This window comes from Catharus ustulatus, chromosome 2, assembly GCF_009819885.2.
Source record: "Catharus ustulatus isolate bCatUst1 chromosome 2, bCatUst1.pri.v2, whole genome shotgun sequence".
NCBI classification, from domain to species: Eukaryota; Metazoa; Chordata; class Aves; order Passeriformes; family Turdidae; genus Catharus; species Catharus ustulatus.
This window is the reverse complement of record NC_046222.1, coordinates 42897673-43041851: the sequence shown is the minus strand read 5'-3', so window position 1 is coordinate 43041851 and position 144179 is coordinate 42897673. Positions and strand designations below refer to the sequence as shown.

At 39.9% G+C, this 144179-nt stretch overlaps 1 protein-coding gene across 2 annotated transcripts; it reads left to right on the top strand.

The window, feature by feature from the left end:
• Nucleotides 1-48250: 48250 nt before the first annotated feature.
• TRPC6 (transient receptor potential cation channel subfamily C member 6) lies at nucleotides 48251-135467 on the top strand. Of its 2 annotated transcripts, XM_033053224.1 has the most exons (12): nucleotides 48251-48403; nucleotides 100504-101278; nucleotides 109046-109231; nucleotides 111066-111230; nucleotides 113047-113260; nucleotides 118754-118981; nucleotides 120709-120973; nucleotides 121611-121806; nucleotides 123069-123272; nucleotides 129134-129217; nucleotides 131608-131683; nucleotides 132474-135467. In XM_033053224.1, exons 1-12 carry the CDS (start codon nucleotides 48261-48263, stop codon nucleotides 132623-132625), a joined length of 2688 nt encoding a protein of 895 aa, XP_032909115.1. In that variant the 5' UTR covers nucleotides 48251-48260; the 3' UTR covers nucleotides 132626-135467. The 2 variants fall into 2 exon arrangements, with proteins under 2 accessions (XP_032909115.1, XP_032909116.1); XM_033053225.1 differs by lacking the exon at nucleotides 129134-129217.
• The last annotated feature ends 8712 nt before the right edge of the window (nucleotides 135468-144179 follow it).

Below are 144179 nucleotides of genomic sequence, written 5' to 3'. Positions count from 1 at the left end.
TCTACATAACCTTTTACTCAATTTCACAACAGTAAGGTACCTCACAACCTTGTAATTTTTTTCTTAACAAGAATAAAGATATTTCTCATCAATTATCTTCATAGTTGGTATAACTGAGACCTACAGTTACTATGTTAGCTTGCATAGGGGTATGCAATTGTAATAGCTCCAAAAGCCTGTTTGTCAAGAACTTCCTCATCCAAAAGTAATTGTATAAAAACCCTACAATTAAATTTTTTAAGTTACTGAGGTATTTTAGCAAGTACTAAAACAATTGGATCAAACTAGTAACTACGCAACAGTAAAAGAAGTTAGCATATTTTCAATAGGAAATAATCACATTTTTCACTTAGCATGTTATACTGTGCTAGACTGAAATAACTTTCATGAGAGAGAACACCATAATTTAATAAAACTTCCTGAGAAGAGTCCAAAAGCCAAATCTTTATTTAATGTGACCTTTCAGAAGATTCATACTGGTGTTTGAAGATGTCTGATAAAATTATATGGAAATGCAACATACATTTTATAATCCCAAGGCTTTATAAAAAATAAAAAATTGTAGAATTTTCGACATGAATTCTTCACATAAAAACGTCAACATAATTTCCTATTTATTTAGGGATAACCTTGATTATTAATAAAATGTGTTTTTAATGCTAGTACACAATAAATCAGTGAGTGTCTGGAATCGAATAGGTGTCAGAAGTTCTGTTTCTCATTTCCCATCTTTCCCCTTCTCCTACATTCCCTCTGCCATGTGCCATCTTGCACCTATGCTTGGTAACAACAGCAACATGAAGCAGTGCAATTTCCTAATTCCACTGAACTGGGGGGCTCAGTGATTTGCACCTTGAGCACAGCTGTAGGGGGGTCACACAAGGATGAGGATGCAACCTCCTTTACAGCCTGACTACAAAAATTCCCAACCTGCATTAGCCTGTGAGGATATCCTGCCTAGCCTTGTGGTATAAATGGCTCTTATTTTTGACAGGTTGAATTTTATTCCTATTGTCATCACAGTCTTATAGTTGCAGAATTGAAATACTTTTTTGCCTTTCTAAATCAGGATTGGAGAAAGCTCTCAGACAGCAAGCCACCCACAAAGTGACTGCCAGGCACCTGGAAGTGTAAAGGGTGGATTGTGAATTCTTCCCTTCATTAGTCTACCTCAACATTTGTCAGCCATTGCTAACACTGAAGGGTTTTAATAAGGGACTTAACTGTGATTAATGGGTGATAAAATTATCTTTAAAATAAAAAATTAAGCAGTAAATTTCAGCTATTGACTTAATTTGCTAGTTACATAGTGATGCTTATGATTTAAGTGACAGAAAATTATTTTCTGGCTTTAATAATTGTTCATCTTCATATGACAGAGATTTTCTGTACTTATACAAAGTTAGTGGGCACTATTAAGGTATTTACTTCTGGGAAAGAGAGCAGAAAAGCTAAGCCATATAACATAATCTTGTAACTTGTCCCAGTATGATCAAACTATGTAAAGAAAAACAGGCTTCTCACTAACTTTAGTGGGAAACCTGAACAGTTCTTAAGCACCAATTTTGGTGGAACTATTGCGTGATACTTTGGTAGTAGGAACTTCTGCAAGGCAGAAAACTGAGAGCAACTGTGTTTGAAGTGTGCTTCCATTTATTTTTTAAGCAAGTGCTGACATTATGGCTTACGGCAAAGCTGGTCTAGAGAGGATGAATGAACCAAAACCTAGATTACACTCTTCTGAGGCAGACTTACTTCGAGTAAGCAATTTTAGCACAAGAAGAGATTTTGCAGCCTGTATCTGCCAAAAGATGAAGTCCCACTATTTTCTCCTCTCTCGACCATACTTCCCTTACTTGGGATTGGCACTCCTTAGGTTCTGTGATGGGCTGATTTGGCTCCTTAAATTGGCAGAAAACGACACATTTTTTTCTGATGGGTTCGTTCTTTGATGATCTAGTGAGCAGAATTGGTTCATCCTGATGGCAGCTAGAGTGGTTTCTAGGGAGGGGCTGGGATGTGAAATCAGGAGAGCTGAACTGGAATGGGAGGAGAAAGAAAGGAAAGAGGAGGCAGGTTTTACATTTTGGTAATAGCTGTTAGAGCTGCTCAATCCATTGGTAAAACTTCAAACCCAGTATAGTGTCTTTTAGACCATTCCCTTTCCGTAATGTGTGAAGATTAAGACATCCGTTTGTCATCCCTCCTTACTGAACTGCTGTTTGCCTGAAGCTGAGGCAGTTAAGAAGGCAGAACATGTTATACAGGGCAAAATATGACTTTGACTAATACATTTAAAATATAAAAAATATGTACAGAAAAGAAATTCCAAGGAAGAAGTAATTTGGAAAGTGACACAGAACAGCACAGAAGGTAGCATGAACAAGAGTTAAAGCTAAGGGTGCTTACAGAAAGCTACAGGGACAGCCTCAGAAGACAAACCTGAGGCTGATGTTGAATTATTTTGCATACAGGATGAAAGCCAAGCTCTAGCAAGTGCATATGTGAGCAGATACAAGGCATGTAAGCCTAAGGCATGTGTCTGTTCAGTGGGAGACAGAACTGGGACAGAGCATGTTTCGACTTTCTGTTCTCACCATTATATTGTGCTTGACTATAAAGTGTGTCTCCATTTGCAGCTAATGAACTAAATTTAATTTCAGTGTAAAGCATTTGAGGGAGGGGCTATAGAGTAGTGTAAATTTTATTTTTTTACTATTGTGGGTGCATTTGGTTTTCTAATGTTTGTAAGTACTAGTTGAATAAGGACTTTTAGGATCAGGTCTAGTAGCTGTATAGTATTAATTCTGCTATATCAGTTTGACAAAAACATGTGGGCTTTTCCCCTTTGATTATGTAAATTCACTATTTATATCTGGAGCAAGAGAAGATATAGAGGTCAAAATGACAGTTCTGTAATTCCCCTGAGCTTACCGAAAGAAAAGAGTCCTTTTGGTATTCTGCAGCTCTCAATGAGTAAGAGAGCTGATGTATCCTGCAAAACACTCTGTGTGCAAATAGCATCTGTATCTCTTCTCAGACAAGAACAGATTTGTGAGGCCATATTTGCAATTAAATATCTCACTTCCATGTCGAGTTTAGCAATGCAAGAGTGTTTGAGAGAAAGAAAAGAGAATGTCCTACACACCTGGGATAAAAATGAAAGGAATTTTAACCAAATAAGTCACTTAACAGCCAAAGACTTTGATGCACTTGTGATGGGAAAATGAATTAGCTGGGACTATTTTCTCAATTTCTGTTTAGATTTGGCCTAATACCCAGCTCATGCCAAAGCTTATGTGCTGGAAGCAGTGCCATTAGGTCAAAGCAAGGACAACATGCAGGCAGGACACCATGGCCAGAGAGGGCTAAAGGTCATCATTCAGCCACTGCCACCTGCAGCTTCCTGTCTCCTGCAAGACCAAGTTCCAAGCTCAAAGTCATGAATATGTTCCCTTACCCAAAATATTTTGGAAGCAGATCTAACAGCAGCTGGACTGCTGAGCCTTTTGTGCTCAGTGTGATAAAGGGCATAACTGAGGTGTGGTAGAGGCCTGAGGATGAGCTCTCCCACTGTTGGCCAGTAACTTGCACATAGGTGCACAAGGCATATGTTCTAACTTATAAATTAGAGAACTTGTGAGTTGGAAACCTCATGAACTAAGCAATGAATCAGTGAATCGCTTGTTAGACTACTCTGTACCAAGAGGATTCAGCCCCTGTTTGTCATGTTTGTTTCTTTTTTTCTTTTCCACTAAGCTTATAAAAATAAATTTAATTTACAGTGTCAATTATAAATTTGAGATCCAAACACACTATGAAAGCCAGGCTCTAGGAGGGCTGTTTTCAGATACTATCACAAAAGTTAATTTCATTGCTTCCTGGAATTAGTGTTCAGAGTGCACTGCAGTGATGCTGCTTATCATTACTTCAGCCTGGGCTTTGATCATAAGTAATATATGAAAACTGTGATGGATTTTCTTCTTGGAACTGTGAGTTTCATAAATTAATAGATCTAGATTTTTTGAAGATTTGTTCCTTTTTGTTAAAAAACACTGAGCAGAAAAACCCTTAACAAAACAACCCCAAAAAACCACAGAAAAGAAAAGAAAAAATAAAAAGGAAAGAAAAGAAAAAAAAAACAAAAGAAGAATAGAGAGTTCAGCCAAATTTATGACAGAATCAAACACGTGAACTGGGGTGGAAGCACTTCCAAAGCAGGCAGAGAGTTTTAAACTTTAAAATGGTCTTAAAGCCATTGGGCAATGTTGGTGACACAGCTACAAACAGGCGGGTATGTGTTAGCTAAAACTTCTCTGCCTCTGAAAAGTGCAGCTTTGCTTTTGGCATGTCACTCCAATGACTATCATGTTTATTTTTTGGTGAAAGAGAGTGAAGCATTTCTAAATGGTGCCTCTATTTCAGGAGGCTCTATCCAGTTCCTAACACTTGGCTGACAGATACAGCAGCTTACACATAAATTGTAGTTATGTTAGTAACTCTGCTAGGCAGATCATCCTTGAGATGTCAGGTTTCATGTTAAGTGCCTGAATTTTGTACGCTTGCATGCTGTGTGCAATTTCCCAAAAGACAGGCCTAGATAGAAGAATACAAGAATTCTGTAGTCCATGCAGCCCTCAATACCGTTATCTTTTGGAGCTGCAAAAAAACCCAAAAAACCAAAAAATCAAAGTCCAAACCAAAACAAACCAAAACAAATCAACAAACAAAAACAAGACCCTCCCCCCAAAACCCAACAAAAACCCCCCAAAAAACAAAGCAAAAAAACCCCCAAACCAAACGTCACCATTAGATTAAGGAATAGAAAGAGAAGTGCTAAGAAATTGCATTTTTAGGAGCTAGAAACTGTTAGCTTCTGCTCAACAATTTGCTATAATAAACCCTCATTCTAGAGTATGTTCTTTCTCTATAACCTTGTTTAAAAATCAGTTCTTAGCTAAAGTGCTGCCTCTCACCTGATGCCAGTTTAGCAGAGCTGATGGACATCTCCAGTCCCTAGGACAAGAGGTTAAATCCTTCCTCAGCCCCCTTGTGCTCATAACAGCACACAGCTGCAGATGAAACTTCAGTGACTCAGGTGTGTGTTCTTAGAGGAGTTTCTAACAGCTGCTCATGGTGTTGTAAAGAAATTCCTGAAATCTCAAGTAATGTGCAATTTCTGTACTTCAGCAATAGAGCTAAGTTTAGCACCAGGCAAAAAGGAATAGAGAAAATGCTGCCATAACAGCAGTGAAATTTATTTTGCTTTGACAGAAAAATCATAAACTATTTATGGAAATGTTACTTGCTGATTAAACTCTAAGCAGACACTTGAAAAACTAAGCTTTTAATCAGTTGAAAAGTAAATTATCATAACTAATAGTAAACAGTAAATAAACATAATGATAAAATGCATAATTTGAAACTATTTTGCATGAAAGGTAAACAAATAAAGAGTCAGTTGTGTCTTCTAGGATTTGATTTCAGTTTTCTGAACATCTGGAATTCCTTTGTGCCTTCTCATAGAACATAAATGACATATCTAGTGAAGGAGTAATGTCAGAAAATTAGATTCTCAAGCTGGACTCTAGCTTTCTTGTGCTTCTCAGCTAGAAGTGGGCATCAGCACAGTAAATTACAGGGTGGAAATACACAAGGAAAAGTTGCCCATGATAAATCTTATAGAATATATATGAAAAGAATTTAAAAATCAATATTTATTGGATGTGTTCAAGATTGGATGGGCCTCTCAGCAGCCTGGTTTAGTGAAAGGTGTCCCTGTGAATGTCAGGGGAATTAAACTGGGTTATATTTAAGGTCCCTTCCAACCCAAACCATTCTATGAATCAATGATAATATTTCATGTTTCTCACTGCGAAGATAAATTAAGATCCAGGTGCTGTTAAAACATAGTATGCTTCAATAAATTTCTCCAGCAGTTTTCCAGAGCAGACTGGGGACATTTCAGACAATGTAAATACCTGGTGGAGGCAAGAAGGCAATGGGTTTTCTGGAAATACTAGATACAATATTAATCTGGAAGGTAGAAGGAAACAAAAACACTATATAATTGTGTGGTGAAAAGAACTTTCATTTCCATTTTTCTCCATGGACTAAAAGAGTACCTGCATCCTTTAGGGCTTGTTCAACTAAACCTGGCACCACAGAGCAGCCAGGGGTTGGTCTGCAGAGAACCCACATTAAATATCTGTTTAAATTGACAAAGATAGAAGCTGTACTCAATGAGAGTAAATCACTCTAACATCCTCATTACATATATTGGCTAAGCTACTATTTAATGTATGAGCTGTTGATCTTTTGCTTCTGGTGACTCTTCTCTGTGCCAGCTGCTGCAATTCAAAATGCACTTGCTGGTGAAGTGGTGAAAAAAGATTAAAGAATGCCCAGGTGCAAGCTGTTCAGGGCTGTGAGGCTGTTTTCCAAGACAATTTCAGACTACATGGGGCTTGCAGACAACTCTGAGGCAAGGGTGAAATGGAGTAACCATAGGAGAGACTAAACCATGTCAATAAAAGCTGAAGGGGACCAATATTATAGGGCTTTTGTATGGATGAGAGAATTTATCCATCTTTCTTTACTGTGTGCTTAGTAATAGTAAAGGCTAGGAAACCACAGTGTGGAAAGCAATAGCAGATCTTTTCCATGAACTTTAGAAACCCATATGTTACAAAAAGCAATTGGGTGAGAATTAATCATCCACCACTCCAGTAACTATGATAAAACCAGCTCCTACTTGACATGCCTGCATAGAAATTGGCCTTAATTGCAGTGAATAATATTTCTAGTGCAGTTGTGCTGTGTCCCTGCTTTTTGAAGAGGTAATTCAAGGACTCCAGTGTTAACACTCAAACCTCCTTTTGGACAACATACAGGAATCCATGATAAATGTTGCTATGGAGGGTGGTTTTAATATTCGTAAAGACTTATTTATGCCCCTACTTTGTATCCCAGACTATTTCTTGACATGGTTTGGAATAAAATTAGGAAAACCTGTCTATCACACAGTAACACTTTTAATGAAAAATCACTGCTGACTGAACAATGAGTCAGTGTGCTGAAGTTAGAGAGTTTCCAGGGAGAACTGTTGTTCAGTCTGACTTGAAGAGTATGTTTGAAGATAAATGTGTTTAATCATGAAAGCCACAGTTCATTATACCCTGTATAATGCTTCTGTCACCATCTAACTAGAAGCAAAAAGGGACAAGTTTAGATATAAAGGAGTAAATGCTAACATGTTGATTTGTACCTCAAGAGAAAAGAAGAAAACTAAACTAACATTTTCATACTAAATGAGCTAGTTTGCTTCACTTATAAAGCTTTAAAAAATGGTTTGACAAATAGTTTTTACTAGAGGGAAGAAGAGAATCTGAAGACATGGACAAATGAAGTAACTCTGCTCTCCCAGCTGATCTTGTAACACCACTTGTGGCGCTGGTTGTTGCCTGGTGTCACCCCCTTGTTCCACACTGCCTCTTCCTCCTTGCCCTTGCAACCACCCCTGGTCATCACAGTTGTGCTTCTCTCAGGCCTCTACCAACACACAGCTCTCCACTGCAAGAAGTTTGAATTCCTTCTCCCATTTCTCTTCTGAAAGGCCTCTTTCCTCTGTCTTGCAGTGGCTGATGCTGATGCCCCAGTGCAATGCCCAGCAAGGGAGCATCCAAATTTGTTCTCACACTGCTGTAAGGGGAGCTGCTGTGCAGGACAGCAGGGCTGCCTTCCTAACAAGCACAGCATGTCCAAAATTCATGGGCTTTAGGCCCTTCCATTAATGTCTTTTACTTGTCTTCCCTTTGATCCATCAGGTAACAGTGGAGTTCTCCTCCTGAGGGCTTCTTTGCCATCTGGGCTCACTGCTGGGGAAGGGAGGGAGATGAGGGTTCTTGCCACTGCTTTAGGTCCCAGTTTCAGACTGCTTTGTGTACAGGTCCTGAGGGAACTGGGCTGATGGACTTCCTGGCTTGCTGCAATTTTCCTCTTTCTTATTGAGCTGCCCCTCTCTAGGAAGGCAGATGATAATGAGGTCCACCAGCAATCCCAGAAAGTGTCAATCAGTACATGTTTGTACTGAAAACCAGATGTAGCTACTCAGGAGCTCCTGTAACCAGAGAGAAGAGAAGAGAAGAGAAGAGAAGAGAAGAGAAGAGAAGAGAAGAGAAGAGAAGAGAAGAGAAGAGAAGAGAAGAGAAGAGAAGAGAAGAGAAGAGAAGAGAAGAGAAGAGAAGAGAAGAGAAGAGAAGAGAAGAGAAGAGAAGAGAAGAGAAGAGAAGAGAAGAGAAGAGAAGAGAAGAGAAGAGAAGAGAAGAGAAGAGAAGAGAAGAGAAGAGAAGAGAAGAGAAGAGAAGAGAAGAGAAGAGAAGAGAAGAGAAGAGAAGAGAAGAGAAGAGAAGAGAAGAGAAGAGAAGAGAAGAGAAGAGAAGTTTCTGTTTCAGGGGAATATTTTGATGTGCTTACTATTTCTTGGAAATCTTCACCTATTGGTTTGAATATTAGAAAATCTTAAGATTGCCATATTGACCTACAGCTTTATCAATGATGGAGTAGAGCAGAGCATGTTTATGGAGAAAGCACAGAAGCTGTAAAAGAAAAAGTCAGTAACAAAATGGAATATTTGATAATTGGAGATTTTTTTACACAGAAGTTCTAAGACTTGTTGGAAAATCAGTAGCAAATCATTTCACGTTTGTCTATGTGTTGTGTGAGCATTAAAGGAAAAATGGTCTCTTACACAGGAAACCTCCAACAAAATGTGTCCCCTGTTTATAAATAACTCCAAGAGACATGCTGCAGGGGGAGAGAGTAAGGTGAACAGATATATAAAACCAGATAAGAATAAGGTGGCAGTAATTCAATTTTGGCTAAAAAATCATAAAGGTCTTTCTTAAACATGGCCACAAGAGTAGTTCTGGAGCAGTGAGGAGAGCAGTGAAATATGAACCTACTTTTAGGTGAAATTCAATAATAAATTTATGATGGGGATTATATGACATAGTGCATTCTGTAGCCTAAATGATTCAGGAAGTCTTCTTCAAGCCCGCTTCAAATGATTTGAAGTAAAGGTATTCTCTGAATTTTTTTGTAGACCAACTCCATAGAGTGCCAAACATAATTTTCATTGACAGTGAGCAATATGTAATTTGTGAAGCATCTGTATCATCATTTATACAGCAGTTGATTAAAAATTGTAAAAAAAACCCCCACTGTTCCAAATTAGCCATAAACATTTCAGTTTTGAAGATTTTTTTTCTTCTTAGATTGTTTTGAGGGGAAAAACAAAGATGAATTTAAAATCAGCCCTTGTCCTTGCATCATTAAAAATGTTTCGTGCTAAATATTTCAAAGAATGGAGCAAAGAACTGCTCATGCATATGCTCTGAAGTCATCAACTATACACATGTACATGGAAAAGTTGTGAAGTGGGTTTGTATATGTGTGTATTTAAATGTATATATGGTTCATCTCAGGGCAGAGAGACAGGTTTCAGTCTACTGTTATGGATCAAAATCAAACTTGAATGCTGAATAGGACTGTAGTAAATTTTTTTCCACATTTGACTAAATTATTCCTTGAATGGCCCATAAAGCATGTGCAATAGCTGCAAAGCAGTGCTTCCTGCAGATATCTGAAGCACTAAGATGCTGCTCTCACACGGGAAACAGTAATTTTTCTTAGGAACTGACTTCTAAAATGCCCCAGAGAAGAACCAGAAGCCTTTTAATCTTTCAGACACCAACCCGAAGGAAGCTGTTATCATGTCATGTATCTCAGCTGGAAACAAAATTTATGTATGGACAAACAAAACCTGAATTTCTGCAGTAAAGAACAAAAGAAAAAATGTTGGGCTAAGGGTTGGGTAATGGGTGTTCATCACAGCCTCATTTCTTGCTAGGAAACGATTAGAAAATAGTGCAGCTGTGCCTAGAACAAGATCTTCACAACACATTAAAAAAAATACTTACTTGTTTTTCTGGTTCACTCTGGATTAATGTCTACAGAAACGTAAAATCTTCTGTAAATAACAGAGGAAGAAGGAAAAACCCTGCATTTTATGGCTGTGAATTGCTTTTCTAACACTAATATAGTTATCTTGGACCTGCATCATCTGCCCTAGATCAATAAAAATACCCAAAGCCATTTAAGATGGGATTTGTAATCTCTGTCAGTATATTATGTAATAAATATGAGAAACATATTTTAACAAGACTTCACTGTGGATTGTCTTGTGGCAAGTTATCTCCTCCTGCACCCGCTGCACAGACTGACAGGAAGATGCCTCACCATGGAGGTGCTTTTTGCAAAGAGAGGGCAGCACACCAGAACTTGCACTCTAAATGGGGGACACGAGGGAATGGCACATCCTCTACCATACCCTCGTCAGGGGATCAAAATTCAGGGTCTGGTGTATCAGCAGGGGAGAGTGGCAAACACCTTTGCAGAAGCTAATGAGAAGACAGCTCTTGAATGGACAAATAGGTTAAAATCTTCTGTCAACTGATATGTAGTCACTGCCAGATGTAATTCAACTCTTAAAACTGTATCAACTTGAAAGGAATATAATCAGGATGATACTTGTGCTTTGCTTCACAAGGTGGGCACCACTCCCACGATAAAATTTCCAAGCAATTCTGTCTGTACTTTGTGAAATCAACAGCACAGAAATCTTTTGCAACAAAATATCTTGAGATATGTACAGGATAAATTATTCTAGATGGTAATGAATCATGCTTCTGCAGTGAAATGCCTGTCTGAAATTGTCTGAAATTGCTCAATAAGAAATAATATGAAGTCAGTTTTATGGTGATGAAAACATCACCCTGAGAGAGAGACTGGCGAGGATAAAAGCTCTGCTAGCTTTGACACTCATGAAATGTGGAGAAGATTTACTCACACATCACTGAATCTGCAACTGGTGGGCTGCAGGATGAAAGCACGAAGTCTGAGGGCAGCTATGCTTCTGGTGGTGGATTTTATGATTATTTTTTAACAGCTCTCAGTGATCAGGACACTTATACTGGTTAAATGATTAGATTTGTTTTGGATGCCAACATGTGCAGACTTACACTAGGAAATAGAGTTAACACTTCAGTCATTAGGGTTTGCCAAGAAAATTAAGATGCCCCCACATCTCCATTCAGGCTGAAGCTGATTAAGAATTGAGAGGGCTCTGACACTGCATCCATGACAGAAGCTCAACATAAAACAGAAGAGAAATGATCCAAGGTGAAAAATGGCTCAGAGCCAGCATACATTTGCCACGTTGAGCTTCAGAACTAACTTAGCGTTTTTGGGTAGGGAGACGAGATTGGAGGTGATATTAGCAACAGATTATATTATTTGTCTGGGCTTTGCAAATGACAGCAGTGTGCACAGCATGGACTGGAGGATTGAGGTAGTGCCCTTAATTCAAAAGAATTAGGGCTAGACACAAAAGGTGCAGCAAAAAATAAACTAGCAGCCCAAAAGAATGCACAGTATTTGTGAATTTTGATTTGGGTAAAGAAAGGTGAAGAGACAATAGCTGTGCCACGAGCAATGATATTAGTACAACAAAGAAGTTCAACATAACAGTGTTGTAAGTGCTGTTAAGGACTGCATAACACTGGTCTTACAATAGAGAAAGTGATTATCCAGGTAAATACCTGCTGGGAAAGAATCTGTTCTGTAACAGTGCTGAGGAAAAAGGTGGGTTAGATGAAGGTGAAGCTCTCAGTTTTGTCTACAGTGCAGACACTGGAAGGGCAATAAACTGCCTGAGGACAGTCCAGAAGACAGGACACAATCCTTACAGACTAAAGCTGAAAAGCTCAATAACCCCAAGTCAAAACTCTAGAAATGCTACCATAGCCCTAGAAGAACCCAAGCCATGGAGAATGGCATACAGGATGCAAATAAAACACCTCAGTTAAGACATTAGTAAATATTTGCTTAAGCAGTTGTCAAGACTTCTAGTAGAGCTCACAGAGGTTCAAAATTTAAGTTGATTACTGATATATAAGTACTTAGCCCTCTCCAGTTTCATGTTTGACATGACTGCCTCCACTACCCAGAGGAGATACAGATTTAGATATAGCATGAGGTTGCCTATTTGTGAATGCTTAATGCCATTGTAGATCAATGGTTGATTTTACTGAACTTCCTTTGGCTGTACCAGTGAATTGTGGATTTCTAGTGAGTGCCAGTCCTTCGTGGAATTTATTTGATATCAGTAGGTCACCTCAGATAGTATTAGGTATCCATGGCAAGAGAAATTAATTCTGCTCTAGCATCAGACCCCAGTGTTGGGGAAAGAACTTGGGGCAAAATGGGAGCTCTGGTTTCCCTAGCTACCTTGTAGAAAAATTCTGGTACTTAATATGATATAATAAAATATTTAATCTTGGTATGTCAGTCAGTACTGATATTCTGTTTAAGAGCTAAAGGACAGAGAACTTTAATACTTTAACATCTTAAAAAGAATATGTAAATGTCATGTGCCAGTTTTAAAAATTCTGTGCAGAAAGTCCATGTGTTAGTCCTGCCTTAGATAAGCAAATGTGTCATAGAGGAGGTCAGGAGTCTTTAATATCTCAGAGCCTGGATGACTGGAGCAAAACAGGCTTGGGAAACTTGTATGAAGAATACCCCCTTCCCAAAAATAAAATAAAAAACTTTAATCTAGACTCACTCTTTCTGGTGCAGCCATACTATAAAACACACCAGCTGGACAGAGCCCTGTCTGTGAAGGAACATGCAAGATGTGTTACCTATCTCTCCTCTCCTCGTGTTGTCTCTGCACTTCTTTGCCCCAGTCCCTAAAGGAGCACCTGGTCTCTGCTGGAGGGAGGCAGTGCAGAGGAGGAAAGCAGTGCCTGCAGAGGTGTCCCCAGTGAGAAGTTTGTCCTGACTGCCCCTGGGGCCCAGCTGGACACTGGCTGGCATGGAGGGAATGACTGCCCATCGTCCATGTCACAGCTCTGTCCTCCCAGCAAAGGGAATGTGCTGACACTGCTGCACACTGCACAAAATCCTGTTAATGCAACTGGAGGATTTCTTCTGCATCATGGATGTGCTCTTGCTGAAGTCACAGCAGCAGTTAAATGCTACTCTGCTGATGAATGCAGTTTCATCAGGATTATTAAGTAATGAGCTTAACATATTAAAAATATAGTTTCGTGTGTGATAAAAATGTTTTGTATTGCTTAGATAGCATACCTGCAATTAGAAAAATCCAGGTGTTACAAATTATCAGCTTAGAGAATTTGTCACAGTGAAAGAATGACATTCATTCTTAATTAAACTAATCTTTCTACTGAAGAGCTAATATTGGTCTGTCAGACTACAGATTCAATTTTAATTATAAATTGTAAACTGCTAGTCATTGTTTCAGTACAGCAAGTATGAAACAGTATCAGTAAAAGTCCTAGAAAATAAAAAGTTTGTAAAAACATCTAAATAAAAAAAAAGTTTCTGTCTTTATCCAGACAATATTTTTGAGTCCAGACACACATCTCACCTATGCAGGTGACTACACGGGAGGCATAGCTCTAGAGATGATACAACAGAATCTCATGTACAGTAATTTCACGAATACAAGCCGCACCAATTTGACCAAAATTTTGGTGGAAACCCGGAAGTGCGGCCAATATTCCGGGGCGGCTAATACATTAACAAAATTCTAAAAGCTGCCAACACGGAAGTGAGAGCCCGCGGCAGCCCCAAGCCAAGCTGGAGCCCGGCCGGCCCTGGCAGAGGTGGGAAAGCCTGGCAGAGGCGGGGCCAGTGGTGTGGGGGGCGGGCGGCAGAGCCTGAGCCAGCAGGGCGGGGCAGGGGGGGCAGCAGAGCCTGGGCCAGCAGGGCGGGGGAGCCCGGGAGAACTGGGGCTAGCAGTGCAGGGGAGCATGGCAGAAGCAGGAAGGCTGGCGGGTGGGGCTGCCTGGCAGCGGGGGAAGCCCAGCAGAATCGGGGCCAGCAGCGTGGGGGAGCCCGGCGGTGCGGGGGCCTGCAGTGCCGGCCAGGGCGAGGAAACGCGGCGGCGGTGCAGACGGGAGAGGGCGGCCGGCGAGCCCGGCGGCGGCGGCGGCAGCCCGCCGGCTGGGCGAGCGAACGCGGCAGCGGGGCGGTGCTGACGGGAGAGGGGGGCCAGCGAGCCCGGCGGCGGCGGCAGCACCACCCGGCCAGCCCCGCCGAGCCGTGGCGCTGAGCTGGGCCACCCGGCCCCGTCGGCAACCATGAGCGGGCCGAGCCTTCCTGGCCCCGCCCCGAGCCAGTAAAGCCCGCTATGCCGCGATCCTGTTACTAATTGGCCAATTTGTGAAAGCTGCGCACGGATTCTCGCGACGAACGAAAGTGCGGCTAATATTCGGGGTGCGGCTTATCTATTGACAAAGACAGCAACATTGTCGAGGCACCGGAAGTGCGGCTTATAATCCGTGCGGCTTGTATTCGTGAAACTACTGTACCTTGATCTTTGAGTAAAAAGTACTATAAATATTTCCAATCCAGGAAACCTCATTTTCAGCTGAGCTACCTAGGCCTCTTCATGGTCTTGCCTGAGTAGGTTTAACAAAGATTCTCCTAATCTCCGAAGCAAGACCCAGTGACGTGAGTTCACAAATAAGCAAAAAACTAAGCAAAACATCTCTACTGTTATTTCAAGTAATGAAAATTACTCAGATCTTCATGTAAGAAGATTGTATCTCTGGATAAATTAAATTCGAGTGATTTAATGGAGGAAGAATGATTTTAACACTTTTTTTTAAACATTTTTTCTTTATGTTTCTTTCTCTATATGAAAACTGTAGTTCAAATCTAATTTTTTTTCTTTTGCTCTCAAAATGTCAATTAGACTTTTCCTCTTGGGAGCTGACATAGTGGTAGTAATTCCTCTTTTGTCAAATCTGTATATTGCTCTCTGGTATTTCAGAATTTATTGTAAGCCACACTATTGCTACTCTTTCAGTTAAAGCACCCCTTTTATACTGTGATTTTTTGCACATACATGAACATATGTCACTTCACTCTGAGTTTTTGACAGGAAATCTGGGTATTTTCAATGCTCTTCTCTTCAAACAGCTGAAATGAACAGTTTCTGGCTAATTCCTGCAATTCAGTCTGTAAACTAGTCTTACAGTAATTTCATGACCATAAGACACACCGGCCTATAAGGCGCACCTCCAGGAGTCGGCAAATTTCACAACTTTGTAGATCATACAAGGCACACCGGACTATAAGGCGCACTTTTTTTTTGCCGCAAAGATTCGTGCCGCGTGCAACAAAGTAATGAATTAGTAACGGAATCCTGTGATCGTGGAGTTTACTGGCAGGTGCTCAATTTGCAAACATTTTTCACAGATTGGCATAGCCTTTAAATGTAGCCCCAAGCACCCTCCCCATGCGTGGGGCCCAGCACTCCCGCCAGCCCCTGGCGCCGGCTGGTGAGGCAGGGCTTGGGGCTGCTGCAGCTTGTGGCTTCTGTGGCAGCCCGCTCCCTCCCTCCCCGCGCCACCCCGGTGCTCCGGCAGCCCTGTGCAGTTCCAGGAGCCCCGCGCTGCCCCAGCGCTCCGGGTGCCCCGTGCTGCGCCGGGAGCCCCGGGCTCCCACGGCGCTCCAGGAGCTGCGTGCCGCTCTGGGCTTTTCCCCCGCACCCAGGCTGGGGCCGGCACCACCCGGCTTCTCGTTCCCCCCGCCCCCGCGCCCAGGGTGGCGCCACCCAGCTTCTCGTTCCACCCACGCCTGGGTCAGGGCAGGCGGCAGCTCCCTCCCTCCCCTCGTGGCTCCTGCTGGCCGTGGCTGCCCGCTCCCACCCCGCCTCGTGACTCGGTGCTCCCGTGGCACCGCCCCCCCATTGCAGCTCACACTTCCGGTTTGTCAAAATGCACAACTTTGTCCTTTATATAAGGCACACTGGACTATAAGGCGCACTTCCGGGTTTGGGGAAAAATTTTAGTCAAAAGGGTGTGCCTTATAGTCGTGAAATTACTGTAGTTAGAATTTGCTGTAAATAATGGCCAAGATGGCAGTTAACTGAATTTGTCAGTTTTAATGAATTTTGGCAGTCATCAAATACAGTTATCAAAATATGAACTTTACCAGTCTATAAAGAGCTGTCATAAAAGTTTATTATAATAGATTAGCAACTGGTGAGATTATCACATATTTATTTACAATTGCGAGAATATTAAAAAGCAAATTTCTCCAGGTGTTAGTGCCATCTGATTTTAAATAGTATAAACATTTTTATTTGATTCAAAATTGGCAATATAATACATTTCATGGAAGTGTGTAAAGAGGCACTGCTCCATATCATAATCAGTTATTCCGGCCAGTTTCCCAGGCAGTGTTAGGTCTAGAGTCATATTATTAGCAAAGTTTTTCTACTCTCTAACATGAGTCTTTCCAGCCTAACAGGAACTTTTCTAGCCTGCTGCTACTGGAATCAAGAGGCATGAACATGAAAAGCAATTTTTTTCCCTTTCTTTTATGGAAACCATTTATCAGTTTCTTCTCTGAACTATCCCTAGTGTTAAAGTGGTTTTCCTTAGAGTGCAGTTTCCAAAGCTGAGCATAGTATTGGGGAAAAACATTCACCAGTATGGTACAGAGAGTAAGGACTGCTTCTTGTGTTCTGCAGGTCGTATTCTAATACACACACACACTTTTTTAGCAATAAAGATGGTCATAACTGATTTTCAGTTTGTGATGTCCCTAGAGTTTCTCAAAAAATATCTCTAATGAATTGTTTCCCTAGACACTTGTAAAATTCAATATCCTGAAATAAATACCTAGCCCTGTTGAATTTTGTCCTTTTACAGAACCTTCCACAAAAGTTAATTTTGTATTGCAATTCTGTTCCCAAGACAGTAATTTTTTCTAAGCCTCTTGTTACCTGCAAATTTAATAGCACATACTTTCTGTTCAGTCTTGCAGGTATTTATTAAAGAGTACTGAATCCAGGGCATGTCATAGATTCTCAGAACGGTTTGGGCTGGAAGGGACCTTAAAAGTCATCCAGCTCCAACCCTCCTGCCATGGGCAGCGACACCTTCCTTGAGATCAGGCTGCTCAAAGCGTCATCTTAATCTGGCCTCAAACAATTTTGGGGATGGAGCTTCTCTGGGCAACCTGTGCCAGTGCCTCACAACCCTCAAAATAAAGAATTTCTTCCTATTATCTAAATCTACCCTCTCCTTGTTCATAGCCACTACCTCTTGTGATATCACTACATCACTTCTGAATAGCACAACCTTCCATTTTGATAATCAACAAAAGATTATCTGAATGAGGTTTTCTAACTAATGATATATCCAGCCTATGGAAGTTGAATCATGTTTTAGAAAAGTGAATCCTAATCCATTGTTTTGCCTGTCAAATTCTATGCAGTACTTGACAAGCACATGAATGACTTTTGCCAAAACAAGGACTTCTGCCTGTGATGCAGTCATGGAAAAAGCTATGCTGGATTGAGACTATTTGTTCATAGAAAGTTTGTGTTAGTCTATCTTTATTTAAGATCTTAGTTAATTAGTTTTAGCAGAATTTCTATGGTAAACTAAGTGGATTACTTTGTAAATGCTTAACTCCTTTTTTTAAGGAAAGGTGCTGTGTTTGCTTTCTACCTCTATTCTCCACAGTTTCTGAAATAGGGCAAGCACTCCTCTGATGTTGCTTTAGCCAGTTCTAAGTATCTTAAGGTGGCATTTATCAAGCATGCTCCCTCTCTACTCTGTCCATTTTAAGCTGTAGTTTTAGAATGAAAAATGAACGTGTGAAAACATTTTACCATGTCCTGTCTATCAGTAGCTTTTGTGAAGACATGGAGCATGTGCAGCAATAGTGATAGCTGGTGGTGTAGAAATAAATGGGTTTTGCATTCAGTTGCTTTTTCCTGCTAAGTTCTGTGAGTTGAAACATGTATTAGGATGTACTGCTCTAGGACCTAACACTTCTTTCCAAACTCCATTATTCTAAAAAAAAAAAAATCCCCCCCCCAAACCCCCCAAAACAACAAAACTCCACCACCAAACCAAAAGGAAAGAAAAAAGAAGACTAAAGGAGAATGTTGCATTTTACACTGCAAAGATAATACTGTTTTTCAAGTGCCAGCTGGATTCCTTTCTGAATTAGGAAGTCTTTAATGTAATTGCCTGAAACACCCTAATGTAACTGCAAATTCCTTAGTGAGATTGTAAGAAGGTAATTAGAAAGTAGTTTGATTTTATTTATTTAATGTGCTAAATTCACTATTCCCTGTTCCAATAAGATTATGTCCAATTAAAATGCAATTACTCCTAGATTTCCTCAAACAAATGACTGCACAAAGGAGACTTTTTCAGGCTTGGGGAATCCTTCCTTGTTCCCATTCACCCTCTTCTATCAGAGTGTGGTGGAATTTTGTTGTTTTTCTGTGGGTTTTGTTTGTTTGTGTTTGTTTTGTTTTGTTTTGTGGGGTGGGTGGTTGTTGGGGAGAGTAGTTTCTGTTTTTTTCTTTTTTTTTTTTTAAAGCTGGAGTTTTGTCTGATTGGGGGTTTCGAATGAAGGCAAATTAGTGAGTGGCATCAGCTGGTAGATGTGCAAGTTACTAAAGAGATCTTTAAATATTTAGAGGATTTTCTGCAGAAATAAGTAGATGTTTCTTTCCCTCTTGCAATCTCTTCAGCCTCCCTTCTGTTCACCTTCTTGATTTCAGCATCCTTTCACAGTCTTCTAGGCTTTCTTTCTATAAAGTTTCCACCACAGAAAGCTTTTATTCTTGTTGCTGTAAGGTATGACCACAAAACTGAGGTCATCTATAACGAGCAATAAGCTATGGCAACTTGAATTAAATCTGTAAAAGCCAACAGCCAGGTCACAAAGATCTGTGAACTTTGTGGAAAGAATAGTTGTGCTTTTTCTTTCACCAGACTGTATATGTCTTCTTCTGGAAGTCCTTCAGGTAAAGCATTAGCGGTTTGTGGAAGCTCTGTAAAATATGTGCTGACCAAATTTCCTTGTTAATTTGGGATATTAGGTTCATCTTGCATACAATACTTTATAGACCTTTTTTTATTTTATTCCATATTTTCCATTTTCAACATTTTCAAAACTGTAACGTGATCCTTAGGGTGAACAATGTGTTCTCCAGAAACAACAGAAATCATATGCAGATTTGGGCTATCTCTGGAAAAAAAAAAGGAAAATAATCTGGAGAGGAATTACTTATATATTGGAACAAAGAATGTAATTTTCACAGGCTAACTGTAGCCAGTTGACCTTTAGCAGGATGATGCTTTACTAGGTTTGAAAACCAGGAGGGAGTGGAGCAGCTGTTCCAATCCAGCGTTCAAATGCATGAAACAATATGTTCACTGAATGTGGGCACTGACTGTCTTTTTCCTCCTCATCACTGGCCTTATGTACAGCAAGCAAGAGGTTCTCTGGCAATGAAAAATATTTCTGACCTTGGAAGATAGCCAAAATAAATAGCTAAACCAGTTTGACCTTCCTTTAGAAGATACCTAGATAAGGCTGATTTGGAATGCCAAACATCAGAATATATCTAAGTGTAGAACAGTTTATACTGTGGATTTTTTTTAACCTCTTTCCAAGAAATGATATTGGAAACATAACCACATAAATTCATCATGTTTCGTATTTTTTGTATGAATATAATTGATAACGGGAAAGACAGATATCCTGATGAGACCAGTCTTCATTTGGGTGTGCACATGTACAGTCAGTTTGTGTTGGATGAGTACAGGTCCGTGTGGTGGACATTACTGGCATTTGTAAATTTAAATTGTGAGAAAGCTTAGAAGATTTGTATTCTCTTTCACATACTCTTGCAAAACTCTGTGTGAAGCTTTCAGTGTGTCTATCACTGGCTCATGAAGCACCAGACATATATCAATTAATCTTGGCATATGTCCATTTATTAAAGGAAACTTCAAAGCAGCATTCATGACCCTTAAATGCTTTCACTTCCTAATAGCATGGGGAGTGCCCCTGAAAAGTTGTGGTTTCATTTAAGTACAAACAAACATGTTTTGTTTCTTTGCTTTTAGAGGAAAGTTTTATTTTGAAGAAAGTAAAATTTCTTTTTGCCTGGGAATGGAATGGACTTCTTGGAAAGTTGTGGACCTGAAGGGATAGATTCACAACTTCTTAAATTTCAAGTTGGAGAAACATGTTCTTCTCTTGGGCTCCATTTTCGCCCTTTCCATTACTGATCAATGAACCTAAACAGGTAGAAATCCCAGGGAGCACTTCAGAGGCCCAAACATCTGTGACAAGTACAATATGAGATGATATTTTATTGAGCTTCCCATTGCCAGGCATGGTCTATTACCAAATACATCTTCCTTATGCAGATGTCTCAGATACAACCATTTATTGCCCACAGTGACTCAGTTATCAGTACTTCTGTTTCTCTGTGGAAACACTTAGACTGCTACAGTCCAGAACCGTATTTTTTTTGTCATGATTATTAAGACCAGTGACTCACCTTCCACCCTTATTTGATTTAGACAATTCGATCTCTCTCCTAATTGTCAAGTTTCATTACAGTTCCTCTGCTTCAGTAAAGATCACATTTATTAATTGTTCTATTCATGATTTGGATGCTATAGAGCAATACTTGTTCCAAGACAATAATTTCCTTATGTTGAAATATGTTCTGTATGATTTTAATAATTTACACACATAACAAGTAGTGTTTTTAAATTAAGGAAAGAGGAAATATTGAGAAACATACTTAACAGTTCCTATATTTTCATGGATAACATCTGAACCCTCATCTTTTGAAAAGGACACCAATGTAAACTTGAATCCTTGTGAGCACTGTCTTTTCTCTTTCCTTCTCTTGCAATTTTTTTGATGAAGATGATTACTAAACCATCCCATAAGAAATTTAATAACTGAGCTTCCTATACAACTATAACAACTATTAGGCTATGCCAGGTTAATCTTCTTGAAGTAAGTTAATAAAAAAATCCCCCAGTGAAAAGAACTTTTATAGAAAACCAAAGCAGAGAAGTAGTCAGTAACCTTGTCCAATAAATAGAACCAAGAAAAGCATTTGCTCAAAATATGTAATTCAGATCCATGATGCCTAAAGTACATGTGAAAGTTTAGAATATGTTTTAATTTATGCATGCTTGAGGTCTGAGACTAAATTATTCAGAAAAGATGTCTCTCATTAATACTCCAATAAGAGAATTATTTCATCTGATAACATTTAAAAACTTTTAAAAGATAAAGTGCCTGCCTCTCTTGTTATTAGCTTGCAGCCCAAAAGAACAGTTCATAACCAAAAAGATTATAGTAATAACCACTTTCAAGTACTGTAAGTTAATGAATAACTCAAACATAAAAGTGCTATGATGAAAACAATTGTGGTTGCTAGGAGACAAAAATACCATGAAAAGTAAATCACTACTTTTAACATCAGTTTATTCAAGCAATGAAGTCATATGTATTCTTGTATCACTATCTCATGTGTGCATACCCAAGTCTGAGATTAAACCCTGAGAATTTACAATTCAAGTGCATGTATTCATAATAACAGTGTTCTTTCACAAAAGCATTTCACAGCTTGAGAAAAGGCCGGGGTTTCAGTAACAGGAATTCATGTTCTCCATAGATCCCCAGTATATATCTCTGATTATGCATCAAAATTATGGACACTTTAACTCCAATGAAAAAGTTAATAGGTCCCTGTGCCTTATGCCTGAGAAGTAATTGTCAGTTATACACCACTTTTTTCTCAAACAGGGAAACACTTGCTTTCAGTCTGTTACACTGCTATGACACAGAACCATGTTTGGAAAACTGTAAGCAAAACTAAGACCTAGTGAAAAACAACTGATTAATTAAAAAAAAAAAATCATTAATTAAACATCTAGGAGAAGAAAACAGCCATGGTATTTTCTGTTCATTTACCTTTAATGTGAATTCCTGGGTGCTAAGCACTGACAAGGAAAATCACTGCTACAATATCTTCAGGCAGAGACCAGTTCAGATGCTCCTAAATCTAAAGGGCTGCCACTGTCATGTCTTGGTGCTCTTCCACAACCCCTAATCATGCTGGTTTCTGAGCATCTCAGTGTTTAATGTCCTGTCTCTCACAGGTGTTCTCCTTTATGAGAGAGGGAAATAGTAGGACGTTGAATTTTTCTGGTGCTGGTACGGTCAGATGTTCGCGTGCCTCACTGCTGCACTGAAATGCCCCGTCCCTGCCATATGCCTGGTGTCTCCATTAAGTGCCTGGGAGAGAAGAGTGATGCCCCAAAGCAGGGAGTGCCCAAAGATGAGAGCAGCTAAAGCAGAGCAATGGCTGGGAAGCCAGCTAAGGTCAGTCTGTGGAGAAACACTGAAAACAGGATATATGATAAATGCTGTTTCTCTCCAGGGCTGAGATGCATCATGCAGAGTGGCAGATAAGTGCTTCTCTCCACTTGAGACTCTCACCTCCGTATCCTACAGCAGGCATGGCATCTCTTCTTTCTTTCTGAAGTAGAAGGAAGAACAGCTGCTTCTTTTAAAACTGAATCTTTAGTCTTATGCTGCTGTTTATGAGCAGTATCTTAGCACTTGCTCAGAATGTGGCATCCTCACATTTAATTCCCTCTTGCACCCAAGAGGGAGGGAATTCAGGCCTCTTTTTTCCCTGGAAACATCCTAGCTTTAAGTTATTCTTGCATTATGACATTCTCCACCTCTCTGGGTCTTGTACTTGCTGAGCAGCAATTCCCAATGGGAGACAGAGTACGTTTCAGTTTCTGCCCTGCTCTGTGGGGTGTGAGGAGTGGAACTGCAACTGCTCCATAGCTCAGAGCCTACAGAATTAAATGGCAGAAAGAGCAGGCCCTATAATTCTATAAACTGCAATTCACCTACACAATTTTTCAGCTTTGGTTTATCGCTAATTACAATCCTCCACAAGCTGAATTATACGTCATTATAGGTCATTATATTTTACCAAGCAGCAGAAATTTCCGTGAGTGGCAGTTCTGAACACCTCTGTGTGGTGCGGCTCTGATCACAGCGTCCCACACAGCCTGGCCATGTGAAGTGCAGGAAAATTGGCTATAACAGAGCCAGGAGATAATTTTAGACCTTTGGCTTGTATGCATGGGCTGGGACCTAAGAGCCCCTTTGCAGTAAAGGCAGCCTTTGGAGAGTAATTGAGAACAGCCATGCTGGGAGCCTCCTCCACTCCCGCACGGGCTCCCACCTTAGGCACAAAGTTAAATGCCTCAAGTAAGGAGGGCGAGTGTTGCCATTTTCATTCAGCTTATTAGAAATGACAAAAAGGCCAAATCATCATGTGCTGATGCCCTAGCAACCTTTTAATGTAGTGCCCTTGCTATACCAGCAGAGAATTTAATCCCATAAGATTCCTCCCACTGTTTGATGAGAGAAAGGTTAGGAATAGATGAGAACAAATATCCTGAGATAACAAAATCTTTAGGATTTTGCAATGGATTATTCCTCAAATAGTGAACAGCTACATGAAAAGCCCAAAGCTAAATATTTCAAATCTCCATTTCGATGGTGGAAATTAACCCCTTCATGAAAAGCACAACTCAGGATTCACTTTGGCTCTTCAACATGTCTCAGCCACAGGACACATCACTCCAGCAGCAGCTTAGCTGCTTTTTTGAGACACAAGGCATGCTTATGGAGTGTTGAGTAACATCAGTGGCCATCATGGTCACAGGTTTATTAACTTCTCTCAGTAACTCACTCAAGAGCTGGTGTTTGAACTACTGTCACTTAAAATGGACAAAGGAGAACACAAACCACTTTTTAATCTTACAGTTTTGGCTTAATACAACTGAATGCAAAAATACATGGATCTTTACTGAGGCTTTAGAATGGGGCTTTTGAAACTTTGTGTATAGTAATGCTACAAGGCAACTTGGGCTAACACTGAATGTGTTAGTGGGAAACTGGAAGATATATATCCATCCCAGCAAGGTCTCCTTGGACCCAGAACTAATTGAACTTACAGTAATTTCACTATTATAAGCCACATAATTTTGACTAAAATTTTGGTCTGAACCCGAAATGCAGCTTATAATCAGGTGCGGCTTATATACAGACAAAGAACAAAAAGTTGCTGTTTTAGTTTGGAGGACAGGTGTCTGCTGAGAAAGGCAGGAACTTCTCTTTGAAATGGAGAATGTAAACCCCCTCCCTCCAAATTATTATAATTTTGAAATCAAGGGGCTTTCAGGCAAAAATATGGGAATTAGGAATAACAGTTCTTTACTAGGGAAATTAAAATAGAAATACAGCACTACAAAGAAACAAACTCCAAACCCTGACAAAGTCAGAGTACAACCTGACACCCGTCAGGCAGGGTGTTGGTAGCAGTCCCATTCAATGGTGGCTGCATCCTCCTGCAGTGACAGATGTGGTTCAGTTGGAGCAGTGTTCCTGTACAAGGTGCAGTTTCCCTCTGGAGGTCCAGTGATGATGTCGAGAAATCCGGTTTTCCTCTGGAGTGCAGTGGAGAAAGGGGCTCCCTTAGTGTCCCAAAACCTCTGTTTTCATCTTGGTAAGAAATGCTGGGCTCTTCCCCCTGGCTGGAGCAACTTCCAATGGGATGCAGTAATTTTATCAGTCACACAGTGGGACTCAGTTGGCCATTAGCAGAAAATGACTGGCTGGAGGAAGGATGGGTTGTGGAAAGATAAAGAACAATGCCCCACCTCAAATGATGAGTGCGTGATTTTCCTATGGAAAGTCCAAATGGGATTTGAGATCCTCATTCATATTGGTCTCCTAAAAGATCTTGTACTTCGTGGGTTACTTATGCTATGCAGTTTCTGTTAGAGGTGCTGTAGATTATGTTCTATCATCAAAATTTCTGGTTGTTCTTCAGCCAACTTTTTAAAATAGAGCTGTGGAAATGCAGAGGTTTGTTCAGAATATCTTATCTGAGATGCTGTAACACTTCTTTAGTTTATAGCAGCAATTTTAGTAAATATTCTTGCTTTGAGAAAAGTAAAGCTGCAGCAAGTATGCAAGCAGTTTAGGAAGAGCATGTATAGGAAAGAAATAAAAAAGAAGCACTTCCCATCTATTGCTAAAATGAATAAAAAGCATGTAATATTTTTCCTCACACGGAATTAGAAGACATTAAATTAGCGAATGCACAAGGAGGAATAATTACCCTTGTAATATATTCACAATTGCTTTGGCAAAACATTTGCATGACTTCCAGTTTCATTTGACTTTCAAATATTACAGTTGTCTCATGCTCACAATTGGATTTATACCTTTGGTTGTTTACAATTGAACAAGAAAATCCAGATGTGTTTTGAAACTGCTGTGAATGCTCTGTGGTGTCCAGTGGCTGACAGACCCTGAAAAGCAGACTTGTGGTTCAGCTCTGAAGAACTGCAGACAGAAATGACAACCATTTAACTTGATTTTGCTAGCAATCAGGAAAGCATTAATTATTAAATTCTGAATGGTCATCTGGTCCTGTTGTCATATAACCCTGTTTCAGGCCTGAAGTATTTTTTTTCTCTGTGCAACTGCTTCCTTAGGTCTTTGCCAGAATGTTTTAATGAAGAATCCCAGCCAGATGCACAAGGTGGGCATTCCCAGCTCTCTCAGCTCAGCTCACCCTTTCTGGTAGGGTGGGGCTTGCCATACTCTCTGTAGAACAGGGCAACTTCTTCAAATAAATGCAATACAAATCACATGCTCTTGAAAGAATGAATATTTGTGTTTAATCTGAAATTAAATTTTGCTGAGTTTTAAAATAGTGTTAAAATATTCCTACTTAATTCCAACTTTATTTCAGCTGTTGTTTTTTTTGTTTCTCTTCTCTTCTTTTGGACATGAGCTAAAGAGATATTATTCATGCATTCATAAAATACATACATATTTGTACATTTTACAGTGCACATACCAACACTGTCTCTAATTCTTTTGTAAACATTATATCATACTCTGTTTATAAAATCCAGAAAATTATATTATAAAATAACTCTGGATTAGAAAATAATCCCAAATTTGGGTATTAAATTTCCAGGATTTGCAGGTGGAGTTCCTGGCATCCCTGGAAATTAAAACACTCGCTCTGTGCCACACAAATAGCCCAAACGGGATCTGCATTTTCTGGGAATTGGCATAGCCCAGAGACATTTGTGTTTCCTTTGCTGTAGGAAGACTAATTACAGAAATTTATTCAGGTAAAACTTCAAGTGCACTTTATCAAATTTGTTTTTCTGAGGTATGGCTCTGGGCAATCAGCCAAAGCAAACAGCAAACAGCAATTGATTTACTAATTTACTAACTACTAATGCCCTTCATATTTTTCATATTATAAATCTCCCTTATTTTATGGTACTCTGCAATGTCATGATTTGGATTGGAGCACATGCCTAGTTAGTTTGCCTCATAAAGTGTACAAAGCAACAGCCTTTCATCATACTCTGCAAAAAGATAGTTTATTATCTAGGTTTTCTACTAAACAGAGGCTGGTGATGCATAGAAGGAGCCTCATGCATTTCTCTATTCTTGTTAGTTTTATCTTTCACTGCAGAATTTCCATGATCAACAGTTTGATTTATGTATCTCAGTTGCTGTTCTTTTCCTTTACAGGCAAAAACTATGTTTAAAGGATCTGTTCACTTCATGTGTATTATGGCCTGCACAGCTCTATGTGTGGGATGTGTTTTAAATTGTCACATGAAAAAACATTTAATAAAGTACTAGAAAAACAAATTCAAGCATAATGAAGCCTCTGTCAGCTTGTGAAACTGCTCATTTGAGTAAGATTTTTATAGAAAGACAATATCACATTCAGATTTTCAAAAATACCGCACAATTAACTGGAATAAAAGCGTAGCCTGTTACTCCTCCAAGGCACCATGCAACCAGAAGGATGAGGAATTGGTCTGCCAGAGACATTCCTACTTAATCTGGGTAAGTGACGGCACTTTGCTCTTTCTCCATTCTTGGTTATAGACAGTAAATAACCTGGACCTCATAAATACTTGACATACTTAGTAATATTTTCTTGCAATCCTCTCTTCAAAGTGGATATTGAATAGAACACAGATAGAGTCAGATGAATTTTTCAAATTAATTTTTTTTTAAATTAACAATTTTTCATATTTTATTATTTTTTTCATTGGAATAACTGCAATGTTGTGCATAAAAGTTTTACTATGGCCTTGCCAGAAATCTTCTCTCCCCCAAATGCCAAAGACAAGCCAAAACCAGATTTGTATGGATCGCATATTTTGCATCTCAGAATTTACATCATGATCTGCAAGTCTCACCTAATCTTGAAGGATGGTTTGCTTGTGTAAAATAACATTAAAATTAGTGATAATTTATGAAGAGTAAATTTATTATTTTTTTCTCAAGAAAAGATTTTCAGAACATCAAAAATGCTCACCCACGTCGCAGAACTATAAACATTTGAAATGTAGCAGATCTGCAAAAATGCACAGAGAGTGAAAGAGTTTCAAGAAATCTGCTGAAAAGAGTTCCGAGGCACTGAATGCCTCATCAATTGGGAAAATGAGGAAGGATAACGAATAGTTAGTTAAATAAGACTTTTGTATAATCTTGTCATCAGAAAAACAGATTGTTGCATAAAATCAACGGCAACAAATGTGCTCTTAGCACTCAGTGCTTGAATGGATGGAGTCGTGTTGGTGCATCATTCACAAGTCTGTGTGCTGGAAAACCAGGGTGAGCTGCTGCCTCAGCCAAGTAAGGGAGGTCTCTGATTCTGCTCCTGTAAACACCCTGTGCAGCCCTTCTTGCCAGAGCTGGTGTGGGGGAGGTGGTAAGGAAGCATTAAGGTATATACCACTAGGGGAAAAATTGCTATTATCTGTCTTTTGTTGAGATTCACTTCATCCAGCTTCAACTATCTGACTTGTCAACAACAGAGTCAATACAGAAGAGGAAAAGAGCCATGAAAAAGCACTGGAACAGAGCAGTTGTAACCACTGTGTACCTGACTGCTGCTCCTAGGACATCCAAAGGGGAAAGCATAAATCTTTTAATGAAGTTTCAATATGCAGTATTGGAAGGTTCTTTCTTAGCAAAACGAGCCTTTAAAATTCATTTAACGAAACGTAAACAAATATAGAGCGTCCTACTAAGCACCAAGGAATTGGTAGGGGCTAGCTAAGTCTGCAAATGCACTCATAGAAATGCATGGACAAAGCTCAGAGGTTCCTCCAGTCTCTTCACACTCAGAACTGAGAAATGTCTGAAATATCTCACGTTTGAAGACCTGTTTTCAGTGCTGCTAAGCATACTTAGTGCCTGGAGCACAGCATTCAAATTGCCTTCCATGTGACAGGGAGAGGACATTGCTGTACAGAAGGACTTTGTCAACATGCTTGTTGCTTAAAAAAAGGCAACGATCTAGAAGTGTTTTAGAGGTAGCAATGTTTTTGTGTACTTGGAATAGGAGACTCCTCCTCAAGAAAACCATCTCATCTAGTGAGCAAAAGCATGATGGACTTGAGAAACTGTAATGAGACCAGACCTCGGCTCTTGAGTTTGAATTTATTTTTAATGACACCTACTGCATTTTGAACACTAAAAAAGGATAAAAAATGTGTTGTTCAGACTAAGGTGGTCACCTCCCCTGAAAGGGGTATTGCTGCAGATTTTATTGAAGAACCTCTTACACTAAGATTTTGGACAGACATTTACTTTGCAACCAACTCCTACTGCTCATTGTATTCTGCAAAGTGTTCATTGCCTCATCTGTTCTAGTAGGGACTCCAACTCTTCTGAAAAAAGCAGGATGAGGGAGAAAGATGTGAAACCTTGCATCATTACTTCAAGAATATAAGATATTTGCAATCTGCAGCTTCCTAGTTTACTGACTGTCAATTGTCACACTTTACACAAGACAGTTGTCATATTTGCTTTCTTTCAGGAGATACTGTAATACTTCTTGAAAAAATGCACCAATCTTTGCTCCTGTTATGACTGTTATGACCTTTGTGTTATTAATTTTCATATTGGTCTGGTATTATTTAATCTTTATACCTGGTTTTATATTTTTCAAATTCTGTTCACATACACTCACATCTTTTGGCTACATGGATAAGATGGGTTGACATTTTGATAGATCACTATATTTCTGTTATTTCTTTCTTATCTTTTATCTTCAGAAATCAGTTTCTTCTGTCTGCAGCACTGTGAGGTTCTGGTGATGTACTGGTGTGTGGTGGACTCACTCTGGCCACAGATAAGCCCTCCCCAGCTGCTCATTGACTCTTCGCCTTTAACTGGAGAGGAAAGAGAGTAGGAAGAGCAAAAGCAAAAAAAACCTAATGAGTCAAAACAATGACAGTTTATTAAGTGATGGAAAGATGAAAAGGCAAACAAACAAGCTGAGTGATGTGGGCATGAAGATGGCCAGTAGCAGAGCAATGACCCATGAGTCTCCAATCCACGGCTACCTCCTACAAAGCCACCTCCCCTCAGGTTTATTGTTGAACATGTTACATACCCTGGAATATCCCTTTGGGCAGCTCCAATCCAGCTCTATCCCCTTCCAGCTTCTTACTCACATCCAGCATCCAGCTCTTGTGGCAGAATGGGAAAAAAAAGGAGGTCTTGATGCTGTGCAAGCCCTGCTCAGCAATAGCCAAAGCACTGGTGGGCTGTAAACAGGGTTTTAATTACAAATCCAAACCACAGCACCATTCAGGCTTATAGAAAAAAAATTAAGTTCATAATTAATAGCCGAACCCAGTACACTCTATAATATCCAATTACAGCATGAATATTTGAAAGACAACAATCAGAATATACACTGTGAGATATTACAGCAACACCCCCACCATATGTGAGTGAAATAAAAGAAGTACTGCCTGCAGTGTTACACCTCAAATAAAATTATTTTGTGTCCAAAAAATTTACTTTAACTGCTGGTTTATTCTTCTTTCATCAGCTAGACATTAGCTAATTTATTTATTTTAAAGGTGGATGTTGAGAATCAAGATTGTTCATTTGTGAAAATCTAGTAAAAATCTAGTCGAGACTGAAATTACTTACTATCCTGCTTGGGGATGGACTGAAGAGAAATTTGAATTTCTAGATTTGAATCAATTTCAAGTCAACCTCTGCACAGGCATCTGAAACAGTACACACAAAAAATTTGGTGTTCTGAACAACAAATCTCTTAGGCACGCTCAGCAGCGCCCTGCACATATGGGACCTCTAAAGTCTAATACCTTCTATTACTTGTAAGAGACCAACCCCAGACTTTTAAAACCATTTTACCCTCCTCAAAACCTCATCCAATGGTGCTGACTGCTGCTCATTGTGCTGCATTTGAACATAATTCAGCTTCAAAAAGGCCAGCTGCACCCCAGGCTGCATCCAATGGTGGGCAGCAGGGCTGGGGGGATTCTGCCCCTCTGGTCTGTGAGACCCCACCTGCAGTGCTGCATCCAGCTCTGGGGGACAACACAGGGAGGACAGGGACCTGCTGGAGAGAGTCCAGAGGAGGGACACCAGGATTATCAGAGGGATGGAACACCTCTACTATGAGGAAAGGCTGAGAGAGTTGGGGTTGTTCAGCTTGGAGGGAAGGTTCCATAGAGATCTTAAACCATTCTGTGATTTTTGTCGACACATTAGACTCAGGGTGAATGGTTAGTCATAATCACAAAGATAAATCTGAGTCTATGTGCTTTTAGAAACAACATCTACAAAGATAAGATTTTAGAATTCTAATGTATTATTGTGAAATGTTATGGGATTTTATTCACATGGGATTTTATTCACCTTGCAATTTCAAACAGCCCAACTAGAGAAGTTATCTTTTCTCTAAATCAGATGTTTGGTTAGTGCAAGTCACACACAGAGTATCAGATGAACCATGTTTCTATTGTAAAAAAGCGGGCTACTGAATACACTGATACCTATCTGAGACAAAATTTTGAAAGATTAATAGTCTAAATCTCATGTGTTTCTACTATTTATTCATGGGTAGGAGCCCAGAAGAGGAACAAATGAAACATACAATTTTGTTGAGATGAATTTCCTAAGTGTTTTTCGTCCATCGCTGGGCTGAGATGGAGGAAAAGTAGTAGCTCAACTTTTCTGAGCTTTTTTGCTCTGATTCTGTGAGGGAATGAGGGATTGTCTCCTGGTTCTCTGCGGATTAACAACTCAAAAATACCTAGAGCCCTGGATTTGTGGTGGACCCGGATGTCCCCACAAGTGTATGTAGAGGTCAAAATGAAGTAAAGACAATAATGTTGGCTTGTTATTCCTTTCTTCTTTCAGATCTTATCCATATAGGGGATTCCTGCTGCACAGTGATCTGAATGTGAAATAAAGCAGAATATGAACCACAGAATCAGATTCAATATTGCTCCGTTTTAGTTGGATTAATTCTCACAAATATGGATCTAATACGCTTGGAGTCTCATTTCCCAAAGATAAATTTGTGCTATTCTTCAACACTAAGAAGATGAAAGAGATGCTGATGAGTTGATTGGTAAATGAGTTAATTTTGAATGGCTTTGGCCTGATTATTTAGTTTTGTTTTAAGAGCATTTGTTTTTAGTTGGAAAACACACAGAAATTAATTGCTAACCAGAGTAGGTCTCCTGAATTTAGCTGTTCTAATTTTAAGCAAGTATTTTTATTCAGATATTTTAATTGCTTGCCTAGAGAAGGACTTAAATACACACATATGGACTGGGCTGCACTGCACAAGCAAAGTGCTTGTGTGTAACAGCCTGAATGGCTTTATATATATTTCAATTATAATTCAATAAAATTTTCAGGCAGGGTCACAACCTCCTTTGGGCATCAACCTGCTCTGGCATGGCCTCCTCCATGGGCTGCAGTTTTGTTCTTCATTCTGCTTCTCACCTGTATTGAAATTTCAAAATCAAAATTCTCCTGTGTCTTCATTTACCCATAATTCATTCTTGTCTTGAAGTTGCTTCAAAGATTCATTAATTAATTGAGGTTCATGTAAAATTCAAAGTCCTTAGCTAAAGTAATGTGTAAGTGTTCACATGACATGATAGAAAAAATACATTTTGAATCTATAGACACTGTGGAGACAGTTCAGTGGTAGTACATTTTATCAGATATCAAAATAACAAATGTAGGGCTGTGGGTAGTTTTATTATTCATACTGTCTGAGAATGAGATTGTAAAGTATAAAAACATGAATATAAAATCAAGCGAGCAATTGTACATGATAAAAGTTAAACATAGCAGCACACTAGATTTGGCTTTTTTTAATATAAGCGATCTCTGAAATGCTAATAACCCCAAATTAATTATTTAACATGGATGGTTGAATTATTCAGGTTTAAAAATACAAAGCCATGCACAATAAAACTTGTGTGTCACACAGGAGGACCGAATCCTCTGGGACCAACTCTAACATCCTTGCTCAGCCTTTGTTCAGCCCAGACTCTTAAAGGAAACTTCTAGTGGAAACTTTGTAGAGTGAGGGTCACGTTGGAGCATTCTGGGAAGATTTTCCAGTAGCTGAAGATGGTTCAGGTGAAAATCAACATCTTCTGTTTAGGGCTTGATGATTAAGAGAGGAGAAAAAAGTTTTTAAAACTACTGAGATCTAAGGATTTGGCTAAGGATCTAAGGATGAAAGTTTGGCCAGGCTGTTCTTCTAATATCCTAATGGCAATTAAGAATTAAGGGTTTACTATGACAGCTTTAATATAAACTGTGATGCAGCACTCAGTGTGAAAAAAACCACTAGAACAGACTCATAAAAAAGGAGTGCATAATAACTACTTAATATTGTGTGATATCTTCAGAAACAAATTGTGAAATAATGACTTACTGTTAATTGATAATTAATCAAGTACTTAGATTGCCTTATTTATGAAATCCATAATATATGAATATGATATTCAATATATTATGAATATCATTAATTATATGATATTCAATATATCATGAACTGTTGGATGAGTTCTGTCTCTACTATAACATCCAAAAGCCTAGTAAAACATATTACCTCAAAAACTGCAGCATGAAACATAAATAAGGAGCAGTAGGAGATGAGGAAAGGAACAGTGACTGCAGTGGCAGTAGGATTAAGTTTAAAATACAGAGAAAACAAATCAGGGAAAGGTGAATCGTTGAAACACCTTGCTGAAGTGTTTATGTATCACAGTGGAATTATGGGATCACAGAAACTCAAATAGTTTTAGAATCACAAAATGGTTAAGTTTGGAAAAGACCTTTGAGACCAAGTCCAATCATCAACTCAGCAGCACCACTACGTTCACCATTAAATGAGGTCCTCTAGTGCCATAGGCTGGTAGGTTGGGGTCAGCTGTGCAGCATCCCAGCTGTGCCACAAGAGCATTGATGACACCAGCAAGTGTTAATCTAAGAGATTGCTGCACACCCAGTTCCCCAAAAAGTAGTTCTGGACTAAGTTATTAGTGTATTAATTAATTAATTAATTAATCAATTAATTTAATCAGAATGAAAGCCAATAGTGCAGGAAAAAATATTTACAGTAGTTTCACGAATACAAGACGCACGGATTATAAGCCGCACTTCCGGTGCCTCGACAATGTTGCTGTCTTTGTCAATAGATAAGCCGCACCCCGAATATTAGCCGCACTTTCGTTCGTCGCGAGAATCCGTGCGCAGCTTTCACAAATTGGCCAATTAGTAACAGGATCGCGGCATAGCGGGCTTTACTGGCTCGGGGCGGGGCCAGGAAGGCTCGGCCCGCTCATGGTTGCCGACGGGGCCGCGTGGCCCAGCTCAGCGCCACGGCTCGGCGGGGCTGGCCGGGTGGTGCTGCCGCCGCCGCCGGGCTCGCCGGCCGCCCCCTCCCGTCTGCACGGCCGCCGCGTTTCCTCGCCCTGGCCGGCACTGCAGGCCCCCGCACCGCCGGGCTCCCCCACGCTGCTGGCCCCGATTCTGCTGGGCTTCCCCCGCTGCCAGGCAGCCCCACCCGCCGGCCTTCCTGCTTCTGCCATGCTCCCCTGCACTGCTAGCCCCAGCTCTCCCGGGCTCCCCCGCCCTGCTGGCCCGGGCTCTGCCGCCCCCCCTGCCCCGCCCTGCTGGCTCAGGCTCTGCCGCCCGCCCCCCACACTGCTGGCCCCGCCTCTGCCAGACTTTCCCACCTCTGCCGGGGCCGGCCGGGCTCCAACTTGGCTTGGGGCTGCCGCGGGCTCTCACTTCCGTGTTGGCAGCTTTTAGAATTTTGTTAATGTATTAGCCGCCCCGGAATATTGGCCGCACTTCCGGGTTTCCACCAAAATTTTGGTCAAATTGGTGCGGCTTGTATTCGTGAAATTACTGTACTAGTTTTATTAAAAGTAGATTTTGGAACCTATGAATTGAGGACTACTCAGTTGTCAGAGATATATATTACATTGTGTAGTATTTTTCATATTTCCCTCTTGCATGCTATGCAATGTAGCAATATCTATGTGTTTGGGAATTTTTTCTCTGTCCTTGAGCAGCTGTTGCCTGTTCTTATCAGAACAGTACTGGATGTTGCCTAAAATATGATTTTAAACAAAACTGTATAATTGTATTTATTACAGACAAACTATATAGATTTTCCAAATCTGTTATGACTGATTATCAAAAGGCCAAGTTTAAGACTCCACAACTGGAGACTCAGCTCTTCTGATTTAAATCTGACAAAAGAGCATCTCAGTTCCTCTCAGTTGCAAGATATGATTTTGAAGAAGTGTTCTTACTTTGAACACAACACTTCATAATTGAGTGGAATTTAGTGCTAATTTTAACTTACCTGAAAAAAAGATCTTCTTCTAGAGTCTTGTTTTAAGGGCTTGGAAAGGCCCTTTCATTGCTGCTACAGTGGATAATAAGAGGATACAGGCATAGGGAACTTCCCAGAACTACTGTGTCTAAACTGGGGGTCTTCTGCTTTTTTTCCCCCCTTATAATTGGAGCCAATTCCTATTTTTCTTGAAGTCAAAATTAATTTTAACATTATAGCTTGAGGATTATTTTAAGTATTATTCCCAAGAGGTATGTGAAGTAGATTATTATTTTCACTTCTGTCTTTGCAGCTCAGAGTACTAGAAGCTTTTTTCACTGAGAACTCTCATGCAAGTAACATGGTCCCAAGAGCTGATAAGTGAAGGAAAGTAGATTCTTTGACTCAAGATTCCAAAGAGCTATTTACAATATACAACACTTAGAGATGAATTAACAGCAGTCTTGTAGTTCTGAAACAGTTCCATGGGAGTTTCATCCAAGAATTTATTAAATAAATCTGTTAAGTCACAACAACTTTGTTTCTCCAATGAAAATGAACTTCTGAAGCAAGCTCTTGCCTGAAAAATTATCTTCAGAATGCTACTGTGGCCTTGGAAATCTTAGCACTTCTTAGAAATACCAGTGTTTCAGAAAAGACACAACTAAGAGGACAGAAACCGAGGATTCATATTTGTAGAGATTTCTTTCCTCCAATCACACAGCTCACAAGTTCATTTCCACTGGAACAACACACACTTCTAGAAAAAGTACTGTAGCCAAAGTAACTTATTAATATTTACCCACTGAAGGTACCTTAGCACAGAAAGTGGTTACCAATGATTATTATGGGAGTTGGAGAGCAATTTCAAAAAACTTCAGTCCTGCAAAGATCATGTATTTAGCCCCAAAAATGTAAGTAGTGCAATCACAGAGAACAAGGATGCCCACTGTTACAGACAGGACAGGGATAATTTTGGCAGCTGGCAGGAGGGGCATGGCCAGGACCCAGAGGTTATGTGATGCCACCTCCTATCCTCCAGGGATGAGATAAGGGCTCCCTTACAGGTCAGTGCAGGAGGAGAAGTCAGATATTCTCTGGGAGTTTTCAGATTAATTTTTTGCCTCCCTCTTTTGCCCTCTGTCATTAGTACTGCTGCTGTTACTGTTGGTTTTCTTGTCTCATTGCCGTTTCCAGTAAATTGTTCTTGTCTCAGCCCATGATCTATGTCTTTTGTGCCTCCAATTCTCCTCTCCAGCCCACCATAGAGAAGGGGTGAGGTGGAAGGGAGTGAATGAGCAGTGCATGGCTTGGAGTGGTCTCAGTGGGAGCACTAAATTGGAGAATAACATTCCTAAACCCCAACACCTACAGAGACCTAAAAAATCCTGCAGGATTTCAGGATTTACTAGTTATAAAATGCCATGGTGTTGCAACCCAATTTGGTGACTGCATCTATAACTGATGATTCTAAAAGCATTCATCAAACATTCATGACTCTATAGAATATAATATTGCAAGCACAGATAATGTAATTCATGCAATGATAATTTTTAAAATAATTTTCAACAATTCCCAGTAAGGAAGGTCAAAACAGTAAAATGGAATTCCACTGGGCTAGCTCTTGGTTCTGGGAGAGTTTTTGGTATTATTACTAAGTATTAATGATACAAAGGTGCTTATCTAGCTCATCCATACAAGTGGGATTTACTTAAAGCTTGTACAAATCCTGCTAATATGCAGGATAAACTCTTGATTTTGTTGTAGTCCATTGATGACATGACTTCCATGGATTCCAGTGGGATCAGAATTTAATCTCAATAGTTAGTTTTCTGGTGGACTATCCAGTGACACCAATAATTTTTTTTTCTTTGTCAGTAACTCAAACAGTTTGTACTAATTGTCAACTGTCTGGAAAGATGAAATTGTTCCAATGTTTAATTAATGGGGAAAAAAAATTAAATTTATTTGGCTTCCTGAATAATTTAACTCTGAGAGTGTTTAAAGTACTTCGTTCTGGTCTTAGATTTTCCAATGTAATTACAGAAATCAAAACAAAGTAATAACAAAAAAAATCTCAAATGGATACATTTTGAAGTGACAAAGAATGGCTGTTTATCATTTGGGGATTTAATTTCTTTCCAAGATAAAAAACCACTGATGATTTTGTGGACGGTACATCTGCTGCATATTGCAGAGAAGAGTTTTGTCTGAAAAATTTCATCTAATCAGGATATAATTAACATATATTAACATAATTAATATAATTATGCAGGTTAGCTCACGTATCTTGGACAAGATTCAGCATTTACATATTTTTAAATTCTTCAATATCCTTTCTTTTTGACTTTTCCTTTGAATTGCTTCCTAAAGACATAAATTGCTTTGACAGAATAAAATTAATCCTTTTTTGTATTAACTTATTGTTATTAATCAGTATTATAAACTAAAACTAGGAGTGTGACCTATGTAACACAATATGGATAGTTTTGTAGAGCCCAGCAGAATGTTCTGTTAGCCGTATTTTTAAAGATGCTGTGAAAAGTTAAAACTACAGTGGTTTATCTCTTTATATCAACAAGGAGGACTTTTTTCTATTAGGAGATTCATCTATGATGTAGTTTGGAGGACTCAGACAAGATTAAAAATACATAATACAATTCTGGATCCATATAAGTGACACGAACTACAACAGAAGGAGTGCAGGACATCTGCATAGTTTTTACTGCAGATATATTCCCTTTGGAGTAAAATACCAGTAACATCTAATTCCATAAAAATCCATCTCAGAATCAAGGTGAACTGCACAGAACAAACTGTGCTCCACATAATTCCTGTGTGCAGTAGATCACTGCTGTAGTTTGCATAAAGCTAAGTAGTTTTGCAGTCTGTTTTCTTAAGCTCTGAGGAACCAGCAGACTGGTGAGAATATGGGAACGGTGAAGCCTGGGACAAGGATGTTTTGCAACTGCAAGTTATTTAGCAACTTCAGCTTGGTGAAGAAAACAGAGACCTGCTGACTAAACAATCAAAAATCTGTTAAACTTTACGTGAAAGTACTGAGTAAATAACTCTGGCTCAACTCTCAGTAGGCCTGCTTTATTCAAAATTATCTCATATACTTCAAATTTTATTCAAAATACTTATTTTTGCCCATTATGAATTTTCTCTGGGAGAAGTTCTTCAGTGTACTGATAATCAGTAATCTTTAAACAATGACCACACCCATAAAACTTAACTTTAAATCCAGTCTTGCTTTTTACATACATATTTATTCATTGCTCATTAATTCTACTTCTCAGGAATGAACTGCATATCCAGATTCCTTTTGTGGTATTTATGCATATTGATACTTTGCTGAATCTCATTACATGTGACCTGGTCTCAGGGGATAAAAGAGGAACCTGCATATTTACAGAAAAGGATATGAGCATAAAGATTCAATGCTTTCATCTTCACATATGATTCCTTTGCTAGCATTATTTACAAATACACCAGTCATAAAGATACTTTACAAGGCCTGAGCAAAAGTAAGAACCAGACTTCAATTTACTGCTACCAAATGTAAGAGACAAAATGTATTATGGAAATATGTCCTACTACATAATAGTTGTCATATAATAAAGAGGATAAAAAAAACCACCAACCAAATCCTTCTAAAGATGTAGATTTGCTCCAATTTTTGATAAATATATTCAATCAGAAGGGAAAAATAATGCTCCTTAGAGCTGTTCTGTCTGTTCCCTTGCCCTAACTTCATCCCTGTCTATCCCCATGTCTCATCCCACTCTTTTAGTGGACTAACTTTATGTTAAAAGGTCTCTACTAAATCCTAAACTTGTCTTTTCTTTGGTGGTTAAGTGGTCATGGCATTAAATGCAGATAATACCTCATTGTAGCCATGTGCAAAATAGGAGTCTGGAAACATATTCCTGTTCAGTATTTTTCACAGTTTTGTTTCTCATGATTTCCTGGGATGTTCATGCATCAATTAGTACAACATGGTCTAAGTTTTATGTGTTGACTATTGTGAGGGAGCCTAAAAGGTAGCAAATTAGGCAAATGAACATTGCAGTGCATTTTGTAAAGTCCATCAGAAGCAAAGTCTTCTTTAGAGAAACTGCAGGTGGGCATTTCATATTTCAACTTTTCTAGATTGAAATTGGTTCAACTTAGATGACGCTGTGTTTAATGAATATATAACTTGCAGGTTTCCATGCACTGTTTTTGTGTTCTTATTTGCTTGTTTTGGTGTTAGCTACATCCTTCCGTGCTATCAGAATGGTCTGGATTAAAGAAATTTCACAAACTGTAAGTAGTGACCGTCATTCCTGAAGGGTCATGATGTGAAAGGGGCAGGTAAATGCTATGCAACCTGGTGTAGCCAAACTGGGGGCACTTGTGAATTACTAAAAGAGTATCCACAACAGCAAAAAGTATTTTTTGACACTGTGGTGGCATAGCCAGACACAATGAATAAGTATCTTGCAACATATGTTAGCAACTTTACCTCCTTTACTGTAGTTTATGAAACTGAAATTGCATCTGGTACCAGTGTGTGAACTGCAATATGGAGCATAGAAGATTTTCATGTTATTAATACCCAACTGTCCCATGTGGTGGCAGGATACAGAGTGACTGTTCATTCAGGTCTGAAGTCACAAGGGGTAGACCTGTTGTCAAAACACATCCTTAAAGATGCCACTGTAGCTCAAACCGTAGAATAGACGACATTACATGGAGGACATATTTATAAAATACTTTATCTTACCAAGAATGTTGGGTAGAGCTTGTCAAATTGTTTGTAACAAACTCAGTAGGTAGCAGACTGAGTTGTCATACATTTTCTGTATCAGCCCTGTTTTCTTTCTCAAGATATATGTATATTTGCGCTATACACGACATGTATTATAGATTATATCTTGTTATTTAGTTCATAGAATTCAACAATTAATATATATAAACAACTTCATCCCAGAAATCTGTTTAAGTGTTTTTCCTAAAGTTACAATAAGCAAATAATTAGCCCCATTTTATTGTATTCTTTCTTCTTAATGAATACTTGGTGGAACATTAAAATAAAAGAAAGAAAATAGTGCCAATAAGTAAAATATAGTGACTATCTTTTCTTGAACAGTCTTGGTTACATGAATTGTTGATGTGTGATTACAGACAGGACTTTTCTCTTATAACAATTATTCAAACAAACCCTTACCAGAGAATCACTCAGGGGTGAAGGCTGTCATGGGCCACACAATGGAGAAAAGCCTGTAGTCCTCAGGTGGAGCTGTTGGAAGTGTCACTTGCAACCATTCATGCAACAATTTTTTCCCAATTTACTTTTTCCCAATTTCCAAACAAAACAACTCAGGCCAGAAGCAAGAACACAGGGAAGTCATGGTGGCAGAACTACAGAGCTTACCACAGGCCTGCGTGCAGGAGCCAGTAGAGAAATCTCTGTGGCAGCTGTCAGAGGTACAGCATCAATGAACAAATAAAAGGACATGTCTGAGTTCAAAGATCAGTATTGATGCCAATCAATACTGCATCGTGCTTTTTCTGTAAGACTGATGCTCTCAGACCATAGAATTACAAGGGGGAAAAAAAAATCAGTGTCTTGTGCTTTAAAAGGTGGGTACCTTTCAATACATTAATGCTGAGAAACATTAAAACTGTCTGCTGCTGAAGTCACTGAATAAGACATGCAGCATATACTTGTAGCAAAGTAAATACAAAATATAATATAAATCCAAACAGGACTATTTTATTACTTATAGCTTGAGTAGAAACTGATTTACTATAAAGGATGCAGATATGTAATTCAGAGAAAACATAAATAAGATATCATTTGTGCATACCTTAGAAAAGATATTTTTGACAGATAAACTGTTGTAATTAATTATTTTAAATACAGCAAGAGGAAATCAGTGGCATATCAATAATTATAAATTCCACCTTGAAGGCAGAATGGTGGCAGTAATATCCATCAGTCAGGATCTCTAAATGATGAAGCTGGCATAGCAGTGAGATGTTCAGGAGGTACTCACTGTAGTTACTCTGCTTTTAATTTAACTAATCTGTTGGCCTCCTTTCAACATATTTTTCACACTTTTTGTGGTTTTGTATGTTTCTCAAAGGAGGTAGCAAATTCCTAGTGTTACGCTGGGCAGATAACTGGTAAATTTATGCAAGTAATTTCAATAAGCACAACTGATTTGAGAACTAAAGTAACTACTGATGTCATCTCTTAATATGACACAGTAACTAACCTTAATGTTGACAGTGCTAACTCAAGATTTCTAGTATTCACCAGGAAAAAAAAAAAACAACCAAAAAAATTATTATAAGCTTCTCATTAGTAGAAGCTTCCCACCTTCAACTTGTAAAGAAATTAAATTAAAATGAAAAGCAAATAGAATATTTTTTCCGATTATTAACCACACCATTGCCATGGCTGTATATGATCATATCAAGCTAAACAACTTGTTATTCAAACACACTTTGCAGGCAAAAGTTAAATACCAGAAATAGTTGTTTGAATGTTTAAGAACCTGTTTTTTGCTGAAGCTGTGATGTAATTGTCACTCTTTATGATACTTGCTTACTCTTTATAAATTTGCAGGTCTAAATATCAAATCTCCAAGATAAGGATCCCACGATTCTGCAAAGTATGTACACAGAAGGCTTCAGTGTATCACATTCTTTGCTGCTGTGACAAATTTAGGTGACAAGTGGAGATGCTTCGAATGACTCAGGCAGGACACAGAAGTTAATACAGTGCCTTGCATGAACATGGAATGGATGTTGAATAGCTCTTAGGTTAGTCATTAAAATGACAAACTGAAAATATTGTATTTCTTTCTGTAATGAAAGAAGGTAATTTTGATCTCACTTATGCTGTAAGTCTATCAATTTCTGTCAAATTAGTCTTGCATTTCATGAAATACATGATCTCTGGTCCAATATATCTTTCCATATACACTTTGATTGGAAGGTTAAAAACTTTTCCACTTCCTTGGAAATTAGAAAAACATTTTCTAGTTAATTCTATCTAGTTTTGACTTCAAATATCCTCCTACTCACTTAAAATAGAGAAGGAGTATGTTATTATCTGTAATGGGAATAGGGGCTCGATGACTAGTAGAATTCTTTATCTTTGAGCAATACACCTTAGACTACAGGGTTGGAAACACAGTATTTGTTCAAAATCCACAAAATTATGTGCAATGAAACTGCGGTGGGTTTAATGACAGTATTTCAATTGGACTGACTTTCACAGTGTAGACATAGTACAAGTGGGTGTTAGCACGTTTCAAAATTTTAAAATTATTTGACAACAATTAATTATACCATGTAAATCAAGGCAAATGTAGCCTGACAGATCTTGTGTGAAGACACATAGAGAAAAACTCTGTGTTTCTGAAAAAGACAAAGGCTAAGTCAGATCTTGTAAGGGAGGGGGCAGTGCGTTTGTACGCATGTTTAAGTGATGGGAGTAGGATCATCCCTAGCAGTCCAGCAATAATGATGCTCCCAGAAATCTCTGTGTCTCCACTAACTCAAGTCCTGAGTGTGTCCAGGTACGAACACATCTTTACATTAATTCTTTCTCATTGCAGACACTACTTCTCTCCCCACTCTCTTGCAGCCCAAAAATACTTCAGTATCTCTGGCCCATGAACACCCAAGAGTGTTCTTACCCATGACGTTTTGAACAGCTTTTGAATGTGTTTCTCTGATCCAGTCCTACTGCTCTCATCTGGCTCACTAGCCATCTAAACCTAACTCATCATCAAGTTCTCCTTTGCCAAAAAGAAAAATAAAAGGTTCATGTGTAATTTCTGACTGAGTCATTAAAATGCACACTTCAGTTTCATAATACACCCAGGCAACATTCCATGTGAACAATAGGGATACAGCTATGAGAGCCAAATCACAGGATCATAGAACAGTTTGGATTGGAAGGGATCTTTAAGATCATGTCATTCCAACCCCCCTGCATGGGCAGGGACACCTTGCCCCAGACCAGGTTGCTCAAGGTCCAATCCTATCTGGCTCTGAACACTTCCAGTGATAGGGTACCCACAGCTTCTCTGGACACCTATTCCAGTACCTCACCATCCTTGTAGTGAAGAATTTATTTCAAATATCTAATCTGAATGGGAAACAGCAGGTTGGATCATGGTTGGAAGAGACTATATACAAAGGAAGAATTAGAGAAATAGGGAAGGGTTCCTGGTGGGCACAACATGATTCTGCCCACCTTCACATTTAAACAAAGGCAGAAGGCAGCTGGGATTACAATCAGTAGTTGACAATGGTTATTCTATTCATCTTATGCAGAGAACTAAGAAAATTACTAAGTAGTAATGGTTCCATTTTCAGACTTTCTAAAAGCAAGTCCTGAGCTCTGCACTAGGGAGCGGAGAAGAATTCCATCAGGCAGGTTACACATTCTTCACACCTCCAAGGTGGATAGCATTCTTCCGCTCTCTCCAAGTGATTCTCACACCCACAGCAGTGACACTGTTTAGCCATTGCACAGTTAAATGTACTTACACCTTTCCTGGTTTATTCAACTGTGATTTTAATAGTATGATCATTGCAGAACAGAAAGCCAGGAAACTGACTGTGGCATGAGCTGGAGTACCCTTGCCGCTGCATTCCAACCAGCTTGCACCACAAGACTTTGGTTAAATGTGAGCAATTAAACATCACTGTAAGAATCCTCGAAAATTTCCTTGGAATTACAGGTTGATGTTGCCACTTGTTCCTGAAAAGGTTTGGATTAGTCTACAGGTTAGCAATACAATTGCACCTATATATATTCCACTAGATAGAGATAACCTTTTTGTAAGTTATGCAGTGAGGCTGAATCATGGTGCTGTGCTGCTCTGCATGGCATCTGTTGCAGCTTTCATTGCCATGGCACCCAAGTGACTTCTAGTAGTGCATTAAGTAATGTGCCTGTCACTCGTCAAGCAAGCTCACTCCATCTCTCATCCTTTCCCTTGTACAGGGAACAAGAGCTTTCAGCTTTTGTTTTTCATCTTTGTGAGTGAAATATCTCAGTCTCTAGACTTGATTGAGGGAATGATGATGGAATAGTTTGTAACTTGCTGTCTGTAATAAAACCAATTAAACCAACTCTAAAGTACACTTACATTTCACTTTAATGCACCAGTTCTTTTTTATCTGAGAAGACAGATATATTTTCTGACTATGTACTAAAAAAGGTGCACAAGTGAGATATCACGCATGTAAATGCTGCAATTTTTTTTGTCAAGGTTATGTATTTTTTACTTCTAAAGAATGAAACTCAACTGGACACAGAAGGGACAATGAAAGTAAAGGCTCACAGGTTAAGACAAGAACAGGGAAAGATCACTTACCAACTACTGTCACAGGCAAAACAGTCTCAGCTTGTGGAATATCAGTTTAACTTATTACCAATCAAATCAAAGTAGAATAATGAGAAATAAAATCTGAAGCCTGAAACCGTGGCACAGGGGGACAGGTAATGGAAGTAGTAGTCAGTCTATCACGCTACTGCTCCTTCCTCCTGAAGGGGAGGACTCCTTACACTCCCTTGCTGCAATGTGGGTCACTTCCAGAGGGTCCTTCAGGAACAGGCTGCTCCAGCATAAGTCCTCAGATGGTCATAAGTCCTGCAAAGCTGCTCCAGTGTGGGCTCTTCTCTCCAGGGGCCCACATGTTCTGTCAGCCTGCTCCAGCACAGGCTTCCCATGGGGTCACAGCCTCCTTTGGGCATTCTCTGCTCCACCATGGGGTCCTCCAAAGGCTGCATATGGATCTCTGCTCCACCATCAACCTCCATGGGCTACAGGGGCACAGCTGCCTCACTACATTCTGCACCAGGGGCTGCAGGGGAATCTCAGCTCTGGCACCTGGAGCACTCCCCACTCCCTGCCTCTCCTTCTGCACTGACCTTGGGTCTGCAGGGCTGCTGTTCTCACATATTCTCACTCCTTTCCCGGGCTGCAAATGTTCTTGTGCAGAAATTTCCCCCCATTCTTAAATCCGTTATCACAGAGGTGTTCCCACGTTGCTGATGGCTCAGCCTTGGGTAGCAGTGGGTCTGTCTTAGCTGGCACTGACATAATCTGACATGGGAGAAGCTTCTGGCAGCTTCTCACAGAAATCACCGCTGTAGGCCCCCCATTACCAAGACCATGCCAACAAACCCCATGAAGACTCAGGAAAAACAGTTTGTTTTTCTAGTTCAGTATTCACTCTGATTTTACGTATAGCTATAGATATATAGATATATACACATATTTACAGGAAATACTAGAGTGAAGATCTGATAACTTCCTCCAGAACAGCAATTTCATTGTAATTCAATTTGCAATTTAAATGTCTAATAAATGACTGCATAAATATCAATAATGGCTAATTCATTAAAAAATAGCATATGTTCATCTTTGCAACAGAAATACCAAGTCATTAGGAAAGCCAGAATAATATATAAATTACATTTTGGTGCTGGAAAGACTTGCACAAAGCATAACGAATAGTCAAATTATACTCTCTGCTAGGAATGTCTTTTCCTCTCTATCTCAGAAGGAAAGGACACACCTTGCTTCTTCATTCCAGCGTTTTGTCATCCAAAGTAATTCTCTTTAACTTCACTAACTTTCAGACAGTTACAGAATAGATAATCATCCCTAGTCTAAAAAAAGAAAAAAATGCAAGTCCACTCCCATATCCTGAACCATTCCAACATGAATGCAGCAAAAGAACACACCACCTTTAGCCAGCATTCCCATAATCTTGTGACTCTTGGAAAACCCACAGATTTCAGAACATCTGTGCTTATCTGACCTCTAGTAGAAGTATGGCCCACTCCCTTAGCACTGCGTGTTTTCACCCTGTAACCAGGCAATGGAGACAATGGAGTTGCTACAGTATGTTGAAAGATGTCTTTTTAAAATACAAATCAGGTTGAAAAGATTCAGAATTACAGTTCAGCATCTTTTTTCCTTTCAAGGGCATTGAACATTTTTTGTTCCTACAATTTATCTGCCCAATGTTTCTGAAAATCACACAGCTATGTCATGACTGTATGATCAATAACACCTATTGAGTGTGGCTTCAGGATTTGTGAAAGGTTTAGGATTGGTGAGAAAGTAAGAGTGCCTCGGGGAATACCAGAACTTATGAGGCTTGAAATAAGAATGAAGACCAAGGAAAGTCTGGCATCTAGGAAGGGTAGCAACTGAGAAAATGAGAAATGTCACCTGGAAACTGAGAGAGATGCACAGGTATCATGTAGAAGATGGGAAATAATCTAGGGCATTTAATTGGTAAGCACAAGATTGAAGGAAGCAGCAGAATGAAATAGAGAAAGTGGCTGTGCAGGCTCTGAAATCAAAGGATCTGATAGCCCATCAACAAAGTAGGATGGTATTCACTTTAAGTAAGAAGAAAATATACCAGAGGGGAGGAAAAAAATGAACAGAGGAAAGGGAGGGAGAAAAAAAAAACAGTACCTGGAAGAAAAGATTTGAAACAACAGTCTAATATCAAATAGACTACTTGAAACAAAAAGTAACTGCAAACATTTGGGGAATATACAAGCAACATGAAGTACTGTCTCTTCATAACAGAGTAGAACAAATGAAATTAAATGGTTATGCACAAGAGCAGTGGAATACATCAAAATTTCATCACAAAATATTCTAGAAAACAATTTTCTTTCAATAAAAATGTGATATATTATCAAGAACGTATTTCTCAAATGCAAAGCCTGCGCATTACTTTGTATTGTCTGTTTTTATAGCAATATGAAAGAAGAATCAGCACAGGAACTATAAAATACATATGGTATTATTGGTACTAAACCTCCTATTTAAAATAAAATACATTTTAACAGAAAAAAAATGGTTTGCAAGGAGAGGAAGATTTCTAAAACCCATTAGAGTGTGATTTTGAGAGCCAAGCTAAGAGGACAAAAGAAATTTCAGAAATTTGACAGCAGGTGTTTCTGCACCTCCTCTAAAGACTGCGCAAATGAGCTGCAGGTCTCTTAACACACCTCCTCCTCTGGCAGTTTCAGTAGGTGAGACCAGCCCCAGTGGCCCAGGCAGGCACTGAAACCATGGTGTGGCTAGGGCTGGCTGCTGGAGAGCAGGGCAGTGTCAGCCTGCTTTGCAAGCCACTGTACGGGAGCTTGCCCAGTTATTTTCTCAGCACATCACTAAATCAGGGGAAGGTGTGCATGCCTAGAGAACACGGGGCTGTGTGCTACTCCAGCACAAACACTGGCAAGAATTCAGTATGTGAACACGCCCAGAAATGAGGGAGTGATTTTATTCGGATGCATGAATGTTTTAACTATACATTAACAACATTTAATTCTAAATATCCCCTTATGAAATAGTAAGTACTATGTTAGTGTGAAAGATACCTAAAGGTCAGATGCTAATTATTCAATGCAATATTCAGTATTCAGTGCATTTTTCTTAGAAAAGTTTGTTATTATTCATTTGCAAATTATCATCAAAGTGCTACCAGTGAAGTAGAACTAAGAAATACAAGTGGAGTGAGTTTTGCTTAAGGGTTATTACTGCAAAAAATACTGTTTTGTTTTGGGTTTTTTACTATGATATTTTGCCCCTGCTCTTAACTGAAACTATTAGAGGTGATTATAAACTGGCTCTTCTCTGGAAAAGGTGAACAGCGTTTGTAAGAGGATGTTTCAGAGGTGAAAGAAAGAGGCAAAGAGCCTGAAAAGGGAGTAGAATTTCCAAGGGAATTTTCCAGCGTATGGGGAAGATTGAAAGTTACAGATTTTCTGGGTGTACCGAATTACCATTCATTTTCACTGATGCTCTTCCTCGGTCACTTACACGAGGACACAAGTGCAGCGCAGGCTGTGCCACCAAGCCACAGCAAATCCAAGCAGGAGTTGTGTTGCCCAGCCGCGGGGAGCCCCCGCCAGCCGCGCCGCCGGTCCTGCCGAATTCCCAGGGGAGCGCTCGGCGGGATTCACTCAGAGCGCCGCGGGCCGTGCCGCGGGAGAAGTGGCGGAAGCCGGCCCGGTCCCGGTCCCGGTCCCGGTCCCGGCCAGCCGGCCGGTGGGACATGGCCCCAGCCCGGGACACGGCTCGGCGGGGCCGGGGCGCTGCGGGCGGCGGCGAGGGAGGCGCGCAGGGGGCACCGAAGCCCCAGGGGAGGCGAGCGGAGCCCGCCGCCCTCCCTCCCACCTCCCGCCCCTTCCCTCCGGCCGGGGACAGCCGCGCCGGCTGACGCGCCGCAAACTTTGCTGCCCCCGCTCCGAGCTGCGCCTCGCCTGCGGCGGGCGGCTCCGGCTGCCGGCGCCCCTCTCTGCCAGAGCCCCTCGTTGCCGGGAGCCTCTCGCTGCCAGAGCCCCTCGCTACCAGAGCCCCTCGCTGCCGGCGCCCCTCGCTGCCGGGGCAGAGCCCAGCGCCGTGCCGAGCGCCGCTGCCGCCGCGCCCCGCGGGAGCCGCTGCGCCGCCCCGCACGCAGCTCGGAGCGGGACAGCATGAGCCAGGCGCAGCCCTACGCCCCGCGCAAGGGCAGCTCCCCGGCGCCGGGGGCCCGGCGGAACGACAGCCAGGACTACCTGCTGCTGGACGCGGAGCTGTGCGAGGAGAGCGCCCTGCCGCCCTACGCCTTCTACCCCGTGTGAGTCCCGCCGGGCGCAGCGGGGGAGGCGGTGCGGGACGGGCGCGGGGCCGGGAGCGCTGGCGGGCACCGCCCGGGGACCTGCCACCTTCCCTCGGCCTCTCCGGGGGTAGCTGTGCTCGGAAAGGTGGAGGAGCAGCCTCCGCACCGCCGTGCCCGGGCTGGCAGGTCTCCTCTGAGCAGACCGTGGTGCCTTCCCGCGGGCAGGGAGGCGAAGGGTGGCTTGGGCTCTGCTGTGGAGAGCAGGGCAAGAGACGCCGGGTGTATATAAAACTGATGGTGTGCAATGGGTTTAATGTAATTACAGAAATTTTAACTCCTGTGATCGGTTGCTCCCAACGAGAGAGTGCACACTGCAGGTGTGTGCATAAAACCATCCTCCTTTTATTGCAAAATAATTGCAAAAACCCCCATTCTCCTATCATTATTTTTGTCAAAGCCACGTAGCCTCGTGTAATTTCATTACGAGTCTTGGCAGGTAGTTATCATTTAAAGCAGAGTGCAAGAACATATGCAATAAAAGCTGAATTACGCAAACATAAATTATAAGGGTTCCAGGAATCACAACTTAATGTTCACGTCGATTGGCGTTCAGTGGTGACAGTGTCCCTTTGGTTATGTGCTGTCAGCATGACTACTGTAATTACCACTTGTTAATGCTTCTGAGGAGAAGCTATCCAACAGAGGGAGAAAATGGGTATTAAGCAAAGCAAGATGAGTCCTAAAACCTCAGATGATCGCCAGAGGATGTGTACTTTCTTTTGTACAAATTATGTTTTATTGCTTAACTGGTAAATTCCAGTTATCAGTCTCTCCTAATATTTGCTGTTTTATCTGTGAGCCACCTACCAGCCACTTGACAACTACCTGGATATAAGAAAGGAATAATAGCAGTGAAACTGGGAACACTTAGAGTCTTTGAATATTTATCAACTCCACTAAGAACAACCAGAGTTTTCAAAATTTACTGCTGTATTGCTATTCTTGAGTGTCTTTGTGGATCACTAATTCAGTATGCTCATGTAGCTGTAATAGCATACATTACTGCACATTGGACTTAAGCTCCGTCTCAAAATACATGAATGCATCTATCTAATGAATCCATTCAGAAAAAAACAGCCTTATGATATTTAGTTCAGATTGGTTCTCACTAGTGGACTAAAGCTTTGAACTAATAGGGCAATTCTGAAGTTCTTTTGCCACCTACTCTTTCAGAATGGTTGTGCAGCTGTGAGAGGATAGATCTTGCATAAGTGCTTAAAATCATGTCTTCAAACAAAATCTGCAAGTCTGTGGGGTGCTGATAATTTCCCTTCAAGAGTGAAATGAAAAAACTGCCTGTGCTAGCAGCTCTTGGTCCAGCACACTCCCAGTGTGGAGACTGCCTCTCATCACCTCACCTGAGGGAAGCCTGCGTCCTAATCAAGTTGCTTTGTAGAACTAGGGTAGCACTAACCACAGGAAGTTATCAAGGGCTCGTTTTTGACGTGCACGTGAGGCATGGAGAAGTTGTTCTTTGGGATTTCTCTGGATGTGGAAAGGAATCACTTCACAGAGATCTGTAGGTAATGCCTACACGTGGACACTGCCAGGATTCCTTGGCTGGCAGGAGTGAATGCCAGTGAGTGAATAGGCTCCTCCAGGGTGTGGTGATTACCAAGCATGGTTTTGAACTTTTCTGCCTAACTTCCACCTATGTCTCATTTCAGGTACATTTTGCAGATACATTTCAGCCAAAAGTCATTAGTTTTGCTAGAGGCCTTCATATGACCAAGAATTTAATAAATAATAAACTGGGCCATGTGTAGCTTATATAGCTTACTCTTTATTATCTCCATGCAGTCAGAATACTTTTCTCTACTTTTGTTTTTTAATCCTCAAATTAGTATATCCTGATGTTATTATGGTGATTGATGGAGAACAGTAATACAGAGTACAGCTGATGTCCAAAAAAAGCTGAGTTTTAGCTCCTTTTAAACATACTGAGGGTACAGTTACTGGTGTAGTACGGCATGTGACTATTACTTGTAAAGTAGCTTGATAGTAAGGAATAGTTTTTCTCAAATGGTGATTTAGTGCTAATGCTGATGGTACTGTGTATGTTGTTTGCAGAACATGCTTTTCATGTGTTGTTTTGGGGCTGCCGTTAAGTGCCGTGGTTTCTGGATACTGATAAAAACCCAAACCATTTACAGAGACCTATTTCCTGTATTTTAGCTCCTCTTTCTGGAGAACAGCTTTATTGTATCCAACGTAGCTGCTGCCTTTATTGCAAAAAAGATTTCAAGAAGGTACCTTGAGCTCATCAGCTGTGCCAAGTAGGGTCACACAGTCTTTTGGTAGTGGATGGAAGGCTTTTATTTTTATATGTAGTATGATGCAAAACAAAATTTGAGTGGATTTTTGTGTTGAAAAATCCTGCTTTTCTTTTGAATTCGGAACCTTAAGCAGGAACCCCAAAATTCTGGAAATCTGTAGAATTTGTAAATAAATTATTTCCTAAAGAGGAGGCTATTTTTTAAGACTTAAGACTTTTAAGATGTGTTAGAAGTTATATGCAAGTAAACGTTTTCTTTCTAGTAGTGCTCTTCCATCTAGTCATTGAGTCTTGCCCCTTATACATCAAGAAATACATTACAATATCCATGTCAGAAGACTGACTTCTGGAATGCAAAAATGTGCCTATGTTGGGATTTGTCCCTCCTGTGCAAGTATTGCATTGGCAAAGAGCCCAGTTTTGAGGTTTAAAACAGGATGGAAAGTGCATTTTAATGTCTAACTCCAAATCTGAATGCTGATATGCAGTAGGATTTGGAAGTGATAGCATTTGTATGTAAACTTCCCTGCTGAAAAAATGTTAGTGATGGACAGATTGTCAGTGTACTGAGCTAGTGAGAAGACACTAATTCAGTCAGACATCTGGTTATACTGCTTATTTATACTTTGCAATATTTTGCTCTGTGAACAATAAATGTTTTCTTATAGATGTGAGGAGGGATAATTGTGTATTAAAATGTCAGTTATAAAGTAAATGAGGCATGCAAATTATCAGATGAAAATGGGGGAAATGGGGGGATGTGCATATCTGCCTTGAGACAAAGACTATTCCTCAACTTTTGCAGTTTTCCATCTAAGTGTTTCTCAAAATTACCTAACCTACTGCATACTTAAAAACCTATTCTTTGTTAAATAACATGTTTAATGATTTCTTTCCTGTCTACAATAAAATGGTTTCTGCCACTGACATAATGTAATTTTTATCTCTAGTCTCAACTGTCTTGCTTGAAATGACCTGTAAAATTATTTTCCAGACTCTTCATTAGACATAATCTCTTCAGGGAGTACTGTACAATGTGGCAGCTGTGTTTCAGATTGTCAGCCTCTTTGATGAGATGCTTTGTCTTCTGAAAATATGTTGCAATAGTCTTGTTGAGATCAAAAAGGTAGAAGAGTTGGTGTGGAGGGGGGTAATTTCCTTTTATAGCCTCGTGTATGGAGCAAATACACAAATCATCATGTGATTTAGTTTTGAAGAGTCTACTTCATACTGGGCACTAGGGGAAAAAAACCATATCTGAATCTCTCATATTCTGGGTGACTAAATGTAGTCCCTGAGACCTTGAGTAAAAGGATAAGAACATTGTTTTCAAGCCCCAGAAAATCCAACCTTTAGTTCACTCTGTGTATCCTGCAAGTAGGTAGAAGAGAATGCTTCACAACATCACACATATCTTTATTTATTTCATATTAGGTGGGCTTTTCCCCCCACATGTGTTCATTTTTGATAAAGGCTTGTGGGATTTCTAGTGTTTAGTTGTTAGGCACTCTAGCGTTTGCTGTGTACACTCACTAATTTGACTGTGAACTTCTTTGGTCAGCTACAATACCCAAACAGTTTCCTATGCTAATACTTCATAATCATTTTGCTTGAGCCATTGCAATATATCTGCAAGTTTATTTATACCCTAAGTCTCATGTAGTCACCAAACAAATGAAAGTCACCTCCCTGGGGGATGTAATTTTATAAAACTGGAAGATTTCCATAAAAATAAAAGTAATTTGTTACATTTTCATGAGGAAGGTGGAGTAGTGATTCAGAAATATGTGGGATGTATATGGCATACTTTTCAATGTAACTGTTATTAACCAGCATGCTGTTTGTCAAACACTTTCCCAGCAGCATTTGCCACTACAGAGGCTGAAGGTTATAATTGGCTGCTTGAAGAATTCCTGCCAATATTGGTATCCCCAAATAAAGGCAGCTTGGCGTGGCGGGTCTGCGTCATCAAGGCTGTGTTAGACTTTCCAACTCTGCAAATATGATCAAAAGAAAAGTTTGGCAGTTAAGCTGGATTTGTCAAATTCTTTGTAACTTGGTTCCATACCTCAGCCTGTTGGCAGTGTGAGGCAATGCCTTAGCAGAGAGCCTTAAACTTGAAGTGCACAGGTTTGTGCACTTACCTGAGAGTGTAGCCACCTGCACACAGAGTCTGCTCAACAGGAGGCTTAAAGGATTTGTGTTGACAAGCAGTATTTAAATACAAGTTTTGATAATTAAATGTGGACAAAAAGTGTAATGGTAATTAAATGACAGGCAGTGTTCTCTGGAATGGATTAACATTTTTGTCTTGAAGTTAGAATGGTTATTATTTGTTTAGCACTGACATACACAATCAAGTATACTGGTTTTAATGAAATAAAACGTATGGAATATAATGTGAAGATGACTGACTAAGATCTGGACTTATTTTCTATATCCATTCCTGTACAACTACACTTTTTCCTACCAATAGTGCATTTTTTAGCACAACTCTGTTGTAACCTCCAGTCTGATATATTTGAATAAATTTTTGTGAATATTAAAAAAAAAAAAAAGAAGCATGCTTTAGAATTAAGAATAAAATATGAGATTTACTACAAGAACCCCAAGTAAGTGAAATAATGGCATATCAAGTATTGCCATTTTTAGGTGTGTTCTCAAAGCTGTGTGGGAAGTGGAAAACTTGTTTTCTGGAGGAGTTGAATGTAGTTCCCTTTTGTTAAAAAAAATTAAAAATTGCTCATATGAATAAAATATCAGTATTGTGGTTGTGAGCTTAGATGATGCCAGCTCAGAAGAGCATGACTGGAGTTCATTTTGGTCTTAGAACTTCATTAAACCCTGGATTCGATGTCAGTATTTACAGTACAGTAATTTCACAACTATAAGGCGCACCCTTTCAACTAAAATTTTCCCTCCAACCCGGAAGTGCGCCATATAGTCCAGTGTGCCTTATCTGCTGTACAAAGTTGCGAAATTTGCCAAACCGGAAGTGTGAGCTGTGAGCCGTGGGGGGAGCTGGCAGTGCCACGGCAGCCGGGTGAAGGCGGGCCAGGAGGCCCGCAGCACCGGCCCTCCTGGGTCCAGGCAGTCCCGGGGGCCCATGGCTGCCAGGTGAAGGCGGGCCCGGTGGCTCGCGGCACCGCCCCTGCCGGGTACAGGTGGAACCGGGGGCCAATGGCTACCGGGTTGAGGCAGGGCCTCGCCCAGCAACCCCGCGGAGGGAGCTGGGGGCGGAGCCGTGCTGCAAAAAAAAAAGTGCGCCCTATAGTCCGGTACGCCATATGGTCGTGAAATTACTGTAATGTCATGACCATAAGGTGCACCAGATTATAAGGCACACCTCCTGGAGTCGGCAAATTTTGCAACTTTGTAGATCATACAAGGCGCACCGGACTATAATGCGCACTTTCTTTTGCCGCGAAGATCCGCGCTGCACGCTACAAAGTGACTAATTAGGAACGGAATCCCGCGATTGTGGAGTTTACTGGCAGATGCTCAATTTGCAAACATTTTTCACAGATTAGTGTAGCCTTTAAACGCAACCCCAAGCGCCCTCCCTATGCATGGGGCCTGGCACTCCCACCCGCCCCTGGCTGGCGAGGCAGTGCTCGAGGCGGCTGCGGCTCGCGGCTGCCGTGGTTCAGGGTGGCCACGGCTCACATCTCGGGGTTGCTGCGGTTCAGGGTGGCTTGGGGCCATCTGCGGCTCAGGGCGGCGCGGTGCTGCCTTCTCCCTCTCTCCCTGTGCGGCTGCTGCTGGCCGGGGGCTGCCCGGTCCTGCCCACCCCGCGTGGCTCCTACTGGCTGCGGCCGTCCACTCCCGCCCCACCGCGTGGCTTGGCAGTCCTGTGGCGCCGCCCCCTCTCACAGCTTGGCTCGCAGCTTGCACTTCTGGGTTGGCAAATTTTGCAACTTTGTACATTATATAAGGTGCACCGGACTATAAGGCACACTTTGGGTTCGGACCAAAATTTTAGTCAAAAGAGTGCACCTTAGAGTCGTGAAATTACTGTACCTTAGTGAAGGGATCAAATAAGTGAGGATATTAAAAAAAATATTTAGCATCTATGAGGCCTTTCATGCAGGTAGGAAGAAGGATCATGAACCAAAGGATCATGGTTGATCTCTAGAAAACAGAATACAAACCACAAGGTCTGGTGCTGCTGCAGCACTAACAGTTTTACAGTATTCAGACTAGAGAATTTTCATAAAGCTTTGTGCTGTGTGACAAAATCATAGAAGGGTTTGGGCTGGGGGAGACCTTAAAGATCTCTAATCCCAACACCCCTGCCATGGGCGAGGATGCCACCCATTAGATCAGCTTGCTCAGAGCTCCATCCAACCTGACCTTGGACACCTCCAGGCATGGGGCATCCACGACATCTCTGGGCAACCTGTGCCAGTTGTCTCTCAATACCCTCTGAGTAAAGAATTTTTTTCTAACAGCTAATCAAATCTCTCCTGTTTTAGTTTAAAGCCATTCCCTCTTGTCCTGTCACTGTCTGTACATGTCACATCAGCTTAACTAGCAAATAGGTGAGTGCCCAGTGAAGGGATGCATTCAGAGCTGGTCTGTTGTCTCCTGTCATTTTCTGTCAGCACTGGTATTAGTTCAGAGGAACACCTGGTTGTGCTGATTTTCCTCCTGGCCCAGCCTGGGTTTCTCCTGTTGTGCACATTGATTTACTTTAGGACTGATGAGTGCTTAGCAGCTTTTCAAGGGGAAGATTCCCTTATCTTTGAGGGGTAATTTATGTTTTCCTTCTGTAAGATGTTTGCCTACCATCAACATGTTTCAGATTTTCTGGTTATGTTTCCCCCCCTTATTTGGAACAGACTGATAAACTTAGTTAGTGCTACTCTGTGTACATGTCTTAGGCCTGCCAAGGAGTAACAGTCCACAATTCTATAAGAATTGTTCCTAAGCAACTGTTTTTCATGACAGAAAATTATAAACCAATTTTCCTTTCTGCTTTTCAATGCAGTAATTGATTTTCTGTACTAACTTTAATTCTACCATGCTAATCTTTAGTTATATGTTTTTCCTCCTTAAGATAACGTAAAATTACTTTCAATTTTCAAGTCTTATAAAAAATTCTTAATGAAAGAAACATGTACTAGGAATTTCTAGTTTATTATCTACATTTGCTAAGGTTGTATTGTACATGAGTTGAAGTTATGTTTCTTTGGGTGTTTTTCCATCTGAATTTATTAATTTATAGTTAATTCCAGTGCAACTGCAATGATCCAAGTATATTACGTACAAAAAGCTTTTGAAATGGTAATTGAAAGGTTAGAGAGCTTTATTTGGGGATATGTGGGAGAGGAGTTCTTGCAAGTTACATGTGTGCTGTACTAGCGGTGCTGATTCAAAGAGAAACCCTGTGCTGTGAGAGCTCTCAAGCTTCTCTTGGCCCTGAAGCATAAATCTGAACGCCAGAGGATCTGCCTGTGCCGTGCCCACTGCTTGTCCTTTGCTTTCCTCTGGCCTGGGGGAGCACACAGAATGGGATGGTTGCTCAGAGGGTTCAGGCTCTGCCAAGGATCATCTTGCTCCACTGCTGAGTGGATTACCTAGTTATCCTGACAAATCAGATGCAAAAGGCAGACTATGGGAAGGCAGCAGTGACTCTTCCTCTCTGCAGATTGTGTATTCCTCTCCCTTTAAGAGCAAGTTTCCTATTAATTACTCAGGACAAGTTTTTGAAGACTGCTGCTCTTGTGAGTCTTAAGAGTGAATCTTACGGGTCTCAAGTGAGTCTTAGAATAGTACTTCTCTCCATACAAGATACAAATTTGTTTTCTCTCTTTTAAGTGTAGAAATCTGAGCTAAAATACTGAAGCAACCCTTGATAAAAATACAATTGAAGTTCAGTAGCACTTACAAGATGTAGCTAATATGACTTCATTTTCAAGTAGTAGGCATGGGATGAAACTTTTCAAGGACACTGGATTTTTTGCATGGCCTCTCCTTGTGAGATGCTCTCACTTCAGGATCTTAAAAACTAAACCACACGATATCAAAAGCTCTGGAAAACTTGGGCTGTAATCTGTATTACTGCTCAAGTCCCTTGGATGTCAGTGAGGCTGGGAATCTGTCACAACCTCTTGCTGCCCAGGGAAGGCTAAGGAGTTGCAACAACATAGCAGGTATGTTGGAGGAAAAATAGCAATATCAGGAACTGACATCTAAGCAACAGATAAAACAATCAAAAATTAGGAGGGGAGAGGGACTTAAGTTTCTGAAGACACAGTTTAGATTGTTTGAAACATTTTAAAACACTTCTAACAGAAGAGTCAGCAATAACAGTATATCCAGGCCTATGGAATGAAATGCTGAATATGGTACAAAGCTGAAGAAGTTAATGCTCCATACTTTTCTTCAGAAAAGAATTTTAGAGGTTGAAGTCAGGAAGCTATTTAATCATTTAGCAACGTCTGATGTGAGCACATTTGTAGGTAAACAGCAAATGATGTGATAGTGACATTTCAGAACTTCTTTGTATGATAAAAAAATAATGATCTTACCTAACAAGTTGATATATAAAATATACACTGGGATTTCTTACCCCACAGCCACTTCTGTCCTAAAATCAGCAACAGCATTTAATGCATAAAAGGAAGAGAAACTTAAAAAAATAATCTAGACAGGGATTTACAGGGGCTAATACCTCTCATTTTACATAACTGTCTGAGGATCTTTCATGACCTGAGGTTTCTATGTTACTGATTTTGCATCAAATCTAAAAAAATAGCAGAAATTTTCCTAGAGATCATTGATAATCCCTTACAGGGAAAGAATATGCTTTGTGGTTTAACTAGCTTTGTGCAGGACATGGATCAATGAAGAAGGTGCTGGTAGCCACACTTCTGGGTATCTGTGTGCCTTTTTCAAACTGTCTATGACAAGAATTCTGACTGCATGCAGCTCTTGATACCTCCAGAGGGCCAGAAAAGGCATGGAAGTACACATTGAGGAGGAGGGGAAATGCACTCACTGCAGGGGCATGTGGTCCAGTTCGTGTATGTGTTTAGAGACCTGAGGACAGTTTTGGGGAATCAGAATTACATGACTCATTCAACTGCAAAGTGTATTTTTTTGAGTGAGATGTAATTTCTGAATAATTTCTGTGTCTAGAATAAATCCTTTTGAATCTATCAGTATTATATTGGCAGAGGGAGAATGTTGCCCTGGATATGAATTTCCAACCAGACAGCCCCTCAATGGTGGCTCTGTACAGCTGGGTGGTCTTTGTTGTAAGAAATATAGAACAGGATTGGTAGCGCTGAATGTGTCTGGAAATGGAAGTGTGTCCATGTGTGCAAGCTCACACCCAGACTCAGCAGCAGGCTGCTGCTTGTAAGGGACATGAGGTGGCTCTTTTTGCATGTGATACAGGCTTGGGATCCTGCCTCTGTGCCTGCTGGGCTTGTACTGCTCTGCTCTGTCATGACAGCAAGCAGTCAAGATCATTCCAGCTGTATCATGTTGCACTGCCTGTTCAGGTAAGCACAGCTGTTTGTTATGCTCCTTGGGCTGGTTCTCGTGTTCCTGTAATCGTAGCATTTGTCCTGAGTATAGGCAGTGGGTCATCAGTGGAATATGTTCAGGTATACTAACAGGTGTCACTGTCTTGGCTAAAGAGTCAGTGATTGATAGGATCACCTTACCTCTCACTCTGCTTGGTAACCCCTGAGCCCAAGACTAAGACAAAAGGTAGAAAAAACCAAGAAAGCATCTAGTACTGCTTTATATTCTAGAAAGTACTAGTTCTGTGCATATAAGAGGTGGTGAATATGAATTATGACTGCTAAATACAAAAAAACGGCAAGATGCTAAAAATGATGTAACTGGAGGGGATGTTTATAAAAGGAATTGAAAAAGTTATGGATGTACAAAATAAGACTTTTTTTCCCACCTGTCTCGTCATCAATTAACGTCTTCCTAAAAAAATCAAGGTGATTTCCAGAAAGCAGCAAAGACAGATGAAGCTGCTGTGTATTCTCATGCAAAGGAATGGGACATTGCTGAGTGAAGGGAGGAGGATGGTAAAACTATTTTCATGACACTTTTCATGGGCAGCATCTAGAGAAATATGTTGACTAGACTAACTTTATATCCCAGACATTACTGCTGCATGAGGGTATACTCTCTGCTCCTCACACTTTTGCACTTACTGCTGCTCCAGAGAGTACATAGGAGGATCATGAGGAAAAAAAATCGAATTTCTAAGTAAATAAAAATTGTAAGTAAAACTCTGAAAGTGCATGTTTTGTCTTTTGGGTTTATTTACTTCCCCTTCACTTCCTCTGGGATGTCACCTTTTATGCTTGGCAAAAAAAAGAACAATTTCATTTTTCCAACGGAGAATATAAATGAAGACTGTGTTCCCATTTTCCCAAGTCCTATGTAAAAATGAAAACTGAGTACGTCTGAAACTTCTGTTCATGTGGAATGTTATTTGTTTTGTATCTGTTTTCATGGTTTAAAATATATTTTCATTCTTTTTTTCCAAATAAGTCTCGACAGCACTGTTCTCAGAAGTATTCTCCATTGGCTTTTTGATCAAAAGTGTTTCAATATGGCTGGAATAAGAATGTTTGCATGTGGCTTGTTGAAGCCACCATAAATCATACATGGATTGACTCAATATTAACTGCTTTTGAATCCCCCCCAGGGATGGCAGTTCCAGCTCTCTGCCGAACTCTTTCGCTCTCTGCTTACGTGACTTGACTCCCTCGGCAGTGCTCAGAGTGTATCTGCTTGCTGGTGTTCAGCTCATGGTGTTCTCTCAAGAGACCAGCCCAGGCAAAGCAATTGTGACCAAAACTACAGTTCTGCCTCCCTTCAGTAGGAAAATGCAGCTAATTGTGCTGTGGCACTGATGCAAAGTTGTGCGTTTCAGATCAGTTACACAGCAACCCTACAAATGCTTTCTTCTCCTCTACAATATGGAAGTTTGGATTCACGTAACTTTAATTTTAATGTATTTGGTTAAAATCTGGTAAGTGAAGTTAGGCAATAACACAAGCAAGAAGAATTCCTGATGAAAGTTTTTGATTTTTTTTCACCACCAAATAAATGAAAAGGCCACTTTGATTCTTATTTCTCCTGGTGTCCTTTATTTCTCCAGCAGGAGAGTTTTCTTCCGTCCCAACAAACTGCTCTTGTGTGGGTCTTAACTCCACTAGTGACTATGCAATTTCATGCTAAAAATGCTGTACATTGTTATTCTGCTTTGATTCACTGGATTATCTAGAAGTTAGAGTCACCATTCTTTATCACTTGACACTATTTAACTAAAGAAAGTTTTAATTAAATTGCAGTTCTCTGGAGCATGTTACAAACCCAGTATAATTTGATAATAAGTAGGATTGCATAAGAACTGATTTTGACTGGGATTTACCATTGTACACGAAGGTCAGTGCTCCACATTCTTTCAGTTTGAATCAATACATCAGTTTGAATGAACACCCCTTAGGAAAATTTCTCATTTCTATGTTTTACCATAGTGAACTATTTAGCAGTGAGGTTAATTTATGGGTTGTCAAAGACCAAGTTGCAAGACCAGTTTCAGCTCAGGAAGAAAGAAATTTCAATCCACAACAGCTACCTGCCAGAAAAACATCAGCAAGGTGGAACTGTTCTTGTGTCTCTTCCTTATGTTTTTAACTTGAAGATAGAGGTCTCAATGTTTTCTCTGTATATTTTGAAACTTTATTTTACCCTGTGAAACCAAACTTCTTGATTTCATTTTAGCTATAATACCTTTGTCAAGTGATTGGAAAATCCTCCCTGCTCTATTATTATTACCTAACTGGAGAGAACAACAGGTAATGACATGTCATGTCACTAACTAGATCATGGATTTCTTATAGTCTGTGGGATCAAAGGCAGCATGGTTTTCAGTGGAGGCCAGGGCCTATTAATCTCTTCTGAGTGACAATTTTTGCAAATGTCACATATTCTGCAAAATATTCTACAATTATGAAGTAGCAGTAGCTTTTAAATGTTTCATTCTATGCCTTTGATCTATCAAATCTGATCAGAGCTCTTTTTTAACTTGTACTGTGTGCTACAATCACCATTACATCTCAGATCTGAGAAAGCCAAATGATTTTTTCCTGCTGGAATTGTGTGTGTGACATGCCACCAATTCTGTTTTCTCTAAAAGTGCCACTGAGGTTGTGATGCCAAGTACTTAATTTGGGCATAACAGGGGACAATAAACATCATAGTTTCTTTATTCTTACAAGGCAATTAATTTGAATAACAATAATTACAGGTATTAGCAGTAAACCAAAGTAATGACTTTTTTTTTCCTTTTTATTTTACATTCTTTTCTCTTTTATGTAAGCACACATTGAAATGCTAAGATCTTCTGCAGGAGCTCTTCTTCGTCTTGAAGCTATATTGCTGCAATTTTTATTGTGTGTATATTAAGGTAAATTTAATGATATTGCATATATTCTTTAATTAGAAGTATGTCACATTTACATGATGAAAATGGCTTATTCCTAGCATAGATGCAGGAAGAGTATTGGTAGGATTAATTATTTTCCCACAAAAAAAGCTGTTATAAAAAGATGATCTCCTGGACATTAACGTTATAACTTGTGCAAATCTTTATTTTATCTAAGAAGCAAAAGTTTGCTTGGATCTAGTGTTCTCTCTGAAGGTGTTAAAGTTAGTGTCAGCCTTTCACCACTGAGTTACAAATGCAGTTTCTCAGTGAAATTTTAATTTCGTAGAAATATGTGGTCAGACCTAGACTCATTAGGTGATGGACACATTTTATTGTATACAGAATTTAATGGAAGAACAAATGATAAGCATAATAAGTTCCTGAATCAGTCAAATGTGACTGCTGGAATAATCTTACTCATTACCTTTTCTCAGTTGTATTTGCCATATTATTGCATATCTGTGTTACCTGAAACACAATTATCTCCTAGGTTAGTTACTGTCTTTAGTATAATTATACTCTCTTCTGATTTTTTTTTTGCAAAGCAGAGTCAACTTGCTGTTCCTTTTTCCTCAGCTGCCAAGCAGAAAATGAACATGCTGCTCCTGCAGAAGGAAGTTGCTCTGTCACTAAACCCTGCTCACTCATCCAATTCCAATAGATCTTCCTATTACTCTTTTCTATTCAGATGTTTAAAAGATCTTTACTACTCTTTTTCGTGTACTCTGAGTAGTCCTGAGGTTGTTGGTTGTAATATTCCTAATCAGTTGTTTACATGGCTTTCATTTCACATCCAGTCCCTTTTATCCTCTATTGCATGCAGTCATGAATTATTTTAGTTCTACTGCAGTCATGAGACATATATTCAGCATGGAGGATCCATTATGTTAAAATCTGTATTTTTTTCTCCCATCCTTATTTTATTGGCAGTTTTCCCATGACAGGTCAAGATTAGGAGAGATACACAAAGGAGAATATATTGAAAGATATTATATTTATGAAAAGGAATAGCATCTGTAATAAAAAAAGAATATGCCCTAATAATATTTCACCATGAAAAATTCTGAATGTAGGGACTCTACCTAGGAATTTGAGGAGATCTCAGGATTGTTATATTTCATATTTGCAGCTTTCCTCAGATTTTGGGTACATTTGATATTAGTAGTTAGATTTACAAGAAATAAATACAGACTAAATAGATCTTCTGAGGCTAAAATAAATACTAAATTTTTGATTACAACCCAGAAGGTGCCTAATCTGATTAAAGCATAATTTATTCCTGTGTTGGACTGCTAGTTCAGTGCTGACTGGAGGGTATGTTGATCTGCCATAGCTCTGTTACAGACTCACTTGTTTAGTGTCATTCACTGTAGGCTTTGTGGTTATACCGTGTAGGTGTGCTTCCCCTCATTTAATTAACAATTTTTAATTTTTTCCCCACTGTTTTCTATCTTTACTTGCATTGCACTGGAAATATTGGAGTAATCTTAGTTACCATGTTGTTTCCTGTCTAGGTTTTGTACTTCACAACTTGATGGGGTTTTGTTGCAAACTCTCTGCTACAGGGGATAAGAACAATTCTGCTGAGGGTCTTGTGCAGGTTTTTCTTAAAGGATGCCCAGTAGTCTTGGTTTAGAACAAGTAATAAAAATGTGACTAGATAAAATTAACAAAGCTTTGTAAAAATAAAGTGAAAGTGATGTATTTAGACTTGCTACCTTTAGCAGCATCTCTCTGACCAAGTAGCAGAGGAAGCAGCTACCTGAAGAGCTGTCTTTTTAAGGTGTTCTACATTGCTTTTATCATTCTTTTTCTAATCATCTCCAGGTCTCCTGTTCAAGATTATTTTTGTGTTTCTCTGACCTTTTTTTTGCTGATATTATGCTCTGTTTCCTGGAACTACAACTGTAAAATAAACTGTTCTAAAGGTAGTGGTGAAAATTGTGTCTGACTCATGCCAGAAGTAATTCATACCTCTAGAAGAACAGGGGAGAGGACTAAAACAAGACCTGGTGAATTTGGTCTAAATTCTGTTCAGTGTTTCACCTTGTGCTTGAATCCCCCCATGCAGTTCCTGGATTGCTGTATTGCTGTATTGGATTTAGATACATTCAGCGTCTAGGATGAGCTCTCTTATCTCTACTATGTGATAAATGTTTGTTTTCCTTCCTTTTATAGCTGTATATGTAACATATGCACATGGTCATGCACCTTCCCTTTATTCCCTTTTTTCCCTTTTTTCCTTTTTTTCTCTTTTTTCCCTTTTTTCCCTTTTTTCCCTTTTTTGAAAATAGATGGCATTACACGGAATTTGAAGGAAATCATCCTGTTTCATTAAATGATCAAAGTAGCTCTTGACAATACCAGCACAAGCTTGTGTTGTTATCCTGTCACTATATCGTTGTGTTCCTCCTCATCTACTGGAAATTCTGTGAGTGGATGGTCTCTGGTTATCTTGCATGATATGAATTGTGTAAAGGCAGTCAGGAGCTCCTTCTCCCTCCCCATCACCCCTAAGGGGCCTTGCATCTTCTGAGCTAAGGGAATGCATGGCACTGTTGGCTGGATATCCTTCAGCAGGCTTACCCAAAGATGCAGAGAGGGTCAGGGAGAAGATAGGACCATGTCTCCGTCCCACAGGTACATAAAAGAGCTGGCTGAAGTAGCCAGCCTTGTGGGGTGCGCTTTGAGTGCACAGAACTGTTTTATCTGGTTTTGTGTTTGGGGATGGAAGATCCCAGACCGGGCAAGCAGTGTTACCAGAAGCTGCTGCTCCTTCTGAGGCTGTCTCTGGGCTTAGGGGCTCCATTCAAGTAGAATAGTTATTAGCTTATGACTGGGAATGCTTGAAAGAATCATTGTTAGTAGCTTAAAAATGAGAAGACTACAAGGCACTTGATAGCTATTAGTTTGTTGTGACTAATTGGATTCTCTGTGCTTAAATTGCAGTTCTGTAAGCTTCTGGATTAATCTGTACACAAAAGGTATGTAGGGAGCAGAGGAAGTAATATGAAAATGTAAATTATCTAAGCCTGTCCATAAATGTATATTCAGCCTTAAGACCCCTCCAATTCAGAAAGCACTTTACCATGTGATTAAGTCTCAATGATTTTAAGACAACTAAAGTGAAAAGCAACAAGCTTCTTTTATGAACTTGGACTTAATTACATAAAAGGAAGTGGAAAAAACCCACTCTAATACTTTACTATTCTTTTACTGCTACAAAAATTTTTTTTCTAGTTTCACATATGTAGTATATTCATTTTACTAGCCATAAAAAAAAATAGACCTTTAAATATACTGAACCGATTAATTTAATTTTCCTAGTGTGCATATTGTATCACATTGCTGAGCATGATTCTGGTATTCTGTGCTTTGAAATTTAAAAAAAATATTTTTATGGTTTATAACATTTGGAAGCAATACATTAAATTTTCACTAGTATTTAATTGAATATTAATGAGTCATTTAATAGAGTTGATAATAATATGAGTGAGAAATTTTGAAAGGCATAAAAATTTAGTTCTGGTGTTTAACAGTGTTTATATTATTTAATAGAAAGATGGTAGGCATGGAAGCATTATAATTTTATTGAGCTGATCTGTTTCTGTGTGTGAATTTTATAAAGCATGTTATAAGGCATTAATGCACTTGTCGGTTTTGCAGATTTAAAGGGGTTAAAAACACAAATCATTTTGCATAAATGAAGATTGACAGATGCTTTGGCATAGATGAGCAGTAGGACTTTTATCTCCTAAGAGGTTTTATTGACTGTAAAGTATTAGAATAAGAATTAATTTAACACTGATGCTTTCTTCTTGCTACCTGAGATAATTTAAACATGTCAGCACTGAGTAGTGTTGTTTACTCACAGTACAGTCAGTGCAGAGAATCAGGGTATTTCATGTTTCTTGAAGAGCAAGAAATTGAGAATAAGAGCTGCTGACTACAGAGTAAATGATCAGCCACTGAACTAATTTTGAAGAGCAAATCGCAGAACTTATACACTAAAACCTGGATATATCTGAGAAAGTCTTCAGAAACAGAGTGTATCTTTAGACAAATTATTCAAGTATCTACCGACAGCACTTCAGATATTCTTACAGATGACAGTCCAGATGGGAGAACAAGTGCTGTAGTTGTATAGTTCTCCTGCAGCAGCCTTGAAATTTGGAAGTTTTAGCTTAGTTTATCCATCTCACATCTCTGCAGTTTGTTTACTGAAGGTGAACTGCATTTGACTTGGTATTGCTGGACTTATGTAACACTTTCATTTCTAGTTACACAAGTTGTGCTCTGTTTCCTGCACTTCTCCAGATAATTATTGGTTGGCTTTTCCTTGTGCAGCCTGAAGGGGTGTGCAAATTCTCGATTACCTGGATGCCTTATATTCTTACTGATTAAACTGCCTTTTGTGTGTGTCTTGTGAGGGGTGCTGTGTTTTGATTTTAGAACCTTAAAAATTTGCATTTTTAGTAGTTAAATGGATGACTGGATATTTTCTAATTTGCAAAACTACAAAAAATAACTTTGCTGTCATCCACTTTCTTTCATGACAGTTCAGGCCTCTTTATGTTTATCTTTGGAGTTCCTATAATTTACAAAAACAATTCTTTGAAATCATGGTACAGATGATGTCATAAATTCCATGAAGTGAGACACAGATAAATATAATGGGGAAAATGGGGCATTTATGCGTGTCAACATAACTGAGAAAAGATGAGCGGTTTTGTAACAGCTTGCACTGTCTGGAGATCACCCTTATTTTTGGCATTGACTGTGGAAAGAGAGCAGTGTTTGTGCAAAGTTTATATAGATGGACAACACTGAGATATATATTATAGTATAGATATATATTGTAGACTAACTTATTATGAACTTCAAAAAGCCATTTTTTCATACATACAAAGCCCTCCAAATAGTAAATTTATTATAAGATTATGGAGATTAATTTTTCTGGTTATGAATGTTCATAGTGTAACACCACTTACAGAATGAGCAACCTACTGCACGGGCAACCATAACTACTGTGAAAATAAATGCCTTTGATTATTTGTATCTGACACTGGATTTAAAAGATCTCTGTGACTTTGAAATGAATTTCCTAATGTGAGCTTCAAGGTTTGATAAAGTTGCCTATGTATGATTGTGGCAGAATGTTTTTATGTGCATTCTGTCAAAATTTATCCTGCTGAAAAAGTACTAGTCTGTCACCACTATATTATACTGCTGACTGTGTTTAGCTATATTTTTCCAGTTACAAGTGTAATAACTTCAAGGAGAGTTAATAGTGACCTTCAAGCCTGAAAAACACTAAAACATTCTCAATTTTAAAGTTACATCTCAAGATATATATTACACTTTCAGGCTGAGAGCTTTCATTTGGACTTCTATACTGTGAGTTGATCTAATTTTGATTTTGGTACTTTCTGAACCAGATGGAGGTCATGATTTGTTTTTCTGCGATAGGTGAAAGTTTCCAGTTTGGGGCAAATGATACTCTAACATCCATATTCTAGGGCAAGTTTAGGGAAGCATATTATTAACTATACTTTTTAAACTCTAAAATTTAAATTATCAAAATTCCTGTTTAGAGGCTGAAGGCATCATGGCACTTGACACAATAATTCACAATAGAAAGGCTCTGTAGCATATTCTCTTGTGGGTATTGAAATGTCAAAGGGTTGTGTAGATCACCAGTTGGAGTCCTTAAAATTTAGAAGCCCTTCAAGCTTGAGCATCCTGGAAATTTATGAAATATGATTGGTATATAATAAGCTACATTTCAGTCAGATGCTCAGAGGAAGAATTAGAAGTCTGTCTCTTAAAATGAAATTTCATGTTTGTAGAGTTGATTCAAAATATGTTATAAAAGGAATATGGAATATATTAAAATAATTTTCTCAAAGCCTATCAGAAGTTTTCAGTTCTAAAGGCAAACACTCTTTACCATTTCGGTTTTTAATAGCTCTATCAGATAAGGGTGATATTTTTTGACTAATGAATGGTAGATGTACCAGCCCCACTTTAAGAACAGAATACAAAGTTCTAGACAGAAAATCGAAGAAAAGAATAATAAGACAAAATGAAACGCAGCACATTGCCAGCTACTGCATGATTAATTGTATATTAATAAGAAGGACAATAAGAGTTAAAGTACCAGGACTCAATAATGGTTGATACAATGTCATATAGGAGTTTATTTTTAAGTTAGGAAATACTGTTGTCATTGAAGAAATTGCTATGGTGGAAGGAAATAAGGGGTTGAATTCTGGTTTCCAAATGTTTAACTCCTACAGTTTTTCATATCTAACTCCTTGCCTAGTTCCAGGAAATAGTTTTTTCTTTTGTCTTTGAAGCATTATGTATCTTCCAGATTAAGAAGAAGCAGTCCAGTTTCTTCAATTTTTTCTCAAGCGCTCTTTTCTTGACTTTGAATAATTTATTGCCACACATCGCACCTTGCTGGTGATGATTTGGTCCATATTCAGTCACTTGTGACATAGTTGCCTCTCAGATACAGTTCCTGTTTCTTATGTTTCCCTGCTTACAAAATATACTTATTTATTAATTTTCTGTGTTGAAAGGCAGGATACCTTTATAATGATGGATAATGAAATGCAGTTTTCTATGGTATTAAACTGATCATAGAGTCACCAAATCATAGAACAGTGTGGACTGAGATGAACCTTTTAAGGTAATTTTGACTAAACCCCTCCTCAGAGTAGGTCCAACTAGTTCATGTTGCACATGGTATTGTTCAGATGAGTTTGAACACTTTCAGTCTCCAGCAGTAGAGAACTCACAAATTATTTTGTCAGTCTGTGCTACGGGGGAGCATTTTTTCTTTAAACCAAATCTGAATTTCCTGTGTTACAACTTCTGCTTCTTGTCCTTACTCTGAGATGAGTCTGGCTCGGTGTTCAGTTATCGTCATATCTTTCCGTCAGGTCTTTATAGAAAACAGTAGGATCTTTATCTCAGTTTTCTTTCCTTCGAGATGGCTAAGAACAGTTTCCTCAATCTCTTCTTTCATTTCTTGAGCTCCAGCACCCTTGAGCATTTGCTGGACTTGCCCTGTTATGTCCATGTCTTACTTTTGTCATGTGAATCCACAACTGGATGCAGTACTACAGATGTGCCCAACAGAGTCTCAGCACTGCCCAGTAAAGGGTAAGGATGACTTCTCTTGATCAGCTGGTAGCCCTGTTAATGATTGATTATGTAATGGTTGATTGTCCTTGCCAAAAGGACATGTTGCTGAGTCTTCTTAGCCTTGAGAAGATTTACCTTCAGATCTTTTGTGGAGCTCTGCATACATTCTCCAGTTGTTCTCCAGCTTGTTGCATTGGTTTGATCAGTCTTGGACATAGATTTTAGAATTGCCTTTGCTGAAGTTTTTAATGTTACATTTTGCCCACTTCTGTGGTCTACCCTTTGAACAGCAGCCCTACCTTCCAGTGTGTCGATGCTACCACAATCTTCCCAAAGATGTGCTCTACCTTGTTGTCCATGTCACACATTAAACACTAAACACTAGTTTTGTTCCAGGAGGGATGCCCTGGTTACCAGCTGTGGCTGGGCTTTGCAGTGCTTATTGCTACCCTTTGCAAAAGCCCAAATGCCCTGGGAATTTTGTGCTCGTTATCCTGTCCCTCTCCAAACCATACTCTCCAATTGAAGGTCAGCGATGTCATTGCTCTAGTTCAGTGTAGAAAGCCCAACATCTTGTCATGGTAGGAAGTCCAATTGTCAGATGTGGTTTGCTGTTTAGTAAATTGATGCTACCTATTCCTCGTTATCATTCATGTGTGGGAAATGTCTTCGGGGAGAATTTACCACAGATTTCCTGAGATACTGAGATTGGGCTGATTCACCTACAGCTGTGCACAGGTTACCTCTGAGGAAGCCCATTTTTGAAAATGGGTGCTACATTTGCCTGTTTCTGGGCATCAAGAATCAGGAATTTTCTCAATTGCTGGAACCTTTGAATGATAGTAGGTGACAATCTTGCAATGGTATTGGCAGGGTTCCTCGGCAACTTTGCATGTATCTGATGTGATTAGTTCTACTTATGTATATCCAATTGGCCCAATTTAATCTTCTGGTAATGTAGATAATGCTTTACTCCCCTGCACTCTGATAGTTGGCTCACAGACCTGGTAAACTTTGCTCCTCAGACTTACTAATTCCTTTAGGTTCACTGCCAAATTGAGTAATGGACCTTCTATTCAACCTTCCTTTTTTACTATTTAGTTTCTTTAAAAGCCTTCAGAGTTGCTTTTCATTTCCTTTGCTAATTGTAGCTTTACCCAGACTTTGGTTTACCTAGCTCCATCCCTATGTGGTCGAACAGTATCTTTGTATTGAATCAAATAGTTCCCTCCCTCTTCCACCATCCTGTGCTTCCCCTTTACACCTGTGCTCAGTCAGGACATTGTTGTCCATCCATGCTGGCCTCCTACAATACTTTTTTGGTGTATCATGAAGTATTTTCATACTTTTGAGAAGGGTGTCCTGAAAAGCAACAAGTCCTCCTTGTCTTTTTACCTTCCCACAGGATACTGCCGGGGGGCTTTCGAAACAAGGTCATGTTTGCTCTCCTGAAGTCCAAGGCTCTTAATTCTGTTGTTTGTGTTGCTGCCGTGTTTCAGGATTTTGAACTGTACAACCTCACAGTTCTTGATGACAAGGCTGTATCTTCTATCAATTGTATCATGCACCAATTTTTAGTTTGTGAGTAACAAGTTGGAAAGTTCCCTGTCCTTCTTCTTGCCTAATCCATATACAGCTATGCAAACAATTCCCATCACAGTTTAAGAATTGAGAGTGTTTCTGGACCTGTTTCCAAGTGTTCATTTTCATGCAGCCACTCTGTTCTCAACAGTGAGAGAGTTTACTGGAACTGAGCACAGTGGCTGGAGTGAAACATTCATTTTAACCAGCGCTGAGGATTAGCCTCGCAGGCCTGCTGTGCAAACAGTTCAATAAACTTGTGAAAAACACTGTCCCAGCTAGTGCCAATTATGAGAACATGTTTCTTTGTTCTGTAAAAGACTTTCAATAGCTTGAAAAAGGGGATAGATACAGAACAAATGATAGAGAAATTTAAGTGTGTATCTGTATGTGCTCCCCCAAGCCCTCAGCCAGTCCCGACCTGGCAAAGTTTAAAATAGAGAGTTCATTGATAGTAAGAGACAAGTGGTCTGTCTTGACATCCCCCCCATACTGGTTTTCCATGCTCTAAAATTTGCTTCCTGCTGATTCTAGAAGGAAAGCCTGAAGGAGTAGCTGATGATCTTTGATTAAACCGGCCTGTTCACACTTCCAAAGCCCTGCACCTGACACATACGCTGGAAGCTTCTGGGATTGCAGTGTCCTTTCCCCATTTCCATCTTCTCCACCACCCTCCTTTCTCTATTTGGCTTTATAAAAAAGGATCGCTCTTATGCAGGTTGGGAGGGAACCACATAACTCTCCAGTTTTTTCAAAGCAGAGTTTGGACTTAATAAGTAAATCTTCTGTGACAGTTTAATTTAGCTGCGTATTATAGCCACAATGCAACCATTGAAAAGAATCTTCTCTGACAATACACTGGAAGGCAGTATATTTATAGTTATACAATGAGGTGTAAATGTGTTTTCAAATATTTTTAATAAAATGAAAATGTGTCATAGGAGCAAAAAGGAGAAATGGGCTAGAGCAACGCTTATGAATTTATTGTATTATAGTATTTAATTGAAAAGTTACAGTGTATGGGGTTTTTTTTAATGTTTTAATTTTTTTTTTAACTTTTGGAGTGTTTCTAGTGGATGTTTTACTTCCATGAACTCCTCTATATGGCATTTCTTATCGATTTATTGAAACTAATTATGAAGGTTTTGCAATTGTAGTGGTGGAATTTAAATCTGTGTATTGATGTAATTCTACAGTGATGGGCATCTCCTTCTGGATGGAGATGTCATGACTTGCACTGAACTGGAGCTCTTAGCCAGGACAGGTCAAACCTGGCTCCTGCAGAATCCCCATCTCATCAGCAGTCAGTGCTGATGGAGACACTGGGTGGTAGCTGGGTGCTGTGGGTTGAGTCTCTGCTGGCTCACGTTTACTCCAGTGCTTCAGTCAGTTGTTTCTCATTATCCCAGCGTGATGGGACACCACAGGAGTCCTATGGGACCAATAGCTTCAGTTTCTTGCCAGCATGGTGGCTGTAGGCTGTTTTGTGGAGCGCAAGTTCACAGAATAACAGAATATACTGAGTTGGAAGGGGCCCACAAGGATCACTGAGTCCAACTCCTGACCTTGCACAGCACCATCCCTAAGAGTCAGATCCTGTGCCTGAGAGCATTGTCCAAACACTTCCTGAACTCTGCCAGGCTGGTGCCGTGAGCACTGCCCTGGGGAACCTGTTTCAGTGCCCAAACACTCTCTAAGTGAAGAACCGTTTTTAAATATCCAACCTAAACCTCTCCTGACACAGCTTCAGGCCATTCTCTTGGGTTGTGTCGCTGGTCAGCACAGAGAGAGATCAGTGCCTGTCTCTCCTCTTCCCCTCCTAAGGAAGTTGTAACAGCAGTGAGGTCTCTCCTCAGTCTCCTCCAGGCTGAACACACCAAGTGACCTCAGCCACTCCTCATGCAGCTTCCCCTCCAGCCCCTTCACCATCCTCGTGTCCCTCCTTTGGACACTCTCTAATTGCTCTGTCTCTGCAGCACACTCCCACTGGGTATGATGTTGCAGCTTCTTCATTATCTTTTTAATCCCAGATGCAGATAATATACTGTTAATAAGAGTTTGGGTGCACTATGTAGGAACGTTGGTTGGCAGAAAAAAAACCAACTTATGCATCAATAATCGTGGAATGAGCTTTCTTGATGATTTCAGTAGCAGCCAGTTCATGACTGAAAGAGGTATCAGCCACAGGTCAGGATGCATATAAGGTTGATAAATGTTTTTTTCTGCTATGCAGAAGTTTCTTATGGGATTTTTTGTTGTTAAACACAGATTGTTTTCTTACTGTTGCCTCTGATACGTGCTTTTCCCCTATTAAAAACAGGTGGAGAAAGGACAACGCAAAAGCCTGAAAATAGTTACAGCAAAGAGACTCATCAGCCTAAAGCTTAATTCATCCTGAACAGTAGAAAACCGTGCTAGATGAATAATGGTTTCTTTAAAAGCTCCTCACAGTTTATCAATATTGCCTCCAACATGAGAAGCCACATAAATTCCTCTTTCAAATCCTGTAGAAGCGATTTTCAAATATTTTATGAAATACTTTGATTCAATTTTTTAAGAATTTGCTTTAGATCCAACCGCAGATTTCAAAGACTGACTATCTCAGGACTCTGGTTTGAGCAGATAAGTACAAAGAACTTCCATCAGAAGGTTGTTTGAGATTCCTCTTTTCATATAAATCACTTCTACTTTATGAGGCTGTATTTGAGTAAATATGTCCAATGTTTCTTGGTAATGTAAGAACAAGCAGCATTCCAATAAATTGTGAAAATGAGGCAATGAAAAAATTAGGAATCTATAACTCCTCCAGTAAATTCACATCGGAAAAGTGAAGACAGGTTGCTTGAGAATTTCTTGAAATCATTCCCTGAGGATTACATAGCACCAATGATAATTCTGTGATGACAGGATACAAGGATTAATACTTCTGTATAACAGATTCAAATCCACTTTGTGCTGTTATAACTGGGGGAAACATCCTTTCCGAACTAAAAATGTTATACTTAATTGAACTTCAAGAATCCAAATTCAAAATTATTCATAGTCTCTTGCTCTGTGCCCATAAGAAATTACTTGACATTCTCATTTTAGTTCCATGAATGCTGTCAGCATATATGCTCCTAATGTTTCTGGCTGTCTACAAAATCAGGTATTCCATATGGATTATATAAATAGCTTGGTGTTCCCACAGGGAACCTCTACATGGATATGTATTCACAGTCCGGCACAGGTGGATGCCAGCTTGGCTTGAACTTACTCTTAGCTCATAAAGGCCGCTGGTATGGTGCAGCATTGGGGTTATGCACTAAAGCAGGAAGGCAGATGGCTCAGGCTGAACTTGTGCTTTAGCTGTGATTCCTCAGCTTTGCACTTGGTGGAGGTTCACATCAGGCCAGCCTAGAAAGTCAGCAGAAGGAACTCTTGCCTGCAGGCAGGGATTATACAGATGCCAGAGTGTAATTTTTATGTCCATTAGTGTATTCGCCCAAGAACTTCCACTTGGCTTTTCTGCTGCTGAGGGAAAAGGAGAATCTTGCAGTGATCAAAAGTGTATGGTCTACTCTACTTCTACCATTGCCTTGAGTGTAATTAAGATACTGCGCTGTTGCTTATTGATAACATATTGATTACAATCTTCTACTTTCACAAAAATATTTCTTTCCTTGCTGTCTTACTTTGATTTCATATTTCAGAACACTTTGAAAGTCTTTGTTCCTTCCCACTACTTTATTTTTCCACTTATCTCAGCACTTACCTTCACAAACAGACGAAAGATTCAAAAGACCCAGAGGATTCTGATATGGCCATTAATTATAATGAAATTGCTGTGCAGCCCATTTTGAATGACTTTTCCTCACTTTGTTTCATTTCCTAGAAAATATCTTAATGCAGCATAAAACAGTTGTACTCCTATAGATACCATGGGTTGAAATGTTGTTTTCTTTCAATTATTTTAGTTTTCCATTCTTCAATCTCTCTCCTGTTTCAGATTCACATAAGCGTTAGTGCAGATCCATCCCTAGTATCTTCTAATTGTACAATAATATTTACATTTTTGTATTGCAAGCAGCATGTCCAGAGGAAACAGATGGCTAATTTTTTTTCTAATAGGTATTAGTCTGAATTGATTAAATAAAAATGAGTTAAAGAAAACTGGGAAGAACAGCTGCTACTTCTTGTACAAAGGACTTTTTTGATTTTAGAAGTGTCATACATTTGTAATGGATTTGTAATGTAAATGTAAAATCCATTTGTAATGGATGCAAGACCTCAGGCTTTTTTGCCTCCTTCTTCTCTTAAATTCGTCAATAAATACACAATATTCTTTGTTTTGTAACATCCCCTCTCCTTGGAAATATATGGGGGAAGGGAAATCTTGCCATTCAACCAGCCATGTTTCCTGGGATATGCAAGGTTTATTATTTGTTTTGGAAACACAGGAGCTTTATTAGGGTTATTCTTGGGCATCTGCTCTCTACGCATTTTTCTTTCAGGACCCAGTGTGCCTTTTCCAACGTTTTGAGCGTACCCAGCATTTCACACAACACCTGTTAAAGGAATCAGTAACTACTAGGAACTGAATTGAAAACTTGTAATTTTGTCACTCGTAAACGTGCTGGTCACAAAAGTACTGTTTTCTTATGTCTGGGCATCTCACACAACAGGTTTCTGCTCAATTTCTAGTCTAGGCTATATCTGTACTAATAAATGAGTGCCAGGGAATGTTCCTGGGCAGCAGATCTCACTCTGTATGGCTAAATTATTAGAAGGGTCCCTGGTATGTTTTTGGGATAAGCCAACTAGCATTCCCAAATATTCCCACGCACAACTCAGGAGTTAACCCAGGCCATGCAAAATTTCCTTTAGCTAGTCCCAGTGCTGCCACCATGTTTTTGTAAATAACAGGGTTTAGTAAAGGGTCAAGGGCTGTTCAGCAGCAGTTCACTTTTTGGTGCAGATACACCAGTTCCCATATGTGTGTCCCACATATACTCTAACTCATGATTTTCTTCAGCGTTCCTTTCCATGTCTTCAGTCTTCCAAAGAAAGAAAATTAATCTATTGGCTGAAAGGTAATCATAGCATGCTCCAGTCAAGTCTTCAGTATGGACAGGGACAGGACCAGGACAATGGAGCAAGCAGGAGAATGCACCTGCAACTCTCTTTCTCTCTAACCATATATGATGTGCCCTGTTCTGAGCACGGAACAATTATTTTGGCTCTTGTTTCCTACATTAAAGGGAGGAGTTTATATATTCTTGGGACATTATTTGTGTTGCAGGAACGTGAAGCGTTCAAGGACCCAGTGTGCCAGAGGCAGCTCGCTGGCCTGCCCTGTGATCCAATAACTCATTGCGCTTAGCATGTAAGATCAAGAAGAGTGAATGAACAAAACAGGGTGGTGTGCTGAAAGTCAGGGAAATGAATGAGCTTCATCCTCTCTATCTGGGATTCCAAGTGTGGACATTTGTATCTTATTTATACGGTTTAACTCAGGTACACACAGAAAATATGTTATGCAAAATTTGTTTGTATTTACATAGGTTGGCTAATGTTTTGCATAGTGCAGCAAAGCTGAATACATTTTTTAAGAGTTTTCATTTTGATACACAGTGACATACAGCCAGGTCAAAATCTCAGCCTTGTAAAAGTGAACAGAGCTTTATATTGTCTTTGATCGAGTGAGAGTTTTATTCCTGTTGGTTTTTTATGGGTGTTTGTTCACTTGTTTGTTTTTCAAAGATTGATGTTCTCATACATTGTGCTAACTAAAGCAAGATGGTGGCATATTTTAATAATGATTCATCTCTTCCAAACAGATAGCAGTATTTCATCTCATTACAGAACTTTTCAGACCCTTTTTGAACATTAGAGGTCCAGACCAGTTCCCACACAAGTCAGTAAAATTTGGATCAGATTCAAGGAGATGTTTGGTTTTATCTAGCTTATGCTGCCATGGTGAGAATGCAACTGCCTGGGGAATTTTCACAGCGTTATGTGACCTTTTGCCAGAGCTTAGATTGAATATCAGAAAAGTGTGTTTTCAAGAGGGCAGTAGTTCTTATGTAAATCTCTCAAATCCATGCTTTAAATCTAATTTCTGGTACAAGTTCTAGTTAAATTCTCTATATTCTGCTTTAAAGAGTGGCAGAATTTCAAAAAATGCCATGCTTCAATTTACAAAGTTATAGCCAGAATGATTTAAGGATGTTGGCAAAGATAAGGTTGGGGACAAAGGCGATACCTTTCTTGGACCAGTTAGTGTAGATCTGAATCAGCGCATGAAAAAGTCTTAATCCTCTCCGATAATTTTAGTGATGCATATGTAGATATCTACATCTCAACTAGCCATGCTTAGCTCTTTTACAAATAGTGGAGATAAATAGGCACTTCCAATGTGCAGTTCAACTGAGACATTTACTTGGGGCAGTGAATCATGCTGTGGAAGGGCTTATTTCTGTCCATCAGCAGTGTGGAGGGTTCGGGATGCCGAGTTCAGTTGCAGATGTCTGCATTGTGTGCATCTATATTTAGTCAAATCAATCGTGTTTGATTGTGTGATACATAATGGATATGATTAGATATTATCTCGTTTCCCAAGTCACTTCTGGTGTCAACATGAGTATACCCCATTAAAAGCATCAGATTATTTTCTACTGTGCTGAGTGACTCATGTTTAAATTTTTTGAAAGAAAGACCATTCTGACATACATTGTGTTTCTTACTATGGGTTTCTTGTGTGGCTAAAGTCAGAAAGATCTAGTGCAGTGAGGTAGACTATGCACAGCAGGAGAGAGACTGCTTGACAGAAGAATTCCTGCAGATCTCATTAGCAGTAGAAATGTGAGTGAGTCAGTGTTCTGAGTATTTCTAGGGAGTATTTGGAAATGCCTGGGGTGTTCTGCTCAGGTGTGTTGAAATCTTCTGTGTAACAATATGAGAATCAGGGTCTAATTTGGTCCTTCTAGGCAGAGTTGCTGGCATTCAAGCAGTCCTTCAAAAAATTCAGCAGTCATTCAAAGGAAAGTGATTAGTTTACTAACTCTGTCAAAAAGCATTTAGGAATTAAAATCAAAAGAGGAAGTTGTAAGGAACTTCCTGTTTTCTAAGTTGTGATTAAAAACAAAGTAAAACATTGAATTAGAAATTAAACTTACAAAGTTATAGACTTAACTATACCAAGCTCCGCTAAATCTGTGACTTGAATTTGATAGCATATTTTGATATTTCTTAGAAGTTATTGCCCGGTGTCTGGACTTTGGCACTGGGAGCAATTACAGTACTTGTTCCTTAAACACCAGTTTTTATATCCTGATTCCTTCAAACCCTGTTATCCACAAATGCAAACACATCCCTTCCCTGCTCATTTTACCTATCTACAAGTGTCCCTTTATGAACTAAGCCACAAATTGGCATGTTACTTTGAAAATTGAGATGATAAAACATTGTTATGAGAGAATGTTCTCTGAAACCTCTCTAAATGAAACCTACAGAGGGGCAAGGTCATTAATGACCATATGAACCCTGCATTTTCATACATATTTAGCCTTGCCATAAAATTGATTGAGGTGACAGGGCATGTATAGGGATCACACAGACAGCTGTGATAGTTAATTAATGTGTTTGATTGTCAGTTTGTCATCTTTGAAAAAAATGTAATTATGACAGATGGTGCTCATAAAGGTGGAGATCAAGATTCCTCTAAGTTCTTCTGATGCTTCCTGGGTCTCTGTGGAGCAGCCAGAAAAATAAGGATTAGAAAAATTAGGAGCTACATCAGTAAACAATCATCAGGGCAAAACCTTTCTCATTAGATGAGTGCTATTTATTTAGTTTTGCATAGTATTTTGAAATAACTCCTGTCACGTCACTGAATTCAGGACACATGAAATGGACGTGAGGTTTTATTCTGGCATATTCTCAAAGGCAGTTTTGATGTACACAGTCATAACCAGATATGGGTAACTTATGCAAAGGGCTGTGGCTGCCTGTCACAAAAGCAATTTCAGAAGCTCAGAAAATAGAACACAAAAAGTTAGGTTTCACAAAACACAGGACATTTATTAGTTTTTACCATTTAGGACATACTTCTTTAATCCTAGCAAAACAAGTTATTTGGGAGCATTATTTAGTTTCTGACAGTGTTCAACACAAAAACACCCTAGGCATAACAATGGCTACTATAAACCGTGGTGTTTTATTCCAGATCTATTTTATGATATTTATTATTCAGTTTTTAGTAGTTTTGCTTCTGCAAAATGCCTTAGTGCTCAGGGATCTGGTGACACAATTATATTCTTTCCAGAAGCAAAAGCAGACACAAATTAATGGTTACCTCTCGGGGCCACTGACATCAAGCATAAGATACAAGCACTTGTTTTTCCTTTTAAGGCACAAAATCAGCAATTTAGCAATTAGTTTGGGACCTTGAAGATCAAGATTAAAATGTGTCCTTTTGACACTAAGCAAAGCACTTGAGACCTTTTTTAAATTTTGCACTGATCACCCTGCAGAGAATCCCAAGTTAATATTTGGGGTTTGCTCCATGCCTGAAGTCACTAAAATCTTTCACTTCCTTGCTAATGAATTTCAGAACAACCAAAAAACAAGTTTCCCTAGAAAATAAACTGCTTCATGCATTGGTCTTACTCAAAATAAGTTAACATCTAGGGAAATGTTTTCCTTTATTGTTGTCAGGTTTTGGATTTGCGTTCCTGCTGTTTTGAGGGAAGAGGACTCAGCTTGAATTGTTACCTTTTTTAGGGAAACAGAATCAACCAGCAGATAGAAAGCCAAGTAGGTTATGGATGTTTAGTGTTCCACGTAATGACATCTGCAAGTTTCTTACTTGGAAATTGCTTTCTTTTTACTTCCCCTGAAACATTAACTCAGCTGGGAGGTCTGCTTGCAGGTTTTCAGTATTTCTGTGGAATTTATAATAAGTGCAAGAAGCCTTTCCTGGGTACTAGGTAACATGAATTTTGGCAGTGTAAAACAGCAACATGTTCAGACTTTTTTCTTAATATATTATTGATGCTATCCATAATTTCATGTGAAAATAATAATTAAAATGCTTCACCAGCTGCTATTTCACTGGTTTTGGGTTTGGGTTTGTTTTTTCTGTCATTTTATAGGTTCTTTTTTTTTTTTTTCCTGCCACACACACAGACCCTGAAGAGTGGCAGTACAACTGGGAGTAGAACTGTTGTAATCCTGTCATGCCAGACTAAAGTATCAACCAGGATCTGCTGATTTTATGATGCAGAAGGACAGGTGACATGCAGCCAGAAAGGGGCAGATAGCGCGTTTTTCTGAAGTGCGTATGACCTAAATTCAGGGTGCCTCTGACACCATGGATTTTAGTATTGAAATGTCCAAGACAGTATACTGTTTCAGGAAACAGAGTTCGTATTATTGAGTACAGTAATTTCATGATTACAAGCTGCACCATTTTGACTACAGTTTTGGTCTATACCCGGAAGTGCGGCCTGTAATCCAGAGCGGCTAATATATTAACAATATTCTAAAAGCTACCAACACGGAAGTGAGAGCCTGCAGCAGCCCCAAGCCAATCTGGAACCCGGCCAGCCCCAGCAGAGGTGGGAAAGCCTGGCAGAGGTGGGGCCAGCGGTGCGGGGGGCGGGCGGCAGAGCCTGGGCCAGCAGGGCAGGGCAGGGGGGGCGACAGAGTCCGGGCCAGCAGGGCAGGGGAGCCCGGCGGCACGGGGAATCCCAGCAGAACCTGGGCTAGCAACGTGGGGGAGCCCAGCAGTGTGGGGAAGCCCAGCAGAACTGTGATTAGCAGTGCAGGGGAGCCCAGCAGAACCGGGGCTAGCAGCATGGGGGACCCCAGTAGAACCGGGGCCAGCAGCGTTGGGGAGCCCGGCAGAGCCGGGCCAGGGTGAGCAAATGTGGCAGCGGCAGTGCAGGCAGCAGGGGGGACGAGCGAGCCCGGCAGCGGCAGCGGCAGCACCACCCGAGCGGCCCCGAGTGGCCCCGCTGAGCCGTAGTGCCGAGCTGTGCCACCCAGCCCCGTTGGCAACCATGAGCGGGCCGAGCCTGCCTGGCCCCGCCCCGAACCAGTAAACACCGCTATGCCGCGATCCTGTTACTAATTGGCAAATTTGTGAAAGTTGCACACGGATCCTGGCTACGAACGAAAGTGCGGCTAATATTCGGGGTGCAGCTTATTTATTGACAAAGACAGCAACATTGTCGACGCACCGGAAGTGCGGCTTATACTCCGTGCGGCTTGTATTCATGAAATTACTGTAATTTCCCAACCTGAATTCCTGGTTGTTAACTTTTCCTTTAATTGTCTCATGCTGTTCGCTTTTTAAAGGACATTTTCCCCTTTGGATCAACTGACTGCCATCTTTTAGTTTTTTAAAGTGCCTTAAATAACCCAAGTGCCAACATGAGAAGTATGTTTATGAGTTAGGTTTCTTGCATTATACACTTTCTTGTCAGCAGGGCTTCCTGATAGAGCTGTGTTATGATAACTCAACCCTTTTAGGTCATTCAACCTATTTTTTATGAGCCGGTTAAGCCGGTCCAATTCAGAGGATTCTCAGACTTCATTCAAGTTTTCTCCTCTCTAAGAAAAATATACAATTGAGATTCATATTGTTAATGGTGTTTCAGTGTTTTTGTGTGATATTTGATCATATTTCTTTTGATTGCCTGTTTCTGATTTTAACTAATTTAAAAATATTTTAATATTTGTTGATCTTTTTTATCAATGGAAATGAGTCAAAAACTTGAGAAATTATTGCCCAGAGTCAGCAAAAGCTAAAGGAAATATATATTCTCTGTCATGGTATTGTTTTTCTTTAATAAATTAACAATAAACTTAGCATCCTTTCAACAAGTTCATTATTGTTCAGTATTGCTCTGTTCAGTCTTTTAAAGCTGTTGTGATTGTTCTAGCAATTGCATTATACATTGAAAGTTATATAAAGGAACACTGAAGAACTAGACCATGATAAATAGACTGCTATATTTGATGACGCAGACAAAGGGAACATAATGTATTAAATTTATTTTTCCCTGCCATAGCAATGAAAACATATTGATTTTCTTGGAAAGGATGAGACTGACACAGCAAATAAGCATACTTTTGGTATTACTGACCTGTCTAGAGAGTGGAATAAACTGAAAAGGACTAAAACAAATTCTATTAAAATCTCTGGCCCAATTTTCAGAAGGTTTGTAAGACTCATAGTTAGAGACCAATGTAGAAACTGATGAAGAGGGGACAGGAAGAAATAGTACAACAATTCATATAAGAAGACCTGAGAACAAGGTCCTTAGGTTTTTTATTTGTGTGTAATTCAGGGGCACTGTCATTCATACAAAATGCTTTAACAGGATAAAAGTAAAACTGAGTGGTTTTTATAAGGAGCATTGAATAGTCAGTGCTTTACATCTGTTTTCACTGTTTCTACTTTATTTCATCTTTTTATTTTATTCAGTTTTGAAGCTATTTTTAATTTACTCTGAATTCTTTAACTGTTGATGTAAATTTTCTTGTAATGGGTAAGAGAAGTCTGTTCTCTTCCACATAATTCTTCTCAGACTCCTGTAATACCTGTCTGCCTGCCCCTTTCCCCCAGTAGTATTTTTCATGACTAAGAAACAGAAAACACAATGCAGATCTCAAAAAGACTGAGATAATACACCATATCTTTCATAGAATTTTTAACATCTGCTAGTGCCAGGCATTTAAGGAGGCAGAAAGGGTACTTCAGTAAGAAATTAATCCATTCTGAAACTAGAGGTAGCATTACATGAATATGTTCACTTTTTTGGATAGCTGACCTAATTTTTCTACAGTGGACTTGGCCTAGATGCTTCATATCACTATTACTTATTTATAGGTAAAATGCAAAGTATTTTTAGGAAAAAAGGGTAAAAACTCATTCTTTACTTACAAGAATTTTTTATTTAGGTCACACAGACAGAAGACTGTGGGAAATTTTATATAATATAAATGAAACGTCAATGAAGAAATCTGGTTTTGTCTGTGTTTCCAACCAAAGCTGCCACCCTAGCAATAAGCAGCAATGAGACTTGTGGCAACCTAAGGCAAGGGTAACAATTACACTGGACACAAAATTCTTTAAGCTAAATTTGACACAGCTTTACATGATCAGAATTATTTCTGCTTCTGCAGATGAGGTAATTTGATAATTGTTTTCCCTTTAGTACTAAGCACTGGAATGCTCTTATTTTGGTTTTCAGAGTAGAGATCTCTTCCTGCTGCTTGTCTTGTAGACAGAGATAACAGGTGTCTCTGTAGAAAGGTTTTCTTTGGGCATTGTGCAGGTGGTGTGTGAGGAGATTTTAATTATTGGCATAATGAACTGAGAACTAGACTTTGGGATTTGTCACTTTCTCTGCACACTGCTAGAAAAAGCAGTTCAGGGTGATCCTGGAATATCTAAAAGCTTGACTAATGTTGCATAAGCAGTTGAATAGGTTGATTGGATAATTTCTAAAACAGTGCAATACATTTGCTTAATATTCTTTACCAGTCTGGAAGTAAAGCATTGCACAAACTCCTCTCTTTAACTGGTTGCTAAATATTTGAAACCCTGTTTGATGACAGTTTGTGAGAACACAATTGCAGTAATTTCACGATTATAAGCCACACCATTTTGACTAAAACTTTGGTCTGAACCTGGAAGTGCGGCTTATAATCAGGTGCAGCCAATATATTGATGAGGTTCAGAAATTTGCCAACCCAGAAGTGCAAACCCGCACGGCCCCGAGGAAACCAGTGCCCGCCTGGCCCCGACAGGGGAAATGCGGGGCCAATCTGAGCTTGCACGGCCCCAGCAGGGGAAAAGCAGGGCCAATCTGAGCCTGCACGGCCCCGAGCCGAGCCAGTAAACTCCGCGATCCCTCGATTGTGTTACTAATTAGCAACTTTGTGAAAGTTGTGCAAGCATCCTTGCTGCGAACAAAAGTGCGGCTTATAATCAGGTGCGGTTATATATGGACAAAGACCTTAACATTGCCGACACCCGGACGTGCGGCCTACAATCGTGAAATTACCTTACTTCATCCCAGTCTGGTGCATTTTTTTCTGAAGTTGTGCATTTATTTTCATCAAGACTGGTCACAGCATATTTATTTATTCCTGGAAGATCAAGATTTACATAGATTTTAGGTAGAGTCATTGTTTGCATTGAGAGACAGATTTTTTGTGCCATGCAAGCCAAAATCTAAACAGAACAGAGCTGGGGATAGACAGCAGTTACTCTCAAGTACAGTTGAAGCTTGCACAGTCTGAAGTACTTCAGCACACCTTTTCCTTCTAGAGGTAATTTAAATCTGGTTCCTTTAAGTTTCCATGTATCTACTTCATCTCTATATCAATAACAATTGCATGTTCATGAAGTATATTCAGGATAAAATCAGGAATTTGCATCAGGAATATCCAGCTAGGGACTTGTCATGTTCTGATTCCTCTGCATCATCAGTGATCCCTGACAGCTCAATCAAAAAAAGAGAGCAATAAATTGGTATGCTTTTAAAGGAATAGGGAGTGGATGTATCAAGTTTAGTTAAGCAGTCTCCAAAAGTAATTGCTTGAGGTGGTTAGTAAATCTAATGAAGAATTATGATTCCCCTTTTTACACTGCTGAAGAAGTAGTGACTATCTGGGCTCAATATAATGCCCAAGTAGTCACTTAAAACAATGGTCTGTAGCCCCAGAGGATGACCTGCTCTTTGTACAGATTAGCGCTGTTTGCTATAAAATGTGTGAATGGAAATTCAGCATTCTTGCAAGTGGAAAGTGAATCCAAGCTGTGTATGACAAGACATACAGCTCTGTTACTTCCTGTGTTATTTCCAATTCCTGTGCTTCAGTGACCACCTTCCATTCTATTGCTGGGTTGTTCTATAATGGTTTGTGGAAAAGCAGGTATCTACACTATGAATAACTATATATTATTTTAATTTAAAGAATTGTTTGTTATAGGAACTCTCTGGTGTTTCTATTGTTTGAGGAGTTGGGGAATACCTGAAAATAAATGATTTATCCATCAATAGCAGGAAGGTTTGAAAACAAGGGAGCATGCCTTTTTAATTTTGTGAAGTCCTTTCTAAGCATTATGAAAATGTTACATGAGATAAGTGATATGCCTTATGTTTTCTAAAATCACTTGACAAGATTCCTTGCTGGAGATAATGAGCTGTGGTAGAATGGTGATGAGCGAAAGATGAAATAGGATATTGGCCAATTTCCAGAATCCAAGAAACAGCCATGGATGGATCTTTTCCTAATGGAAGGGAGCTAAGGTTGGAGTAATCTAGCAGCCTATTTCTGTCAGAAGGGTGATTTTATTATACTGCTGGACTTCTTTATGTTTCAGGGGTGAAAGAAAGTTGAACAGTGGTAATAGCACAGACAGGAGAGACAAATGCTGTCCTACATCCTGAAAAAATTGTGCCATGTCTTCTGAGAAAGTAAACATACCCTCTGTATTTTAAAGAATCAGAAATAGAAATGGTAGATGAGCTTTTTTTTTTCTGAATTTAATCTGTTGTTTTGGATTATCGCATTTTAAGGGTAAAACCTCTAAATTTATTCTTACAATTACAAGGCAAGGGATTTTGAGCCCTGATTACCTGAGTAGGTAATTGTCTGCCAGATTCTGGTGAATCTCCCTGCAGTGTGTGTGCAACATTTTCACTGTGTGTATTCCCTGAAGATTTCTAAGTAGGATGCCTTTTCTGCCTGGTCTGCTTCAGTTCATTGTTATTAACAGCTATTTTCTAGGTTCAAACTATGTGAAGCGCAGCACATCAGTGCCTTAAATACCTTTAATTTTACACATGGAACTAGAAATATTGGGGAGAATGTGCTGTTTTTCAGGCTTTTTTTCTAGTATATTAATTTTATTGTATATTATAATTTATAAGCAATTTATTAATATCCTCTGGCAGGTTTTGAATATGTATAAAGTAGGTGACAATATTGTCTCTAATAAGTGTTGATTTAAAAATAAATGAAGGAGTTAAGAAAGTGCTTTGGGGAGATGCATTTCACAAATGAGGTTAATTAACACATGTGTCAATAAGCAGCATTCAGTTTATGAAAAAACCCCAGCAGAATAGAAATGGCTGTGGTAAAAGGGCACAATTAAAATAAGCTGAAGAACAGCAATGCTAGTAGAGGAGTTTTTCTGCTTTTAAAATGTCTTCCTGAATGTGACAACATTGTGAGCTGAAGTGAAATTAATTTTTAAACAGCTTCTGGTAGCAACTCCACTGCTATCAGAAGGCTAATGCCTCAGGACTGTAATAGGACATTGCTTCATATTTGAGGCATGGCTTAAATATACCCTTCCCCAGCATTGCTTGAGTTTTCTTTTTGTTTTCCATTTTTTTGGTCAACAAAATTCAAACAGAACCTTTCTTGTACCTCTGCGCAGTCTCTACAGATCTGCCCATTCTAGCAAGCAGGACAGAATACTGCCTTCAGTGCTTTTACTAAAGGTTGCTAGGTTAGGTTCACTCATTGTTTCACAGATTTAGGCAGTCTTTCAGATGCTGCACCTGCCCAGAGTGCTCAGCTGTGGCCATCTGGAGTCGCAGCCCCTGCGGTTCCACAGCTGGGATTTTGCTGGAGCTCATCAATGCATAACTGTACTCAAGGGCCCTACCTCTGCAGCCATTACTCTTTGCTTTGGGAATATGAGCTAGTGACTGTGGATGGTGTTACTTACCTGACTGCAAACAACTTGAAACCATAGTTTCACGAAGTATGAGCTGCCCAGTTATCCTAAATTAGGTATCCGACCTTTCCTACCTTTATTTCAAAATCACCTGGTCCCAGCAGTACTAAGCTTTACAAGTAGTGAAGCACTATTAAATGGGATTAAATCCTATTAAACTGAAACCCCATGTACTAGAAAAATCTCGTGTTTTGTCCCCTCTAAAGGTCAAAACACGCTAGCAAAATATGTTTCATACATTATGGTGTGAGCTATTCAGATGAGGGGGGCTATTAGAAAAAGGTTCTGACTGTTCTGTCAGGTACTTTAAAGAACTCAAAGTTCAAACTAGGTTGGGAGAACACAGTGGGAAAGTTTTTCTTGGCTGTGTTTTTACAGCTAATTGCTCATGTAGGGAGAAGTTGATCATCAGAATCATGAGGCATACATTGGTGGTGTTCTCTAGCTGTGAGCCATAGCTGTATAAGATTTTGCAAAGGCCAGAGGAGTGCGATTTAGAGGATATGGCACCAGTAGTACACCCACCAGTGCTGCTGGAGAGTTTATAGGCTCTTACAGCAGCATTGAGAACTCATGCCACTGAACTTTGACATTTCAGCCCTGGAATGGTTGATGAAGAATGGGCTGCTACAGAGCTAATCAATTAATGGTTGATTCCCCTGTCTTTCTGGTACATTGTACACAGATGGTAGTGTCTTTTAAAGCTGTTCTTTAATTTCAGACATTGATATTTATTATAGAGAAACTTAAGATCTGCTGTCTGAATGCTTGAGTTCTTCAAATTCTCAGGAAAGGCTGCAGCTCAAGACAGTTTCTATCCCTTAAATTTATTTACACTAACCTCTTGAGTCTAATTTTTCTCTTAGGCGTGAAGTGATTTTTATAAACATGAATCCATTAACTCTAAATTACCACTGTACTAAATCAGATTCTATGTTTCTCTGATAAATTGTGGCTTTACTCAGAGGAGCAACACAAATGTAATTTTGTCTCTAGTATATGGATGTACCTTCCTGTTGCCTAATGCAATAAACTTTATCCATACTTATTTACATTAAAATTTCCATTAAAAATATTTTTTATTAAGCTAAATTTTTACAACATGGACATATCTATGTGATGCAAATATTAAAACTATTGAGACTGGAATAGATTATAACAGAAGCTTTTGGAATGTGCAAACACCTACAGACATGGGAATGGTTCAAGAAAGCTTTTTCAGTTAGGCACCTATATATATATATTATATATATTATTTGGTATGCACATGATTCTATGTCTAAATATATGCATAAAAAAGAGGCAATTCAATCCCAGCAGTGAATTATTGTTGGCTGAATTTGTCTCATTGCCCCTTGAGCCTATTAACTTTTATCACCTGTAACATTTTGTGGCACCTTGCATGTACTAACTGCACAGTATGAGGGAGCACCTCCTTTGCCTTGTTTTGGATCAGTAATCTTCTAATTTACTTCCTGCTCCCTTTTCTTCAGTTTGTTTTGTAGGGATAAGATACAGGCTCTGCTTGTACTTGTTCCTGAAAAAAAATAAATACAAAAAAAAAAGAGGATAGGTAGAATAAGTGATCGGCTCTCCCTCCAAGTGCTGCAAGTGCTGCTTGAAAACATGCCTATTTGTGGTCAAGGTTGAAGAAGACATGGCAGAAGGAAAATGCACACTATAAAAGGGTGACGTTGTTTCTCCAGATAGGTTTAAATATATTGTTCTGTCAGTGCATTGGCATATGTTCTTTAGATAGAAGGGGTGTGTATGTATGTGTGTGTGTGTAAATGGGTCTCTGATCTTTATCAGCTCCCAACCAATCTCTAGGATCCTCTGTATCTCTTCACTGGTGGCCTTATGATTACTCAGAAATGTGAGCAAGAGAGCTGTGCATGAGCAATCCTTGGGGTGGGGAATCAGAGCAGGCATCCTATTTGTGAACTGTGGAAAGTGAGTGAGCAGGAGAGCATTTAATGCTGAGAAGATAACTTGGTCCTTCTGGACTTATAGGTTTCAACCTGCTTTCTGTTTAGGATTCACTAAAATTAGAGATGTAGTGTCTTTCAGGTTTGCATTTTCCATTTTTTTCATCTGAAGGACCACTTTTACTGATCTAAATGTGAGTAATATGCCCAGGTTCTGTTTTATGTGAAATGGAAAAGCTCAACCCAGAGTTTGATAGAGAAAATCCATATTAAATTGTTTATTCTGCTTTTCCCCTGTCTTCTACATCATCTATCGTCATCATAGATAGATCACTTCATGAGTGAATACAAAATGCTGGTTTTAAAAAAATCCCCTTTATTTTGCATCATAGCCTATTGTTTTGAGTAAGAGCTTGCAGAAGGGTGATTCAACAAAGGGAAAATACAAAGGAAAATACACAGTTGTATCTAAGTGACTACTGTAGACAGTAGTCTTTGTGGTTCAGACTGGTATTAGAATTAAATCTCCTTGTCTCCTCACTTGCTACCACTGATTCCTGTCCTCACTGCCTCCTACCAGGGGACAGCACAAGGATTTGCATCTGTATGATAATCTGGGCTGGAGAGCTGGGCTTAGAGTAAGCATTTTTCTGGAGGAGTGGGGAGAGAAGAGTATTTTGCTTATTTACTTATATCTAAATGTTAATTTTCATTTAGATAGCTCCTTGCTTGGGGTCAGCCTGGGGATATCCCAGCATGTCTGTCAGGATACTGAATGACACGGTACGACAGTAGCCATGAGCAGCCAAAACAGAGCAGAGGGTTTGGAGTGTTTCTGCAAGAATGCACATGAAACAGCATCCTGACCTAATTTATGAAGCAGTTAGCAAAACTGCTGCACTGTATAAATTATGACATACAGGAATTAATCTGTTTAGTTGAATAGAAATTATGCTTTATCCTTTTGAAAATAAAAACAGAAATTCAATTTGTCCTTCTATGGGATCAACAATTTGTGTAACAAGATTTGGAGAAATGAAACACTGAACCTTGTCTTTAGTTTATTGTTTAAAAGGAATGTTCTCTTTAAAAATCTGAGAGTTTCCAAGAGTTGAGGACCAACATGAAGTGGTTTGTGTGTAATAGAAGTTTGCTTTGTTTGTATCCAGTTTTAGCATTGGTACAAGTATCCACACTTTATTTAAAGTGCTTTTATTTATAACCAGTGGGACACAGCACTAAAGCACGTGCTACACGGTAGCACTGCGTTCCAGGAGATGTAAGAGAACTGGGTTTTGCTTTAATCTGATTTCTTGTCCCTTCATTCCTAAGGAACTCTGAGAAAATAACAAGGGCTATGGTCTTGATGTCTGCTTCTTCACTGCTAATGTAATAATGTTCTGTTTATAGAGGCATGTTTGTCATAGACAGCTGTGTTTGTGTTACAGCCACTATATTGATTGTAGGCCTTCTAAACTGAGGAGAGTTTCAACTTCACTTTAAAAAACATGACCTGATAGGTTCAATGATTTAGTCTACAAATCATCAAGAGTAGTCTTATGATATTAACAATGATAAGAGAGTTATGGAACTTCAGTGGTGACTCTAATATGAACTTTTTCAGGGAACTCCTATATAGGTAAACAGCTGGTTCCTAAATTTCCAGCTCAGATAAAGTCAGGCCTGGAATTCTTAAACTGCTAGATGCAGTGGCTTATTAAAACAGAAAGGCCAGTGATTCTTAGTGGAGAGGAGAAGCTTGCTTGGGGCAAGCAGGCACCTAGCAATTTTTGTCTGCAGCAGTCTTCCTGATAGTCACCTTGCAGGGAGGTGAGTAATGAAAGCCATCACTCAGAACTGGTGGGCACTGCTGGCAGGCAGCTGCACTGCGCAGGACTGAGAACTCTGCAAAAGGAATGGCTTAACATGGACAGAAAGCACCTGATCACAAAACTGAGTTTCTGAAAGGGGAAGTAGTCCCAGGGCTAGCAGAAGGAACCTCAAAAAGGACTGGCAGCTGCAGTGACAAAGTTAGGCATTGCCAGGAAAGTGGGGAGTGAACAAGCACAAGACATTAAATTTTACAAAACATGCAAGCTCAGATAGACCTATATAAATTGTTTAAGCCCCAAATACAAAACCATATAGAAACCTTCAGAAATGAAGAATTATTTACTTCATCTCAAAATGGCAATGGGCAAGACTTTAGGAATACAGAATTTCACATATCCCTTAGCATATGCAAGTGGAATATCTCTCTAAGCACATAGCAGTGAAGGCTGTGACGTACTTCAGGTATTCATGTAAAACCCACAAATTAGCAAAGTAGACAGCTGGTAAAACCATGCTAAGTCATACTGGATATTTAATGTCTTCTAATTTTCCTTTTTATCTCCAGTCCAGAAGATAAAATACTAGCTTTAATTTGAATTATTAAGACTCTTTGATTTTTGTTTTACTGTTCTTAAACAAGTGAACTTTGGACACTCTGTCTCCAGAGGGGCAGAGGATGTAACAAAGTTATACAACAGGCACCAAGAGGAACTTCCTGAAATACATGTAATGAATGTGGAATCCTGTATTTTTTTATTAGATGTTGGGTATAGAGGAGAACAATGGTATTATCAAGTGCCAAGCTTAATAAGGCATTCTGTCTGTATATTTGTACATATGTACACCAGTATTTGCCAACTTCTGCAAGAAACAATGCAGAAAAATATTTCCTATCTTTAAACAAGCTCAGAGTTGAGGTTGCACGTTGATTAAATAAGCTGTGAAAATGGGCAATTACACTTTAGTTAAAGCGTGTTCTCAAGGGTGAATGCATTCAATGTTTTTTACAGTTGAGGAAAAATGTTTGAGCAGGTGTTACATAGAAAGGAACTATTTTTGCAGGCATAGCTAGACACCATTCTAGGCAAGATCAACTACTGGAAAATAGGAATTCAGTTTTTCAGTAATGGCACTAAAATTGGACCTCAAAAATTATATTTAAAGTTTGTTGTCAGATATTTTCAGCAGCCAGCATGAAATCATGAATGAAACTCAGGTACAACTCAATCTTCACACCTACAAAATCCAGATCCATAGAAGTCTTTAAAGCTTAAAATGCTAGTAATGCTCAAAAAAAAAAAAAAGGATGATATCTTCTTACACTCCATAGAAAGCAGTCCCAACCCATTTCTTCATGTCATCTGCCTGCCTTTGTGTTCCTGTGCTGACTCTGAGATTAGCTCAGCTGGTCAGAGCCTGGTGCTAGTAACACAAGGTTGTGGGTCTGTTCCTCGTTCGGGCTGTTTACGGCAGAGCTGGACTCAATAGTCCTCGTGGGTCCCTTCCAACTCAGAATACTCTGTGACTCTCTTTGCTTGGCTTTGCAGTTGTGATATATAAAAGCCTGTGGGCTGGTAAAGCACTCTCTTCTCTCTTTTTTTCTCTTAGGGAAGAATTTAAATCTCATGGCCCTCTTTAAAAGCATCTAGCAATCTGAGTGCTATAACCTTTTATGTATTCCTGATAAATCTGTAAGCTGACTCAATTACAGTTTTCCAGGTTACTTTTTCTCCTTAGGCCATTTTTATTCAGAACACTGCTTTCCCAATAATTTCCTTAAACATTTCTATTTACTTGTCATTCTCATTTCAGTGGTTGGAAGCTACTTCATCAATAATAAGCCCCTGGTTTTATTACTCAACTAAGGGTAAAAATTAGGGTGAATGAATGAGAAATTAAATAAGGAGCCTGGAAACTGGTTGTTTGCCTTATGTTGGGTGCTTTCTCTCCATTATCCATTAGACAGCTGCTAAACTACTTTTCACAAGACAAAGAAAAATCGTTTATTTCCTGAAGAAAATGTTTGTCAGACTGTGACCCTTCCAGGTTCACAAACTGTGATTGATGAAATACTCTCTAAAACATAATTGTTTTTAACTGCTTCCGTACAAAAGCATTTGGACAACATAATCAATCAGCTTGGAGAAAACACTCCTCAGCAGTCTGTAAACAAAAAAAGCTTTGATAGTCCAGGTCTCAGAAAGACCTCCGGATGGTCGCAGAAGGCAAATCAGTTTCCACCAATATTTCAAATAAAAGTCTTAAAGATAATATATTTTATATTGTGTGTTTGATGTACATCTTCTGATAGAAACCCCACTAGACAAAAAATACTCTTAGTTGTACTTTTCATCTGCTACAAAATTAAATACTTAAGGGATGTTCATTATGGGGTTTTCTTACTGCTAAGACAATCACTGTCACTTATTATTTTTAAACTTTATTGTACATGTCCACAGATGGTTTTGGCTTGTTACTTACAGTGTTTTTCATCCCTAGGTCACTTATAATTCTCCACCAGCTTTTAAGGGTTATGGAGGAACCTTGGATCCTCACGCCAAAGGATGGAAAACCTGAATAGCTGAAAAGTTTTTTCAGATATTTTTTTCAAGATGTTTACTGTCTTTGCATTTAGAATTTCAATTTTATCTTACTTTCTACAACCTTTCATTTTCTGTCCCTTAGCGTGGTCTCATATAGAGGTCCACACCATGTATCTGTCTAAGCTCCCATCCTATCTCTAGTTAGATGGAGTTTATATTATTTTTATATATACCGCCATTATTTTATGTATATCCATATATAATTTTATTTTTGTAAATTATGTATAATATGTTATATGCTACATCTATTTTTATATTTTCTATATAGAAGTGCGATTAAGGAGAGTAGAAGAACAGAACATCCAAATCCAAATAATTAGCAAGTTTTAAGCTGATTTATTATTGGGTATTTGGCGCTGATGATCTTGTTTGGTATTACTTCCTATCTAATCTCCTATCTAATTGCTAATTATTGACAGTTTACTAATAGTATAAGAGAATTAAATTTGAAAATTATTGATTCAGCTTAACTTTTTTCTTCTGTTTGTAAAAAATAGGCTCATGGCTTTTCAAATTTTCTGGAGGCTTCCCCAAAGAGTTGGTTCAGAAGAGATTATGAATGGTTTCAACTTTGTTTTAGCTGTGTACTTTGGACAAACAGTAGATACTATTGTCACAGTGACTGGACAATTTTCAAAATTCTTGAACTTCACTGGACTGAGGAGTTTGTGATTAAACCAGTGCGTCAACACAACTTTCTCCATTTAGTTTGCTCTGAGAGCATTTATCTTTATGACTTTTTTCCTTTACGATGCTGCCAGTCGTGTCAACCTCCTTTTTTCCTTGCCATGTTTCCAGCCTGTAGATTTGCATTGTTGGCAGTGCACATGAGTACACATTTTTTTTTTTTTCATGAGAGCAGCAGGTTTTTTGTCTTTGTATTAATATATGCAAGTCAGGGACTTCAGTGTAGTCTCTTACTAAAGCATGGTCATGAAGATAGTATCAAAGTTGCATTTTTTGAGTTTATATGTTCTAATTTCTTGAGATGTTCCTCAGTCTTCTTCTAAAGGTTAAAAGCTTTTGAAGGAAAGCCAAACCTCAAGTTTAAATGCATTAACAGATTGGTCTTATAAGGTAATTTTAAAGCATTATAAGCTCTTTTAAGTGAGTAAAGGAACATGAGGACTCTAACCTGTCACTATACAATCTTTTTCAGCTTCTAGCAGATATTGCAGAATCTCCTACAAAACATTTTACTTTGGATTCTAATGCTGTGGATACTTACAGTTGTTTCCCATGCCCAAACTTTCCCAGCTTCACAGCTCTTTGTAGTGATATTTCATATCCTCAAAGGGAGTTAAGGGTCAAAATCACTTCTTTCAGCACAATTTTTTTAGTTCATAAATCTGATACTCATTGTCTGACACCTGATTAAGGAAAGTCAGCAATGGCAGAATTCTGCCTTGCAGGAGAATCCATAGTGCCTAAATGATTTCGTGACTGTAAATGCACCTGAGAGATAGCCAAAGATGTACTGCAACAAAAAAGGGTGTCTGATCATTTTACTACAAACACTGACACAAGGAATTATTTTAAGTTTGGGAAGCTGTACTCAAGAAAGGTTTTGTTTTGTGAAAGATTTAACCATGTGGATGTAGCAGGAAATGAGAGGAGCTTAATTTCACTCAGCAAGATGAAGGTTGAGAGGGGATATGATTGCTGTGGGTTTGTGCTTTGCAAGTAACTACTGTCAGGGGAAAGTGCTACTCAGTTTGAGTAAAATAGATCTCAACTGGTTTAAAATTTAGGGTGAAAATTAGGTTAATGTTTCTGAGTACTAGAACAGTCAAATTCAAGATTAGTCTTTCAATATGATTAGTGACAGATAATAAAATTTCAGCCAGACAGCAATTTCCTCCAAGATAGAGTCTGATATTATAATGGGAATTGTTTGAGGTGATATCTGTACTTGTTAGTGACTTTACTCCATCATCCATCTAAGGTCTATATTCCTGTTAAATTCGATGTATTAAAGGAGGCCTCTCATCTAATCTGCTGGGATTCTCTTTGAAGCAGTGAAAAAATATAGATTCTCCATTTATAAAGTAGGTAGGAGAAATATCTCTCCTTTTCTACAGAGAAGATTAAAATGTCTAATTTATACTAGAATTCTACTGATCCTAGGGTGGAAATGAGATGAGTGCAGTACCATCCTGTATAATTCACAAAATCAGTCTTCAAGTGGAAGATATGGTAGAGACTGTGTGACCTTTGTTGCACTTAATTTCTAATTTTGTTGAATTCCTTCCTGTAATATGGTATCCAGAATGATGACAATATTCCAGCCTTGGCCATACTGGCTCTCCAGTACCAAGGAGTAATGAGTATGGTACTTTAGACTGCATTTGCCCAAAATACACTGATAGTGTCTTGCAACCAACAGTTACAGTCTGAGAAGGATGAGGTTTCAAGTGGTTTCAAGACTCATGTGGCCAGTACCTGTGGCATAGGCATTTCTTTAAGAACAAATGAAATGGAAGGACCTTAATGAATGTAAAATAAATGTAAGAATGTCAGAATAAAACAGAACTTATCATACTCTTCTGGATAATCAAATTCCTTTTCTAGCACTTGGAGGCTATAAAGTGTCTTGCAGTTTTCTAAACAAACTCCTGAAGTAATGTTTGCTCCCCTATCTAATTAAGCAGAAAAAAAAAAAATAAAAACCCCAGAAAATTCAGCTGAGTGTTGCAATTAAGCATATTTGTAGCCTTGTGCTGTAAGAACCAGTTTTAACTATAGACCCTTAAATTTAATTAACTGTAGTTGCAATGAACAAAAAAGGATGTTCATTTCATACATATGAAATACATTGATGCAGGAAAAATTGATTACATGGAAATTCTAGAGATATGCATCAGACATGATACAGGCCTGCAAATAAAAATGTATTCTATTTCATTCTATAATAGTTTCTAATTCAGATGATGAGCTACTGTATAAGGAATGTATGTATTTAATATCCCATTTAAGCAATGATTTTCTTCTAAATGCAGGCAAGGAAAGAGGAAGTGGTACTAGACAAAGATGCTAATTCTACGTATTCTTCACTAGCAATGATTACTTTTTGCTTTGATAAACCATACTGAATGTATTGCTAGAATGGAAATATAATCTCTTTCTATTAATTGAAAAATGCAAGAGGAAGCAGCAGTTTTTGAACAGCAGTTTTTGGCTATGGGCCATGTCAGTTCGCCACCACAGACAGATTATGCTGGTGGAGCCAGTGACAAAGGACCCAGGTGAGGCTGAGGTACTCAATGCTTCCTTTGCCTCAGTTTCAAACAGTTAAGATCTATTCCTATAAGCGTTATATTGGGTCCATTAATCAACCCAGATTTCTGAAGCTGATGCATCTCAGGAAAAGATAATGACCAGGATTCTGTTGAAGGGTTTGTTTCCTTGTTCAGGGATCAACTACTAGCAAAGTAATTTTATACTGGGTTAGTTTTGCAGGGCACATAAAGATGTGTATTTTATATGAATGAAGTTGTTTTTGACAATTAGTTTAACTAAGATTTGAATTAACACTGTACGCATCTTTATTATTTGAAAGAAGTTTAAAAAATATGTCCCAGTTTTTTGTGAGTTGAATTTATTATCTGTTTATAGTCCGTTCAGAGGAGGTTCAAGGTGGACATCAGGAAGAATTTCTTCATGGAAAGGACTGCCCAGGGAGGTGGTGCAGTCACTTGGTACTGGGTGCTTTGGTCTAGTTGATAAGGTAGTGATCAGTCAAAGGTTGGACTTGATGATCCAGGAGGTCTATTCCAACCTAAATGATTCTGTCTTTCTGTGAAATAACTTGAGTATAAATGATTTAAATTATGTTAAGCCATAATTGGTGCTGCATAGAAGAAAAAAGCAGTTCAAGATAGATTGGGAATTTGCAGCATATTGCTCAATAGGAGGGATTCTGCATTTAAGATTATTTTGCTGCTGCAGTTAAATACAGTAATGTCACGACTATAAGGCGCACCGGATTATAAGGCGCACTTCCGCGTGTCGGCAAATTTTCAAACTTTGTCCATATAAAAGGTGCACCAGTGTATAACGCACAAATTTTTTTTTTCCCAGCGAGGATCCATGCGCAACAAAGTAACGAATTAGTAACGGTTTGGCAAGGGGACTTGGCACGTGGCACTCGCGGTGCGCGGCTCTCGTGGCGTGCAGCTCAACTCGCGGCTTGCGCTTCCGGGTTGCCAAATTTCTGAACTTTGTCCATATATAAGGCACACTGGATTATAAGGTGCACTTCCAGGTTTCAATCAAAATTTTAGTCAAAAAGGGTGCGCCTTATAGTCGTGAAATTGCTGTAATCAGTTTACAGTAATTTCACGATTATAAGCCGCACTGAGTATAAGCCGCACTTCTGGGTTTCAGCAACTTTTTGTTTTTTGTCCATATATAAGCCGCACCTGATTATAAGCCGCATGTTGCAATACAGAGTGTGATAAAAGGTATCTGTTCTATCACCATCTGTTGAGGGTGGGGACAGTGATCCTTATCTCAATGGCAGATAATCTGCTAATGGGCCATCCATTGAAACCAGGTTGGGCATTGTTCTTTATCTTTTCACAACCCATCCTTCCTCCAGCGAGTCATTGTCTGCTAATGGCCCATTGAGTCCCACTGTGGGACTGATAAAATTACTGCATCCCATTGAAAGTTGCTCCAACCAGGGGGAAGAGCCCAACATTTCTTACCAAGATAAAAACAGAGGCTTTGGGACACTAAGGGAGCCCCTTTCTCCACTGGACTCCAGAGGAAAACCGGATTTCTCCACATCACCACTGGACCTTCAGAGGGAAACTGCACCTTGTACAGGAGCACTGCTCCAACTGAACCACATCTGTCACTGCAGGAGGATGCAGCCACCATTTAATGGGACTGCTGCCAACACCCTGACTGTCGGGGTGTCAGGTTGTACTCTGACTTTGTCAGGGTTTGGAGTTTGTTTCTTTGTAGTACTGTATTTCTATTTTGATTTCCCTAGAAATGAACTGTTATTCCTAATTCCCATATCTTTGCCTGAAAGCCCCTTGATTTCCAAATTATAATAATTTGGAGGGAGGGGGTTTACATTCTCCATTTCAAAGAGAAGTTCCTGCCTTTCTCAGCAGACACCTGTCCTCCAAACTAAAACAGCAACTTTTCGTTCTTTGTTCATATATAAGCCGCACCTGATTATAAGCCGCACTTCAGGTTCGGACCAAAATTTTAGTCAAAATGGTGCGGCTTATAATCGTGAAATTACTGTACACAAAAATGAGACGCCGATGTGGAGCTAAGAAAGTTGGAAAACCTGGTACACTTAAAAGATGGTAGAGAGCAACCTTGCCATGATTTCCGCCTCTGCACCCTTGTATGTATCTCAGGACTCTGTGTCTGGTTGGTTAAATTGAAGCCAGGTCAGTCTGCCTTCAATGTAGGTAAGACCTCACAATGCTAAGGACATTCTCTGTTGCAAAGAAAAAATTAATAAAAAATGTGTATGAAGACTTTTCACTGCTTTTCAGACTTCCTTCAAATGCAATGTCTCAAGAATACACTGAATTGAAATACACAGCAAGCTTACAAAATTCAACACCTACACAGGAAAACTAGGATAAATATAAAATAAAGCTCATATAGCTTTTATCAGAGCTACATTTCACATTTCATAGGATTTGTATTTATCACCAGTAAAAAAGTTTACTTTTGAATTGAATTTTAACATAAAATTACAGTAATTTCACGAATACAAGCCGCACCAATTTGACCAAAATTTTGGTGGAAACCCGGAAGTGCGGCTAATATTCCGGGGCGGCTAATCTATTAACAAAATTCTAAAAGCTGCCAACACGGAAGTGAGAGCCCGCGGCAGCCCCAAGCCAAGCTGGAGCCCGGCCGGCCCCGGCAGAGGTGGGAAAGCCTGGCAGAGGCGGGGCCAGCAGTGTCGGGGGCGGGCGGCAGAGCCTGAGCCAGCAGGGCGGGGCAGGGAGGGCGGCAGAGCCTGAGCCAGCATGGCGGGGGAGCCCGGGAGAACTGGGGCTAGCAGTGCAGGGGAGCATGGCAGAAGCAGGAAGGCCGGCGGGTGGGGCTGCCTGGCAGCGGGGGAAGCCCAGCAGAATTGGGGCCAGCAGCGTGGGGGAGCCCGGCGGTGCGGGGGCCTGCAGTGCCGGCCAGGGCGAGGAAACGCGGCGGCGGTGCAGACGGGAGGGGACGGCCGGCGAGCCTGGTGGCGGCGGCGGCAGCCCTGCCGGCGGGGCGAGCGAAAGCGCCGCTCGCAAGCGCCGCCGCTCGCGGCTCGCGAAAGCGCCGCCGCTCGCGGCTCGCCGAAGCGCCGCCGCTCGCCGAAGCGCCGCCGCTCGCGGCTCGCCGAAGCGCCGCCGCTCGCCGAAGCGCCGCCGCTCGCGGCTCGCCGAAGCGCTGCCGCTCGCCGAAGCGCCGCCGCTCGCGGCTCGCCGAAGCGCCGCGGGGCCGGGCGGGCGCGGCGCTCGCGAGGCGCGGCGCAGGGCGAGCGAAAGCGGCAGCGGGGCGAGCGAAAGCGGCAGCGGGGCGAGCGAAAGCGGCAGCGGGGCGGGCGGCGAGCCCGGCGGCGGCAGCCCTGCCAGCCGGGCGAGCGAACGCGGCAGCGGGGCGGTGCTGACGGGAGAGGGGGGCCAGCGAGCCCGGCGGCGGCGGCGGCAGCACCACCCGGCCAGCCCCGCCGAGCCGTGGCGCTGAGCTGGGCTACCCGGCCCCGTCGGCAACCATGAGCGGGCCGAGCCTGCCTGGCCCCGCCCCGAGCCAGTAAAGCCCGCTATGCCGCGATCCTGTTACTAATTGGCCAATTTGTGAAAGCTGCGCACGGATTCTCGCGACGAACGAAAGTGCGGCTAATATTCGGGGTGCGGCTTATCTATTGACAAAGACAGCAACATTGTCGAGGCACCGGGGGTGCGGCTTATAATCCGTGCGGCTTGTATTCATGAAACTACTGTAAATATTTCTTTGCTTGATTTAAATATTTTGTGCTTTCCTACTAGAAATTCTGGAAAATTATTTATTAAAAATATCAGATAATGAAACTAATAATTAAATTTAATAGTTACTCTTGCCAGTTGTGATATATTCCACATTCCATACCTATTATTATCTTAGAGAAAAATGGTTCATTTATATTTAAGACTTAAGGCAATTTGAAGTATTTTCAGTGCTGCAGAGGACTGTATCTCTAGAACAGAGAAGACACGAAGCAGAAAGGAAATTTATACTAAAGCCAAATCTAAACAACCTAGAATAAATAATACCTTGTAATATTACTTTTTGTGAAGAAATTTTGAGTCAAAAAGGACTAATTTTTAAAATTACATTTAAATTCATATTTATTAGTATTTAATTAATAAAAAATTGCTCATGGTTATTTTTTGTGGGAAATACTGAGTGTAGTGAAGTGTATTTGAGCATATGTATGTAAATAATAATTAAGCTACTAATTCTTCTAATTCATTAAAGAAAAAGATGAAGTTATGGAGAATATTAAGTAGTTTAGCAGAGTAATTCTAGAAGAGAAAATTATTTGCAATTTAATTTCTATTGAAGATTGGAATCTTAATTGGCTGAAATAAGATTGAAATAGTGAATTAGATTTTCTTTTTTTTAAAGAGAATGTAGCATATTTTTCAAGATAAGTTTGATATGTTCACTTTATTTCTAATAATCACTAAATAATTATTAATAAGGTGTTTAATAACTATGGTTGGAAATGGGTGAGGATATCAGTCACAGCAGACTGGACAGCATTTCAGAGATATCATGCATCAAGAATTAGCAGGATTTGTTGGCAAGTCCCTGAGTGAAGGAATAAATAGCATATCAAGATTATGAATTGTAATAATGAAAAGAATGGCGGAGATGGGGAGTAAGAGATGTCATGCAATGTATTTGATGTGCTTTTATCTTGTCCAGATTCAGTTAGTGCCTGAGCATTCAATTATAGATGTCAGAAAAACATCAGCAAGGTGAAGAAGAGAAACCAGAGCCAAAATGTAAGTTAGATGCTTGCTGAAGTAGAGTAAGAGCAAGTGAAGTCAGCCTGACTGCTTTTGTGAAGGAGAAGGAAGTTTAGAGAGATTCCATCTTTGGGTGCCCTGCTGTCCTGAGCAGTCCCTCATTTCTCATCCCATGACTGCTGACTCCTTTCACACTGTGGCTTGTTCTCACTCTGAGCTGTGAGGACAAAATAAGAAAAAAAAGGTGCAATTTAACATTATGATTGATGACAGCTTTTTCTTCTTGTTGAAATAAAATGTAGCTGGCTGCCAATTCTCAGGTTGTGTAGTAGCAGTGGTTACAAAATGCATTGAAGGCAGGGTTTCTTCTGATGCTGCATTCAAAATGAATGAATGCACCGCAGATAAAAGATTGGGATAATTTTATTAATTGTTATTGAAAATGGATGTGAAGAAGAACTAACACTTTCTCTGTGTGCACACAGCCGGGGCAGCGAGAACAGACTGGCCCTGCGGCGACAGACCATTCTGCGGGAGAAGGGCAGGAGGCAGGCCAGCCGGGGGCCAGCCTACATGTTCAATGACCGCTCCACCAGCCTCTCTCTGGAGGAGGAGCGCTTCCTGGATGCCGCCGAGTACGGAAACATCCCCGTGGTTCGCAAAATGCTGGAAGAATGTCCCTCGCTCAACGTGAACTGCGTGGACTACATGGGGCAGAACGCCTTGCAGCTGGCGGTGGCCAACGAGCACCTGGAGATCACAGAGCTGCTACTCAAGAAGGAGAACCTGGCCCGGGTGGGGGATGCCTTGCTTTTGGCCATCAGCAAAGGCTACGTTCGGATAGTGGAAGCCATCCTGAGCCACCCTGCGTTTGCCGAGGGCAAGAGGCTGGCTCTGAGCCCCAGCCAGTCGGAGCTGCAGCACGATGACTTCTACGCGTACGATGAGGACGGCACGAGGTTCTCCCACGATGTCACTCCCATCATCCTGGCCGCCCACTGCCATGAGTATGAGATTGTGCACACCCTGCTGCGGAAAGGAGCGCGCATTGACAGGCCGCATGACTATTTCTGCAAGTGCAGTGAGTGCAATCAGAAACAAAAGCATGACTCTTTCAGCCATTCCAGATCCAGGATCAATGCCTACAAAGGTCTGGCCAGCCCTGCTTATCTGTCTTTGTCCAGTGAAGACCCTGTCATGACTGCCTTAGAGCTGAGCAATGAACTGGCCGTGCTTGCCAACATTGAAAAAGAGTTCAAGGTGAGTAGAGGGACACTGATTTCTGGCAGAGAACTGCAAACTTTATCCTTCATAAATCAGCAAGATAATGTGGGAAAAGATACAGTTTTTAACTGAATGGAAGATTTGAATCTCTGTGAATGTCTTATTGCCATGTGCTGATTGTAATTCTTGCTGCTTGTGTAAAATGTGCCAGTGAACTAATTTTCTATTTCTATCAGGCAGGAAAGTGAAGGAGGCCCTTAAACCCATGGCTGAGGCTGGTTTAGGGTGGGGAGGAGACTAGTCACTTATGACAGACAAATTGCATGATTCTATTAAACCCTCGTGCATTCTCTTTAGTTTCTCATATTTGGACTTGAAACTTTCATAATTCTTACATGTTTTGCATTCATTCACAAGGAGGATTCTAAATAAATGTTCTCATTTTTTAATGTGCTATTCTGGTATTTCTGTTCACTTCTTCCTCTTTGTTACTTATTTGTACTTAGTTATATGTGAACTCCCTAGAGTTAAAAGGCTTTTTCAGTGTTACACAGAAATTTTACTATTTCATAAATGCATGTTTTTGAAAAAATATTAATAGTTGAATCCCAGGCTCCATAGATTCTTGAAGCATCAGCTAAAGCAGTAAGAATGTAAGGTTTCATCTGCCAGTAAATGCAAAGTCAGGCCTTGTGCAAACATTGCCAATATTATTTATGACCTGGGTTAGCTAAAATCGCTTAGTCTGGGTTTGCCTCATGGGACCCTGTCAAAAGCAGATACTCCTGTGACAGAGCAATATATATAGACTTCACTACCAGGAGATCAGCATCCTTCCAAAACTGCAACAGAATAATTTCCAACATTGTGCTAGTAAGTGTTTGATATTATCATGATCAATATTTAACAGTGATCTTAGCAGTGGTAGAGTTGTACTCAGCCAGCCTGAGTTGAGGTGCTGCAGTTCTGAATGAATTCCCCTGGGCTTGTGCTCATAGGTAAATCTTTGTGGCACCAGTCTATTATAAGAAGCTGGAATATTTGTTGGGGAGGGAAAATAAGGAGAAGGAATACGCAAGGTGATCTTTAAAACAGCAACTGAACTGCTGAAATTAGAGGGAAGGAGAAAAAATCAAAATGCTGGGAGGACCATTTCAAATTACTGCAGATGAATATCTGCCCCATAAAGTTCTTGGCAGAAACCTTTAGGACCTCAATGGACTGAGATTTCATCCACTGATTTCATGTACAGTTCAGAGAAGAGTACTGAAACCACATACTTCTTTCTCTTCAGCAGCTGCTGATGGGAACAAAAGGACTTGATTAACTTAAAGCAGAGTAAATTTAGAACCGAGCTGAAAACCATTTTTCATAAACCATAAGTGCAGCCTGTTAAGTTTACAACTATGTTGAGATAAATGGCATGTCTGATTTGTAGGGGCAGTGTAAATCCCTTTGCCGCAGTTGGAGTGACACAAGCTAAGATCATTATAAAGATAAATAAACTCATCTGGAGCAGCCAGCAAAGGTGCCCTTCAGATGTATGATCAGTACACAATCAGTGAGATGAATGGGAGCACAGCACCTGTCCGTGGCAGGGAATGGAGCACACAGGTGAGAACCCAAGCAGGCTGGGTCGCAGAACAAGCTTCTGCAACCCGCTCTGAAGTGCCATGAGGAGGTTCTTTGGTGGCTTCTCTTTTTCCAGTTCCTCTTTTGTCTCAGCTGCATTCTCTAAAATGAGAGCTTCATTTCTAGTGTAGTGTTGTACAAAGAATTCTAACAGATTTTGGATACTGTCCCTCAGCAGAAACAGGAGATAAGATGAGAGACAAAGCAGCTCATACTGGTGGGTATTAATCGTCCAGGCTCTGCTGGGAATGTACATATTCTTTGGATAGAGCAAAGTGGAAGAGAAACACAAGAGAAGCACAAGGCAACGCAGAAATTTATCTCTCCAATACTTTAAGGTTTCACCAGGAGCGAGCAGCTGGCAATAAAAGCTCTTTTGGGAATGTTTTTATAGATACTAAAACCACGTGGTGGTTCTGGATAAATGTTAAAGACTGTGGAGTCTTTATGATGGGAGTTGACATTTACACTATTGGTAAGTAGTGACATTTACAATATCTAGACTGGCCAGGGACTTGACTGCAAAATACCTGCCTTAGGTTCAGTGGAGGCAGTACAAGTGTGTAAAAGTTATGAGAAATGGAGGCTGTCAGCTTTACTTTATCTGGGGTTGTTTGCACCCCTGCAAGCTCATATCCCTGCTTGCAGCAGTTAATCTTAAAAAATGTTACCCTTACTTTATTTCAGGAGTTTGCTGCAACTATTTTGAGAGTATAGTCACTACATAAAAGTGTGGATTTGGTAAAAATGCTTTACCTGTGTTAGTGTAATCAAAATACGTATATTTTTAGTGCATAGGTTAGCTGGACATGGCAAATCTTTAGCTCCACCTAGGGTTAGCTTGAGCCGTTTAAAGACATGTAAAGCACATCGTAGAAATATTTCTGTACCAAACAAATAGCTAATTCAGGCTTCATGAGTAATTCTGAGATCTTCAGGATTTTCTGAAGACCATTTAATTTAGTTTTGTGTCTTAGAATCACAGAATGGTTTAGGTTGTAAGTGACCTTAAAGATCATCTGGTTTCAACTCTACTGCCAGTGCAGGGAACCTTCCATTAGACCAGGTTACTCAGACCCCCCATCTAACCTGGCCCTGAACATCTCCAGGGATAGAAAGTCCTCTAAGGACAGCCTATTCCAGTGCCTTACCCCTCTTACAGTAAAGAATTTTTTCCTAATATGTGGTCTAAAACTATGTTCCTTCAACTTAAGGACACTGCCTCTGGTCCTGTCCTTCCAGGCCTTTATCTGAAGTTCATCTCCAGCTCTCTTGGAGCCCGTTTAGTTACTGGAAGGTTCTGTAATATCTTGCTGGACGCTATTGTTATCTAGGCTGAACAACCCCAGCTCTTTAAGCCTGTCTCCATGGGAGAGGTGCTCCAGCCCTCTGATTGTCTTCATTAGCCTCTTCTGGATTTGCTCCAACAAGTCAGCCTCTTTATGTTGGGGTTCCAGAGCTGGATGCAGCACTGCAGGTAGGGTCTCAACAGAGCAGAGGAACAGAATCCCCTCCCTCCCCTGCTGCCCACCATTGGATTCAGCCCGGGACACAGCTGACTCCTAAGGCTGCAGTCTCACATTGCTGGCTCAGCTTGAGTTTTTCATCCACAACACTCCCAGTCCTACTTCTCATGGTTTTTCCTGATCCATTCACTGCCCAACCTGCACTTGCACTTGGGATTGCTTCAGCACATGTGCAGGACATGGCTTAGTGTGCAGCTTTACAAAGTTTGATATTATATACAAATTTCATTTTTGGAGATGTTGTTCATGTTTTCTGTCATCTCAATGATTTGCCAACCTAAGAGCTAATATCTTTACTATGTACATAAGAGTGTAGATGATATGTGACAAATGTGCAGAGATGTGGCCTGAGGTTTTGAAAGGGACATCTGTGGCCCAGTGCTGTTCAAAATGGATAAGATTAGCATTTATTATAAAGTCCACTGCAACTATAATGACAACTGACTGGTTTATTGTTTAAAGGAATGAAATGGAAAATGTGTTTTTAAGTTAAACAGAGATATATTACTGTTTGCTGTAAAGTAATCCCCCCAATAAGATTGTCCGAATTTGCTCTTATAATGAGAAGCAAAATTCAATTTATCATCTCAAAGTCTAGTTTTCTGTTGTTGTGTTTTTTTTTTTTCATTTATACAACCCCCATTACAGAAATGGGACACCAGTATTCACTACAGCTATGGTCAGCTTTCCTAAATAAACAGTACAGTAATTTCATGATTATAAGCCTCACCATTTTGACTAAAGTTTTGGTCCAAACCCGGAAGTGCAGCTTGTAATCCAAAACGGCTAATACATGAACGATGTTCAGAAATTTTCCAACCTAGAAGTGCGAGCCCACAGCAGCCCTGAGCTGAGCCAGAGTCCGCGCGGCCCCGGTGGCGGGGCGCGCCACTGATCCGAGCCTGTGATATTTCTCTATTTTTTTTGGTGTTTCAGTCTTGTGCGGCTGCGCGGCTGCCCGGCTGCGAGGCTGAGCAGCTGTTTAAAGGCAACGCGGATCCATTGGAAATGCTTGCAAAATAACCACATTATTGTTCGTATCTTTTTCTGCTTGTTAATAAAACTTGCAGGGTACGCTGCCACAGCTATTGTCTGTATCTTTTTTCGCTTGGAAATAATGTTTCCAAGGTCGGCACCTACCAGTAAACTCTGCGATCCCGCGATTCTGTTACTAATTGGCAACTTTGTGAAAGTTCGCTGCAAACGAAAGTGCGGCTTATAATCAGATGTGGCTTATAATAGTGAAATTACTGTAACATCACCTGTTGGAGAAGAAGGAGTGAAGCATTGAAGGCATAAGGACCACCTTTGAAAGGGAAATAATGCATTTACATACCTACTGTGACACCTAAATCCAGCATTACATCTCACTTTGAAATCCTAAATTCTATAATAGCAGTATCCATATTTCTGATCTTGGCCTCTACAGTTCACCAAGCAGAGCCAGGGCATGGTCTGGGGCACTGCTCCATCTCATCCTTGGGGTGCAGTATCAGCCTGCATCCTGAGAGCATTCTCATCCCAGGCACAGTCTGGGGGACAGCAGGAGCCTGTGACTGGTCACAGGGGACTGTGTGAAAAAAGACCCTTTCTTCTGGGAGATACATCTGTAGTGACACTCTCCTGGTCTCCTGGCTGTGGTCTCCTGCTAAGAGGTAAAGCAGGACATGGTCAGCTGAGGCTTACAAACTGACAAGAGCCTCCTTGCTCCCTTACTTGGCACCCCAAGACAGTCTGCAGCTGCCACGAGCACTAAGGGTGGGTGACTCCTCTCAGCAGTGCTGCTCTCACTCTCACCCCTCTGCCACCAGCATTGCTCCTGTAGTTCCTCATCTCCCACAGTGCTGACCCTAAATCATCACCTTCCTTCTGCAGGGTGGGAGCAGCTAGTACTGCTCTCTCGTCCTTGGTGTTGTGAAATTTGGCACAATTTATATTTTCCTAAACTGCTGAGGAGCCCTGAACCAATGTTGTCACATGCAGAGAATAAAGCACACATGCTTTAGTGTAGAATTCAGTGCTGAATCTTTTTAGAACCTCCAACTGTAATTTAATTTCTAACTACCATCTGAAGTTTCTCAGGAGTGGATTTTTAAAAAATTACTACGTTTTCAACATGCAGTAAAGGAGAACTCATCATCCATGCCTTTGTCCATTTTTGAAAATAAGTTAAGCCAAACAAATTGCCCCATTCCCTTGGCTCACATAAATTGTAAGAGACGTGAGACCCAGAGAGGGGTAACTTTATTTGTATGTGTGACAGACAGACATTGAGGAGTGCATCAATCATTTTTGTTCTGCCTTTAGCTGACTTTGCCTGTGCCATGGCTGTGGTGGAGGCAGTGATGGGCAATGCTCAATTTCCCAAAGCTTGTTTGCCATAACCTGACTGCTGAGAACTTTTCATCAGTGGCTAGCACCACTGGCCCCAGCTAAATTCAGAAGGGATAATTCCCCTGTAATGGTCTCCTCACAAACTGTTTTGAAACTTCATGTCAGGTGTCAGTTGCTGGAGCTGGAAAATACTGATGAAGAGTGTATGTGAGTGTGGATGTGTGTACCTATCTTCTACCAGAAAAAATACACATACTGATATATTACAGTGCTTCATGAGTTCTTATGAAGGCCAAATGATATTACTTTTATGTTTATTGAATGTTATTTGGTTTTTTTATATTGATTTGTTTTATATTGATTTATTTTATTGATTTGTTTATATTGATTTGTTTTATTGATTTGTTTTTTTATGTTGATTTTCAAATATCATTTGGAAGAGTTGGTACCTAATCATACAAGGGTGGGTAGTTGCCTCTATGTTTCTCCTTTGTGAATTTAAAATGGAAATCTTTCCTTTCATTTGGAAGAGAAAATTCATGTGTCAAAAATACTGAAAACCGAATCTTAACTTCTGCACAAAAATGAAAGCCAAACAGAATGTGAAATATTACTCTCAAAAATTGTCTTTCTGTAGTGCCAGAAATCAGGATTTTGGTTAACTTCTCCTGTTGTTCACCTGAATGGAGGGAAAACAAATAATGCAATAATAAATTATCCAGAATGACAGGAAACTATTAGTTTTAGTATTTGGCTTATTTTGTCTTTGTAGATAAATTGCATTGAAATGCCTTTTTCTTTTATGACAGATCTGAGTTAACTTGTTTATGTTATATTATTAAAAAAATAAATCACTAGCAGTTTTATGTAGATGTAAAATAGTGTCTGTAAATATTTGTCTGTGAATGTTTGCATCCATCTAAGCAAAGTGAAGTGTAAAACTTGGATGCAATCCTTTAACATATCCAAGTAATAAACTGTTATTGTAGTGTTGTGGATAATAAAGCACAAAGATGCCTGAAGTACACCCTTAGCAAATAAATTAGGGCATCCTGCATGCTCATTCTCTTCCAGGATGAATATTGGATGCATTAGATGGTGGCTAGTATGAGGGAAGTATTTAAAGAGAAGGGGCTAACTAGAGACTAAGAGTGGAAGAAGTGGAAATTCCCTGAAGAACAGTCTGGAAGAGGGGGAAATGTGTCCGTGAAATAAAAGGATTTGTTGAAAATTACTTTGAACATGCCACAGAGTCTGCATGAGCAGTCCTATGTGGTGTGGGGTGGTTGAAGGTTTCTTCCATTCTTTTGTTTAGGAAAAATGCTGCAGTGATTTCATCTTTTTAAGACATTAAAATGAGCAGAAATCACAAAAATGACAGAAATTGTTGACACACATGTGAGTAAATCACTTGTGAGATTTTTTTTAGCTTTAGATACACATCTATATCTAACTCCCTGTCTGCCCAGCTATATCCAACTTTTATGACCCAAACACAGCTGCATGTAAGGAGTGGAAATGCAGATTGCAATGATCAAAATACCATTTTCTGTTTTGACTTATGTCTTTTGGAAAACAAGGAGAGCACTTGTTAGTTAAAGCAATAAACAACTGAAGCTGCAGTTGCAGAGCAACATTTTGGCTCACACAGTAAAGTCTGTTGTGAGATCCTTGAGCTAGAGCAGAGCTGCAGTCAGAGATGTGGTATCACCACACAAGCTGTACTACTGCTGGCAGTGTTGCTGGAGAACAGCAATCAAACCTTGTGTTTGCAAGCTGGAATAGCTGTTGGAAAAAGAAAAAGCCAAAGTTTACAAGAATAATTCTAGGCCTCAGAAAATTCAGTATATTTATACAATTCTGAAGAAGGTTGGGAATTTTTTTAGATGTATTCTGTGTAGGATGCTCATCTTGTCCAGTTGAAATCTCTACAGTGCAATTTTCTACATCTTTTCTAGACTTCTGTGACAATGAATGGAAAAATTTTCCTTGTGCTATACATTTCAGCTTGAACTGGGCATTAAAATGTGTCATACAATGTTTCTGAAAGTGTTTTCTTTTTTTTTTTTTCTACTTTAATTTCCTCTAAAGCATGTCTAGAGGAGTGACTCAGGTGTGAAAATTGATAATGTAGATGTGCAAGACAACCAAGGTGAGACAAATCCCACTCTTTGAACATTTGGGGAAAAAAAAGCATAACAAGATGCAAAGAAGCTGTCTCTGTTCACAGAGGTGTAGGTGGAATGTAGAATTTCATCTCTCATGTTGGATCTAAACACCAAATTTTTTTCTTTCCGCTTCTGTTTCCTAGAATGATTACAAGAAACTGTCTATGCAATGCAAAGATTTTGTAGTTGGACTGCTTGATTTGTGCAGAAATACAGAAGAAGTGGAAGCTATATTGAATGGTGATGTAGAGATGAGCCATAATAATGGAGAGCATGGTCGTCCCAGCCTCAGCCGCTTAAAACTTGCTATCAAGTATGAAGTTAAAAAAGTAAGCAATTCTGTTGGTGAAACAGGCATGTCATGATGGTGGTATAAAATTGTGCTGTTGCTAAATTTTATGTCTTGTTAACCTGCAACACTGAAATGAATATTTGGGCCCTTTTGGCGCAGTGGTTTTATAATCAAAAGAATCCTCACTTGCAATATAAACAAGAAGCAGATATTTAAGGTGAATACTTGTCACAATGAGCATGAGAGCAAATTACTCTAAAACAATGTCTAGCTCTATGCAAAATTTTTTGATATATGTTTTTATTTTAAATCTGGTTTTTAAAGAAAAAAGTGGAACAATTTTGCACTACTTCTGAAACCTGGAAAAATGTAAGATTTAATAAAAACTAGAGAATAGTGCATCAGTCCCATGCACTACCATAGTAAATGTTGATACAAGTTTTTGTCAAGCTGTTGCGTCTTGCTCAGAAATTTGAGAAAACCTGGAGAAACTGCATGTCTCAGAAACTGGGCTTGTGTCTGTACAGAGGGATCCAAGACACAACCTAGTGTCAGTACTGTAGTTCTTAGTTCAGGAGAAAGCAGGCTTTAGGCATTGCCAACTACAGTAATTATTAGCCCTTCTTTGGCTTGCTTTCATTTCTACTGTCAGTTTAATACTCTGCTGTCCATCTGTATAGTGCTCAGTGAGACCAGCTGAGTTTGTAGCTGCATAAACGTTGGAATTTCCAGGAAACTTGTCTGGGTGACTTGTGTCAACCAGGGAGAAATTATTTGAATGTGTTGAAGTTTGTACAACCAAAGATCAAGAAGTATACTTCAAAAGCATGTTACCCCAAATGTTTGCAAAAATTGAGTTCACATCCCTGGGGGACACACAAAAGATTTTTATGTGAGGTGTATTTATGTGTACATGAAGGGAAGGAAAAAAAATCCATTTTGGCTGAACCAGTATATGAACACAAACCTGCAAAACACTTGCCAAGCTACAGTCACTGAAGAGAGCTGAAACAGCTGTGTGAGAGAACAGATTACCTTGAGCTTGGGTCCTTCATACTGTTTGGGTCTTAATGATTCTGCAAACGTGAACTTTCTTGCAACCCTTTCTCTTATCTCAATAAAGACATTTCTTGTACCTTCAGCCAGTCATCTTTTAAATATAGAGAAAGAATCTAGAAAAAAATTACTACATTAAATTAAATTTTTTATTTTATTTATAGATTTGGATTTAAAAATGTACAATGCACAAAAATATATTATTTTTTAACATCTACCTTTGTAAGATGCTTCTTATATTGTCCAGAGGACACAAAGAGCCTTATAGGACAGATTTTGTTTTGCAGTTTGTCCAAATGGTTCCAGAACCAAGTTATAAATAATCCTCATCTGATTTCCTGCAAATGTGACAGCTGTTTTCTCATGCCAGCTGAGAAAAATTGTATTTTCTGTGTTAACATGTAAAAATAGGACATGTTCATTCTTTCCTAAGTGAAGATTATATAGCGTTTTTTGCATACCGAAAGACTCAAAGTGCTGGAATTTCTGAAGTAGTAAAATTAAAATTATAAATGTCAGAAACATATAAAGTTTGCCCAGATAAATTAACCTTAGATGAAATTCATAGTTCACGATAGAATATAGTGTTAATAAATAAGTTTTTTGAGTTAAATTATTATTGTTGATGATGACAACATACCTGTTTGCTGGGAGATATGGCTTGTCAAAATAATTTTTCTTATACCCTTGTTACTGCTCCTCTGAATATAAGCTGCCTTTTCACTAATCCAGCATTCCTAATCCACTTCCTATAGCTGTATTCTAACAAGTTATTCTGATAGCAGTATTATTTTTTTGCTCTTTTTAAAAATTAGTTTGTAGCACATCCAAACTGCCAGCAGCAACTCCTGTCGATTTGGTACGAGAATTTGTCGGGTTTGCGGCAGCAGACGATGGCAGTGAAGTTTCTGGTTGTCCTCGCGGTTGCGGTCGGACTGCCCTTCCTCTCCATGGCCTATTGGATTGCTCCTTGCAGTAAGGTCAGCCTGGGAAACCTTCTCAGGGCCTTCTATTAACTCCTCTGCATGTAGATTCATGTAGGACAAAGATACACTTAAATATTCCTGCAGAAATGTGTTATTTTAAAGCTCAGTTAGAATGGAATGGCCGCAAGGTTTCACGTTCAACAATAGTAATTAAGACAGGTAAATGAGTTGTGTTAATTGCAATATGTAGCAAATTAAGTTATAATGGCTGACCAAAAGTCGCCTTATAGAAATGCTGCTTTATAAAGGTGTCAAACAATTTTTCATTTAGTTCTTGCCTTAGCAGGCAGATTGAGAGCATACTCATTTTCCATTGATTCAAATGTAAACTAAGTTCAAGCTATGGGTTGATTCCAATCGCCTTAAAGACAATTTTCTTTTTCATTGTCAAAAATAAAAGTCAAGACAGTGTTACTATTCATCATATTTGGTGAGGTCTTCAAAGCAGTTACACAACCTGCTCTGCATTCACTTGCAATGTGCTGTCTGGGATTAGGTGTTACCCATAAATCTGGTTTGGTTTATGTGTAGTATGGAAAGCATTTCCAATAAAAATGGGTTGCAGTTTCTGACCTCACTGAGCTTTGTGTTGAATCCCTGTTTCAATTGGCCAGTAGCCCTTTCCCTAATGGAAAATTTCCCTTGAAAATATGTTAGAGGGACAAATGGCCTCCTATAACGATTACTGAACATGTTGCAGTATGAGATCCACAATTCTAGCAGGTTTTAGCACAATTTTAGCAGGTTGAACACTGTAGCTTTTAAGTTTTGCCGTATTTTTTCCATGTCTTTCAATCTAGACAAAAAAAATCAGTTACATTATTTTCACTTTTTGGTATTGTGACTAGAGGTTTTATGTATAGCTTTCTCTTAAAACACCTTGAGATACAACACATTTTAATTGATTTTCTGCTATGGCAGTGATTTACCTACTTGTTATTTTCCTTATTCAATGATTTATTTGTCATATACAAATGCAGTCAGTCTAAAATTAAAAAGTACTTCTCTGCAGCTGCCAACTAGGTGGACAAACTAAGACTTTAATATTATCAATACAGGCACTCTCAAAGATAAAGAATTGCTAAATGTTCAACCTCATGTGAATTTGTATGGAACTTTTAAGTTTTTTAAAGTGTCACACTAAATCATTTTTTTAAGTTGGTAATAGTCATTACAAAGCTGAGAACTTTTCCATTGTACAAGTCAGGAGGAATTTAAGACTCTACAGAACTACAAATATAATCTTTTGAGGTGTCACGACTTTTTTTAAAAAAAGAAAATAATTTGGGAAAACTGCACAATAACTGTGCTAAACTGAGTCTCACATCAGTCAGGAAATGGAATTATTTTCTTCATAATTCACTCATAGTGATAATGCTTTTAGTGTGTCAAAATCTGTTTTTCTGTCTTGCCTCACAATTAAGCTGGCTAGTAATTAAGAAATTTAACAACTGTGATGGATTTTTCTCTTGGTATCTGTAATAGACATGGATGCCACAAAGTAATTACAGTATTATTTCAAATCACTGACTTAAAAATATATTTTATATTTTTTCATTTCAGTTTCACTGTTAATCTGTCACTGATATCCTAATACTGAAACTGTTAGATTATTCCTTTGAAAATAGCAAATCAGTAGAAACTTCTAAAGGTGACTCTGAACAGGGCATCACAGTATACAAACATTTTCAAATATTTGTTTCTTTGTATTACTGAAATATATGATTATCTGTCTAACTGCTCTCTTTATATACATTTTATGTAGAATCAGTCAGTGTAATGTCCTTGTGTTTCTTAATCTCTGTTGCAGCTGGGGAGGATAATGCGTGGACCATTCATGAAGTTTGTAGCCCATGCAGCCTCTTTCACCATTTTTCTTGGCCTGCTTGTCATGAATGCAGCTGACAGGTTTGATGGCACCAAACTCCGACCTAACGAAACAACAGACAATGTAAAACAGCTTTTTAGGATGAAAACATCCTGTTTCTCATGGATGGAGATGCTTATTATTTCTTGGGTAGTAGGTAAAAATTTTTGCTTAAATTTGCCTTGCTATGATTACAACTGAATCCTTTCCTTTTAATGTTTTGTGTAAAAATTGCAACAAAGGGTGTTTATTCAGTTGTCTGCATTCCCACATGGGCCTTGTGTTTTTTATTGGATGGTAGCAGGATTCATGCATCTAACTGATCACAAACATTCAAAGTATTTAAGTGAAACCTGTATTATTTGAATATTAATTAATTCAGTTTTATGAATATCAAAGCAAAGTGTCTACCACTTTTTGGGGTGGTGTGAGCTTCCAAAGGAAAATATTTTTACATAATGAGCCAAGATTTTTTGTGTCATATTGTCTCTTATTCTCTTATTTTTGCAAGCATGCCTGCAGAACTACAGTAATTTCACGACTATAAGGCGCACCCTTATGACTAAAATTTTTCCCTAAACCCGGAAGTGCGCCTTATAGTCCGGTGCGCCTTATCTGATCTACAAAGTTGCAAAATTTTCCACCCCGGAAGTGAGAGCCGCGAGGGGGGGCGGCGCCGCGGGAGCGCCGAGTAGCCATGGTGGGGCAGCCACGGGCAGTCCCAGGCACAGGGAGCAGCATGGACTGGAAGGCAGAGGGCGGCCCCGGGCAGCCCCAGGCATGGGGAGCAGCGCGGCTGGAAGGCGGGGCATGGCCCCGGGCAGCCCCGGGCACGGGGAGCAGTGCGGGCTGGAAGGCGGGGCGTGGCCCCGGCGGCTCCGGGCACAGGGAGCAGCGTGGACTGGAAGGCGGGGCGTGGCCCCGGGCAGCCCCGGGCACGGGGAGCAGTGCGGGCTGGAAGGCGGGGGACGGCCCCCGGCGGCTCCGGGCACAGGGAGCAGCGTGGACTGAAAGGCGGGGCGTGGCCCCGGGCAGCCCCAGGCACAGGGAGCAGCGTGGACTGGAAGGCGGGGCGTGGCCCCGGGCAGCCCCAGGCACAGGGAGCAGCGTGGACTGGAAGGCGGGGCGTGGCCCCGGGCAGCCCCGGGCACGGGGAGCAGCGTGGACTGGAAGGAGGGGCGTGGCCCCGGGCAGCCCCTGGCACGGGGAGCAGCGTGGACTGGAAGGCGGGGCGTGGCCCCGGGCAGCCCCGGGCACGGGGAGCAGCGTGGACTGGAAGGCGGGGCGTGGCCCCGGGCAGCCCTGGGCACAGGGAGCAGCGTGGGCTGGAAGGCGGGGCGTGGCCCCGGCGGCTCCGGGCACAGGGAGCAGCGTGGACTGGAAGGCGGGGCGTGGCCCCGGGCAGCCCCAGGCACAGGGAGCAGCGTGGACTGGAAGGCGGGACGTGGCCCCGGGCAGCCCCGGGCACGGGGAGCAGCGTGGACTGGAAGGCGGGGCGTGGCCCCGGGCAGCCCCTGGCACGGGGAGCAGCGTGGACTGGAAGGCGGGGCGTGGCCCCGGGCAGCCCCGGGCACGGGGAGCAGCGTGGACTGGAAGGCGGGGCGTGGCCCCGGGCAGCCCCGGGCACAGGGAGCAGTGCGGGCTGGAAGGCGGGGGACGGCCCCCGGCGGCTCCGGGCACAGGGAGCAGCGTGGACTGGAAGGCGGGGCGTGGCCCCGGGCAGCCCCAGGCACAGGGAGCAGCGTGGACTGGAAGGCGGGGCGTGGCCCCGGCGGCTCCGGGCACAGGGAGCAGCGTGGACTGGAAGGCGGGGCGTGGCCCCGGGCAGCCCCGGGCACGGGGAGCAGTGCGGGCTGGAAGGCAGGGGGCGGCCCTGGGTGCCCCAGGTACCGGGAGCAGCGCGGGCAGGGAGGTGTTACTACTTTGTAACTTTGTTGTGCGCAGCGGCCTGAGCCGACGGGACCACAGTGCTGGGGGCAGCGGCGCCACAGCTGATAGGGGCAGGCGCAGCCAGCGAGGCTGCGGTGCTGGCGGCAGCGGCGCCACAGCTGATAGGGGCCGACGGGACCACAGTGCTGGGGGCAGCGGCGCCACAGCTGATAGGGGCAGGCGCAGCCAGCGGGGCTGCGGTGCTGGCGGCAGCAGGGCCACAGGCCGATAGGGGCCGACGGGACCACAGTGCTGGGGGCAGCGGCGCCACAGCTGATAGGGGCAGGCGCAGCCAGCGGGGCTGCGGTGCTGGCGGCAGCGGGGCCACAGGCCGATAGGGGCCGACGGGACCACAGTGCTGGGGGCAGCGGCGCCACAGCTGATAGGGGCAGGCGCAGCCAGCGGGGCTGTGGTGCTGGCGGCAGCAGGGCCACAGGCCGATAGGGGCCGACGGGACCACAGTGCTGGGGGCAGCGGCGCCACAGCTGATAGGGGCAGGCGCAGCCAGCGGGGCTGCGGTGCTGGCGGCAGCGGGGCCACAGCCCGATAGGGGCCGACGGGACCACAGTGCTGGGGGCAGCGGCGCCACAGCTGATAGGGGCAGGCGCAGCCAGCGGGGCTGCGGTGCTGACGGCAGCGGGGCCACAGCCCGATAGGGGCTGACGGGACCACAGTGCTGGGGGCAGCGGCGCCACAGCTGATAGGGGCAGGCGCAACCAGCGGGGCTGCAGTGCTGGCGGCAGCGGGGCCACAGGCCGATAGGGGCCGACGGGACCACAGTGCTGGGGGCAGCGGCGCCACAGCTGATAGGGGCAGACGCAGCCAGCGGGGCTGCGGTGCTGGAGGCAGCGGGGCCACAGCCCAATAGGGGCCGACGGGGCCGCAGTGCGCCGAGCCGAGCGAGGGATGGGAGGCAGGGCAGTGGCGGCGCGGGGCAAGCCCGCCGACATGGGGGCACCCGGAGCACCAGGGAACTCTGGAGCAGCGGGGCCCTGGGGACGCCGCACGGAGCGGCGGAGGGCTTTCTCCGGCCCCGGGGACGCCACACGGAGCTGCGGCGGGCATTTTCCGGCCCCGGGGACACCGCACGGAGCGGCGGCGGGCATTTTCCGGCCCCGGGGACGCCGCACGGAGCGGCGGCGGGCATTTTCCGGCCCCGGGGACGCCGCACGGAATGGCGGATACAGGCAGGCCCGGGGGCCAATGGCTGCCGGGTTGGGGCGGGGCCTTGGCCAGCAACCGCGCGGGGGGAGCTGGGGGCGGAGCCTCGCTAAAAAAAAAAAAAAAAAAAAAAAAAAAAAAAAGTGCGCCTTATAGTCCGGTGCGCCTTATCTGATCTGCAAAGTTGCAAAATTTACCGACTCCCGGGGGGTGCGCCTTATAGTCCGGTGCGCCTTATGGTCGTGAAATTACTGTAATACTGTTTAGCTGAATATATTAGTGACAAAAGAGAAAAATATAGATCCCTGAAGATTCAGTGGTAGATTTTTCCATCCAACGCAGGAAAGAAATGAGTGCTATGAGCAGTACTCTGAGCTGACCCATTCAGCTTGGTGATGTATAACTGTTCAGCATCAGAACTTGAGCACAGACCTTCCAAAATATTTTAGCTGTCAGATTCTTGATTACAAGTCTACTACCTTTTAATCCAGTAGGGTTTGGCCAGATGGCCAAGTATTTTAAGGATCTGGGTTCTGGTTTTTAGTTAAGTCAGTAATGTGTGAGAGTTAAATTCAAGCTATTGATTCAAGAGCTTATGCACTTGAAGTATTTTGCTTTTATGATCTCGCTATGATTGAAATTTGTATGCCAACTGATTCTAATAGCTTTCAAAGGCCTTGGCAGTATTTATTTATTTAATTGTAAATTGGTTTATAAGTTATTTAGGAATGATATAGCACTTAGATTTCCGAAGCCTATAAATATCAATATTTTCATCTAGAAATAAATAAGTAAATAATAAATTCTCAATTTGAAATTCTAGTTTGCTAATTTAATCTATTCTTGTATCGGTGTCATGCATAAGACAGTTTATGAAAAATTGATTCATGCATACAGATGTGACATTGAATTTAGCTACTGTAATTGACTTTACTCTTGTCCTTATCTGAAAATGATGAAAAGTGCTTTCAATTTGACAAGCCTAAAAATTAGTTACATTATTCCATTCAGTTATTAACTCTCTTTAGAATCCTAGAATTGTACTTCATAATTATGTAATTTTTACCTTGAAAAGAAAAAAGAATTTTCACGATAAAAAAAGCTGTCATAAGCTGATACTGTACTTTCATTTTATTACTAAAGGGCAGTAGTTAGGAATCCAACAGATACCTTTGTCCTATTGAAGAAGCATGAGGTCTGAGTCTTATTTTCATGCTGATTTGTCACATATATTTTCAATTTCAGTAAGAGAGACTGTACCCAGGGTAGTGCCAAATAAGAAGTTGTGAGTTCTGCTTTAACTCTACCACCACTATATGTTCATGCCAAAGCATTTCTGCTCTTCTCGTCTCTTCTCTGTGCCTATAACAGATGGTTATACTCACATCCCATTCCTCTCTTGGAAAGATTTTGTAGTTTAACAGGAAAAAGCAATCTGAAAGATGACTATTATTACTCAGATGAGAAAGAAGTCTCGGAATGTACAGTAGTTTCACGAATACAAGCCGCACGGATTATAAGCCGCACTTCCGGTGCCTCGACAATGTTGCTGTCTTTGTCAATAGATAAGCCGCACCCCGAATATTAGCCGCACTTTCGTTCATCGTGAGAATCCGTGCGCAGCTTTCACAAATTGGCCAATTAGTAACAGGATTGCGGCATAGCGGGCTTTACTGGCTCGGGGCGGGGCCAGGAAGGCTCGGCCCGCTCATGGTTGCCGACGGGGCCGGGTAGCCCAGCTCAGCGCCACGGCTCGGCGGGGCTGGCCGGGTGGTGCTGCCGCCGCCGCCGGGCTCGCTGGCCCCCCTCTCCCGTCAGCACCGCCCCGCTGCCGCGTTCGCTAACCCTGCCGGCGGGCTGCCGCCGCCGCCGCCCGGCTCGCCGGCCGCGCCGCGCCACGTTCCCTAGCCCTGCCGGCGGGCTGCCGCTGCCGCCGCCAGGCTCGCCGGCCGTCCCCTCCCGTCTGCACCGCCGCCGCGTTTCCTCGCCCTGGCCGGCACTGCAGGCCCCCGCACCGCCGGGCTCCCCCACGCTGCTGGCCCCGATTCTGCTGGGCTTCCCCCGCTGCCAGGCAGCCCCACCTGTCGGCCTTCCTGCTTCTGCCATGCTCCCCTGCACTGCTAGCCCCAGTTCTCCCGGGCTCCCCCGCCCTGCTGGCTCAGGCTCAGCCGCCCGCCCCCCACACTGCAGGCCCCGCCTCTGCCAGGCTTTCCTACCTCTGCCGGGGCCGGCCGGGCTCCAGCTTGGCTTGGGGCTGCCGTGGGCTCTCACTTCCGTGTTGGCAGCTTTTAGAATTTTGTTAATGTATTAGCCGCCCCGGAATATTGGCCGCACTTCCGGGTTTCCACCAAAATTTTGGTCAAATTGGTGCGGCTTGTATTCGTGAAATTACTGTATATGAATTTGCAAGTCCAAGAATTTCATTTTGTGTACGAATTCCCACTGATGAAAATAGTTTTGAGTTTGACTGCAACCAAGAGCATGTCCTACACATAATAAAAATATAAAACAAGCATGAAGAATAAAGAACATGATGTTTTCTCTATTCTGTCTTATACAGGCATGATATGGTCTGAATGTAAAGAAATTTGGTCTCAAGGTCCTAAGGAATACCTGTTTGAGTTATGGAATATGCTTGATTTTGGTATGTTAGCAATTTTTGCAGCATCATTCATAGCAAGGTTTATGGCATTTTGGCATGCATCCAGAGCCCAGAATATCGTTGATGCCAATATGAAAGATCTGACAAGTCCAACACTGGAGCCCAACATAAAATACTACACCTTGGGTGAGTTGATTGCACACTTCTTGGACCAAAACAAACTGATTTTCTTGTAATAATACCGTAGTTTCACAATGTAGTACTGAAGAAATTCCCACTCCTTCTCTTCGTTATCACTGTGGCAAGTTGAACATGAGGCAGCAGTGCCCTGGTAGCCAGGAGGGCCAGCCCTGTCCTGGGGTGTATCAGACACAGCATGGCCAGCTGGGCAAGGGAGGGGATTGTCCTGCTCTGCTCTGAGCTGGGGCAGCCTCACCTCCAGTGCTGGGGGCAGCTTTGAGTGCCACAGTATAAGACAGATACAAAGCTGTTGGTGAGTGTCCAAAGGAGGGAAATGAGGATGGTGAAGGGACTTGAGGGGAAGTCATATGAGAAAGAGCTGAGGTCACCTGGTGTGTTCAGCCTGGAGAAGGAAGGAGATTTCACTGCAGTCTGTAGCTTCCTTTGGAGGGGAAGAGGAGGGGCAGGCACTGATCTCTTCTCTGTGGTGACAGTGACAGGACCTGAGAGAATGGCCTGAATCTGTGTCAGGGGAGGTTTAGGTTGGCTATTGGGGAAAAATGCTTCACCCAGAAGGTGTTGGGGCAGTGGAACAGGGTCCCCAGGGCAGTCGTCACAGCACCAGATCAAGAAGCATTTGGATGATTTTCTCAGGCACATGATGTGACTCCTGGGGATGGTGCTGTGCAGTGCCAGGAGCTGAACCTGATGATCCTCATGGGTCCCTTCCAACTCTGCTTGTTCTGTGATTCTACTATTGGATCATAGTTCCCCTAGCTGTGTTTGTACATCTTTCTGTAGACGGTTCTAGAGAGCACTGAAATGATCTAATATCAAAATAAACTCACTCTCACCCACCCCTTTTCTAGATAATTTTAATCTGTTCAATTACACAGTAGTGTCCTGAAAACCAGTCTGTGGTGGTGCAACTGTGAATGAAATGTACTTTAATGCAGGGGCAGAACTGAGCAATGCGATGCAGGAAGTTCTTAAATTTTGCCAGCAAAGCAAATATAAGTTTTATATATTATTTGGTCAGAGACTATTATATTGCTTTAATATTTCTCAATCCACTCTCTTTACCAGTAAGAGATAAAAATGTTAATAAACTTTCTTGGCATATTTGTGAATTCATAGAAGGCATAGAAGGAATTTTGGAAGGAATATAAGGTATTTTGCCGAAATGAGAAAAAAAGGAAGCACTGTTGACTTGAGTTCACTCTCAATACACCACATCTCTCTTACCATTATTAGATATTTTTCTCTAGATACTGAATTACATCAGTTTCTATCTCTATTCTGTGCTTCAGGTACTGTTTCTGATAAGGTTGCATTTCTGCATTACCCAGACTGCAGAAAAGCAGAGCAATTAAAATATATATATTCTGAAATACATTAAATTGTGGTTTTATAAATTTTACTAGAAATTTATAAATTTCACATAAGTCCTAAAAGCAACTAGTTAAGGCATTTTTTCATGCATGCATGTACACTGAAGTCTGCTTGGAGACCTTCTGTGTATGGATAATATTAGCAGTGAATATTTAATACCAGCTTTTCTCATAGGCTAGCAAACATACCTTGATGGACAGCAGGTTGAGCATGAGCCAGCAAAGAAGGCCAGTGGTATCCTGAGCTGCATTAGGCAGAGCACTGGCAGCAGGTGGTGCAAAAAGAGCTCCCATAGATAAGCATATGTTATAATGACAGGAATTCTCATCTTTTGTTTCCAGCCAGAATAAACTGGGATCCATCTGATCCTCAGATCATTTCTGAAGGGCTGTATGCAATTGCAGTGGTGTTAAGTTTCTCACGGATAGCCTACATCTTACCAGCTAATGAAAGCTTTGGACCACTGCAGATATCACTTGGGAGAACCGTGAAAGACATCTTCAAGTTCATGGTGATATTTATCATGGTCTTTGTGGCTTTCATGATAGGCATGTTTAATCTCTATTCCTACTATCTGGGGGCAAAACAAAATGAAGCGTTCACAACGTAAGTACAACTGATCAAACTGTACCTTTATTTTCTTAACAATTTGGACTTATGTTTATTTGTAAAATGATTAGGGGGAAATACATGTATTTAAATTAACTAACCTGAATAAACATCACTATTCCCTCACCATGGCTTTACCCTGGAATTGTAGAGTAGGCAAAACTCAATTGAAAGATTATTGTAAGACTAATTTTTTTGAAAATTGATAATTTGCAATCAGATATCCTGTCTTCTTCATAATTTCAGAATATTTGTCATATTAATGGTGAAATAATTCCCAGTAATGAACAAATGGTGCAATTTAAATGAGTATTTACAGGTTAATTTTCTTTTAAATTTACTTTCGTATTAACAGCAAGCTTGAAGCTTGTAGATGAAGGTAGTTAAGTGAATTGTTGTAACATTCTTTTGAGGATGGATATATGATTCCTAAAACCATCTGATACAAATCAGATGGTTTTATTGTCATTTCATTAAATTAGACAGTCTACTTTTATGCACTGAGATGAAGTTCAATATTGTGATAATGGAAAAATTTGATACACTGTATGAAAATTATAACTGGCAATTTCTACAATAAGAATATAAAGCTTTTCTTCAATAACATATGCATGTGTCCAATTTCTCCTTTTAGTGTTGAAGAAAGTTTCAAAACATTGTTCTGGGCTATATTTGGACTCTCAGAAGTTAAATCAGTTGTTATCAATTATAAACACAAATTTATTGAAAATATTGGTTATGTTCTTTATGGAGTCTATAATGTTACCATGGTCATCGTCTTGCTGAACATGCTTATCGCAATGATCAACAGTTCATTCCAGGAAATTGAGGTAAAAAGTCAATTTATGATGAACTATCACCCTATTTACTGTTACAACTAATTGTCTCAGGCTCCTGGAAAATTTTCTTGTTGACAACTGATCTAAGACAAATTCCGCATAAACTTTTGGAATATTTTAGAAGAAAATGTTTATTCCACTGTCCGTGTTTATTATAAAATATCTGGCAATTACATGGCTGCATGTGCTTGCAATAGTAGGAACCAGACAGGAATAAGAAATAACTGGTGAACGATTTCTCATTATGTTCCTGAAGAGTATGGGCTACATGGTGTGACTTAGTGAATCTTTCATTTGCCTCATTTGTAATTACTTGGGAAGCGTCCTTGCTGCAAGGATGTTCTCTTTCCTGTGCCTCGACCTTGCAGGCACGTCTCCAACACACTGGTTTCTTCTTTCATTGAAACAAGTGCTGCTCTAGACCTCTGCAGATGTCATGACCTTTTGCGTTCCATGGAAAACAGAGGGCTAAATCATTATCACTGTTTAGGAAAAAAGTAAGCAGATCTCCAGGAGCTATGCCATGCCGGACTTTCCTGGGGAATGCTCTTGCCAAAGCAGCAAACTCAGGTTTGACTCCCCTTTGGTCCCACATTCTGAGCTCTGACTGGGGGCCATACATTGTCTAGGGACATCCACATTTATCTGGATCAGGAGGCCACAGGGCAAATCGATCAGGTTTGGAGCATTAAAAATACAGCGACTGGACAAAACAGCTTCTAAAAATAGGTACAGCAATATTGAGTCATGACCTCAAACTGATGCCGGTCCTTTCTGCAGAAAACCCTCTAAAACTTTACAGGGAGAAATAAAGTGAGTGTTTTGGTGGTCATAAATGATAAACATAAACCATGGTGATGATAATATATCTGGTTTAATCATATATTCCAGCAAATTGAAGGAATTAGGTAAGAATCACCTCATCTTTTTCAACTTCATGTTTAAAGTAATAGGGTCTATAGGCTAGTAATAAAGTCATTGTGTCCTGTGTCCTGTGTTGCAGACTATTAGCACTCATTCTGTAATAAACTATGTTTAAATTGAATCCGGAAATTCTGTTCTCCTGCAATCGCATTTTTTAAAATGGATTAATAATGAAATCATCCATTGAAATTTTGGATTAATAGATCTTGATCTGTTTGAGATTTACTTCAGTCAATTACACTTGAAACACACCTAAAGTTTAGCAAGAGCATCTTCAATACTTAAAGTGGTATTAACAGTATCTTAACTGCTGTATTTCTGTTTTACAGGATGATGCTGATGTAGAATGGAAATTTGCAAGGGCTAAACTTTGGTTTTCTTATTTTGAAGAAGGGAGAACTCTTCCAGTACCCTTCAACTTAGTGCCAAGCCCAAAATCTTTGCTGTATCTCCTAATCAGAATAAAAAAATGTATTTCTAAACCATTTTTGTGCCAAAAGAAAAGCTTTCAGGAAGATGCAGAGATGAACAAGGTAATTTTATCTTGTATATACTGACTGCTAATTTTAGAAGGTAAAGCCAATTTTAAGTTCATTTTTATTATTGCCCTGCTTTACTCATTAATTTCCCAACATACTTAATTCATACTGAAGTCAGCCACTAATGTGGGAGAATGGAATGGAATGGAATGGAATGGAATGGAATGGAATAGAATAGAATAGAATAGAATAGAATAGAATAGAATAGAATAGAATAGAACAGAATACTTAAAATTCCTGCTAGAGTTCCAGTCCAATGACATCTCTTGCTTTCCCCTTATCTCAAGTCATTTAATCTCAGAATGCCATTTAGATGCTCAGACAGATTTTACTTTTCATAAATACACACCTGCTTTTTCCTGTCACCATCTGTTCTTGCACGTGCTCCAAGAAGTTTCATTTTCCATTCCATTATTTTGCCAGTTACTGAAGGAAGGTTGAGTGGCCCAGGGTTGCTCGAAACATAATTTTGACCTTTTATGAAGATGGATCTGATGTTTGCTTTTCTCCAGCTTTTGGGGACCTCTCCCAATACTCATGGTCTTTCAGAAGTGATAGCATATTTGCAAGGGGTGCTTCTGCTCTCTCAGATGTAGCTACCTGTGGATGTAGCACTCTGGACTTGCCTGGATCAAGTTCTTCCTGTCCCCTAGAATTCCTTCACTAAGCACCCTGAAGCAAAAAATACATCAAGTCCCTCATTCTTACCTTCATCCAACTCCCACTTAAATCCCTTTCCCCACTGAGCAATAGGCCTACATTTTCCTTTTTCTGCATGTTGTACCAATATTTCTTACTGCCCTTGCAAATGTCAGTTTAAGGCAAACTTTGTCTTTCCTAATGCCACCCTCACATGCCTGGGCAATTTCTAAAGTTTCCTCTTGGTAGCCCGTCTCTGCTTCCACTGAAAATTCCCCTTGCTTTCATTGTAAAATATTTTGTTACCTGTTTTACTTACACAGCTTCAGTAAAAAGCACTTGAATTGATTCATTGGGCTTGCTTAAAGAGTTTGTATTCGGTGTATTTTTCCTGCACTGTCTTGGTATAAATCAAATCAATTGCTTTAGAAGAACATGGAATGTTTGGTGGTATTGGAAATGTAAAGGCTGGCGCTATTCTAGCAGTATTGTAATGTGTTATGGAAGAAGAGTTGTGCAAGACAGCTGATCATATGTAGGGAGTAGAAAGGTGAGCATATGCTAACATACAAAAAAAGAGAAAGAATTTGTCATGGTGACAAAACAATGTTTTCTTCAATGAAAATTTGAGTGTGGAAGGATCTTTGTTAAAATGGGCTGTGGTCTGGGCAGAGGTCTGTTAGTAGTTCTTAAGTCTGTAGTCAGGAGCCATTAGACTGGAGACCAGTAAAGAATTTACATGCACCTGTCAGTTTTCTGTCACCAATGTGACCAGCACATTTTTCACACCTACAGTAAAAGAGGAAAAATGTCCACAACCCTAGAAGGAAAAAAAATGGAGTTTTAGGGAAAAATCCTGTGCATGTGGCTAAGTTTATACAGTTTATGAAAACAAATACAGGTATTACAAACACTGTCACCAAAGTAAAAATAGTTAATAAGTTCAAATGTCTCATCTCTATTACCAGTAACTCTTCTAGTGTTTCACAGATCTCACTTCATTTTATTTGGGAAATTTAATCCTAATGTATTTAAGACGTGACAGAAATGATATTTCAATTGCTCAAATTTTAATGAATCTGACATTTGCAAAACTTTTCATCAAGCAGTCTGATGCAACCTGGTTTTAAAACCTCTGTGAGTGATAAAGTCATCACTAAAATATTGCATGTTTGAGAAGACGCATATAAACTTAAAATTAAGTGGTGGTGGGAAACAGCAAATGGTTCTTTTCCTAATTCATTTACTCTGTGAATTTGAAAAGCACATAAGTAGGTTACAAGCTTGTTTTAATGACCTTTTAGCATGAAATTTATGTTCCCATAAAACAGGTACTCTTGTAAATCCCATTTATACAGCCTAAGGAAAGAAGATGTATTATTATCATTCCATTCAAACCTAGCAATTCATGTTTTCTAGCATGTTTCTAGGAGGGTGCAAAGTGTAGTGATTACCAATCCTACATAAAACAGTCACAGGTTTGTCTGCTTTTACAGCAGTCCCTGTGAAAGGGAGCTGTAGGGATGCAAACATTGTTTGTCAGATTTTTTCCTAACCATCCTGAATTAATTTTAAGTCTTCAAATATTAATGCTTTATACTCAATGCAGATTTAAGTATAACTGATCCTAAATTAAATATGTTTACTCGCCAGCCAAAGCAGCTATAAAACTGCATATCAAATAAAATTTAAAAAAAGCTTTTATATTGGAAAACATAAAGCATCTGAGTTGTATTTATTAATTTCTCATGTTTTGCAGCAGATACTAGCAGATGATTTCACTTTTATTTACCTTTTGGGTTACCTCATGCTGACTTTATCTGAATCTATGAGATGTTGCCATGCTGTGCACTTCCAAGAAGTAGCTGAAGTGGTTTTGTGTTACCTTTTGATCCACTGTTGATGGTTCATTATTGTTGAGGCTGTCATGGCATCTTCTCAAAGGCACTCTCAGGCTTTTGGGATTTTGTCTTCTGATTCATTTAGTGCTGAGTGGGTTGATGCTGCTGTGACTGCTGAGCAAGGAGCTACCTGTGCAGGGAGCTACTATAAACAAAATGAGCTGTGAAAAGATAAAGATTTGGCAAGACCAAACCCAAGACTTGATGGCTGTGTTCGTGCTAGTAAAATTTGGGTATTGAAGCCAATTCAGGAATGGCTTGCCCCTATTCAAGTAGTTTTCCTCACAAAGTAGGAAACCTCTTGTCCCCAAAGCATTCCAGTTGCCAAACTGTGCCTAGGAAGATAGAAGGTTGTTCTGGTGCAAGTCCTGCCTGGGAGGACAGTAAAAGTTTACTGACGGAGGACATTGCATTGCTGTGCCCAAAAATGTTTACACACACCTGTGTTTACTGATTCAGACCCAGCCTGTGGGTTGTTCTGCTGCAGAGTCTGCATCTTCACAGAGCAAAAGCAGCAGCAGCTTCAGAGTGAGTGTGAAGACAAGCATTAGAGAGAGAAGGAAGGAAATTCTACTCCTAAATCCACCTCTGCCCTGATTATTGCTAGCAGAGAACGAAGCCAGATGGTGTCAGTGCTAAACAGCAAATAATTTGCATAGCTGTGTTCAAAGTGTAGTACACCAGAAATTAATTTCCTGACACATATCTAAATACTAAAGACTGTGAAGATGCTTTCTTGCAGGCTGTTGATTAAAATCCATAGATTTCTTGTTTCAGGCTAGAATTGGCATTTTAAACATCGAGTGATGAACTGAAACTAAAAAAACAGAGAAAGAAATGAAGGAAAAGGAGAATTTTAAAAATACCCTCACTTTAACTGCTATTCTACATTTAAAAATTGCCTTGGGATTGAGAAAGTTTATTGTTCAAGTGTCACAGAACTTGTTCATTTTCCTAAGCTAAAAATCAGCAGTGAGAGATGATAAATTTAAATTTTGTTCTTTAAACATGGCCTTTCAAAAAAAAAGTAAGGGACAACTATTGAAGTAGCTTTAAGACCTCACTCAAACAAGAAAAATATATTAACTTTAACTTTCCTAGTGTAAAACAGTGTTTCTGAAATTTTCCCAAGTGATGTTTGGTTATAGGAGCACAAACTGAGCCACTTTCTGTGAACCCTCCCTTCTGATCCAAGAAAGTACAATTTTTTGGAATTTCAAGTTGACAGCAGCTTCTGATTTAAGACATTAATAAAGTACTAAACAAAACAGCTACAATAATTTCATTACTATTCTGATTGCATTGAATTTTAAGTAGTACAAAAGACTAACAAAATGAGGGCCAAGTTTAAAGATGAAGGTGTTTTCAAAGAGCAATGATCCATATATCCTGCATTTCATATTTCACACAACTCTCTAGGAGAAGAGTTATTTTTGTTGGGATTTATATCATCGTTTTATTTCACTTGCATATTTATTCTAGGTCAGTCATCAATGTGACGGGCTGAGTGTACCCTAGCAGTAATTTTGGAGAAAGAAAAAAGCCACAGGAAGAAAGCTTAAAGGGAGTTTAAAGAGAGCTTAAAGAGTTTAAAAACATTTTTAGATATTGTAATGAAATCTTGGCAGTCTCTGCCACCAAGTGGTCATTCAGCAATTTACAGTGGATCTTGTGTCCTGTTACTGGTACTCATAAGGTCTCATGAAGTTACACACTTCTACTTTGCCTGCCAGCTTTCAAGGTGCACTCTGTAGCTAATTAAAATTACATAATTATCTTAAAAAATGTGCTGGAGGGTGAAGGTTAAAATAAAGGTGTTACAGTGAGCCTGGTTTTACAAGCTTGCAGTGTCGTAACTCACGTCACCACATATTACCAGTTTTGCTATTTCAAGTGAAAATCAAATTGTAATTAAGCAATGGATTAACTTTTGAGGTGAACCAATGTAACATAGGTTCGAAACTGGTAAGCAACATGACACAGTGCTTTTAAAATACATAAAAAATACATCATAAATATCCAAGGCAGCTTCCCTCTGCTGCTGCAGAGGAAGCATGGTCTTACTCTTACTCTACTATATTATTTCCAAAAGTGGTGCATGAGAAATCCAGGACTGAAATAGCAAGATAATGTTTTCCACTTTTAACCCAGTATTATAGATGAGGTCCACGAGAGTATAATAAGTTCTAAAACCCTGAAAAGCATTTTGATTACACAGTGATTGTGTAAACTCACTAGTCATTATTTTTTGTAATAAATCAGATACCTAGTTTAAGTTAAAACATTTTTATAAGATTATGTTTTCTAAGATATATTCAAAATATCTGAAGTGGCTTTATTCAAGCATGAAGAAATAGTAATTTGCATTTATTTATGCATCATTAATTTCCATCCACATGTAGATTAATATATAAGAGAAATAATAATTGTTTTATATATTTTACCCTATTTATCTGTTTATCATTACTTTTTCTTAGTCAAAAAACATAGTCTGGATAGATAAATAATGTTTTTTTTAAAGTATGGGCAAACAGATTTGTGAATCTTTCTGAAGAACAAAAAAATTCTAAAATTCAGAGTACACTTTATATTAATGGTTAATGAATATATTTTATCAATATATGTAATCAATTTTTCTATCAAAATACAAGTGTGATCTAATAGAAAGTGTCCCTGCCAATGGCAAACCAATTAACTGGTTTTAGATGTTCCTTCCAACACTAACCATTCTGTGATTCTATGGAATGCTAAATGAAATCTAGCTGTATTTAAACTATTCCCAGTGTACAACTGCCTAAGCATAGAATCCTGCCCTATTTTTGTCCCCAACAAATTATATCCCAGCATATCCCACAGAGTATTTAACAGGCTTCAAAGTGCCTCAGTCAGTAGATCAGTTGCTGCTCCATGTATTAGGACACAACACAGAGAAGTTCAATGGAAGAACAAAACGATCCCACAGGAATTGAGACACTGCACTGATAGTCCTGTCCTTCGAAACAGTACAAATTTTGTTTGACTATGTATAATTTCAGGGAACTAAATTTTTAGTGACAGTCCCATTTATTCCTCATACAGATCCATCATGATTTATTTCTTGCAGTGCTACTTGTTGAACTGGCCCCGCTCTTTATCTAAAGTAATTCCATTTGTTTTTACAGTTTCTGTTCACCCTTACTGCACCCTTACTCCTTCAGCTGGAGTCCCAGTTCACCATTTTGTGATGCCTTAGGTTTTCTGTCATAGGATACATACATGAGATATACATATTGACCTTCTATTTATTTTGTACTATAAATAATGTTTCCATTTCAGCTTGGCCAAAGGAAGCAATCAAGTATAAGAAGCTCAGATGAAATCCACTTAAACAGTTTAAACAATCCTCCAAGACAATACCAGGTAAAAACCAGTTCATTTTTAAATAAAATCAAGAAGCAGTAGAACTGGCAGACTGATGGCAGGAGGACAGTTTTGAATTTATGCTATACAACATGAGTCAAGAATAAATCTACAGACCTTGTATATATCAGAAATAGATGAAATGGTTTAGGTATTTGCGGTACAATTTGAGGGTATTTTTCTCTCCTCTTTGTTTCTTAAATGGTACCCTTATAGTGCAATATATTAATGTGCTTTAGAAAAGTGTTTTTAATTTTAGAGTTGACTCCTCAACTGCACAATGTGAATTGACAAAACCAAAAATAATCCCAGAATCTTCCCATTCCATTTGCTGAAGCAGATCAGCTTACATACAAATGCCTCAAGCACTGCAAGTATCTGTCAGCCTTTAGCCTATCAATACAGTCTGTTTTTCCTTTGCCTCCTAAACAACTGCAGTGAGCCTGTATGCAGTTAAGTATAAAGAGACCCAGCACTGACCACATAAATCTCAGCTATTCTTGTCCAGAGACTGCTTTTTTCCTTCTTATAATACTACAAAGTGGGTGGAAAGGAAGAAGCAAGAGCTGCCTGGGCAATATAAAAAGACAATCTGAATGAAAAAAGGTACAGAAAACAAGTATACTTTATTGACCACAAGACATGAAAAGAGATTTTCCCTTGGGCAGGCTGGCTCCTCTCCACTTTTATGTTACGCAGTGTCCACGCGAGTCTGTTCCAAAAACTCCCTGACCTTTTCACAACCAATTTCATTATGATGCAGGGATAGATACTAAGATCAAAAATCGACTCCATAAACATGTAATGTGGTTTTGTATTTGAAACATTCTTGGATTATTATAACAAACAGTACAGCTGCTGACCTTGCAAGCATGACTGTAGTGATGGTCTGGGACCATTAATCTGGGATGACTCACCTCAAAACCAGCTCTGGTCAGCACTATTTTTGTGGAGACAAAAGCAGACATATAAATCTATGAATGTTTTATATCTTAAAATGGAAAAGAAAAAGTATTGTGTTATCATGAACTACAGCCTACAAGAATATTAAACCCAAAGGCAGAAATACATATCCTAAAACATACTTGGATACCTTGTTCTTTTTAAGTTATTTGAACTAATGGAAGAATCAGAGGCAGAATTCGTTATTTTCCTGGAAAGGTAAAATTTACAATGAATTTGCTGGCCTAGGTTCCCCTTATTATTAGCAGAGAGGTTGGTCATTCTCATGGCAGGAGCTGTTTGATCAGCTTTAGTTGTGTCAGATGAACTGTGCTCTCAGGTTTGCTCCTTTTATCCATAGAAGGAAATAAAGGTGACAGATATGTATATTTACATTAGAAACTATCTGTCTTTGGTTAGATGAGTCCCAGCTGAGATACTTAAATGACTTAGAATTTTGGATCCCCTTTTCTCTAAGCAAGCCCTAGCCTGGGAAAACATAGCTTAGCAAATATATCAAAATAGGTTCAAGTAAACTGACAACAAAAGTTTTCAGCAATTAGCACTGCTAAGCAGAGTCATTAGCATCTTTGGGTAGCAATAAAGGCCAGATGGCTTCATCTACTTGGAGATCAAAGGTGCAACCGTATTAATAGTTCTTACAGGCTCCAGTAGTAGGTTAAGGCTTATGAATTATAACACTCATAAGATTGTCTTTAGCTTTCAAGTGTGTATATATATATATGTGCAGAATCATAAAACTTTAATATCACCTGTAGATGAAAGCAGACATTTTTACATTCAATTTCTTTAACTTGTCAAGTCCTAAAAGGAAGTATCTGAATGCAACAGAAGGTAACAGTGGTGCCATAATTTAACCCCATCTGTCAACTAAGCACCACACAGTTGCTTGCTCACTATCCCCCCACTGCCCCTTCCAACTGCATGGGATGAGGAGGAGAATCATAAAAGGTGAAACTTGTGAGTTAACAACACTTCACTAAATAAATAAATAAATAAATAAATAAAAATAGTAGTAGTGGTAGCAGCAGTAGTGATGAAAAGGAGAGACAGAGGAGCAATGATCACCCCTCAAGGCCAAGCCTCCCCCAGTTTCTATCCTGAGCATGATGCTCCATGGTATGAAATATTCCTCTGGCCAGCTTGATTCAGCTGTCCCAACCATGCTCCCTCTGAGCTTCCTGTGCACCTGCTCAGCAGCAGGGCATGAGGCCTTGAAAAGTCCTTGCCTTTCAGTAATCACTGCTCAGCACCAACCAAAACACAATTCTCATTCTAAATCCAAAACTCACACTGGACCAGCTACTTAGAGGAAAATTAACTTTGTCCCAGGTGAAACCAGGACAAGAGCTCTTACTCTGAAATACCATAATAATACTAGTCCAACTGAGAAAACTTTTTTCCTTTCTTTCTATTTTTCTTTGCAGAAAATAATGAAGCGTCTTATTAAAAGATATGTGTTGAAAGCTCAGATAGACAAGGAAAGTGATGAAGTCAATGAAGGTGAGTATGTTGATGGATTGTATGTTTCATCAGAGAATCAAAACAAAGTGGTTACATATTTCCAAAACACTTAATCCACCTGACATGTTTACAAGTGCAAGAGGTAAAATTAGCATGCAATTGAAGAAGAGATGAGATTTCTCTCTCTCCCCTCCCATCAGAAACTATCACTGATCTGACAAGCTTTAAAATGTGTTGCTACATCTAGTAATAGTAGAATCATAGAATAGTTTGGTTTGGAAGGGCTGTTAAAGATCATCTAGTTTTTTAAGGATCTCGTGGGCTGGGCAGTGCTGGATTAATGATTGGATTCAGTGATCTTAGAGCTCTTTTCCAACCTAAATGATTCTGTGACTATGATTCTGTGATCTCTCATGCAGCAGAACAGCATCTTCCATTAAATAGGTTATGTGAGTTTTATGAACTTGTGGTCTCTCACACTTTTGCATGCAGATTTGTATGATTTCTGAACTGCATCTTCATATTCCTATCCCCAAGGCACCCTTTCACTGAGGTTAGATCAGCTGGTCAGAGCACGGTGCTAATAATATCAAGATTCTGGGTTTAATCCCTGTGTGGGCCATTTGCTTAAAAGCTGGAGTCAATGATCATTGTGGGTCCCTTCCAACTCAGACTATCCTATGATTCACCAACAGGCAGCAGAATATTTACTTCTTCTGTTTCAACAAAGAAATACAGGGGGGGAAAAAAGATAATTGTGAGGTATTTGGATATACTGGTTTTTTCCCTTTTGTTCCTTAATATTGAGATCTTTTAAAATCTCTTACAGGTGAATTGAAGGAAATTAAACAGGACATCTCAAGTCTCCGATATGAACTCCTTGAGGAAAAATCTCAGAATTCTGAAGATCTGGCAGAACTCATAAGGAAACTTGGGGAAAAACTGTCACTTGACTCTAAGGAAGAAGAAAGCAAGAGATAACCAAAATAAGATACACAACAGAATGTTAACAATTCACTTAAAGCCATATTTCTGTTTTCTTTAAATCTAGCTCACATTTCTAAAAAAGATTCAGAAATTAAATCATTTAAATTCTTCATTGAAAAAACACAGTGGCAAATCTTCTATGTCTGCAGTAGGGAGGCCAGACCACTTCAGTAAAGATATTTATTCTTTACCTGCTGAAGAATAGATAATCTGAGATAATTTAAATACACAATTTACCTCTTTTAAAATTCCAGTGGAATCTTGATAAACCCAGTCAAGAAAGATTAAAAGCAGAGATCTAAACTTTTCCTATGTTAACTGTTTATTTTTTGCAAATTTCCTTTTGTAAGTATTCTTACATATATTTTAGTGAAGCAAAAGAGAAAAATCCAGGCTTTTTGTGTATATATATATATATATATATATATATATCTCAAAAGCTATATAATTTTTCCAACATTCCCAACTAGCAAAAAAATGAAAAAAAAGCTAACTACCTTTCTTCAAAATGTGTAGAATATTAAAATAAACTTATGAGTGTTTCCCTGTAGAGGTAGATATCAGGACACTCAGAGCACTGTGTTGTACTTTTCCCCACTGATCCCTGTCAGCACTGGACTGTCCTGCAAGGTACATAGGTTCCAATGGGAGTTAGTGAATTAAGAAAGAAATATTTTTCACCAAGTTTATTAAAAGCTATTTCTGAGGCTGGGAGGCTGGAAGAAAACCTTCTTTAATCCAAAATAATTAACCCTTGATGTTCCAATCTGTTTCAGAATTCCCAAGTTCTCCAGCTTTTATGTCTTGAACTGAACCTCCCAAACTGCAGGTTAGGGGTTTGAATGTAACATTTTTATTTGAAGTGGAAGATACTAAAATGTTAGGTGCAAACCTCTCTTTGAATTCTGGGAATGTCATACATGGGGGACCATGTTTCTCTGTATTAAACCTATTTAAATGATTAAATTTTCTTCAGGCATATAGATAGCAAACAAAACAATCTTGTTGCAAAAAATAATGAAATCTCATATTCTGTGGACTTGCATCCCTCTTCCTTTTTTTCTACCGGTGAAAGCTCAGCTCTTGTGCTTCATTCTTTGGGACTCTTTCAATAAAGAATCTTCACTCCATGTGGTAAGGAAAGCTCCAACACTTTCACCCTGCCCACTGCAGTAGTTAAAAGTCTCTTTCTGTTAAACTGCAGATGAGATATCCCATGCTCTGTCTGACTGTTTGTTGTGTAACAATGTCCATGCAGGACAGTCAGCTGGTTTGTGTCTTTCCAGATAGAAACAGCATAAATTCCATGTAATTTTTCCCTTGGTTAATACAGTAGTTTGTGTTTTTCTCTTTGGACTGTCACTAATTCTGGAAGTGTTATAAACATACACTACATTGGGCATCTCTGCTTCTCTTTAAGATTTTTTTTGAGATTAATAAAAGGGCTGTGAAAAATTATCAGATGGCATCAAGGTGTATAACACACCTGTAAAAGACTTTATGAAACAAGACTTAAAAAGGCTTGTCATTAATTGCTTTAAAATTAGCTTTGTGAAACTTATTTACTGTGGAATGTATTAGAATGTTTCTGCCTCTCCCTTTTAGGCTGGAGATTATTTTTAATGGGTCTAGATTAGTTTCCAGCTGGATTTATTGATAGTTCTTTTATAAAAATTGCTGATGGAATCACTGTGTATTTTCAGGGAAAAAACACATATATTAGAATGGGTTTTGAAATCCCTTGGAGACAGGTGGAGGTAGGGGACTGAGGTCAGCCTGCCCTGTGAGTGTCATGCTTTGGAGGAACTGGTTGGCATGAAATTTTAGCCACAAATGGAGCATGGGGAACAATGTGTGTCCTGTGGGCCTCAGGTGTAATGAACTCAGGGTTTAGAATCTTCTAAGGCTTCTTCCTCTGGGGAGGAAGAAGGAAAGGGGGGATTCAAAAGTGGCAGAGCACAGGCAATTGGTGTGACTTCAGGTTGGAAGGCAGTGTGACAGTAACTTCACTGCATTTTGGCTCCTGGATGGTTCCTGGCCATCTCCCTTGGCCAGGACTGGCCTCTGCATTGGAGTTCCACCTGAGAATTTTGGGCTTGGTTTTCTGAAACTGTGGGCGGTTCATTCAGCTCCACTGAATGGCTGTGCTAGAGGCCATGCAGCTGAAAAACATCTTCCATCTGAGATAAGCTCTTCAGAAAATCTGTTGGTCAGAATCTGAGCTAACAGGGACAGTCAATGTTCACTTTCAGTAATCAGAAGTCCTAATTTTTGGTCATTGTAATACACAATGTGGATCTGCTGTAGTGCTTGTGGATGGAAAACTCTCACTCTCCATAAACCTGGTGAAAGGAAATACATATACACAGTTTGAGATCCAGACACTTTTAAAGTGAAGATTTTTATTACAGAAGTAAAATGTACACTGTGAATTTATTTAAACCCTAAATTTGATGTACCTTAAGACTATAAGAACGTAATGTATATATTGTATTTCATGAAGAAAATGCATACGGATTTTTTATTCATTGAAGATATTTTATATGTAGTTATTACTCATATAAACATGGAACAATTTGATAAATATATTTGAAGAGGTCTATTGCCAAATGTAGTGTGACAAGCAATGTAGTATTTAAAATGAGCACAATACCAAATATATTATCCTGATTAAAAAAAATTAAATTTACCAGACTAAAAATGCCTTTGTGATCCATTGTACAAACATTTTGGTATTTCACTGGGAACCTTTGGCTGCTCCTGCTTGGAAGACTGATACGGTAAAAAACTTCTATTTGTTAACAACACTAATATTAAAAAAAAAAAATTCAAAGAAGCAACACTGGTCTTTTCATACTTAATTAGACTCAAGGCCAAGTATTTTGTCTCCTGTGACTGTATCTGATGCTAGATGTTTCAGAACATCTGCAGTAACAGATAATTTTCACCTTACATAGTTCTTCTTTTGGTTTCTAATAAAGCAATAATTTGATGAGGAAATATTTCCCAATTTTTTTTGCGAATTATTAAGATAACAAGATAATCTTGCTACCTACTTAATTGTTTCTTTAAACCTTGTTAATTACTTGAGCTCAGCAATTCTGTTTCTGTATCAGCAGCTGCCACATCTAAACCAGATCTGCTATGAAGTATTGCCTTTATATATGTGTTTTTCCCCTGAGTATTTCTTAAACTTGAATTATTAAATATGGTGAGTAGATTTTATCATCCCTTAGAGAATCTCCTTTCTGTTCACCCAAATGTTTTTCACTAAAAGGTATGAAAGGACTTGAAAACTTCTGATAAGAAGATAATGAAGTAAGAAAATCCCCAAATCAATGTCTGTCCAAGGTTTTCTCACACTATTCTGGATGAAACAATCACATCTAAATATTAAGAAAAAGCTTTATACATCATGGAAATTTTAGTAGAGAACAATCATGCAAAGCAAGCCTAAGGTACCCAAGATTTAGGGTGACAGATGCTGAGAAAAAGCTACAGGATTTCAAATGATTCTGACATTCGAGGTAAAAACCTGCTGCATTACACCTTATTTTAGAGCACTGTCAGGCCAAGCCAGTGAATGCTACTGGTTTTAGAAGCGGCATCTACAGATCCATCTGATTTTAGATGACAGCCATGAAGACTTATGCAGCTGAGCTTGTCTAGTCTTTCTTTGTATTCAGTGGACAGAAATGGTCAAAGGCATGATTTTGTGTCAGCTTAAGGTAGACAAGTGTCCCAGATGAGTCATATAGTAGAAGTGACCATTTATCTCCTGTGACTCCAGAGAAGCTGCTGTAGTTGTTAGCAACATTTCTATTGAAGTGTGAGAAGTCCCAGCTTGTCAAAAATCAGCCCTGCAGCTCATGAACACAGCAAGGCCAGAAAATTATCGTCTCCCTGGAAGTGCTTGAACTGATGAGAACAGCCACTGAGAGGGGCAGGAGCTAACTTGCCTTCAGAAGAATTCAGCCCATCCCCCAGGGATGATGCATGAGTAGGGTTCTTCTTTACTCTGCACCAATTTTCATTTTTTCCTTCTTCATTAGTGTTACTGTGAGTAGGCATAAACAGAACCACACATTAACCAAATCTATCACAAATATGAGAAAAACTCTGTTACACAGCACATGGGAACTAAATTCTCATTGGCAAACCAGGACCTTTATGATAAAGAGAAGTTTATCTCATGCTTTACTACATTGGGGTGAGCATATATTTTCAAGGTTTTCAAAGCTTAAAATACATATCTTGATCTTGGCAGTACTTCAACTATAGCAGCTGTATCATGTAATTTACCAAGAGCATGTTCTTATGATTGCTGTGTTCCAAAATGCAGTTTAGTACAACAAAATTATGCATTTGCTTCTTAGCATTTCCCTCAGGCTTGAAATTTGTATCTGAACATTATAATTAATACATTACAAACCACATAATCTGCAAATGTACTCATTTGCAGAACAGAAGAAATCGTCCTTATACTATAAGTTGCTAATTTTTCATGTACATATTTAATGCTTTTAAAAATTTGTTAGAAACTGCCTGGTGTGAATAATCTATCGAAGCAATTATGTTTCTGCTTAAATTTTAATTTTAAATTGTCTTGTGGAAAATAGAATTCACAAAGTTTGTGCTTGGAAAACTACTTGTGCTTCAGAAGCTCATATCAAAAAGAAGTTAATCAAAGCTGAGTTGCGTACCCTAAGCTCCATGCTCTTAGAAGGCAGGGAATCCCTGGTCCATGGGTTACATCTAAATACTTAATTTGTTCTCTTGTTTAAATTTTTGCAAAAAGCCAAGTTTCCTGTTCCCCTTTCTGTTCTTGTCACCATCTTATCACCATAGGACAGTGCCATAGGGATCAAAAAGTACAAATTTTCAGTGCTTTCTTTGTCCAAGAAATTGTATTTTAGTAGCATTCTATTTTAAGCTTTTGAATATTCTGTGGTTCAGCTCCTTGATGTTTACTCCTTTAATCAATGGAACTCCAGTCAAAGTAAGCGAAGATCAGTTCATATTGTATACAAAGAAAAATGCAGCAGATAAATCATTATCAATGTTAATAGCAATATTTTATGTCCTTTTAATATATGAACACTTTTATACCATTTTGGTGTTTAATTGTGCTTTATAAACAGGTATATTCTAGTAGGTTTTCACAGGGAAAGGGCATAAATAAAGTGACAAGCAGTCCAAAAACTTTTTAGGCAAAACTTATTCACTCTCAAATGCAAATAAATGTATTTTCCTATGGCCCTTGCTAAACCAGCTCTAATCTCTGCTCTTCAGCTTTTTCATTTATGCCAGGAGAAAATTATACAAATTGATGTCAACATGCTCAAATAAGTAGTTCGAGGAATTAAAGAAAACTCCAGTTCTCTCTCAAAGGGAGTATTTCCTTATTCTCAAAGATGTAACTCAAAGGTGTAACTTTACCAGAACTCCAATGATGTAATCAACTTCAATACAGAAAACCCATGGGATTTCATGAGTTAATGTCTTCACTCAAAAGGCACTGCTATAGGTTTGTTCTTTAGAACCACAGTTCTAAATGTTCTGATTGAGATACTCACTGAGTCTGTCCTGTCTGTAGCCCAATTTATTCAGTCCCCCCAATTTATTAAGTCCTAATGGTAAACTGAGGCTCTGCAGCTGAGTCACAGCATCCTCACTTTTGAATGGAGAAATATCAGTGAGACCGTGAATTTTTAAAAATACATACAGCATGGGCAAGTCTTTCTGGTGAGCAGAAGATAAGGTATGGTATCAGGTTGCTATCAAATCATGTTGGCAGTAAAAAATTCAAGACTACTTTATATGGCTATGCTAGAGCACATATGGTCTTTCCTGACATGGTGATTCTGTTTCTCAAAAGAAAATATTTCTTCTAGAAATTACCTTGTGCTTGAATCTGTCAGCATCATTTTAGAATTCTGTGAGTTACTTCCCTCTTAAGTGGACATCACACTTTATTTGAGGAAAATAAACTGCCTGATACAGCAGTATCAGTGGCTGCAATCCTTCAGCAGAGGCTCCTCTCCTGCCCTACAGGAGGCCACTGACCTAGTTCCCTCAAAAGTGTTAAAAACAGCCCTGGCTGTACCAAGAAATATTTCTCGATATCAGCCTGGAAAGAAATAAAGACAAAATCATTCCCAAAGTGCCTATGGTTCTTCTAACGCTGCAAGTTAGCCTGTATTCACTCATGAATGTTCCATGTGTCTGCAAATTTTGTCCCTTCTGATTAAATATCCACAGCACACATTACAGTAAGCCATCTAGGCTGCCCTCCTACTCTCTGAAAACTTGGAATGTTGTTTCAGAGGTACATATTTGTTTTGAGTGGAGGCACAGCCTTGGCCCAAGCTATTGTAGAAGGTTTAAATCCCTTATTGGGTCAGCAACGAAGTCTCCATGGAGTATTGAGCTGAGAAGAATTGCTGGCAATTGCACATAAAACTATTCCAAGTGCTCTTCTCTGCAGATGTTTTCACAGCTTCAGAGTACTTTTTTAAGACTCAAGATTTTAAATTATTTGTAAATATTACAAATTAACCCAATAACACTTGTCTTTAGACTATAAATCCAGTATTTCCAGTAGATTTAACAGCTTAACTGAATTATTATTCATTAAGCCTCAAATGAAATTGTTGCATTAGGCAAACACCAAGATTTTTTTATTTAATGCAAGTGAATTTTCTGATCACCAGCCAAGGAGATTGTTTTGGGGACAGGATCCATGTTGATCCCAGTGAGGTATCCTCAACTCTCTGTTCCAATGTCATCTCAGAGAATGATGGCATACCATGTGCTTAGGGGTTATCTTAGGAGCTTAATAGGCCAATAAAGTTACACATAATTAAAAACAATTGAAATTCTTTTTAACAGGTGCTCCTGTCAGGTTTGTTACATCAAATGCATATGTTTATTTTGGTTGATTTTATACAGAGAGGAGTACCTGAGCTGAAGAACTGCAGTCAGTGTACTGCAGTAGCTCTGGTAATAATAATTTCAGTTCTTCTGAAAAATAACTTGAAAAATTTGGAAGCAGTCTTAGGAACTGAAAGGTTGCCATAACATGCCTCCCAATAAACTATTTCTGCTTACTTATCCCTTCCTGTCATCTAACACTTCTTTTGTAAAGTAAATTATTAAGATTACCCATTTATTTTTAGGTTTATTGGTTTACATAGTTGGTTTAGGCAGGAATTCAACTTTAAATAAATATATTTCAAGTCATCATTTTCAATTTCTATAAATTTTATGGTGGTGCTCTAGCATAGCCAACAGCTCCTAGCCAAGAGTTTGTCATCCTGGGATTCCTCTATGCATGATGAGCACCATCAGTCAATGGAGCAAAAGGTAAAATTCTCTGTGTACCTGCAGCCCTCAGGATGCAGATCGGAAGGTGACAGATGGTATTAGATATCTATCTTTTTAAATAGATTATAGCAAAGAGAACTTTGAATTTCTGGCAGGTAAATTGTGTTTGCATTCACACGATACATTGTAGAAGAGCTATCACTCCAGACTTTGCAGGCTCTCAAATTAATCCATTCCAGTGACTTGGAGTGAATTTTCCTTCCAGTACACCTAAAAAATTTTAACTAACTTTATAATGGGACTGAAAAATCTCTATATGCACCCTATTCTGTGTGATACAGACGTGTAGTTGCTTGTCTAAATTAAATTCTGTCTAAGAGCAAAGGTAAAAACAACCTGGAGAAGTTAGTCTTCAAATGAAACCTCAGGTGTTTCTTAGTTCAGGTGACTTGGTAGGTAAGTGGGAACAAGAGGGAGCTGTAACAATTGGGATTGAGTTCCAGTGAAGTCCCTGCAGGACTGTGGGTAGTCTCCCAGAGCCCAGCAAGAGCCAATGGAATCTCTAATGACAAAGTTCAGTGACCATTTTAAGTTTCTAGTGCCAAAAATTGCAAAACAAAACCTGAGAATAATTCCAATATAGCTGAAATAGCAGTGACTGTCTGAAAAACAGCTTCTAGCAACTCCTGAGGTTTATGGTCCGTGAGACAAGTCAGGAGAGTTAAGCACATAGTTATTTCCTAGACAAAAATCTGCCCACTGGTAGGGGGTGTACCTCTGTGAACAAGAGGAAAAGAAAACATTGGCAACTTCTCATCAACTTAGCTGAATTGCAACAATGCTTTTTTTCTGTAGTGTTATACAAAACTAATACAACTACTGTCTGCATCAAGGAAAAGATTTGCTATAGCCCAGAAGTATATCAATCACATTTTCTTCAGTTTATGAGAACTGCATTCCCTCTTGCTGCACACTCACCTGCAGTAGTCCCATTAAACTCTATCTTCTGCTAAGCTCACCCATGTAAATGTCTTAACTGGATATGTAAATACACAAAGTACCATTCTCTTTTCAATAAAGCAAATATTTTAACAGCATGTTATTTACCAACTGGATTTCCACATTCCTTCTACTCTTTTTCTTAATAACACTTCCAAGTGAGCTTGAAAACAATACTGTCCCATAGCAGTGCCTTGGCAAACATAAACTCTATACTGAGTTTTGAATTAATAATTAGGAAATAGAGTAATTGATTCAGTAATGATTATAATACAAATGACCTATCTTTGTGCAGTACGTTTATTAAGGTATGACTAATTCAATTTGCTTCATCAAGTTTTCAGAAATCTTTCTACAAAGCCAGGAGGAAACACAGAAGAAATGCATTTGTCTGAGCAAATCAAACTATGGAAGTTAGAACCACTGTCCTCATTCTTATTTCTTGTTCACATTATAAAAGGATTTGAGTATTACAAACAGACCTTTAAAAGCCCAGTTTCTGCTGGGAGAAGTTATCTTCAGCACTACAAATGGCTGTAAACAGCTGTAACATAGATAAATCCCCTTCAGCAGGTTGTGGCCCTATACAATTCAAGCCCTATATCCCAGTTCGTATTTTACCTTCCATATTAACCCTCTGGCTGTAACAGCAGTTGAATGCAATGGATGTCCTGACTGGGCATCGTTATAAATTAAACTCATGAGCCCCTGATGGTCTGGTGGCTCTCTCTACCTCTGCAGTCATGAGTTCCATCTTCCTGGCACTGTGTCTGTAACCTGCCTGGCAAGCATGAGCACCAGCCTTTCGTGCCAGCTGAAACCTTCTTCCCGTTGAGATGGCTTGGATGAAAGTGTTAAGAAAAATCCAGGAATTGAGGCTGACTGAGCCCATACACACTTTCCAAAATGTGTCCAAGATTACTGCTAGCTAAAGTGCGTATGAACCTGACCTGGGAATATGATGTTCTCCTGGCCTGAGGTCACTGCTGTAATGCCCACAGTACTGTTATTTGACTTCATATGGCTCACTCAGGACAAACAGATTGGTCTGAAAGCCTGTAAATCAGACACAGTAAGGCCTTATCAGCTATACAGGTGCAAGAATTGCAGCCATCTAAGGGCAGCGATGATACCCACAGCCTCTCCAGGCATGAGCAAGCTGCTTGACCAAAATTGCAAGGAAGGCACCACTTCCAACAAATCTTCTAAACAGGCTGTGTTGAAGTGATTATATTCATTTGCAGTATTTTCTTTGTGTATGGTTTCTTGAACAAAAAGCACATTACGTCTCTTTTGGAGCTGCCTAGTCTAATAGCACCCCTATTATTTGAGGTTCAGGGAAACTGACACGAAGATTAGAACAAAACTCTCTTTGAATTTGCATCAGTGTGGTAAAGCTTTAAGGATCAAAGTGAGAAAAATTCCATGAATTCTAGATTTGCAATTCTCAAGGCACTTGCAAGAGCACGATCCACCACGCTGGGGCATTAATGCCCTGGGTTTGCTTGAAACGCAGGTGATGGACTGGCTGTGCACAGTCCTGCCAAACCTGTGCTCTTATCTCACTGAGCTGTGCTGGCAAAAGGCTCACAGACACAAACACACAGGCTTTGCACTGTCCTTACACAGGTGTGTTCATGTACACCCATCACATACATGTTTATGTGTATACTTGTATATGTTACACATCCGTATGTAGTACACATACACAAATGTTATATATGTATAACACATATGCATGCATTGTTAGACATACAGACACCAAACTTCCCTGATTTTTAAAGTGCACTGGGCATTCCTATACACTCTTTCCTGTAAAACAGATGGTCAAGTGAAACTACGATGGCAGTAAAAATACTCAAAGGCTGTGGAAATCATTTCAGATTTACAGTTGTGTATCTTGATCACACAATGAGAATAAGGGGCCATAAGCTGGATCAGATATTAGGGGAGATATTTTCCCACTGGGCATGTTCAAACACTGGCACAGGTTGCTCACAGACACTGTGTAGTCTTCATCTTTTTAGATTTCAAAAAACTGGACAAAGTGGATAAAGTTTTGAGCCAACTTAACAGGGTTTGGATCAACTTTGATCAGGAGGTCAAGTTAATATAAAATATTCCATAATTTTATAAGTCTTTGATTATTATGGATAATTTTAAACACATTTACAAGCCTCAGTAATTGAACGTGTTTGCATTTAAACAAAGCAACTATTTGGGATCCTGGGCTGACCATGTTTACAAAGCCTCTGGCTTTTGTTCCAGAATGGATGCAAGAAATCTTCTAAGATTTCACCATTTCACTTTTCTCTTGGTGAATTTGTGAAATTTAATATTTTAAATGCATGTCTTCTATGTCTATGATTAATCACTTCCCTCTCATGTCAACACAGCAGACTTACACTATTTGTTTATTTTCCCAGCCATGGAAAACAACCAAGTAACAATCAGCCAAGCAAAAGCCCCAAAAAGACAAACCAATGTGGGTAAATAAACAGGGCCTATCCCTACATAGAAAGTCTTGCAAAATATAAAATTTTAATGCAGCAGAAAAATATTATTATTCTAATCTGATGCAGCAGTATCAGAAAGCTGCCTTAACAATTCTTTAGAAAGATATTACATTATCAAAATGAAGGTCTGTAAAAAGTCACCTCTCAGGTAGAACTTATTATGAATGTTTTAAATCCCTGAAGACAGGAATTTTATGTCTTAAAATATATCTGCTGTCACTTCTCAGGCTAAGATTCCAAGCATGAAAATTATTTCACCAATTTTCAGATTATCCTCTTTCTAGAAAAACAACTCCAACTTATTTTTTCTTGTTTCCTACCTTGCACCATTTTTTCCCACTAAAACCTTGGTCATCAGGGCTTGATATTAATTTTGGAACACTGTGAGGAGGTGAAAGTTTGACAGAGCTTGCTTGGCTTGAGAGAGCCAAGAGAGAGAGAAGCAGAGAACCTGCTCTGGATTTACAGTAGAAGGTCAAATGAGTTGGATTTTTTGTATCTTAAATGCCATGGATCAACTTTATTAGGTTATAGGTAAATAGGAAATGTACTTTGATTCCTTCTTCTTTCCTGGATTTAGATTAGATTTATTATTTAAAAAAAAAACCAAGATGTTTTACTATGATATCTGTTTTTATTCAATATTTTTTCATTAATGAAAATATTTCCCAAACCCAATTGCCAGCCAGTGAGGTAGCTTTGTACAG

Coding starts and splice junctions, on each gene's coding strand:
- TRPC6 (XM_033053224.1), top strand. CDS start 48,261: ATGAGCCAGGCGCAGCCCTACGCCCCGCGCAAGGGCAGCTCCCCGGCG. Junction 109,232..111,065: donor TCAAGTATGAAGTTAAAAAA/GTAAGCAATTCT, acceptor TTTAAAAATTAG/TTTGTAGCACATCCAAACTG. Junction 121,807..123,068: donor GTTCATTCCAGGAAATTGAG/GTAAAAAGTCAA, acceptor TCTGTTTTACAG/GATGATGCTGATGTAGAATG.